At 40.7% G+C, this 144,179-nt stretch overlaps 1 protein-coding gene across 3 annotated transcripts; it reads right to left on the reverse strand.

Moving 5' to 3' along the window:
- Window positions 1-49,007: 49,007 nt before the first annotated feature.
- On the reverse strand, window positions 49,008-112,528 carry DET1 (DET1 partner of COP1 E3 ubiquitin ligase). Of its 3 annotated transcripts, none has more exons than XM_075207759.1 (5): window positions 111,818-112,413; window positions 104,826-105,935; window positions 98,749-98,939; window positions 79,089-79,280; window positions 49,008-49,694 (listed from the first exon to the last, which is right to left on the reverse strand). In XM_075207759.1, exons 2-5 carry the CDS (start codon window positions 105,921-105,923, stop codon window positions 49,505-49,507), a joined length of 1,671 nt encoding a protein of 556 aa, XP_075063860.1. In that variant the 5' UTR covers window positions 105,924-105,935; window positions 111,818-112,413; the 3' UTR covers window positions 49,008-49,504. The 3 variants fall into 3 exon arrangements, with proteins under 3 accessions (XP_075063860.1, XP_075063861.1, XP_075063859.1); XM_075207760.1 differs by lacking the exon at window positions 111,818-112,413 and adding an exon at window positions 112,431-112,528 and having other exon boundaries at window positions 49,009-49,694; window positions 104,832-105,935; XM_075207758.1 differs by lacking the exon at window positions 111,818-112,413 and adding an exon at window positions 112,431-112,528 and having other exon boundaries at window positions 49,009-49,694.
- Window positions 112,529-144,179: the final 31,651 nt, after the last annotated feature.

Raw genomic sequence — 144,179 nt, forward strand, 5'->3', positions numbered from 1 at the left:
AAAATTCTTCTACTAACATACAAGGCCGTCAACAAAATTGCACCAACATACATTTCCTCACTTGTCTCAAAATATCTCCCAACTCTACACCTCCGTCTGCACAAGATCTGCGTCTCTTTTCCACTCTCATCACATCCTTCCATTCTCGGTTACAGGACTTTTTTCGGGCTTCACCCACTTTGTGGAATTCCCTCCCTCGCACAGTAAGACTTTCCTCTAGTCTTCAAACGTTCTCTGAAAACCCACCTCTTCAGACAAGCTTATGATATTCCTCAACCACCATCTTAATATCCCTAGGTTATCCTATTACCACCCTGTACACAGCTAACACAAGGCAACAACCCTCTGACCAACATTGCTACACACACAGCCCTCTCAATATGTTTACCTTTGCATTCTAGCTGGGCTAGTGTGCAATATGATGTAGCACATGCCCTTGTATTTCAAACTCCCATTGTCCTATAGATTGTAAGCTTGGGAGCAGGGTTCTCTTACCTCTCTGCATGTATTAGCCAGTATTATCTTTTAAATGTTTGTTCCCAATTGTAAAGCACTACGGAACTTGCTGGCGCTATATAAATAAATGTTGATGATGATATATATATATATATATATATATATATATATATATATATATATATATATATATAATCAAAAACAGACATAGATCCTCTGCACTCACCATGTACAAATTGGGGTACAAGAGGGAGTTGCCCACATTTTATAGACAAGAAAACAGGGAAACTCTGCACTCTCCAAACACATAATTAATGCTATACCAAGTACTGTTCTATATTAAAAACAGGGAATGTAAGTTCCACATATTGCAATATATGTTAAGCTGACCAAGTGACGCCAAAGTCTTCCCATTCTGGCCAGTCCTAACATGATTAAATGCTATGATATTTTATCTGGGCTTATAACGCTTATAGAAAATTATATTGGCCCTGAAAGGATTGTTAGAATATATAACCTCAGACTCCCATTTCCCCATAAACATATTAGCGAAGCTAGGAGCAAAAATTGTGCCCATCGCCGTACCGCACAATTGGATATAGAACTCATCCAAGAATTTAAAATAATTACGTTCAAGAATAAATCTCACAAGATGACATATAAAAATTCGATGACTTGTTGTAATGTCATTATCCAATTGCAAAAAATGCTCAACTGCCTCTACTCCCTGTTCAATGCCAATTGAAGTATATAGGGCCTGTACATCTACAGTCGCCCATCTATAAGTATCCTTCCATTCTATTTGAGTCAATAACTGTAACAGGGAAGTGGTATCTTTTAAATATTCCGGTAGCATCATCACATATTTTTGCAAAAATATTTCTACATATTGAGAGGCTTGGGCAGTCAAAGAGCCTATCCCAGCAATTATAGGCCTCCCGGGTGGATTTGTAAGGGACTTATGAATTTTCGGGAGAAAATAGAAAATAGGAATGAGCGGAAATTCCTGAAGTAAAAATAAAAATTCATCCTTATTAATAACATTATCCCGTAGGGCTATAATCAGCAATCTACGTAGTTCATCAACAAAGGGTTCGGTAGGGTCTTGCTCTAGCTTTTTGTAGGATTTTTGATCCCCTAAAATCCTATTCGCTTCAGCTATATAGTCAGCTCGATTTAAAACCATTATACGCCCCCTTTATCAGCTTGCTTGATTATGATCTCATCATTCATCATCAAACTCTTAGGGCCTTATTTTCTACATCAGATAAGTTCTTTTTGTATTTCCTCGATCTATTTATACCAATCAGATCATTTTTGACCAACTACTAAAATATCTCAATATTTTCTCCCTTAGATTCAAGTGGATTATATTTGGAGGGTTTTTTTAGGCCTGATCTTGATTCAGATTGTATATACTCTTTTTGGGAGTTAGAATTCTCAAGTTCTTTTTTCTTAAAATGGCGTTTGAGGGTAAGTCTTCTTACAAACTTATTCAAGTCTAGAAATAGTTGGAACTCATTAACTTGATTAGTAGGAGCAAAGGAGAACCCTTTCTTTAAAAGTTTCATTTCATCAGATGTTAGTTCATATTTAGAGAGATTGAAAATACCTTTCTCATCTACTAATGGTACATCATTTTACAAATTGCGTTTTTTTCTTTCTCTTTGTTCCAGCTCGTTTCCCTCTCCTTCTGCATACCTCCTTTTTAGGGGGGAGGCTGTTCTTATATTTTCTCTTAGTCCAAACCTGTTGAATATCGTATCCTCTTTCGGAGTGGGGGTAGGGGATAAAAAAAAATCCTCATCTACACTCAAATTTATCTCTCTGCAATGGAGTAGATCTATTGGTAAGTCTGAGATGCGGGGGTTTATAGGAGTGTGGCTTCTGGAACCTCCCATCCCTCCTTCTGGGGTTGACTACATTCCACCCCTCATTGAAGTGCTGATTAGTCCTATTAGATCTCCTACTCCCCCATGGTGTCTTTGGATTTTGTCTAAGTGTAGTATACTTATTCCAGTCATAGACCATATCCAAATCATAGTCCTTTTTATCCCTTGATAATTTATTCTGTTTTCTTTCAACAACTTCTATTTCCATTCTATCTAGTTTCCTCTGAAGTACATTTTCATTGACTTTAAAATCATCCTTACTTCTTAGTTCCTCTGCCATTAATTCCCTTTCTTTTAGCCCTTTATTAATATCTTCAAGAATTTTCTGTTTCTCAGAGATAATTAGCCTCATCAGATTAAAATAGCATTCACTCAATATTTTTTCCCATTCTACCAGGAATTCTGAATTCTCTGTTCCAAATGTAGGGTTTTTCTTCATTCTTAGACCCCTAGGAATCCTTTTGACCCTGATATACTCCTCCAGACCTGCTATATCCCACCAAGTTCTCAATTCCTTGGATAGCAGTTTTTCTGTATCTCAGAAAAATTGATCTATTGAATCTGGTGCATTAGTATCCATATTGGAATTCTGACTCTCCTTGAATATTCTTTGACAGAACTCTACTCGCTTAGTGTCAAGATTAGATCTAAACATATTGATGAAAGAGAAACACCAGCTGCCAAGTCTTAAAGTGCAATAGTGAAATAATATGAAAAAGTGATAAGACAAACAGGCGCTTAGTGAACAAACAGAAATATCACGTAACAACGTGATTAAAAATTATATCACATACAGTAGGCAGCTCCGCTACAACATCAGATTGCAGATGTAACACCTAGGTAGAAACGATACAAAGAGAAGCGCCAAACATAGTGTGATAACATCAAGGCATGAGTCACATCCAGACACTCTGGAGTGGAGGAAATATGATGATTCGTTTGTCAGAGGTTATTTTTCCTCAGATATTTCAACACCTAATTTCAATATGCTCTACCTTTTCAGTCAATAAGTGGCATTTGAATACATAGATATAATAGATATATTACATGCGTGATAGAAACAACCAGTTTATAAAGCAATAATTAGCCTCTCAAGGGTAGATTTTCCCCAGGATTAAGATAGCTGTTTAAAACAAAGACTGCTCAGCTGGACTCAATATGAATAGAGACAGGCTTATTAAAGGATAAAATCCGTTTTAATTACAGCCTAAAATCCATAAAAAGCAGTAAAATGCCCGTACATCGGGTACAATAAAACAAGCTTATCTGTATAGAAAAACGCTTGCAGGGGTCCCCTCAGAATGACTCTCTGGAGCTGGCACACAGGAACCTCCTTGCCTCCGCTTCCACCAAAGTGCAGGACCTCCTTCCGAACCTCCTTAACGCGTTTTGTCTCAGCCAAGACTTTATCAAAAGGATATAAGTTTATAAGTGGACACTTCATCCTTTTATAGTCCACATTAACACTCATAGACCGTCAGTAGCCGTCTCACCAGAAATCACGTGACAACAAGTATGGGCAAGAGCTCCTTATCCGTACTTTCGCCCATAGCAGCTATCCGCATCATTTCCTGTTCACGGAAGGTGACATCACCTCCGCTGTGGGCTCCGGAGCAAATACCAAATAAAGAGCCCAACAAGGAATATACTGTGATGCATAACACTAATATATACACACTACAATGGCAATAAATGCAATATAATTGTACATCTCCACCCAGGAATATGGAGTCAGTTAGCCAAATGGAAGATACACCAAAAACGGACCCTTTAAGCATAAATACATACAAATACCCAATCTAGGCCAAAAAGCCACAGGCTAATACATATGCATTGCAGCCCAATATGAGCTAGGGAGATTTAATAACGGAGATACAACCTACTATATATATATATATATATATATATATATATATATATATATATATATATATATATATATATATATATATATATATATATGATAGTGCTGTACTGCAAATTATTGTGTCATTAGTAGACAATGAGTTATGTGGCCGTATCTAGCCTCATGTGTGTATTCGCCTCTGAAGTAGCACTGTAGCAACCACCAACGGTTTTCTTCATTCCCCACTCCCTGTATACTGTATGTTGATAAACATTGTACACAGTGAAGGTATATACTGATGTGTGCCATACACACACTGTACACAGTATATTGATAAACACGGTACACATTCACTACATATACTGATACATCCTGTTCACTCTCCCTGCACAGATCTGTTATCTCCTGAATATGTCCTGACTCAGATTTACATATTTGTATAGATGTATGCAAATGACCCTCCCATCCCAGTCACAAGCAGGTAGCCGGACACTAAAGTGGCTAATGGAAAAGATTAGGCTTGTTGTATGGTGGGGTAAGGGATGGGACCCTCGGGCAGTGGGGTCCAACAGTAGGCCATTCCAACCCTGTATGTATGTATGTACACAATAAATCTAATTTTGTCTCATCTCTCATTTAGAAAAAGTGTTCTCTTAAATATGCCATAATTGGTGATGACAAAACACTAGCTCTTTTAAATGGTTACTCTTTTTTGTTGGGATACAGAGGAGGATTTGAGTAAAATAGGTTCAGATAATAATCAGATAGTTGAGTACAATACTGATAAACTATAGAAACAATATAAATAATATACTTTTTTTTTTTTTAGTATTTTGTATACATTGCTCATTCATTAGGATAGCTCAGAGAACTAAATGAAACTTGTAATAGAGTGCAAATGAACTTATTAGTAATAAAACTAGTGATCTAAAAAATTGTAGTGGTGTGTTAAGAAGACAGATGTGTTGGTTAACGAGAGAAGCTGCATACAATAACATAATTTCTTTATAAACAAGTATACATATCTTAAGCAGAGTTTGAATTGGAATATTGAAAGTGTTAAATGTGATATGAATCTTATCTTAGACATGCCTAACCTGGCTAACCTTTTCTTATAACTCAATGACTCCATCAATTTTGTGGTCCTTCTCTGAACTAATTCTAGATCCAAAATTTATTTTTTAAAGAGTGGTGCCCAGAACTGTACCCCGTATTCACGATGAGGTCTTGCCAACGATTTCTATAGTGGCAAAATTATACCTTCTTCCCTTGCATCTATGCCCCTTTTTATGTATGCCAATATTTTATTGGCCCCTGCAGCTTCTGCTTTATATTAAGCACTATTGCGAAGTCTACTGTCTACGAGCACTCCCAAATCCTTTTCCTTTAACGATTCCCCTAAATTTATCCCATTTATTTTATAGATTCTACTGCTGGGTCAAATGATATACTTTGACCTGGTTTTTGTCCACACTTGATCCAACAGAGTCAGATTTTAATCTGGTATGATGAGTCTTCACAAAACACAATGGTTCAAACTTACTATGTGGACAGATTTGCCAGAAGAAAAGTACTTTGGCTTCCACAATTAAACATTGACTGATCGCTGGTTACACCATGCAGGTTGCAGTTCTCTGAATGGGTACTAGGCAAGATTGACAGGAGAAAAGGATGATAGCTGTCAATAAGAGACAAGGATACCTCATAAGTGTAGAGCGCTGAATACTAGGATCTGCGGATTTGAAAGGGATACAGGATACCAGCATTACATTGGAAGCATATAGCTCTGGAAAACAGGATTAGCTGATTAGAAAGGGATACAGGATACTAAGATTAGTGCGGAAGCATATTACTGCTGGAAACCATGATCAGCTGAATAGAAATGGATGCAGGATACCAGGATTATTTTGGAAGCATATAGCGCATGTGACAGGATCGACCGCCTATGCCACCCTGTTTGTTGTTGCTGGGAACCGGCTGGGCTTACTTTGCCACCGTTCCCTTTCGTTATCCCAAATGCGCCTCTTGCCGCAGTAGGAGGGGCTTACAATGCTGCCACCACTGAGCTCCTTTATGGCATTCAGAACCACGTTCCTTCTTGATAACTGTCACTACTAGTGTACTCCTGTGCTGGTACACTTGGGCTGGTAACTCTGGACCGCTTGCTATGGGTCAGGGTTGAAGTGGATCCCCCCTGGCACACTGACCAGAGCTGCAGGGTAGCGGCAGAGCGGTGGTACTGGAGAGCTGGGTCCAACCTCAGAATCAGCCGGAGAACGGATTAGATTTTAGGGTCTAATCCGCAGGTCACAGGATTACAGCAATATTGAAGAAGTTGACAAGCAGGGTCTTGAAGCAGAGTGAAGTTTATTGCTCAAGTGTCCTAAAAAGGACAGTTCCACTAATTTAATGTATCAGTGGTCAGGTCAGATGGAACATCAGAATGATACATTACATGCTCACACAGCTCAACTTTTATACAGTTCTGACATAGGCTATTTTTAGCATCAGGATGTACTCTATTTACACAAACATGGATTCACATGCATTGGAAAGCTAGCCATATTTACACTTATATGTGAAATTCTAGAAACGATGTAATGTCCTGCATCTGCTTTTCAGATGCAGAGAATCCAGGAGCCAGTCTTAATTAAAAGTTCCTGCCTTCAATGTTAGACCTTCACACATCAAAACATCTAATTAGCACAGGGCCTTTCTTCAGACCGTTCGGAATACATATTCACACAGAACAACAAAAACCAAAAACAAGCCAGTTTCCCACATCACAATACACAACAGGCTTTGTAAACAAAGGCTTATTGTATCAGATATATACATCAGAAATAAGGTATTTCCTTTAGCATGGGTAAACAGAAAAAAAAATTCTACCCTGGTCTCAGAGATAACAATTTCCTATCTCACAATATACACAATATCAAAAATAAGTGCATTGGCAATTTATATAAATCAGCCTGCGCTATTCCCTTTAAATAAATCATACCAAATGTTATTTATCAGTGATCCAGTCACAGCGCGGGATACCAGGATGTGCTGAATAGAAATGGGTAAGGATACCAGGGTTAGTTCAGAACCATATAGCACTGAATACCAGGATCTGCTGAATGAAATTGGATACAGGATACCAGGACACCAGGATTAGCTAGGAAACATATAGTGCATCCAGCACTTTATGACCAGGATCAGCTGAATAGAAAAATGTATACAAGATACCAGTACCCACAAGGAATACACAGGAATACAAGAGCACAAACAATCCAGAAGCTTACAGGTGCCTTAAATAGTCTCCAGGACGAGGAGGGTAAAAGGCAATTAGCTAATGGGAGAGAAGGGGAAATGACAAAAGACTAATCCAAGATGGCGGCGGCTATCGGAAGACGTTAGACTTGGAGAAGACATCAGAGTGGTGGAAACCAGCACAGAGCACCAGATCCTGGTAGGTAAGCTGGAGGGTCCGGTGGATGACAGTACCCCCCCCTCTTCAGGGTGGGCATAGGACACCAAGGATTTGTTGGCAAATTTAACATGAAATTCCTTCAGAAGAGTGGGAGCATGATCATCAGAGTCAACCCAAGCTCGTGCTGCTGACTCTTAAAATGTGTCCAAATGCTAGGCGCTGATGACAGATGGTGGCCTACCAATAGTAGAAAAACGATTAATAATGAGTAGTTTCAATAAAGCGATATAAAAGGATTTAGAGATGCGACATGAATGTGGTAACTTCAACTTGAATACCACAATGTATGTTTCTAGTTGAAAGCCAGACTTTGTCTCCCTTTTTTAGAGCTGGAATAGCACGTTATTTCTTGTTAAATTTTTCTTTGTAGGTTTCGAGGATTTATTCAGGCTTTTAATTACATTAGACCAGATGGTAGAGAAGTCCTGGCACAAAGAGTTGACTACAAGAAGTTCCGAAGGAAATATATAAGAAAATGTTGGAACTAATGGATAAAGTCCATACACAGTGAATAAAATAGTGACAGAAGAGGTTATGTGCTAACTCTGCCCATGGGAGTAGGTCCCTCCAATTACATTGGTTATAGAATGTGTATATTCTACTGAAAGTCTCCTAGTCTTGATTTCATCTTTTTGATTGGTCGTTAGTTTGGGGATAGTAGGCCAAAGAAAAGTTGAGAATGGTAAGATATTTAAGTGATCTCCAACATTTTTTAATTAATTAATCCAAAATGATCTCTTGGGGACTCTTGTGTAGAAGAAAAATGTATTTGACAAAGATTTTTTGCAAGGGTCTAGGTAGTAGGTATACCACTTAGTGGAATGAAATGGGCCATTTTAGAGAAACGATCCACAGCTATACAAAATTGTGATCAGTGATGATTTCCATGGCGATTGATTTTCTGGAAGAGAGAGACAGAGAGAGAGAGAGAGACACTAGCAGGCTTGGCAAAGGTTCAAATAGTGAGCAGATCAGAGAGACAGCAGATTTTTATGATTGGTAAAGATGGCTACAGGAAAGCGAGTGAGGGAAATTTTGGGAGCTGATAATGTGGATTATCCCAATATTACAGACATAAATTGTCTGTAATAATTGGCAAAATTGTTGGATAGCATTGAGGCCTTTGGGTTATGGCCATTCCAAAACAGCAAAAACTTTGTGTGGGTCCATTTGTAGATCAGAGCCAGAGACAGAATACATGAGAAAAGGCATTTGAGTAAGTTCTAGGGAACGCTTCTCTAGTTTACAGTAGAGTTGATGTTTGCATAGATGAAACAGGACCTCAGAAACTTGAAAGCGGTGAGAGACAAGATCTTTAGGAAAATTAAATAATGTCATTCAAATAAGCAACCACTCAGGAGTAGACATTTGAAGGTTTCATTAACAAAACTCTGGAAGACTGAAGGGACATTACAGATGCCGAATGGCATCACTAAATGCTTGTAGTAGCCAGATGTCCTCCAGTTTCATTGGAAGTTTAATTTCTTGACTTTAGCTCAATTTTTTTTTTAATCAATCAAAAATGTTGTTACTTTCAGAAAATGTTCAATTATTTTTACTGATTTGACAATCCTCTTGGCTCTAATAGATAGACTAAGGAGGTCTTAACATGTGACATCCATGGATAAATTTCAGGGGGGTTGTGAACTTGAAAGGGAAAAAATTACATCTTTATTTTCACTAATCTCTAACTGAAATGTAGCATGTCCTTCAATTATGAATGTAGGCAACAGACCACAATAGTACTAGCAGAACCCGTGACTGTTACCAATAGAATTCACAGATATTTTCATATCACAAATATAGACAAGCAGGCTGCACAAAAGGGTCCATAGACTTCTCCAGACTTCCAAAGGGATCCATGGCACAGAAATTAGAGATGCTCAGGCTCGGTTCCTCGAGAACCTAACACACCCAAATTTAGGGCCAGGCTGGATCGGTACTTTCGCGCCCTCGGAATCGAAAACGAGGCAAAACGTCATAGTTACGTCGTCAGATCTCACGATTTTTGGATTCCATTTTAAGATCCAACATAACGGTGGGGCAGGCCCATTGATAATTCAATCTTGCACCATTTTTCTTTTCTGCCACTGCTGTGTGCCAATGTTTCCTAGATGTGCTATGAACTGCCGTGTGTTTGTGTCATTGCTCTGTCGCTTACCATCCAGCCAGGTCGCTGCAGTATTTGTCTGAAAGTGTATGAAAATAATATTGTAATCTGTGAGTTGCTCAAAATCGACTGCAAACCACTTGAAATCAGTGTTATTGAGGCTAATAATATTGTAGGAACAAAAAAAGAGCACACATGTGATTTTAGCATATTTTAGGATTTTTTCAAAAAAATCCAAAGCCAAAACTCGAAGCTAATCCAGATCCTAAACCAAAACCAAAACCAGTTCACAGTGAGCATCTCTAACAGAAATGAGTAAGAACCCCTGAGCTAGACCATTAATCTGCCTGTTACATGTGTGTTGCTAAAGGTATGAACCAACCATTGCACTTACCAAACCCATCTCTGTTAATATGTATAAAAAACAAGTAGCAATGTTATTACTCTTTTTATCCACACTAGATAAAATAATTATCTTAAAGCTCATTTAGAAATCAAAGCTTCTGTGTAGAACTATATAATTCTAATTGATATTATTTCTATTGTTACTTTTATTTACATATGAATTCTGCTTTATAGATTTACCATTTCAATTTAATTTTCATGTCATCTTAGAAAGATTTAGCTTTAAGCAACACTTTACTAAAAAAAAAAAAAACTAACTACTGATTCTAAGACAACTTTGGATGCATAGTAAAATAAGATTGTACAAATATATATTTTATTTTACCAATACAGAAAAACACCATTATTACACAGAAACTAAATCAAACTAAAGGAAAAATAAATCCGCAATAATTAAAGGGAGTGTGACATCCTCCCGCTATGAACCACTATGAGCTAAATTCGAATATGGCTCATAACAGTGACCAGTTTTGTATTAGCTCCGATTTGATGTTGGTCTTACACACATGTATGTAGTGCTCATGAACATGTCCCTGTGCACCAGCCACCATACCTTATGTACAAAATGGGATAAACTGCCTGAAGCTCCAAATCTTAACCGGTTTTTACCTTATCAGAGAGGTGGCGGACGCAGTTTCTGTGACAGTGACTGATTGAATAAAATTGTCATCTACGAACTTGAGTTCCACATTTCAGAAAAAATAATGACATGAATATTTTCTCTTCATCGGACAGTGAGGTTAAATCTTCTAAGAGATCAATATTGAGAAAGTGTCAAAGAAATGAGTTTTGTTCATCTTTATCATCACCTTACCTACACATATTAAAGAACGAGCTGAGATTTCATAAACATGTTTGAACTACCACTAACTCATGAAGAATGCTTCTCTAGTTGGAATTCTGACAGAAAGAGAGACACAAGTCAAAACCAGTGACCAAGGCCTGTTTGAGCAGCTTTGCTATGCCAATGACTATTTGGGAGTGTTGTGATTACAATGCTGATCATTTTGTTATCCATATCTACAGATTTTCCCAAAATAGTTGACTGTAAATCTTTGAATATTGAGCAATCCCACACATCTAGAAAAATAAGTAATTGGAAAGGGCTACATATGGGTAGTGTTAGCTTGCTGGAAAGATAACATTTAGAATGACCCTGGTGTACAAATTAGTACTGTACACTAATGTTAGGCTCCCAAATATATAGGAATTGATCTAGATCCTGACTTAGGTTCTATTTAAATGTGTGCGTATCTTAGACTTGCAGCTCCTCTAGTCTGGAGAGGAGTAACAGGTGCGGACAGGCTCCAGATGAGTTTAGTAAGGGTGTGTACATATTAGTGTGAGACGTCTGGAGAGGAGGAACAGGTGCGGACAGGCTCCAGATGAGTTTAGTAAGGGTGTGTACATATTAGTGTGAGACGTCTGGAGAGGAGGAACAGGTGCGGGCAGGCTCCAGATGAGTTTAGTAAGGGTGTGTACATATTAGTGTGAGACGTCTGGAGAGGAGGAACAGGTGCGGGCAGGCTCCAGATGAGTTTAGTAAGGGTGTGTACATATTAGTGTGAGATGTCTGGAGAGGAGGAACAGGTGCGGGTAAGCTCCAGATGAGTATAGTAAGGGTGTGTACATATTAGTGTGAGACGTCTGGAGAGGAGGAACAGGGGCGGGTAAGCTTCAGATGAGTTTAGTAAGGGTGTGTACATATTAGTGCGAGACGTCTGGAGAGGAGGAACAGGTGCGGGCAGGCTCCAGATGAGTTTAGTAAGGGTGTGTACATATTAGTGTGAGACGTCTGGAGAGGAGGAACAGGTGCGGGTAAGCTCCAGATGAGTTTAGTAAGGGTGTGTACATATTAGTGTGACACGTCTGGAGAAGTGACCTAATTAGATATGCTTTTTATAGGCATAGCTTTTGTGGGTACCTGAAGCTTTGTGTAAAGATAAGTGGTAATGGTGGTGACATCAGAGCACCATCTCCACTGAGTCCCTAAAAGAGACATTTGCATTTGTTCTTGATATATTTATATGCCAAGTTAAAACCCCTAAAACCTGGAGACAGAGAAGAAAAGACCATAAGGACTGGGTTTCACGAGACGTTCTGGTGGGAGAAAGAGTTGCACCATCTACTGTTGATACTAATAACAATGATTATGTTGCTTTGCGTAATATTAATGAGGTGTTAACTCTTCCCCTTGCACCCTTCTGACCTTAGAGTCTTACAATGGAATGACCCTTTGCTTCAATGGGCATTAGACTTGTAATGTTGTGGTTGTTGAAAAAGTTGTACAGCGTAAAAGAGCAAATGTACCCTTATTTTATTTTGCAAAACTATATATTATGCTGAAAGGACACGCATAAACAAACTGGTGTTGACTTTGGCTCACTCAGTTACTTGGGGTTGACACCTGGGACAGGATAAAACTGTGGATAAGATCACTGCAAAGATTTTTTGGCCCGGTATCTATGTAGACATTGCTAGATTTTGCATAGCATGTCCTGATTGTCACAGAACAGCTAAGCAAAATCCAGCCCCTGCTCCACTGGTCCCCCACCCTTTTGTTAGTGCTCCTTTTAAAAGAATAGGAGTGTACCTTGTAGGGCCTACTACTGAGCCATCCTCTAAAGCAGGCCTGTCCAACCTGCGGCCCTCCAGATGTTGTGAAACTACAAGTCCCAGCATGCCCTTCCAGCTATCAACAGGTTTTCTACTGGCAAAGCATGCTGGGGCTTGTAGTTTCGCAACACCTGGAGGGCCGCAGGTTGGATAGGCCTGCTCTAAAGGTTTTAAGTCCATTCTTGCTGTTGCAGACTACAGCACCTGGTATCTGGAGGTGTTTCCTTTGTGGGTTGCCACGGCCAAACAGTTTGCCACTAAGTTATTGGAATAATTTTCCAGGGTGGGCTTGCCAAAAATGATCCTCACTGACCATGGTACCAATTTTATCTCTTGGTTGATACAAGGGGTCCTGAAAATCTTAAAAGTAACTTCAGTGAGAATGTCTGAATACCATTAGCAGACAGATGGTTTTATTGAGCAGTTTAATTGCAAATTAAAATCAATGTTGAAACGGAGCTTCTTTGTGGGAGAAAACCGATAAGGTTTTGCTGTTGTTACCCACATGAGAAAATAAACTGTTGGCCCTTTTAAGTGATCCACACGGAAGGGGATGTTAATTTCAATATATCTCTGCTTGATGCTTGGAAATGAAAAATAGATTTACCATATAAACTTGTTAACAGCCTGTAAACATCAGGAAACTTTACTTGTACAACCATGTGAGACTGACATTGATCATGGTTCTCAGGTGCCACTAAGCCCCCAATCAGTGAAGGAAGCTCTCTGTGAACCAACTTTAACTCTGAAGCAAAAAGGCCCCTTAGAGGTCCTGGTAGCTGAGTTTCCAGACGTGTTATCGGATATGCCAGGAAGGACTACTTTGGTTCTGTTACGAGCCGCGGCGGCTCTGGGCACCACCGCGACTCACTTCCGGGGTTGTCTCAGCGTCCCGGCCATCGTCATGACGACCGGGACGTCATTTCCTCCAGGTCCCGACCGTTGCCTAGGCAACGCGTTATAGTTCCAGCTTGCTGTTGCTAACCTGCTACAGTTCTTGCTCTGGTTTTTATTGGATTTGATTTATTGTTGCTGCCCTTTGCCTGTAACCTGACTTCATTTGATTGCCTGTGCCCCTAGACCCTTTATGCCTGGACTCCTACGCTGCTAATTTGCCTGTGACCTCTGACCTCGGTTCTGTGTACTGGTTATTCTGTCTGCTGCCGGCCCTCGACCCTTGCCTGGATTTCACTCTGCTAATTGCTCCTTTACACTATCGCTGGGTTCTCCCTAGTCAGCGCACAACTCACGACCCTCAGCTGTCTGCGGCCAAGTCTGTCCCCACCACTAGGGGCTCCAGCGAAAACCAGACTTCTGAGTAGACTCCGGGTTTTGTGTTGCTGGCTGTTTGGGTTCCTAACAGGTTCACAAATTGTGACTCCACCCAAAGTGGTGGTACATCAAAGACCATATATAGACTTTCTAGGGGGAACCAGAACATGAGGTAAATGAAGAACGTGACATGCTATGCTTAGGTGTCTTAGAGGAGTCCACTAATGAATATAGTGTAGCATATTGTACTTGTCCCTAAATCTGACGAAAGTACTAACTTTTGAGTGGATTTCCATAAGGTGAATGCAGTATTTAAATTTGACACATATCCATTGCCACGGGTCGATGAACTGCTCAAGAGCTGTGTGAGGATTTGAAGTGTGTCCTGGATCCTGAGAATTGGAAAGAACGGCGCTGACAAAGTTGTATCTCCCAGCTGTGCTTGTGTAAATATTAATATAATATATAAATAATATATCATGATCCCCAGTAACAACGGCATGTTGTTACTACGTCATTTTCAATTGCGACTTGTGTGTCACTGTTTTTAAAGCGGAAAAGCTGCTTCTCATCCCACCTAACTATTAGACTAAGGCTTAAGTGTATTAGGTGGGATGACAAACGGCATTGCCACTTTACAAATAGTCAGACACAAGTCGGAATTGAAAATGATGTAGTAACAACATGCCGTTGTTACTGGGGATCGGGATTTCTTATCGGACTGCCGCCCACTTGACCTGCCATTCTTAAGGTCAGTCCTCCTTTGTTGTAAGTCGGGTAAGTCATTTTCATTTTGGTACCATCGTGGTAGTCACTGTCGTTGACACCACCACCTAAATTTCCTACCCCAGCCTATAATAGGTATAGATAAAAAATATTCTCTTTTTAAAAAGAAAAAAAAGTTTTATATAGTTAATCTTTCACTTCTTTATTTAGGCTCAGACTTAAGGGTAAAGAGAAAAGGTTGTTCTGTATGTGGTAACTAATATGACTATGGTAAAGAACTGGGTGACCCTCTATGAGTTGAAAGATTAAAATAGTGATTAAGGCTGGTTAATGATATGGTAGGATACTTAAATTTAAAGAGTTGGCGCATGTAGATTTTTCATTGGTCTCAAGCCGATAACATATAAAAAAGAGAAGATGGTAATGGTGCAATACTGTATAATAAAATGCTTTTTGGGAAAATAAATGGACAGATAGAAATGTCCAATGTGAGGAGCAATAAGCTGAATCTTCCCAATGCTTCCACCAACCAACTGTGTATCCAGGTGTTGTTCAAGTAATCACCACTCCATATAGTTAAGGCACCCCCTAAGAGGCCCTACTACTTACAGACTGTATTCTTGATTTTCAGATAAGTTTCATTCATTCACGATGCCAACGGAACCACCATATAATAAAGCAGAAAAAAATCTAAGGTAGTACATTCAACAAACTTTAATAAATAGAAGATTCAGTACACAGGTACTCCTACCAGAGCAAAGAGGGTAAGTAGCATATCAAATATACAAGCTGCGGAATGAAGTGCTGCAAATGCTCGTAGATGGTGTTGGTGAACGGGCAGAAGTCCTTCAGAGACGTCACACAGACTTGTTTCAATCCTGAATTCCGGATCTTTATTAAGGTAGTGTGTCTCCCGTCGAGTCACATCCTTTTATAGTCATTCATAGTCACATAATAACCACAATATAGAAAATAATAAAAACTCTGAGTATATTTGGTCATAAATTAAAATAAAAACACATATAGAAGTCCCAATGAACAAAATAGGATAATTTCCTAAATAAAACCTGCTATAAAGTATATTACATAGCGGAAAAACTAAGCCAAGCTTCATTGTGATAAATATTACTTCCGTTTATAGCGGAGCCAAGTGTTGTTACTAAATGTATCTAATTTCTACACTTGATACACACACACACACACTGTATTAAATATGACATATTTGGCAGTGTATTGAATTGTCTTTTGCAATGAGAAGAATGTATTTATTTCCATTCTATGGGGCATATTCAATTGTCGGCGGAAATGCCGAAAATCTCACGCTCCGCGCACTATTACCGTTATTACGGTAGTTTTCTTGCTGGATTTAAGCTCGTAGCTCCCTGAGCCGCGAGCTGAAATCCAGCTAACTATTACCGTAATAACGGTAGTAGTTTTACCGCGGCGGGGAATCCGGACAATTGAATATGCCCCTATGTTTTTTGAAAATGAATGAAGATATTTGATTAAAAACAATTGTGCTACCACACATGCTCTGTGTATGGCATTGTCATCATGGTAGACACCCTGCTCCTCATCAGGATAAAAATGCTGCAACATTGGGTGATGATAATGATCACTTAGTACCATTAAATAGTAATTAGCAGTGAACTTAACTCATTTAGAGTTGTACGCATTGGTACTTAGAAAGTACATAGGAAAAGACACATGTAAAAAAAAATCTATATATTTACATGCATGTGTAGTCGGACACATCTCAAGACGTGTCAAGCACAAAACCAGTAGCATTTGTGCCTGACGCATGTCAGACATAGCAAGTGTGTATACTTGCAAATAAAGATAGCATAGATATGTGTCTTGACAGTTAGTAGTTAATTTGAAAGTTGCCTTACCCTATTTGTACACAAAAGTCATATACACAAGAGATAACAGTGTCTTCAGTTACTAATAAAGCCGCATTTCCATAACAAAATGTAGCTAAGTGCAAATAAAACTGAAATTAAAAACACACATATGTTGTTTTCCCCAAATTGGCAATGTTTTCTACGGTAGACCAAAACTGTCAATTAAGTAAAGCAAATAGATGGCAATGACTTCATATAATATAGCCGCCACATTAATAAATTCAGTTGGAGGGGTCATTATCCAATTAGCTAGTCAGAAGCAGCTATATTGCTGCTGATATTCATCATCATCTTCGTCATTACAAATCATTACACGAGCCCTCCAGCACCCACAAGTTATGTCTCCTGACATGTGTACCTGCACATGTATCCACATCTTTATGAATTGCATATACATAAACATGTCCTCGGTCTACGCTTGCCTACCCTTTCCCTTCCCAGTAAGCCTCAACAAGAGTAAGTAGACGTAAGTCAACGTTATGCAAAAGTCAGACATTTCCTCTTGTAGCTATAATTATAGGCAACCAGGGCCCACCAGCATTTTAATATATTGCCCTGACCATGTTGGGATGTTATTTTCTTAATTAGCACGATTTACACCTGACTCCTGAGAAAGTCTTACTGTGTGAGAGAGGAAATTCTGCAAAGTGGGTGCAGCCCGAAAAAATTTACTTGGTGTTTTTATCCAGGTGTTTAGATTTTCTGTCCATTATCTGTAAGTTAAGGAAAGATATGGTTCCTTCTAATAAGTCTCATCTTCAAATGAAACAGGAGTAAAACGAATTGCTCCCTCACTAAGACATTTTGTAAATGCTTCACAAGACATAGTAATTACTACTGACACATCTTGGCCAGGATGGGGAGGTGTTATAGACTCAAAAAATGGAAAAAGGTTTTGTCTCAAATGGATATTTTACTCTAAATAAATTCAACTTATGGGCAGCTTTCAAGGTCACTGATCTCAAAACAATAGTGTCCAGTTGAATTGATTATTTTTTAAATAAATAACAGAATAATTCCTATTAACAGAATAGTGGTATCCTACATCAAAAGAATAGGACAGCAAAATCTCTGGAAGCTTTTCAACTGTGAGCAAGAGGTTAAGACAATTTCAGACTTTCTGCAGAATACATTCCTGATGTAGAAAACAAATTAATGGATACTCTTTATATATCAAACGTCCCTAACCTCAATTCTTCTTCTTCAATAAATCTTGTGTTGCAAATAATTGATCTTTTTGCCACTTCAATGACAGCTTAAATCAGTCAATTTCTGTCCAGAACTTAAGGGCATGGGTGATGATTGCCTTCTCATTCCTATGGACTCATCTTCTGAGCCTATATGTATTTCCTCTTTAACCTTTACTCCACGAGGTCCTACAAAGGACCAAAGTGGATCAAATCAAAAACTAGTGTTGGGGTATCAATTCTGGAACCCAATTCATTATACTCTAATAGTGGATCAGAAACTTCCCTAAAAGCATTCTGTTCACAACAGAATGCTGTCAGGATCCACTAGATCTTCTCAGAAACCTACAGCAATCTATATAGGTTGCAGACTCATTAGGGGCAAGCATTTAAAATCCTTTTCATGTATAGTCAAGGATCCGATTACTTCCACTTTAGAACAAGTATGAGATACAGGTAATTGCAAATGAGTTCAGAAAGCCTTTCATAAAATATTGCTTCCACATATGATATAGAGCCATTACAATGTTTCATTTTCATTTTTTTTAAAACTTCTATGTTAAACTTGCTTGTATACTAGCATTAGCTTTTGCTGCCAAAAGAAGATTTGAACCATCCTTGGATGTGATCTACCCCCAAGTGGTTTTTACATTATTCTTAAATGAAGGACCAAGACTTTGCCCACTTCAGAACCAGTGGAATTAGATTTGGTTTGAGAAACAGAGCATCCAACTCTATGATTAGTTCCATGCTAATCTAACTATGTGAACAAAACAGCTCCATTTTGGGAAAGACAGTTCTTAACTCTTCATAATCTCTAGCCTTTCTCACTAACACCATTAGGGGTTGGACAATTTCTGCTGTGAAATGGCAAATTGAAATTTCCCTCATTAAGGGCCACTCTTTAAGAGGTGCAATTTCTACTAAAGTGCCTGTCAGAGGAGTCTCTTCACCTATTATCTGTAAGTAGCCAGATGGTTTTCCATTCGTACCTTTATAAATTGCCAATAATCCATAAAAGGAACATGTGGCATTTATGAGAGTAATGTCAGGTTGTGATGTTCTTCCATTAGCTATTGCTAAGTGGCAATCTCAAAGATGAACAAACAAACTGTCTTTGTACAAGGGAATTGGTTGTCCCATCCCAACCTTCATGAGGGTTACATTTTTTTTATTAAGTTAACAATATTAGTTTATTGCATTACTTGTAGTACCTGTTACTGAGATTATAAACAATATGGTTTGCATCTAGAATACTTCTTTAGCTTAACGTCTCTGCCCAGGGGTGTTCATCAAATGTCCAAGAAAGAAGCTTTCAACCAAGCTAAGCCTCAGAAACGCAAGCGGACACAAAGTGGTGTGCAATGTAACTGCATTGATGAATAGCACAGACCAGGCAAGCTAGGTGCCACTGGCAGAAGTCCTCAGAAAGGAGCAGTGCCTGACCAGATAATAACACAAACCAGGAGCAGGAGGCAGGATGCTGGACATGATTATTCAGCTTCAGAGCCATAGAGACAGGGCACTGGTGACTGCTCACAGAATGGAGACAGCCAAAATAAAATGTTCTTGAATACACATTTCTGCTTCTGGCAGATTCTAACTATCATTTATTTAGTACATCCTACAAAATGATAGCTAGAATCTGATTGGTTGCTATAGGCAACATCTCCACTTTTCAAACCCGCAGGAAAACTCTCAGCTTGATACATTTACCCCCTGAACTTGAGGTTAGGGCTACCAGGTGTCTGGTTTGTCTTTTTTGTTTGTCTTTTTTTGTCTATTTTGTTTAGTGGTCTCTGGTGTGAGAGGAGCTCCCTCCTGTTAATGTGTTTGGAAGCAGTCGACAAATGGTCCTTTTGTCTGACACTAACAGCAGCATGAAAAGTGTACTGTACCATGGGAGGTGTAACATTACATTGAATTGGAACAAAGGAATATCCCGCAATAAATATAAACGTCATTCCATATTTTCAGCTGAACCCTTTAGAGATATGTTGACCTGAGCACTCATGTTGCACAAAAAGCATAGTACAAATTCTTTTTAGTGATCTTACAGGCCTCAATTTGCGTTGTTGCATATAGTGATTGCACATGGGTTTCTAAGGGAAAATGGCCTGTTTGCACTAATTGATGGAAGGATTTAAGCGGAGTGATAACATTCTTTGCAACGTATGTGCTGCTAGGTTTCCAAGCACGTTTTACAAAGCAAGATTATTAAAATGAGAGGGACACTCCTTGCATGATAATTTTTATTCTGCACATGGACTTGAATATGGGGTTTCCAAATACTTGTGTAGAGAGTCCTACTTAATAAGTATCATAGAGGTACTCATACCACCTCAATACCTGTTTATTGCGTTGTTACTTATTCCACACTGCTGCACTTGCTGAACTAAATAATATCTGTATCATGGTCGAAAATTGAGTGGAGGTGGGGGGGGGGGGGGTTGAAGAGAGGGGGAAAAGGAAAAATGGAAAAATGCCCCAGTGCCACTTACCTGAGTATAAGTGGGGTCATAACCTGCGCCTGCATACTAAATGACCATGTTCTGCCTACTCTATAGCAATAAGTTGTTAAATTAAGTTGATAAATCAATGTTACAATGCTATGTCATGTGAAATATAGAAAGAACAGTGGACAAAGCATAGTCAATCAATCTGGGTCACAACCAACGGGCAGTGAGGTACAAAAGGAGAATCCAAAGAATAGTCAGAGATGGGCCAAATATCAGGAAACCGGAGCTGGAGGCAAGGTACAAGGCGAAACCCAAATGGAAGGTCAGAGGGAAGCCGGGTCAGAACAACGTCAGGAACAGATGCAGGCAAATAGCTGGAGCAGGGTGAGACCAACACTCTGGCACCCTAATGGACAGCACAGTGGCCTAGTGGTTAGCTTCTGCCTCACAGCACTGGGGTCATGAGTTCAATTTCCAACCATGGCCTTATCTGTGTGTAGTTTGTATGTTCTCCCTGTGTTTCCGTGGGTTTCCTCCGGGCGCTCCGGGTTTCCTCCCACACTCCAAAAATATATTGAAAAGTTAATTGGCTGCTATCAAAAAATGGACCCTAGTCTCTCTCTGTCTGTCTGTCTGTGTGTGTGGCTATATTAGGAAATTTAGACTGTAAGCTCCAATGGGGCAGTGACTGATGTGAATGAGTTCTCTGTACAGCGCTGCGGAATTAGTGGCACTATATAAATAGATGATGATGATGCTTCCTTAAATCCCCCTGGGTCATCCTTGATAGGAGGCAGAGTTGCGGCAGTCAGGGACGCTGACCACCGAGCGGAAGTGCTTAGGCATCCCGTTGCCTATCAACGGGATGCGCTGGGGACCTCGCATGCATGAACGGCAACCCAGAAGTTAAGGATCTTAACTTACATTTGTCCAGGAGATTGAAATAAGAAGTTTCTTAAGTTAAGATCCTTAATGAATCAGGCCCCTGATTTTTCTACCCCCTCAGGAGGTGCCAGAGATCAGGTCTCATATTTTACTTAAAATAAACTACATTTTTCACCTTCTATTGCACTTCTGTGGCAACATGCATTTCTAGGTTTGCTTAGATCAATGTAATAAAAAAAGCTTTAAACTCACAAAATTTAAATATGTAATAATTGCAGTCCTGATGACCCCTAATGATTAATTTAAACCATAACTAAAGCTAAACCAAACAGTGTTTTAAATTTTAATATTCAAATTAATAAATGGGGTCGCCTTATAAGGTGGACTTTAATGTTTCACTTTTTCCCACAATATATATTCTCAAGTGTACTCACAATCACACAAAGCAAGGCACAAATGTGCTAGTTGTTCTAGTAGGTGCACCTGCTTACATATAAAAGCAGATTTGAACAGTTCCCACTTTATTTGTGCTGTCTACGCAGTCATTAAACCTGAAGTTATCCCAGATGATGAGATTTGGGGAATTGAAAAATGATTACTACATTTTCCTACCATAGTAAAATTGGATATCTTTCATACCTTTCAACTCACAGTTTAAACCATATCGGCTATCGGCTATCAGGACATGACTCAAAGATCATACACCAGGTTTATTTATTATCCAAATGATAGCACATGATTGGTCTTTCCGTAGACAGAATTTGTCCAATATGTAAGGGGCCCAAGGCAGATTTGTATCACTGTTTGTGGCAATATCAGCATATATACGAACATTCTGGGACATATTAACCACTTTGGCAGTAATATGGTGGTACCCCACAATGGGTCATATTGGGACACCTGGCGGATGAACCCAAAATCTCAAGACTTGATGAGAAACTTTTAATGATATTGGAAGCCGTGGGCCACAAAACAACCCTTCAACAATGGATTCACATCACCACACTGCCCGTAGTAATGGCCACCTCCAGAATTTTCTATTTAAAATTGACTGGCTGGAGACAACCCACAAAAAGGAACTCCTGATACCAACCCTATTCCAATGCAGGAGAAATGTATACACACCCTCCTGTCACACAGAAAACAATTAAGAAATGCTTCCAATAGACCTCTGGTATTCCTATCACTTGTTGACGGCTCATGCTCTCATCATTGTCTAATATCTTTTACTTTTCATTGCCCATTAGCTTACATGGGACTCCTTCACTTTCTCACACATGTTCTCTATATATATATATATACATCCCACCTCCAACCCCATGGATGGATTGCTGACCTCTAGCTTGGGGTGAGCAATAGTTTTAGTTTTGATTATAGTTATAACTGTAGTTCTAGTTTATGTTTTTCCTCATCTGCTTAGGATTTTCATCCTAGATTATACACCCAACTGTATATTGTTTTTAAATAAAAATATGGATATTTGTTAATTTCTTGGGACCCAGACTGACCAGGTTTTAAAACTAGATTCGACCAAGCTCAGTTTGACTCTCAACAACTGGAAAACGTTACGTTTTTCACTGTATTTGTTAACCACTTACTATTTCATTGTATGTTGTTTTTTACTTTTGCATCTTTCCATAATAAAAATATTTTGGGGGGAAAAAATAAAAGGGGATTTGCACTTTTTGCAGTTGGGAAATTAACATTATTAAATATCCTTTTAAGCTGGGTGATAGAATTGTGTATAGATGTGACCCCCTTCTACAATAAACTAGTTACTGGTTCCCAAAGTATTCATAGTAGCATAGCTAAAAGCCCTTGAGTGTCCATGCACAATCTGAGCCATTGTCCCCTTTGCATGCCCTTTGCTCTTGTCAATGTCCTCTTGTCTGACACCTACTTGTCTGTTACCCCTAGTGTCATGTCTGCCTTCATTGTGTATCTGTACTCCATCCTTACCATCTTGTCTGTCTCTATTTTACAATTCACCTTGCTCACCATTCCTTACCTGACCACCCTTTTCCTGCCCCTCTAGTTACGTGAATCCCTTTGCCTACAACATATTTATATGTTCTCTTGTATTATCAGACCACAAGTTACATGACACTCTTATATACCGCTTTTTGACTCACAATATTATCTTACACCCCTCTTATTTGCTACATGTTCCTTCAAGTCTAGCACTATTGCAACCCCTATTGATACAAATCTGACTTTCTGCATATACGTTCTTTAAACTGAAAGAGAGATTACTCTAACCCCTCAGTGGCATTGCCCACACCTTATAAATGGATACAATTGAAGGGTGATTCCTATTGGTTACTATGACAACTACTGCTGCCTCATCACTAGGAGCAAAGGTAAATTATTATATATAATGCAGTTCTTATCTCCACCATCCCAGAAGTAATGGAAGACGAGCACAGGGGAAGGGAAGGGATTATAAGGGTATTAGAGTAATAAATATTTTTATTATTACCATGCATGCACTCTCTCACTTAATCCCGACTTCTCCCCTTGGCATGCCCAAACATACGTGGAAATAAGCTGTCCAAAGACAAAGAAAGAGTTAAAATGAGAAGCTCTTTCCTACATATTTGTATCGCTAGAACTCTTGCGTCCCAGACATCACTTTTTAAATTAAAGCGAATCCTGACCTCTACAGGGTACTTTCATATTGAACTGAGAGCCAGGACAGAAAGACATCAGTACTAACACATCCAATGCTACTTACATCTAATGCTCACAAGAAAGTAAGATACCCACTTGTTTAATTTGATGCAGCATTTCTTTATTGGTGTAAAGCTCCCAATACAGCTCAAAACACACCAGCACATAGTGAGGAAACAAAAGCAATAAACAGGCTATGTCATACTTCAAGGTCATACCCTATCCTCCACAGTGGCAGTTTACCAAGGCCGTTGCCCCCCATATTTATTACCATCACATCCGGAGAGCACCCATGCAGCCTGACATGTGTCATGCATTCTGGCAACCATTGCAGCCACCTAGCTAAGTAGAACGTCCATAGTCCTAATCAAAACTAAGCTGCATCCCAGGACTCCACAAAGACTCATTTTCTGCACCCAAAAGACAAATATTTGCCTCAGGATCCATATATAAAACACAAAGGCGTCTGGTGGAGGGAGACAAGAACATGACAACCCTAGGTTCCAATTACCATTTTCCAAACCTGCTCTTCCTGGCAAACAAATAACATTTTTCAGAATCTCAACTATCAATTGTACAAATGTTGTCATTCCCCAAGCCCAGCCTAACTAATGCACCTGTCATTTCTTTACTCATTTTATAGCTTATGAGAGTTACCCTATCCGGATGAATCTAAAAGAGACAACACCCACCTGGTAACGGCTAAGAAAATTCCTACATAAACGGGTGGACAGATAAATCATGACATGAACCCATGTCCCAGTACCAAAGTGCTACCTCGAATGACTAGCATAATGTCAATTGCACCACCAAACGCAGTAGCGAGTTGGAGCACCAGGTTCCTCAGTAGGTACTCCAATTTTGAGGAATTACCAGGGAGAATATTCACCACCAGTACCACAACCCTGTTGTTTAAATAAAAGACAATCCTCCTGTCCTTCAATATTTAAAGGAAAGTTAATCAGTACCCAAAACAGCTCCAAACTCAAAACTATCGGAGACCTGGTTATAGATGTCCAGCTCCAGCAAAACACAGACAATTCTGAGAAATAATGGCAAACCCTCAAATCATCCCTCAATGACCGTTTTACCTGCTGTGAATCCAGCCACCTGCCCGAGTGTGAAATTCCAGCTACTAAAAATGCTAACAAGTGCAACTCTAATAACAACGTCGGTGAACAGCAATCATTTGCAACCAAGTCGATTTCCATAGAGAGCTCAAGCCAAGCTTAAACAAGTTGCTGGTCTTTATGTTTTCTCCTAAGCCAGTGGCCATCCAAAATGTGTCAATAATGATTGTAATGTTCAGAGCTGGAGAAGTATGGAAATAAAACAGCTGTTTTTTTTTGCTATTAATAAGCAGCTTATTGGACATTACTGTTAACAATGGGTGTCTTACTTGACATTAGTTTTACTACTGCTACTAATGGGCAACTTAATAGAGCCACTGTATGTACCTCAATTTGTGCAAGTTCAGCTAGGTTGCCACTAAGGTTTATGGAGCAAGGTTGCAGTGTTACCCAAAAATAAGATTAGAGATTACAGAGTGAGACTACTGTACTGAATTCAAACGTGACTGTGTGCGCTTGGGTTTGGCACAGCCCTACTGCAAATTCAATATCGCAAAACCCCCCTTCCCCATCCCGTTCCCTTCACGAAATCGTAGGCTGCAGTAAGTGTCCTTTGCATTCGTGGACACAGCGGACAGGGCTGTATTCACGGATGTGTCTCCCAGTTCTGGATATGTGCAGTGATTTTGCGGACTACACGCACGGTTTTTAATTATTCTTATTCTAAAATAAAATCACCAAAATTAATCATAAAAAATATAACCACATTTAAAAACCATATAAAAACATAAAAATAGTTTATAATTCCACCTTGTTAAATAAATAATGTTTTGCTGTTTAGGAGTCAAAATCTGTATATTCAACACTGGGGGTGCACTCCCCAGTTAAATATCCCTTGCATTACACAAAGAATATGTCTTTTGAGACAAAATACTGATTGTATAGATCCACAAATAAATTTCCAATAATATGTAAAGTTCCGGCTGTGTAGTATAATGAAATATTGAGTCACTTATTTCAACAGTTTTTATTGGGCTTTTAAAACCTGCTCATCCAAACCTGAAACCACATCAATAGTACAACTTCTCAAAGGAGCCTTCTTCCTTAATGGAACAGTCTGTGATATCAACAGAGAGCTGCAGCTCTCACCCACAGCCTTTTGTGACACTTGTTGTTTCACAAACAACTTGCTTGAATTACTGGTTTGTATATATCAATATACCTTTCAGGCAGCAGCTAATATTGTTCACAAGTCCCTGTGATGTCAAAGGTTTACACAGATAGTAATGCAGATTTTCTTGCACAGGTAACTTGTTCAAATTATTATTATTATTATTATTATTATTATCATCATCGTTTATTTGTTAGGTGCCACAAGGTTTCCGCAGCGCCGTACACGGCACAAACAGTAGACTATACAGGGTAAAACAATACAGAACAATAAACACGAAGTACCAGAACTTCAGAAACTCCAGGCAGGCAAATAATGTAAAGACGGAGCGGAAGAACTGGTGTGGAGACAGGAGGGGAGAGGGGCCCTGCTCATACGAGCTTACATCCTAAGGGAGGGTAAACAAAGTCAGGCACAAGAGGGAGCCAGTGAAGCAAAGGGGAGAGAAAAGGAGCCAGGGGAGAAACAGAAGAGGTGAGAGGTTAAGTGGATGGTTGGTAGGCCTTAAGGAACAGGTGAGTTTTAAGTGCCCGTTTGAAGGAGCACAGATTGGGTGAGAGACGGATAGAGCGAGGAAGGTCGTTCCAGTGAAGGGGGGCAGCTCGGGAGAAGTCTTGGATTCTGGAGTGGGAAGAGGTGATCAGAGTGAAGGAGAGGCGGCGATCATTGGCTGAGCGCAGGGAGCGGGCGGGAGTGTGAATGGAATGGAGGTTAGAGATATAAGGGGCAGTAGACTGGGAGAGAGCCTTGTAAGTGGTGGTGAGAAGTTTGAAAAGGATTCTGTAGGGGAAGGGGAGCCAGTGTAAGGCAAGACAGAGAGGGGAGGCAGAGGAGGAGTGGCGTGAGAGGAAGATGTGTCTCGCAGCCGCATTAAGTGGTTCACATACCAACTTGTATGTGAAAGATTGCCCTCCGGACAAAAGCTGATTATACTCACAAAACCCTGTGGTTTTAGAGGTCAAAACAGATGATATTGCAGGTTTGCCAACTTATATAGAGATCCAGTATTCCAATCTTCTAATACAACAGCCACAAACTTCTCCCCTTTGGTACCAGATAATTGATGTTCTTGCATTCAATCAGGTAAACATAAGCTGGTTGGTGGTCCATAATATAAGATATAAAAAAAAAGCACCTCTTTATCTTTTTGTTTATTTTGTTTTTCTTGGCATTGTTTAAGACTCAATAATAGCAGGACAAAAAAGCATGTAAAGTTAGTCTAAAATGGCCTAAACATGTAATAAAACATGCTAAAACTCAAACAGAATAAAAAATTGCAGGTCAGTAATGGTGACAAATTGTTACGTTATTGATCGGAAAAAAACAAAAGAATATAAGTTGAAGGGTGGAGATGTTGAAGAATGAAAAGAAATTCCAGACTGCCTAAATAACTATTATTTTGGTGTATTTAGTGTCCCCTCTACACTACGACAGATATACCCCAGTACTATAGACACAAATATAATTACTACAGAAGAGATGTGTACTAGCAGCGCCATTAACCAAACTTTTTACTAATCTATATGATTGGACAATGACAGATGTAGATCCACTACTCAAAAGGCAATAAGAAAGAATATAACACGCGAGTCTCACATCAATAATAAGAACATTAATGGAATAACTTAAAATAAACAAAACAATTGTTGAAACAAATTACAAAACCTAAGACAGCACGGATGTGCTGCTCGCATATCATGTTAAATAAACCTAGTAGACTTTTTCTAAATAAAAACAAAACCAAGAACTAATGTGGTAGATCAGGGTGAACTAGTGGATGTGTCTTATTTAGATTTAGATTTTAGCAAGGTATTTGAAATTATAAGCTACATAATATTAGAAACTGGAATTTCTTGTATTTTACTCAAATATATTACAAACTAAAAGGGTTTGGTTAAAGTACTGGAGACAGTGGGCCTTATTCATTAGGGAGCGTAAATGCCAATATGTGCCATATTTTAATTAAGAACGCTCTACATATGTCCAGAAACTAACCATATGCCATAGAATGCAGCAATATCCAATTCCTCTTTGAGCGCAAAGGGTCCTAACAAGAGCCTATGATTTCATGGCCAGTAGGCATTAATAACAATGATATTATTATTATTATTATTATTATTTATTTATAAGGCGCCACAAGGCATCCGCAGCGCCGTACAGAGACAAACAAATTTACAATACAATGGGAGACAGCACAGTACAGTAAACACAGCAACTCAGTAAGCTCAATGCACAGCTAGAGAGGGCGGGGAAGGGGGAGGGAGGATCCGCAAACGACGGGGCCCAAGAAGGAGGGCGCGGAAGACAGGGAGACCCCCAGGGGGGAGGAGGGAGCGAGAGTGGACGTGGGGTGGAGGACCCTCGAGGAGGATACAATCTAGCATGATATCATAATAAATGAGTTTTATGGAAAGAAAAAAATGAAAAAAACATTTTTTTTTTTAGGTTTTTCATATATTATAACAGACTATATTATTAACAGGTGACAATATTTTTCCCCTGTGCATTCTGCTGGGACTAAAGCACGTTTCCTGCAGTGTATTGTTTGTTAGAGCAGAGTGTACCTAGATCTGTCTTCAACAAGAGACGATTCTTCAGATCCACTTGTTAAATGATTTTAAGAAAAAAATAAAAATGCAATTTACGTTCTTTTTGCGTACCTTAATGAATCAGGCCCAGGGGTAAATGTATTAAGCTCCGGGTTCTTCAACACCCGCGAGTTCGGCGTCTTCAGCGCTTAAATTTAAAGCGGCGCTGCCTTGTAAAGGGAAGTTTCATGTCCCAGTACTATGTGCTCGCTCTTATTTACAAGCAGAACAGTTGCTGCTACACTTCTTAAACACATAGGGAGAGATCGCCTCACAGTGCCCAATTGTGTGCTGTAGTATGCTACTGGTTGGCTAGCGTCATCATGTTTTTCTGTCAAAACTTCTGCAGCACAACCAGCAGCTTCAGTGCAGTATAAAAGTACAAATCTGCAGCTGGTTTTGCGGCAGTGTCATGTCTGGTATAACCTTAATACATTTGTCTGTCATGCTGTGATTTATCCTTTGCAGCCTTGAGACTTGTTTGTGAGAGATGAAACAACAAGTGTTTAGTATCGGACATTGACAACATAAACTAAATCAGAACATAGCAATAAATCGCCTACATACTAAATGAGAACAGACCCATTGCTCGGCCATGCAAGGATTGTGACAAGATACTGGGGTTGTCTATAAACCCTTCAGGCAATCTTGTCCATGCATTTGTACCTCCATTAGAGGTACTTGTGGTGGTCGAGTACTGATGGGAAACCTTCCCTTACCTTGTCCTCCAGACACGAGTCAGGTTCTTTTCTGTTCGGATATCCGGTGGTCAGGAGATAAATACTTCAATGAAAGGGACAAGGATTGGTCAAACAACTTGGGTTTATTGAGAATGCGGTAAGGATAGTTTCGGTAAGACACCGCGCCACTGACCCCTTCAGCTCAATAGTAATGACAAAATAATGCGTCTGATCAGCATAGAGCACAATAGCATTTAACATATGACATACACCTGGTGAGCATAAGGCAGAATAACGATAACATCTTCAATGCACATTGTCTAATAAGGCACACTGGTAATCACAGTTACTACTTTCACGTTAACAATATCTGACTGGTGATGATGCAAAACCCATCAATATTAACCAATCAAGACTACCGTGCCCACTAGAGGGCTACTTCTTATTCAGGTGTTTGGGGTACCGTGCTATTCCCTATGGGTCAGGTGCCCCACTTTTAGCATCTACTGCTGAGTTAAATTGAATTGCAGCGGTACCACTAACACTGAATGTCACACCTTCAATATTAATAAATCAATTCTTAGGTAAATCACATAACATTAACATCCATCTCAACATTTGGTGCACCAATATTATCCCTGGTAAGGTAACGTTACCATATTTTTCCACTCAGTCCTGGGCTGACCTGTGCACAGGAATTTGGTAGTGTTCCAATGTCCTGCAGAGGTTTCCATCAAGGGTTAAGTATTATAGTAGAAAGCAGGGCTGTTGCTCATTTCAGCCACAAGATGGCGCTGTTCTCTCAACAGTCAATGAATCTCTATCAGCACATGTGCTCTGCAACAGGGTATGGTGTCCAGATATCAGCACACACACAGGATATAGCTGAAACGACCGTCTTAATTATTCCCTGCAGCCTGTGTAAATGTATGATCTGGGGAAAAGCTCTCACAATCCTTCCTTGTACAAGAATGCAATGTCAGTTTTGGATAGATTCTCTCATCACTCTTCCCTCTGACACTGGGGTTAGGCTAGGGTTTTACCTTGAGACGGTTCTACAGTTAGTGGAGACTGTCTTTGGCACCCCGCTGCGTGTCCCCAGCTGTTCTCCGTCCACTTTGCTGGCAATGTCAGTTTTGGCAGCAGCTCACTCTTGTCTCTGCTCGGCAGCATGTCCTCCCCCTTGTTCCTTCTACCATGCTGCTCTCTCTTTTTCCTCCTTCCTGCACATCCTCTTCCTGTTACTCCCCCAACCAATCAGGGCCTTCATCCTCCTTCATCCTGTCAATCACTCCTGGGCACAAGTTTTCAGGAGCACAATTAACCCCTTGTAGCCCTGCATTTTAAAAGCGTTTATGCACTCCTCTGTGCTGTTCAACAGGGCTTTGGGGTACCACATACTAACAGTCAGGATGTAGATGGACAAAAAAGAAAACAGCAAAGAACAATAACAGTGAAATGGTTTGCATAATTATTTTTTTTTTATCAAAATAACAGCTGGAGTGGGCACTACATGGAATTGGCTCTCAACTACTTTATTAATCCCCTTAAATCTTCAATTTATCTGCAGCCCCTCCCCCATCAGGGGCGCATGCAGTGGGGTTTTCTGGGTCTCCAGAAACTCCTCCCCTCTCTGCTAACGAAGTGCCCCATATAGTGGCACCATACTATACAGCAGCCGTGGCGCTATCAAAGAAGCGTCCGCGGTGGTGGTGTATTGTATACAGCACCGCCGTGGATGCTTCTATGACAGCGCCGTCGCTGCTGTATAGTACAGTGCTGCCGGAACGGAGCTGCTGCGCATGTGCGGGCGCATGCGCAGCAGCTCTCTCGCAGGGTTTTGGTTTTTTTTTGGTGGGGGGGAAACCCTGCCATAACAATCCTGCGTGCGCCCCTGCACATTCTTTTAAATCATAACGGTAGCTACTTTAGCCATCAATCCTGTGTCCTATCCATCTTTAGTCCATAAGGGACCTGATATATGAGGCAATATGTCTTCTAACTGTGATGGACTTTTCTCTATAACAGAAGAGTAGTTAATACAGATCTGCCCACCCCTGTGTTAAAAAAAAAAAGAAAAAATAAATTTTAGTACACAGATATATTAATTTTTACTTTTGGTTGTTGTCCTGGTTATTCGTTAATTTAACGATCTATAGATTACAGGTGTGGCCCAGATTTCAGAGATTAACATGTGTAATAAAGATATTTGCTGCTATTGCATGAGTATGTTGCTGATGCTAATCTAATCTATTGTCACTCCAAGAACAATGCATGATCCCATATCCTTATCTGTGTTATCATTGGGAACAGCTATTGCCTGCACTGGGTGTAATTCTACAGTATCTCTAATAGCTGGAACTATTGTCTCTGCACAATAGATCTTTCTTTGCATACTTGTATATGGGACAATTTTATTGGTGTCTTTAGCAGAAAATGAGGGTCGGACAATATCCCCCTTCCTAATCTCTGAAAAAATATGAGCTATTGCAGGGGTAAAAACAGACTCAACGTACATTTACTTTTATTTTTCAAAACGGGATATAATTTACAAGGTTCACTGTTTTCCCTGGCTGTACTTTTGTTACGATCCACATAAGGTGGAGGTGGCGCAGCTGTGTGCTCAGGTTTTGAACAATTATTGCTGTTTATTTTTTTCTTTCTGAGCCTTTGCTAATTTTTCACACCAAACTTTGCTTTCACACTGTCATGATATGTTTAAGTCATAATTTTCTTGAACTTATACAAATCTGATCTTTAACGGTATTCAATATATCAGAGTTAAAGCTACCAACATTAGGAAATTGTTTCATACATTCAGCAGTTATTTTTTTTTTGTCCACTTCACAATACAAAGTTGCTCTCTGATCATATTTCCTGCTCTTAATGTATATTGCAGACCCTTCAGGTTCTACCGTATACTTATGCTCTAATGTTGCCCCATATCCTGCCTGTCTGGCTCCCATGGCCTGTGGTCCTTCAGATTCTAGGGTAGGTTAAGAACAATGCTGAATTATTAACCAATACAGGTCGCACATGATTTGCGCTTCCGTAGAGCTAAGTTTCTAAAGCGATGTTTCCATACTACTTTCTACCAATGAGGCTACTTCTTCCGACCTGAAAACTTTCTTCCTGCGAAGATACTCTTTCCTGTATGGAAACTTTTTTATTTTCCAGCGAGACTACTCTTTAAATTTAATATATAATATAGTATATGAATATGTATTTAATCGACAATATATTATAGTGTACTATACACTATATTATACTGTCCACATTGCTTACCAATACAGAATCGCCACATTAGAAAGCATTAACCACCTGCGATGCATACCAATACAAACTGTTCCCTTTAATTTCCATCAAACATACACATGTGATCACATACATATTTTGGTAGTAAAATTTCCTATTGTTGGCCACTTTTTTTCCTAGATACACTTGACAGTTTACTTTACTATATTATAGTTTTATAGTATATTTACTATATTATAACACAACAGAATCTCTTATATATATTTCTATATTTAAATCTGTCAGTATAGAAACGTAATATGCGCTATTTAAACAAATGCTGTGCATAGCAATCACAAAATAGGACTATGTACAACAATTTCACTTTCCCCCCCTCTAGGTTTACTCCAGCATCTTTGATAGACTTTCAAAGCAGGAAATTGGATCATCAACACAAGATGCAATATAAAAGTATAGAACGATATGTATTCTTACCTCATGCGAAACATCTTCCACCCTTTGTTGATCAACCGATATCTGTAGGTCTGCGAGCCCTAGAGTAGTGTGGAGTCCGCTCAAAGTGCTCAAACCATTAAGTCCATATGTATCATTTGCAATAAAGATTCCCCGATGTGATCGCTGTGCTTCCAAAGCACATAGGTTTTATTCACAAAGTATTACAAGAAAAACTCTGGCTTTCAAAGGCAGAGGTGAACAATTTAAACAATTACAATTGTAAAAAGCAGTGACATCACAAAGATACACAATTACAGTATTAAGGTCCACATTCACAGGTCGATCGGTCATGACCTCCCAAGAACTCGATGCGCCATTGGTTAATTCCTCCGGTCATTGTTCCTTGAGACAGTCAGGTGTCCTTCCTCAGGCTCCCGCCCCTGGACTTGTATGAACTGGTTCTTTTATGACCTCTCTGCAGTTGCTATTTGTTATATAAAAAGTAATATTAGTTATAACTAGTGTGCAAACACAACATAAATAATACTGGAAACGTTCACATGTGATTGCGAACAGAATGAGACCAAACGCAATGTAATTAATATGTTGGAAACCTTAAATATCTTTTTTACCACATTATATTTTATACTAACTATAATAAATAGATTAAAATGTTCTGCATGTTTTTATTTACTAAAATGTATTCAATTTGATACTAATTGTATCGCAACCAATATTAGTGTACAGAAAATATTGATTAACACTTTCATCCAATTATTAAACTTTAACACATGATTTAAAGTTTGCACACAGAGAATAAAACTAAAAAGAGGGTGGATTTTTTTTGGGGAGTGTCATATGGGGTTGAGAGTCTGGCATCAATTTTAAAAAATTCCCAAAATACCATTAAGGCTTAAATTTATGAACTGCTTAGTATGCTGGTGAATTTTTCAGAAATCAAATCACTAACTGTATTCTACTTGGTCAGTAGCTTGACAGTCTCTTTGTTTATACATCTTTGTATATTACTTTGTTGAGGTTTTTTGTTACATATTTGTCAATTATTTTTTTAATTCATACAGAAATCAAATTCAGTATCAGTCAAAACTGTAAAATGGTTTCAATATTTTTGTTTTGTTTATTTTGATATTTATCTAGCATTTCTCAGTCAATTTGAAGTAATTATGCCTTGTCCTCCCTTGTGTCATATAATAAAAAGTAATACAAATAATATTTTGTTATTTATACACATTTAGTCATAGCCATAAACTGCATTTTTCACACATAGCTCTTGTGTTGTTATAGAGGTCCATATTAGCTTACAGCTGCAGCCATTCCTGGAAAAAAATACTGAAGTTTTATCTCTTAAGTCTGTAGATTAGGGCTGGGTTTGCAATTTACATAATTTAGCATTGGGACCTTACTGTCGGTGAAATCCCATTTTCAGGGCTAGCAAGATTAGGAACCCTGTCTCCATAATCATTGGCCCTGAATACAATTTTTACTAGCCTGTAGCACATAAACTTGTGAAACCAAGTGCATTGTGATATCTAATAACAATTGGAAGAAGAGATTTGATGTGCATTTATCACTCAGCAATCTCTGTCTTGGTTTGTATAATCAGTGCTCTAGTACTTTGTGAAGAGCCCTTTTTTTAACAGTACTGTACAATAATCATATGGAAATGAAGACCATTAAAGGCAAGCAGGTGCAAAAGTATTTTCTGTCTCCCTATCACATTAATGGCTGAAAAGTGTTCATGTAGATCTAAAATATAAAAAGACACAACACGGAAACAAACAAGTTCTGCCCTGCTGCCAAATTCTGTTTTTATAAAAAGAATGGCATTGAACCATTCTTGTGTGGTCAGACCAGACAGATCTTTGCAGCTGAGGCAAAACAGTATGACTAACATACTGTATACAGTTAATTTTTTGGGGGACTTGGGAAGCAAAGGGCATACAATGTAGCCGTGATATTGTATAGTGTAGTTCGGTTGCGATCTGCACCAATTGTAATTGGGTAATTGTATACTCGACAATCAAGTTGCACATGATTGCTAAGTGCCATTATCAGCTGGAATAATAACCATCATGTAATTCTGATCAGTTTCTACCATGTGCTGCTGCCAGGACTTGTAAAGGGAACAAAATCTAATAGGATGCTTTACAGAAATTTGAAATAGTGGAGCAGAGATTAAGCATGTATTCTTATCTGATGAAGACAATTAATGTCTCTAAATTTGAGAAGTGCTGATTTTGAGGTTCAGAAAAAGGCACTTACAAGAAATACAGGTCTGATATTAAAAAGAAGCAAGACTGGAGAATGGGTACTTCAAGGAGATGGACCAGCAAATCAGCTGTGGATTAACTCCTCCATCTAGCGTAGGACTTGATTTCGATGCTTGCACATTGCTAAGAAGACTGTAATTGGAAGCCAGTCTAAAGCCGTTGTACAGAATAACCTGCGATTTTTACCTAAGGGGCTGGAAATCATTATTCAGAAACTGCTGCGTGGATCACAGTATGCTTTAAATTGTAGTGCTTGACATATGTCTGAAAAGAGCATTAGGCCTAAAATGTTATGCTTTTTTAAATAAATGAAGAACATTTGTAGTCCTACCGCATGATGTTGTCCCTCCCCCCCCCCCACACAAAAAAAAAAGTTTCAAATAAAACTTTAGTAATTCTGAATACCACCTTTTGCAGGCATGCATTTTCTATATGGGGACAGTGTGAATGATCAGAGACCAAGAAATTCAGGATTATTAGACATTGTGATGTCTAATATCCCTGTAATCTACATTATAAAAGTTATGTTATTAATGACAGATTAGCATTAAGCACTACTAGAATAATGTAATTTACATGTATTTATACATACTAGTGTTTGGACTTGTACCTGTGAAATACAACCTACAGGAAAAGGGTTGAGTCACATGGGAGTTTTTCAAAGGTTTGCTCTTCCATCTACAAAAGGACAGTGTTGCAAAATATCTATTAGGTTATCTAGGCAGCATCCTTAGGCTTGGTGGTTATGGGGCTCCCAGTCAGGCGCAGGGTTTTTATTTACTCATACACCACCACTGCTTCAGTACTCAGCCAATGGAGCATCTCAGATTCCTTTGAAACTGGCTGTTCATTACAGTTCTGCAAAAGAGGTGGAGCAGAGAAATCTAATAGTCAGTAAATTAGTTTGCAGTGCATAAGGTTGTAGCACAAGTCACATATTTAGAGTGTTCAAGGCCTTTGAGTCTATTCTCAGTCAAGCTATCCATTCATGGGCCCCATCACTAGGAGCCATTAGAGACTATTGTTGTAGTTTGGTCATACTTTTCTTTTTATCCACATCCATAGAGCATGTAACTGCTGAAATACTCTGCGGGGGAATATGCAACAAGGAGAGGGTGCTGGAGGGGGGGGGTTATTTGTGACAACGGGAATGTGTGGGGGCGACAATGGGTTGGAGGGTGGATGTCACATGAGACAAAGAGTGAGGATGGGGAGGGGGGTATATGTGACAAGAGAGATGGTGAGAGCATGTGACAAGAGAAAGAAGGACATATGTTACCAGGGAAGGGAGGGTGCTGAGTCATATGTGAGGAGGAGAGAGTGTAGTATTTCTATGTAACTTGGGGTGGAACTCAGTTCTAGGCTGGTGAGAACTGTGGAGGGTGAAAGTGTTGGCTACACAGAAACATAGAATTTGACGGCTGATAAGAACCACTGGGCCCATCTTGTCTATCTATTTTTTAGCCTTTTGTAACCTCCAACCCTATTTAATCCTTATTTCTTTGTAAGGATATCCTTATGTCTATCCCAAGTATGTTTAAATTGCTCTACTGTATTAGCCTTTACCACCTCTGATGGGAGCCTATTCCACTTATCCACTACTCCTTCTGTGAAGTAATTACAGGGTGTCTGTGCATAGGGGGGTAGGAGGCTCTGCTCTTAACATCTGTCTTGGGCATCATGATTTCTGATGGAGCCCCTGCTCACAGCCCAGCAACCTCTATGTCTCTCAGTCTAGAACACAAACAAGCAGCAGGCAGTGCCCAGAAATTAAATTATTACTGTAGTGTTCTTGTAAACTGGTGCAAAACATGACCCACCCCAAACTCTAATTCTATTGTGACATCATAATCCTACAGCAGCCTTCACTTTAAACTATTATTAAATTTAACAGCTGCACTGGTTAAAATTGTGCTTACTGTAATCAAGAAATTTAGTATGTATTTAGACAAATATAAGCAGTATGATATTGACATTCAACTAGACATACAAGATAAAGTTTGATGACTTTCGAATAGAGAGACAATACATTTCTTCAGCGTTGGACTGAGGCATGAAGGGCCCACATGGTGAATACAATAGTAGGGGCTCAGCAAAATGTGTGTGCCACAGTTTAGGGGCATGGGACGCTGCCAGAGTGTGACAAATGCGGCATGTCGGAAGGAAAGAATAACTGTCTCACTCAATCACTAGCGACTGTGATAACTCCTCTCACCTTCTGACATGCCGCCTGGGAGGCATAGCAGGGTAGGTCAGGAGCAAACGCAGGATTTCTAGAGGCAGATCTCCATGCCGCCAGAGCGGGCATGACCTTTATACAAGGGACATTGCTATTGTTTTGGTCAGTGCACTCCAACTCCCTCCCATTCCCGGGCAATGCTAAATGTAATGTGCAGCACTGCTAGGTGCCTGTAGCTCACCTTTCATGAGCAGAGTGAAGTGGGACATACCTCCCAACTGTATTTGCATTGGGAAAAAAGTCCTGACTGAGCAGGAGAGTCACCTAAAATTGGGACTGCCCCCCCAGAATCAGGACAGTTGGCAGACTGTCCAGCTATCTCCTACCTGGTCTTGCAGCTTTTACTACTTGCTTGTGTCTTAAGCTCAGTTATGGCTATTGTGGATGCTGGAATGTTGGGGGCCTGCTTGGAAAAAGGGCTAGATTTATGAAATATGGAAAGTCTAGCAATAAGTGAACACCCTAAGCCTCCCTCACCAAAATCAGTCAGAAGCACCCACGTTTAATAAATAGGCCTGCCTATCTGCAAACAGCCCCAGCCCCAACATTATTAGCATTAATATTTAATATAAATATCTATATGCCACGCAAACTGGACTGATATCATCCCACCTTAAATTGATAGGCACTACTATGGCCTCTCATTAAAGTAAAATGCCCCACCATTACCCCACCCACTGTTAAGTGACTATGTCACTCACCGGACCGTGAGTGCCTCTTCCCGGACATTTAGGAACCGTGGCCGTCCTCCATCCTGAGGGTCTGCGCATGCGCAGCCCTTTCCCATACTTCAGTGTATGTCCCTTTAACTCAATTGGCAGATCAGGCAACACTCCCTATATTAAGCACCTGTGGTCAACACCACGTGGCCTGATCTTGGAGTCTCATTCCCCATGAGCCTCTGAAGGTGTTTCCTCGTGTATTCAGCGCTGCTGATTCCTGTGGTTTCCAAACCACTTCTACCTCTGTGGTTTCCTAACCACTTCTACTACTGTGGTTCCCATACCACTTCTACCATCAACTGTATCATCGTGACTGTGAGCTGATTCCTATCCGCTGCCTCCGTGCACTACAGTCTCCCATACCACTTCTACCATCAACTGTATCATCGTGACTGTGAGCTGATTCCTATCCGCTGCCTCCGTGCACTATAGTCTCCTATACCACTCCAATGCTATTATATTCCATAGTGACTGTTTGCTGATTCCTATCCGCTGCCTCCGTGCACTACAGTCTCCTATACCACTCCAATGCTATTATATTCCATAGTGACTGTTTGCTGATTCCTATCCGCTGCCTCCGTGCACTACAGCCTCCAGCTGGCAACTCGCCTGTGTTCGTCATCGTGACTGTGAGCAGATTCCTAGCTGCTGCCTCCGTGCACTACAGCCTCCAGCTGGCAACTCGACTGTGTTCACCATCGTGACTATGAGCAGATTCCTATCCGCTGCCTCCGTGCACTACAGCCTCCAGCTGGCAACTCGTCTGTGTTCATCATCGTGACTGTGAGCAGATTCCTATCCGCTGCCTCCGTGCACTACAGCCTCCAGCCGGCAACTCGCCTGAGTTCATCATCGCGACTGCTAACTGATTTCTACCCGCTGCTCCTGTGCACCTCAGCGTCATCTCATCTCTCCCTTGGGTTCGCAGAGTCCCGCTGCCGCTGCCAGTCCTATCGTCCATCTACTGCTGATCCGCTCTCCACGCCTTCCTGGTTCCCCTGGTCTACTTACCTGTGCGCTGCACCTACTAGACTCCTGCTTCTTACATCCAGGGACTTCTCATCCTGACGGCCTCCTGCCGCCTAGGTATCACTGCACTCCTGTCTGACTGCATTCTGAACCACGGTATGCATACTTCTCATTGACTGTGCTGGTGTATTGCATATCTTGCTGGACTGTGTTGGTTCTCCTCTGGAGTCTGCAATCCGCTTAGGCTTTTGCCATTATTGACTGTGTTACCTTGTGCTGGACTACTTCAGAGACTTCCTACATTTGCAGACCTGTTCAGTCATTTATATATATTGTGCATATTACTGTGGATCGTGTTGAATGTGCCCGTGTACATCCTGTGTTGCAGTCTCTCCCCGTACACCTCCTCACATATATTGTCAGTAGTACAACTTGCTGAAGGCAGACCACTGATTCCTGTTCCAGTATCACCTGTTCCATTCCTCTCACATAGCAGTGGTACAACTTGCTACCGCAGACCACTGACTTCCCGGATACCTCCACTTGGATTCCATTCCTTCACTCAGACAGCGGTACCACTTGCTACTCGCAGACCGCTGACTCTCATCACCTCCTCGTTTCTGTTGGACATTCCTCCTCACTATAGCAGTGGTACAACTTGCTAACGCAGACCACTGACTACCTCCACTTGTCCTTGTCCATACAGTTCCTCGTGTATTATCACCTCCATATTACCAGTGCTGCTAGTCATAGACTTTCCTGAGCATCTCATCATCTACTATTGCCTGTTCCGTGATCACCCTGCTACCAGAGTACACTATTACCATCTACATTGCTCTGGTAAGCTTACCACCTGGTGATCCCTGGGTAAAGACTCCTAGTGCCCGTGACAGACTAGCACTCATCCTCACTATTACCCCATTAGTCCACACACATTACATAAATAACCCCTTTTTCTCCCACAAATACATTCTAGTCTGGCTCTCCTCTCCCCCAAATTATTTCCAAACAAGGGATGATTGAATACAGAGATTTGGTGAGAAGAAACAATAAATGTATTTATTATTTTCCTGCTGTAACTGTTTTTGCTCTATTGTGCTTTTAGGCATTGGTGCGGTGAAATGTCCAATTTCTGTCAGGACAAGTGAGAAATGTAGATTCTTACAATTAAAGGAACAGGACTTAATGTAATATGTAAATATGTGTAAATATATTTAAAAAATATGTTTATAGAGCTGTTCTACCAAACGAAAACCTACATACTCCCTTGTCCGAGAGAGGATTATCCCGCCAGATCTCTCCAACCTCTGTATATTGCTAACCTTAGGAAGGCATTCTTGCCTGGCTTCTTCCGGCTTCTCTCCGCTAACAGTTTGTAGACATGATCTAATAACGTTTTGACACGGACATGGTCAGTTTTAAGAGTGCAGGTTACAATGAACTGGGTTTGGACCACTGGGGATTTCCCTGATGAGCAATCTGACCCTACGTTTCTTGTAAACTATGGTAATTCTTAAAAGAATAAATGAACATGGTGAGATGTGGGATTAACCTAGTCTAAGATTGGATTTGGAGAACAGATAGGAGATGGCTGTGGTGGGAAGAAGAGGGGTTTATGTTTTTGAGACGATTATTATTGGATGAAGGTAACTGGAAGCAAAAGATGTCCAGGAAAATGTTTATTGGGATTTGATTTTTTTATTGTAGTGGATCCCATAAATAAGTATGCAGTGATTTTATGGAATAAGGGACCTTCCTGAACTTAGAAACAAAGGGGGGGAATTCAAATGGCCACGTTACTGTAAAAAGTAACGCAGCCTGCACACTATTACCGTTATTACGGTAATAGTGTGCTTAAATACCGTTATTACGGTAGTTTCAACACCGGCTTTTTGCTCACAGCTTCTTGAGCTGCGAGCAGTAAGCCGGGTTAATATTACTGCAATAACAGAAATAGGTTTAACGCTGCGCTACTTCGGGGAGAATTGAATTCTCCCCCAAGAGACCTAGTTTATCTGGACCTAAAGAATAATGATCTTTCCAAGAGTCCCCCATATGTGATGCCTTAAATGAATAGTATACTAAATACCAAGCAAGAGGCTTCCCATTATATTGGTAATAGATGGAGGGAACTTGAGGACATTTAGCTGCAAATATTGTAATTTTAAGATAATTTTTTTTACAGATATTGAATACATCAACCTACTATATAAATGTATACTGTACAGAACCTCGTATACCTTTTATACTAATAGTCTGATAAATATTAGTTTACTGATCGATCTGCATAACTACAAAAATTACCCACATTGCTAGAAACATATTTTGCAGATTATTGGAGAATAACACATAAAGTCAATTCCCAATTTTTACACAGAATGTTACATTAGTGTCTTCTCTCATTGTGGTATGTGTGGCAGAAATCATCCAAGAATTCCACAAAAGCATTTTCTGCACCCCATAACCTATTTTAGGCGATAGTTGTTTAAATTGAATACAAATCGATACTTTTAAAAACATTAAATTAGGTCAGTATTTTAGTTTAGAAAAAAATATAATTTTTCCCTGTCATTGAGTACATTTATCAGTCTAACTCTTGTGGTCATGCCTGCTACCTTTCCAAAAACATGGATATGCTACCGTATCTCTCTCTTTTTAAGTTAATAGTATTAAAGCAAACCATTCAGTGCCCTATTTCAGGCTGGCAAAGGAGCATTCTGTGCAATTTAGGCCAATCTCACCTTCCCTGTAATCAGTGCTGAAGGTGCTATTAAGAGCTTAACTGGGTCACCACTGACAAATCAATCCATTAATTTCAAAGAACCAAGCAACTGGTTTCTAAAAGGCCGTCTCGAGTATACGTGTGCCTCTCTTATCACCTTCTGATTTACTCTAACTAGAAAAGAAGATAAGTTAGTGTAGCAGGAAAGACAAAACGATTGTAGGGTGTATTAAAAGTAAGTGACCTAAATTGAAATCAGACAGAGCGTACTTGCTTCACTGGGTAGCTAGCGTTTTCAGGGTTTTTTTTTTTGTATTTTTAACACCTAATCACAGAAAGGATTTTAACCTTTTTGCTCCTGTATGAATTACTTTGCTATTTTTTTTTACTGACAGACCTACCGATCAAAGTGTCTGATAATGCAGCCAAAAAAATAGGTGGGGTGGGATCGAACAAAGTCAAATAAATATTTAAAAAATGAATTAGAAGTGGTTACGTTTTAATTTAGCAATTTTAATATATATAAAAAATTTCAATTGTTATTTTTATTAGATTGTTTTTGAAGTACGGCTTAAATAAAATGTTCTGTTACTCTGAAGACACTTTAAAACACAGGTAGGTAACCTATTCCTACAGCTAGAACAATAAGTCGCAGCATACTGCCATGAGCAACAAGTTCCTTACCTTTTAAACTGGTTATTTAAGTCTCATTTTAGATTTGTAAAACCCATATTTACTACCAAAATATAACAAAATCTACAGAAACTAGACTAGTGCTTAAAATTTATCATGAGAGAAACTGTTATAGCTTTTATCTATATCTCATCATATAAATTGGTTAGTACAAAATCCTTTAAAAATTATTAAACATCAATAAAAATGCATTTTTATGGCCTCTAAAAGCATTGATTTTCCTGTTGTATGTACAAAATATTTTTGTCTGCAAATCTATCCCCAGTGAAGGACAGACTAAACTAATTAATTTCCTTATTAATAGCTATTCTTAGCGTTGCAGCCAATCTGGTCGTCATAGTTACAGTGATTAGCAAAGGCTAAATTATCAAGTCAGTCTAAAGGGAGGAGAGATATTCTGTACTTCAACATACAGTAACCAAGGTCAGCAGGTACATATAATCCTCCCAGTCCAGTCCTTGATTATTGGAGGAAGCTACAAGGAAGTAGATTCTGGCAGCTGGCTGCCAAATAAACTCCACACCAGCCCCAAGATGCTTTCCCTCAGGCACACAGTGATAAACAACCGCACTTTAAACTCATGCTATTAGAAAAAAACCATCTGCCTTTCTACTGTACAAAATAATCACGTCAATGTGGTTCTATTGTTCAATTAGTACCTCCATCCGCTTCCACCTTAATTTTTCCTTTGTTGCCATTAGTCAGACGTTTAATACACCTTCACACTGGATGTGTAATATACAGTAGTAATACGTTTGCTGGACTTATGATTGGCCCAGTTCTCATCTTCAGATATTCACATCACGTTTTTCTTATTATGTATTGCTCAATTTGTAGTGCCTCATTGTAGAGCATAAGCAAAGAGCATGGTTACTTTTATTTCATAACAAGGATACAGATTTATTTCCAGGCTGGATATATTAATCAGGAGTTTAATCAAATTGAATTAAACTGTGACAGGATGAACCGCCTATGCCACTCTGTCTGTTGTTGCTGGGAACTGGCTGGGCTTACTTTGCCACAGTCCCCTTTCGTTAGTCCGAATACGCCTCTGTCGCAGTAGGAGGAGCCTGCTGCCATCACTGGGCTCCTTTATGGCGCCAAGAACCATGTTCTTTCTGAGTAACTGTCGCTGCTAGTGTACTCCTGTGCTGGTACCCCTGACCGCTTACTATGGATCCCCCCTGTGGATGGATCCCCCTTGGCCTATCACACTGGCCAAAGCTGCTGGATAGCGGCAGAGCGGTGGTACTGGATTGCTGGGTCCAATCTCAGAAACAGCCGGAAAAAGGATTAGATTTAGGGTCTAATCTGCAGGTAATAGGATTACAGCAATGTTGAAGAAGTTGTCAAGCAGGGTCTTGAAGCAAAGAATGATGTTTTATTTTGCTCAGGTGCCCTGACAAGGACAGTTCCACTGTTTAAAGGTATCAGTGGTCAGATGGAACATCAGAATCATGCAATTCAGTATACAAGACCGTGCTTTTTATACGGATTTGGACACAGGCTATTTTTAGAATCAGGATGCAATGTGTTTACACAAACGTGGATTTACATGCATTGCAAAGCTAACAATATTTACGCTTATCTGTGATATCTTAAATATTCTGTGATTACCTGTTTCTAAAAACAAGATGCAGGACATCTAGTAGAAAGGTCTTAATTAAACCATCCTGTCTTCAAGTGGACCTTCACACATCAAAAGGCCTGATTAGCATGAGACCTTTCTTCCAACAGTTGCAGAATACACATTCCCAAAGGAAGGTATAAACCCCAAACAAATCATTTCCCCACAACACGATACACAAAAACCTTTCTAAACAAAGGCTCATTGTATCAGATATATATCAGAAATAAGGCATTCCTTTAGCAAGGTTAAAACAGAAAAAGATAATTTTTTACCCTGGTCTCAGAAATAACGATTTCCTATAACAAAATATACACAATATCAAAAATAAGTGCATTGGCAATTATATAAATAAGCGCCCTGCGCTATAGCCTTTAAATAAATTTATACCATAAATTATTTATAAGTGATCCAGTCACAATAACCTATTGTAAAAATGTAACTGGTGCTGCTGTACCACACAATACTTGCTAACCCACCAAAATGCTGCCAGCAGATATTATTGGGACCATTAAGCTGGTCCACTTAAACTCTAAGGTTCATATGAAAAGTATTCCAACATAAAGCATGAAGACTGCCAACATGGTTGCTAAGCAATGATAATTACAGAGACAACTTTAGTTACTTTAAAAACTTTATTTAAATTAAAACATAAATATCTTGCCAATCTATACATGTGTATACAAAAAATACAGTATTGCATATGGTCAAAAATCAACTATGCCTTTTAAAAGAGGTAATCTTTACATAGTATGTTAAAAGTATCACCTTTGGCATCTGATTTTTACAATTAAAAAACATTTTTCTACCTCCTTAATAGAGAATACAGACTTAAACATTATGAGGCTACAAATTATCATCTATAAAGGCTTATTTGAAATGCTTTTTTAATAAAAATATATATGTTTAGCTTTATCACGCCCACACAGAAAGATTTCACCTTCACCAGACAAATACATACTGAATAGACACAAAAGATTCAGTTAAATTTCGAGGTTGAAAGGCATTTGACATGAAACCGGGATCTTTATAGGAAATGCTTTTCAGAACGTGGGATTTCTCCTTAGTACTAAGTATATTTGTCATTTAAAGAGACTTGTGTATTTGGTTTTACAGCACTCACAGAAATACAAAACAATACAAGGTTATTCCACATGCCACTATTCAGGTTTTATCTTTTTGCGTTTTACTTCATTTTAAGGCCTTCAATTGCATTGTTAGGGAGAAAAAAGTGCATTACAGATATCATAATTGATTTACTATAATGTCTTATAAATTTTTATGTTTGACTGGTAAAAAGAAAAATATAGCAGATAACATTTAGGCTTGTCCCCGTGTTTTTTCTTTCATTGCGTTCCAAATGGAACACAATGCATAAAACTGCAGAAGAAATAGTGCGGCAGATTGAGATCTGTGTCATGCTATCCACAAACAGCAGTGATAAATGCAGCACGGATGTTACCACTTGAAATGGTGTCTGCAGCAACTTCTCACTGGGAACTTAAGCTTATGGAATGCAAACCATCAAATATTAAAGACCCACATACAAGTGTGTTGGTTCTGATCAAGCTGTGCTCAGCTCACACAAACTGGAGCTGTAACCAATGTTGATGTAGGGATCATTTATTCAACTGTCCATATACCTGGCTGTTAGGAAAAACAAAGCAAACACCATGGACGCTAAATGTATTGTTCTTTTTAGTACATAATCTCATTAATTTTCTTACAACATGTGTGTGCATGGAAAGTCATTGTTAGCAAAGGGATCAAATAAACCCTATATCACGCTAAGCGAGAACTCCATTCACTGTGCAGTGCACAGAGGGCAGCTCAGATTGATATAAAACATCCATGTGTCAGTAAACTCATTAGGAAAGGAAGCAAAATTTAGATTAAAGCAGAGTATTTGTTTATGGAGAGTACATGGAACAGTTTCAGTCTGATCAAATGCAAACAATTTCAAATGTTTGTTTCAGGTAACACTTGCATTTATGCATATTTTACTTTAACACATATCAGATAATGCTACAATTATACATAATAAAAAAAAAATATTTTAGATTCCAATCTATCCCACAGTTAAGAGGTGACTAAAAAGGGCATGTGTTAAAACCAGCCATATTATATAGCTGCTTTTTAATAATTGACTTAAACATTCTAAAGAAAGTATACAAAATTTGCAATGTATGTGTTCATATGTTGCTGTAACCACAGTATGCAGACACCACTGGGAATTTTGAGGGCATGTCTCTACATGTACACAGAAAACAGCAAGCAAGAGAGCAATTAGCTCAGAGCCAATAGAGAGCTCTCCCTGGCACATTCCTATTTGGATAAGCTATTCATCCACTAATTTCTTTTCTAGAGACACGATAGAGGACAAAGTACATTGGTCGAATATAATTAATTACTATTGCAAAAAAATACAAATAGATTTTGATTGATGTTATTCTGCCTCTGCACATCCTAAAGAAGAAAAATCACACAATGTGTACATGTATGTGGTTAGGAATCCCGATCATAACAATGCAAAATGTAACGTTTTTTTTCTAACTCTTGGGGTTTGTGCATTAAAAAGAAAACTTAATTTTGACAAAATGACTTATGTTGCATTTGATTACACTGTCATTTGCAATATCAAATTGCTGCTGTCTGAAAATATGCATTATGACAGTGTGTATTGTAACTTATAGAGTATTAACATCAGAATATCTATAACATGCATACAATGACAGAGCTCCCTTCTTTATAGTACTGGCTTAGAAGACAGGCCAAAACTGGCATTATAGCAAGTGTAGAATATAATGGACATAATACATCTAAATGGCTTTTGTTAAGAATATATAAATGGCAGTATAAAGAGTACTATATTGCAGTCAGGCTTTGACAAACCAGATACCGTTACCTATTGTTCATTAATCTACTGCCAGATGAAAGGAAGATTAATTTTGCTTGATACAGATATTTCTGAGCACAGATTAAGAAGTATCTACAGAATTCTAGACACAATTATCACATAAGTTTTCACAAATCCCTTTATTAAATGTCTCCGACAACCAATGTAAAACACCATATTTAGAAATGGAGTTCAATCCAATCCTGTTAAATTTAGTTTACGGTAGTGACTTTTTATCTTTAAAGCAATATAGTGCATTGCACAGATTCATCTGCATGATCCATGTACCTAACACAAAGGTCTTTTAAATCAAATATTGCATATTGCGGAAAAATCACGACAAACATTGCATATTTTCCCTAGTCATATATATTTTCAGCCGTGATCTCGGCAAACACTTATTCTGCCAAAATCTCAAGTTATAAATTATGAAATCAATGAACGTTTGGGCACCATAGGGGGGAATTCAATTGGCCGCTATGAAATGCTACGAGGCTCAGGAACATTCGGCAGAGACATTCCATGTCAAAGTTTTTACCGAAATCTCTGCTCAATTTTCTTTACACCCCATAGAGATGCGAGAGAAAATTAGCAGAGATTTCTCTACCGTATAAGCCGACAATGTGCGCAGTCAGACATCCCTATGTGTGAGTGGGGGTATGCATGTCGTGATACAACTAGCAGGCAAAACCTCTTAGCATATTTAACAATAAATCTAAAAAAAACAAAACCCACAATGTTTTGGATAAACAACTATCTGGGAAAAAGAACTGAAAAATAAAATTGCTTTAAAGTGCATTAATAAAAATGTTCAGACTTTACATTTACTGTATTAAGTTAAGGACTGAAAGCTCAGTGTGTGTACATTTTGTGCAATGCTATAATATTTAAGGGGCACTACACTTATAACGGAATTTGTTATCCAACATGTTAAATGATATTTATTGAAAAATATATTTTTGAGATAAGGCTATATCTGATGGGAGCGCAGAAAGCTGCTGCACTACTGGGAGACTAAAATAAAAAGTCAATACTCTGCACATAAAATTTGATATAATGTTAAGCTTCGATTCAGTATGGGCACTTTCTTTATATTCATGAAGAGCTTTTCATAATGCATCAACTATAACAGATATATTCGAAGAGTCCTTTTAAAGCAGCAATGAAAAAGTAAAAATAATCATTTTTTTTTGTTACCCTAAATCAAATGTGCTATGCTATAAGAAGAATGCTGGTATGTACCATTTTCACTTTTTTTGTTTTTCAGGCTGCTATTAATGATAATATTGGACTAACATGGCAACCACAGTCACACGACACATGATGTAGTAGTGAACAGGGAGGTTTTGTAACGCCTGTCTCAGCTCTGTCTGCACTGATATCATCCTTCTTTCTCCTCTGCCATAACATAATATGCTGAGAGCAGAAAGACTGTGCCTGTGTAGCAAAGTCACTGTTTGGCAGCCATTATTTGTACGGCTACCAGAGAGCTAGGTAAGAAACATTATGCATCAGATGCTTAAAAGGTACATAACTTGCACTATGAAACAACTTTCATAGTGTGTACCCATAACCCAACTTTAAAAAAAAAACAAGTGGAAAGCACAGATTCATGGGGAGAAATAACAAGCTACTTCCAGCACCCAATACTACTGATGATCCACAAAATTTCAAAGATCATAGCTCAACTAGATGCATGTGAATGATTATTAAAAAAAAAAAAAAAAAAAAGCTTCATTTTATTCTGTACAATATATATATATATACCAGCAATACGGACCCTATAATTTTGCTGATGCAGATCCAATGGCAGCTTGTTTTGCTGGGCGATAGTGAGTCTTATTTCAGAGTAGGTTTAGACAGAATTGTCACCATTAACATATTATTGTTTGCCGCAGATTGCTCTGCTAAAAAATTGGTAGCGCTTCTTCCACTGTATGACCTTTAAATTCCTGTATACAGAACTTAATTCAGGAACTCGGTCCTACTGGTCGTGGCAAAATAAAAGACCAAAAGGACTACTTTATCCTATTAATTAGCATGAAGGCATGCTAATTTATAGGATAAAGTAGTCCTAATTTATCTCCTCCTAAATTAAACAAATTAAGGTGATATGTTTTGAAATCCTCAATTTTATTAATAATTTGGACTGCAAGCTCCTGAGGTGAACAGTATGGTTTGGTCTCTAGTAAAAACATAAAATGGATAAGATTAAGGCAGCAGGTCATATTTCTGGATTCCCTCTATGTACAACTGTGTCTCATGTGAAAGTTCACCACATATTCAGCATTAGTCCGCTGCACAGATATTGCAAATGGTTCAAATGGATGAAACGTGAAGGCCACAAGCCTGCGCACTGTGTGGTTGATGGGTCGTCCAAGTAGTCCAGCCTGAATTTTAAACTTCAGAAGTCCAGAATCTCTTGCATAGAACCTAGAAGACAAACAAATGTATGGTAGACAAGAAAATGCTCATAATATACCACAATCACATCCACTACTATGTAAGCATTATGGGTGGATGTCCATTTCACCAAGCTAGATGTGTAAAATGTATTGCAATACTTTTGGGTGTATGTTTTAATATATTTTATTATGATTTAAATTAGAGTTTGCAAAAACTTCTGGTAACATATGCACACACACAAAATTGACACTACTAGCCCAAGCTATGAAAGGGAAGGGGGGATGGTGGTGGTGGTGCGAGGTCATCTGTCTGGAAAAAAATTGAAATATAACTGAAATATAGTGCAAAAATCAGTCAATTCCATCATGTTACTATAAACAAAAATGACTAACAATAGAAGATCCCACTGAGATCCCAATTCTAAATTTTATATGGACATGTTTTATTAATATATCTCAATCTTGGCCTGAGAAAAAAAATGTATGAATGGCAAAATTTGTAGATTTTTGACATTTTGAAACCCTTAAAAACAAAAACTACATGGTATAAATTCAAATTGAAGATTTGTAGCTCGCTTTTATGGCCTATTAATTATACTGTTGAAATTAAAATTAGGAAACCTAAGGTAAGAAAGTAATTCAAAATTGGATCAGTTGATGTGAACTGATCCATATGCAGTATTCTCCCCAGTACCTATTTCCTGGGTGCTCCATCCGGCTTTTGAAGCCCAACAGAGTCCTATTATAATGGAATAAACCATTGTTTCTTCTGTTTTAAGAGGCACTATGTGAGCACTACAGCCAGCAAAGTGTGTTAGACCACTGATCACCACTCGTGGCAGGTGTGGGCAATAAACTCCAACATTTTTCACTATTATTGCAAAGTATTACACTGCCCCCACCTGCCTATTTTTTAATGCCACCCGGCTGGTAAAAAATTCTGAGGCAAACACTGCATGTCACTTTTTAAAGATGCTGGAAACAGCTGGGTATTACATTCATGAACAGATTTGACATATCTCTTTACAAATTCGCCAGCATTTGTCAAATTTTAGATTCATTTTTTTTTAAAATAAGATAAGATAAATAAAAGTCAAACCAACATTTAACATGGAACAACTGCAATCATGCAACGCGCATAGAGAAAACATAGCATTGGGGGAAGTCTGTTTCCCAAAAGCGTAATACCACAGCAAAAAAACATTTTTACTATGCATTTGGACAAGTCTGGGATCTCCCTGCTATAGTGAAAACTAATCCCAGGCTCGTCAGGAGACCGCTTGTGCCTCTAAGCAGAAAGGATTGCAAAAAAGTCAGCATGTATCCCCTCCTACCAGAGGCTACCATCCCTGTGCTGGGGGCCTAGCCTCATCTCATTACAATAATCCTGATTCGCAAATGAAATCTCAGTTCTGCATTTGCTCCACAAGACAAGGTATAACTGTGCTCCCCTAGCGTGCTTCAATCGGATTGCCTTTGAGTCAAATTGCCCCTTCTGCCTGTGACAACCTCAGCTACTATGCAAATGTCGATATTTTGCTCTGTAAACCTGCGCTCTGGCATTGTCTAGGAGGGCAGAAACCACTTTTTTTTTTTTCCTCCTCTCACCCTGTGCTGAATTGTCAGGTTGCTGGTTACGATTACAAACAAGGAACTTTTGCTGAAGCCTATTGAGTGAGGAGCAGGAGGCTGGTAACCTTTGGGAGGCAAGTTGGTGAACGGTACTTTTTAGTTGAACATCCTCTCAAAAGAGGCATTGAGCTGGGTGATCTAAGTGAAGGAAGCTGTCAATCATTTGCAAGTCTCCACTATTCAGCCACATCTTTTTTTTTCCTGCAAGTGACTGACAGTTACCTCCGTCAGACTACAGATGTTGTCAACTATTTAAAATATTTATTATCACAAGCATCTGTCATTATTCAACAGAAAAGCATGCAGATAGCTATGGTATTGCAAGTCAAACATATCAGTGGTTTGGTGTTTAACATTAACATTACACATGAAGAGATTAGGATTACGTACTGACAGTAGAATAGCTTGAGATAAAAAAAATTGTTTGACGCTTGCTACACTGTAAATCCCCCAAGTATCTAAAAACCAATCTATACTTAATATAAAAAGACTAACATATGGATGTATGCATGGGGTCAGGAACATCTGTGTCATATATATCATCATCACCATTTATTTATATAGCGCCACTGATTCCACAGCACTGTACAGAGAACTCATTCACATTAGTCCCTGCCCCATTGGAGCTTACAGTCTCAATACCCAAACATGCACACACGTGTGTGTGTGTGTATATATATATATATATATATATCTATATATATATATCTATATATCTATATCTATATCTATATATATCCCCAACTATCTCTATATATATCCACATATCTATATACACACATGCAATATATATATATATTTATTGTGACTGGATCACTTATAAATGACTTTGGTATGAATTTAAAGGAAATAACGCAGGGTGCTTATTTAGATAATTGCACAAGCACTTATGTTTGATACTGTGTATATGTTGAGATAGGAAATCGTTATTTCTGAGACCAGGGTAGAAAATTTGTTTTTCTGTTTAACCTTTTAAAGCAAATGCCTTTTCTGATGTATTTATGTGATACAATAAGTCTTTGTTTACGAAACCTTTTGTGTACTGTGATGAGAGAAGTTGGCTTGTTTTGAGGTTTGCACTTTTCCTTTGGGAGTGTGTATTCGGAGACTGTCTGAAGTATTCATGCCAGTTAGACCTTTTGACTTGCTAGTGGGTCTCCTGCCTCTGAAATAAGATGCAGGATATCACAGCAAGGTTTTTAAGAATTTCATAACTAAATGTAAATATTATTGGTTTTGAAATGCATGTAAATCCATGTTTGTGTAAACGGGTTATATCCTGATGCCAAAAATAGCCTGCGTCTAAACTGTATAAAAGGCACTAGATTGTATTGGAAACTTGTTCTTCTGATTTCAACTGACCTGATCACTGGTACCTTTAACCAGTGAGAACAAATAAACATCTTGCTTCAAAGACCTGCTTGAAAACATCTTCAATATTGCTGTATTCCTGTGACCTTCAGATTAGACCCTAAATCTAATCTGTTCTCCGGCTGTCTTTGAGGTTTGGACCCAAGCTTTTCCAGTACCACCGCTCTGCCTGCTACCCATGCAGCCCTGGTCTGTTTGATAGGCCAGGGGGAATCCATCCACAGCTTCCCTGATCCATAGTAAGAGGTCAGGAGTACCAGCCCAGGTACACCAGTAACTGGGTACACCTGCAGCTTCAGTTACCCAGAAGAAACCCGGTACTGGATGCTGGTAAGGAGTCCAGTGGTGGCAGCAGGTGTAAGCCCCTCCTACTGTGGCAAGAGGGCGCATTTGGGATAACGAAAGGGAACAGTGGTAAAGTAAGTCCAGCCGGTCCAAATTGCTGAATGGTTAGTGGAGGTCTGGAACAAGCTTCATGATGAAGTAGCATAGTCTAAAACAGTAAACACAACTCCCAAGGACAAGAACAAATTGATACAAAAAAACCTATTAGTGCAAATATGAGCGATAAATTCTTGACACAGACAAGTAACTGGGCAGATTAAGAGGACCTGCTGCATATAGTATAATAATTTATGGGTATAAGTGCACTGTAAATATGCTTAAACGTTTCTAATGTAATAATAATCATTGCCTATAGATTGTGCTTGCTACTGAAGTTCCCACTTTTCCTTGAACTTATTTGTCTCCATTTTCTACTTGTATGTAGGTTTATAAGCAAAGTCCTCCATCCAACCCCCACCTAATCCACTGTAACTCAGTTTAAGGTGGGATGGGGGGGGGGAACTCCAATCCCTCTCTGTTATCCAGACAAATCCATACTTCAACACGCCAGGCATTTTTGGAAATACTTCATAAAATGTGGACAGAGGTCAGTGTGTACAGTGAAGCTTTGAACTGTGAGATCATTACCAATTGCTCTACATATATAAATGACATATAATATATGATGTAACAGTGAAATGCCTCCCGCTAATGCATACTTGCATGGCACTGAGAAGCATCATTTTCTTTTTGGCTATAGACATACAAAATATAGTCTTACAATATGGTAGAAAAGAGTGGAACGAGAAAGGAAAATAAAAGTAAAAAGGGTAAAGAGATGGAAAATTGTGCTCATTCATCACTTAAAAAGTTGAAGAGAAAACACAAAATAAAATCATAATTTAAATAAGATAGATAGAGATATATATATATATATATATATATATATACACATACATACACACACACATATATACACATACATACACACACATATATACACATACACATATATATACATACGCACGCACACACACACAATTACATACATACACACACACACATACTTTTATTTCAAAAGTGGAGCATATAAATGCACAATACGATATATCCTATATATTATCCTATTGCTATATCCTACAAGGCAATGTCTGACAAATACAATGGTGGGTGGGTTTGTCCATATTACCCTGAAAATTAAGCATTGAATATTTTTGTCTTTTGAAAAGGATGAAGAATCAAGCATAATAGTTTTAAAGTCAATTATTCATAAGTTATAGATTTTACTTTACCTCAGAAATAACATTTTCATAACCTATACTCAAAAGTCCTGAATTACATCTGAGTGCATTTAGTGGAAAGAAGGGGGGAAGTAGATTTTTCAAATATTTTTTTCTTTACCCCACATTTTAGAATATCCTTCACAGCGAGACAAAATTCTTTAAGAAAAATTTCTCTTTTGAAATGTCTCATACAAAGATCTACACAACTGAATTCAAATTAAACCTTTGTTTTTCTACAATATCCACTTTGAGAATGATCCATTCAGTAGGCAAATCGCACATTCACTGTCTGTAATGTACCGTATGGCAGAGATACAACTGAATGTAATTCAGCCCAGAAACACATGTATAGATATACTTACATTTTAATGGGTAAGTTACCAGCAAAGTAGTAATCCTTTTTATTAGAAAATCTTTCTATAGGGGCAATTTCACACCATGCCAGGATAAGCCAGGATACATATAAGAACCAGTTTACAATTTAGGTTGCTCAGTATTGTTTAGTTAGATCACAAATCTTAGCATTGCACAAAAAATAAATAAAGCAAACAATGGAATAAGAGCAGGAATTATATGTCTGCACATGACAAACTACCTGCCGTGGAGTGAGAGAGTGTGTGAGTGTGTGTGTGTGTGTGTGTGTGTATATATATCTATCTTCTATCTATCTATATACACACACACACACACACACACATATACCTATGAGCAGGGCCTTCTCACCTCTTTGTCTGTTTTACCCAGTTTGTTTATTAGGTTACTGTGTTTGTCCCCAATTGTAAAGCGCTATGGAATATGTCGGCGCTATATAAATAAATGATGATGATGGTGGATGATATATATATTTTTTCTCTTGTCATAGTACAGTATAATAATCAGTATTTATTTATTTTCATGTGCACTGAAGGGTTTGAGCAGATGGGAAAGGCTTGGTGAAAAGTAGGATTCTGTGTAGATGAGAGGCAAGCGTGAAGTGTAGCCTATTCACCATAAGTACCATAAAAGCAAATGTTTCCATAGTAACCAGTGTGTCCTTATATTCATGAGAAGACAATCGCGGGTGAAGGAGTCATGCAGGAGTGACGGGCGATTTGGTGTATTGCTACAGCTCTAAAAATGTATTTTATTCACATACATTTTGCTCCTATTTGATGGCTTAGAGGAATCTGATAATTAGGAACATAGACAGAGGGCAGGCAAAGATGGAAAACATGCAATACTAAGAATAAAGAAATGTGGTTAGTGAAATATCTGACAAGTTTCATAGTGAGCATTACATATTTTAGAGATACTATGTTTTATAGCCTGACCACTTCCTTGCTTCTTTTTGAGCACCAAATGCATCAAAACCATTGTAGAAGTCTGATTCCAACAAAGCCTGTTATTTAATATTCAGTTTTTGAGAATCAATGAATTTTAAGGGCAAAGAAAAAGGAAACTGTCCCTTGAGTGACTAGTCAACTAAGGAGATTAGCCAGATAAGGTACACTTCTTGCATGCATAACTATTATTTCAGCAGTGAAACAGCAACCCACGATGTGAGGTTCAGCCACAAAGATATGTGGTAATATATGTACATATCACCACTACAGATATAAGGGAGAGGACTGAAACACTTGGTATACATCCATCCTGCAGTACTCCAATATATTCCCTAGCAGAAATTCTGTCATGTCCATTATGGTTTTGTGTCAGATGACAGGAATATTTAACCTGAACAGTTCCAGGAAAACACCACATTTTGTCACTACTTTCACTGGCTTGGATATATTATTTTTATTGCTTTCATACTTTTTTCACGGATAGCTTTGCCTGCTGTCACCTACTATTATAGTGTAATAAGAGGTCCTATACCTAACGTTTATGTTAAAATTACTAAAACTGGTCACATAAGCCTAAAAAAGTAACATGCCCCCTTTAATTCGAAACAGGCCCTATGAAGCTCACTACTGAAAATAAAAAACCCTCTCACTGCTGTAGCAACATTTCCATTTGAGAAAGAAGACAAGCGAAATGAAACCAGCTGTTCAGATAATACAATACACACTGAGAAAAGTAAGGAAGTGTATGATAACCAGTCAAATGCCACCCTTGGAACTATTCAATTTAGTCAGCATAGATAATATCAATAGATACTGAAAACTTTATCCAACATACAGAAACACCTAGGGGTAAATGTATCATACCCCGGTTTTGCAACTCGCGTGAGATCGGCGTCTTCGCAGCTTAAAAATAAAGCGGCGCTACCTTGTAAAGGGAAACTTCCCTTTACTTTTACCCCCACAATTTACATCTTCCCTGTTTTATTCCCAATACTAAGAGGTAACATCTTTTCTGGGGAGGGTCCCACAGACCCAATTTTATCATTGGTAATTTTTATTGGATTTATTAATCTGCAGAAACCAAACATATATAGGTCAAGTGTATTATCTAAGCTGATACTCCTTTCCTCTTAATCCCTGCCTGATCATACTATTTATGTATATGTGGTGATCACAAATTATATTGATTCTAAGTAGTATTTTAGAAATATGACTATATTTGCCTATTTAAAATATAGCAAGCCATCACGTGGTCATAGAGCCCATGTTTCCTGGTGTAGGATCCCCTGCTAGGTCTGTTCCTTAATGTCTCTTTAGGTGCCAAAAAAATCACTCTAGCACTAGGACATCGCTCACCCCAGGGGAACTTTGAAGCTGCTCAGTTCCCCATTATGGTGACAATGTTATCTTGTAGTTCTTGGGTTTGCAGGACCACAGAATAAACACAGGCAAGTATTTCTGACCTCACATTTTACACCTTGAGTTAGGTTATTAACCAATTGAGAACAGGCTTTGCTTTGAAGTAATGTGCATTACAACCTATCTTAAATAGAAATACAAATTATAAATGGATTCATTTGATATACAGTATTTACAATGCAGTCCCTTAGGACTACGCTTTATTCACTACAATTATGGGTTAATCCTTATAACTGTAATTCCTCCCTTTTCCCTATAAGGAGTATAATAAAATGAATTCATTTGCATATTTTAGACTGCAAGATCCTGTGGACAGGGACATCTTTCCTGACATTGTATGTCATCTGTTTTTATCATGTTTCTCTCAACCTACTGAGCAGCGCAATATGTTGATGCTTTATAAATCTAATACATTAAATAATTTGCACCACCTAATAACTTTTACCAGCAATATTACAAAAAACATTTGAGTGAAATGCAACTAGTAATTAACCTCATTACAGAAGCTAGGGGGTAATGACAAAATAAGTTTGCATAGGAACTTTGATATGAAGTTTGATGTTACCAGTGAAAAAGCTGCACATGGGAAGTGTCCCTGTTATAGTGTCACCAGCTCTGTCTTTCACAGCCTGTTACAGGGGAATCCAATGATGTTTGTCCTCCCACAACTTGGGGTATGAGGGATGGTGCTTCAATCACACCAGTCACCACCATAAAGTTGATAATGTTGGCTTCTGGAGTATGCAGCCCATCTTGATGCACTTTAAATGTATCTTGGACACATTTAACACACTATGCGGAGTTACAGGTATCTTAAAATACGGGCACCTCAGAACACTTACTTGTGCCATTTCTGTTGCACACACTACAAGGCCGATAGTGTGTTTTGTGGTAGAACTTTAGGTTGTTTATGGAGAGCTACAAAATGGACTTCTAGCAATACAATTACTAATTTTCCATCATTAGCAATGTTTCTCTCTTAATCCACAGCAATACAGTAGAAACAATCTATTTGGTAGGCAAACTGCTCCTCAACATGAAAAATTCAATAAATGTATGTACCTTGTTTTCATTTTGTCAAACAAAGGTCCAGCATGAGTGTGTTTGCACCAAATTTAATATGATGTGTTGCCTAGCAACAAGGCTGATTTTCTTGGCAAGTATAAATAGGATTTTAATGCAGTTCAGAGGGAAACCCAACAACAAAAATATTTCAAATATACTTTCCTAATTTTAAAGATATAAACAAAACTTTTTCATGATCTTATCTTAATGCTCATAAACAAACAGTAACAAATGATGTCACAACTATATCCTATAGTTGTAACATCATATGTGAAAAAAAAAAAGAATTATAATCATGATTGGGCATGTTCCAGGAGACAAAGATTAAAAATCATACTGGTGGTGTTTATTTTGGGAGGTTCTGTTGATCTCATTGGATATAAATCTCTCTTTCTGGCATCTAGATTTTAAAAACAATGACTTCGAAAACTGAGCATTTACAGCTAAGAGGAGAGAAGTGACAGAAGCGAAATGACAGAAACATTCATCATCAATTTATATAGCGCTACTGATTCTGCAGCGCTGTACAGAGAACTCATTCACATCAGTCCCTGCCCCATTGGAGCTTACATTCTAAATTCCCTAATATAGAAGAGAGAGAGAGAGAGAGAGAGAGAGAGAGAGAGAGAAAGAGAGAGTGAAAGAGAAAGAGAGAGTGAAAGAGAAAGAGAGAGTGAAAGAGAGAGAGAGAGTGAGTGAGAGAGAGAGAGAGAGAGAGAGAGAGAGAGAGAGTGAAAGAGAGAGAGAGAGTGAAAGAGAGAGAGAAAGAGAGAGTGAAAGAGAAAGAGAGAGTGAAAGAGAGAGAGAGAGAGAGTGAAAGAGAGAGAGAGTGAAAGAGAGAGAGAGAGACAGACCGAGAGAGAGAGAGAGAGAAGGAGAGAGAGACAGACCGAGAGAGAGAGAGAGACACCGAGAGAGAGAGAAGGAGAGAGAGACACCGAGAGAGAGAGAGACACCGAGAGAGAGAGAGACACCGAGAGAGAGAGAGACACCGAGAGAGAGAGAGACACCGAGAGAGAGACACCGAGAGAGAGAGAGACACCGAGAGAGAGAGAGACACCGAGAGAGAGAGAGACACCGAGAGAGAGACACCGAGAGAGAGAGAGAGAGAGACACCGAGAGAGAGACACCGAGAGAGAGAGAGAGAGAGAGACACCGTGAGAGAGACACCGAGAGAGAGAGAGAGAGACAGAGAGAGAGAGAGAGACAGAAAGAGAGAGAGACAGAAAGAGAGAGAGACAGAGAGAGACAGAGACAGAGAGAGACAGAGAGAGAGAGAGACAGAGAGAGAGAGAGACCGAGAGACCGAGAGAGAGACCGAGAGACCGAGAGAGAGACCGAGAGACCGAGAGACCGAGAGAGAGAGACCGAGAGACCGAGAGAGAGAGAGAGAGAGACCGAGAGAGAGAGAGAGAGACCGAGAGAGAGAGAGAGAGACCGAGAGAGAGAGAGAGAGACCGAGAGAGAGAGAGAGAGACCGAGAGAGAGAGAGAGAGACCAAGAGAGAGAGAGAGAGACAGAGAGAGAGAGAGACCAAGAGAGAGAGAGAGAGACCAAGAGAGACTGAGAGAGACCGAGAGAGAGACCGAGAGAGAGACCAGGGTCATTTTTGATAGCAGCCAATTAACATACCTGTATGTTTTTGGAGTGTGGGAGGAAACCGGAGCACCCTTGGAGGAAACCCACGCAATCACGGGGGGATCATACAAACTCCACACAGATAAGGCTATGTTCAGATATTGAAAACAAGTTAAAAACAAACTAACAACAAGATTTCTAAAACAAGGGACATTTTTTAAAATTGAAAGGTAACAAAGAAGCCTCTTTTCTTGTTTACAGAAAGGCCGATAGCTCCATGGATTAGACAACATTATGGCTAATGTTAAGATTCTGAAAATATCAGGCTACCACCAACCCTCTCTCCCCCCCTTAAAAAAGAGGATTTATACTTACGATAAATCGGTTTCTCTGATTCCATCTGGGGGACACTGCTAACCATGGGGTTGAGTAGGGTAGGGAGGAGTCTGGCACCTAAACAGTTAATCTTTTGCTGCAGACAGACATATCCCCCCGCCAATTCCCCACAGAACTCAGTTTGATTAACAAAGCCCTAGGAAGATAGGCCAATCAACCAAGATGCACAAAACAAAGTAAAAAGAGGGACCACAGTGTCCCCCAGATGGAATCAGAGAAACCGATTTATCGTAAGTATAAATCCTCTTTTCTCTTTCATCCATCTGGGGGACACTGCTAAGCATGGGGACTTACTAAAGCAGTCCCTCTGATGGGTGGGACTGCTCTGATAGCCCAGCACGTAGAGCACTACAACCAAATGAGGCGTCCTCAGACGCAAAAACATTAAATTGGTAGAATTTTGTGAAAGTATGGACCGAGGACCAGGTGGCTGCCCTGAATAGCTGGTCTGCTGAGGCCCCATTCTGCGCCGCTCAAGACGCCCCAACCGAACGTGTAGAATGGGCAACAATACGCTTCGGCACAGGACGGTTAGTACGGACATAGGCCTCCCTAACTGTTAGGGTAAGCCATCTAGCAATTGATTGCTTAGACGCTGGCCATCCTCGTCTAGAAATATCAAATAACACAAATAGAGAATCTGTCGTACATATCTTTGCAGTTCTCTTAACATATATCTGCAGCGCCCTAACCACATCCAAACATTTACTTCCCTTTGTTCCAGTAGCCCGAGGCTCCTCTCTGAACACCGGAACTACTATTTCCTGATTGATATGGAAACCCGACACCACCTTAGGGAGGAAGGATGGAATAGTCCTTAAAACTGCCCTATCCTCATGAAAGACCAGATAAGGTTCCTTGCAAGATAAGGCCCCCAGCTCGGAGACCCTCCTGGCTGAGGCAATAGCCAGCAGGAAGACTGCCTTCCAAGTCAAGAACCGCAATTACGCTGAGTGTAGCGGTTCAAATGGAGGCTCCTGCAACATACTAAGGACTAGATTTAGATCCCAAGGATCCGTTGGATGCACGTAGGGCGGCTGGATGTGAAGCACTCCCTGCAAGAAAGTCTTAACATCTGGAATCTCCGCCAGCTGTCTGTGAAAATACACTGACAACGCTGACACCTGAACCTTTAGGGTTCCCAATCGGAGACCCGCATCCAAGCCACCCTGTAAAAAGGCCAGAAATCTAGCCAGACAAAAAGACTTTGAATTGTAAGATTTCTCTTTTACACCACCTTATATATGCATGCCAGATGCAGTGATAAATCCTAGCCGAAACTGGCTTTCTAGCTTTGAGGAGAGTGTCTACCACACTCACAGAGAACCCTCTCGATCTCCACAGACCGGATTCAAAAGCCATGCCATTAAATTCAGCCGGTCTAGATTCTGATGTAAGAACGGTCCCTGGGTCAGCAGATCTCTTCGAAGTGGCAACCGAAGCCCTTGACCTACTGCCACAAGAAGAATCTCCGGGAAACATACTCTTCGCGGCCAGGCTGGAGCCACCAGAATGACTGGTCGATCTCCCTGTCTGACCCTTCGAAGGACCCTGGGAATCATTGATATGGGGGGAAACAGGTAACCTAACCTGAAGTTCAGGTTAAGACGTCCACTGCCACTGCAAGTGGATCTCGTTCTTGCACACAACTCTGGAACTTTCCTGTTGACTCTTGACGCCATCAGGTCTCGATCCGGAAGTCCCCACCTGTCCACCAGCAACTGGAACACTTCCGGATGCAGAGCCCACTCCCCTGACAGAACTTCGTGCCAACTTAGATAGTCTGCCTGCACGTTCTGTTTCCCTGGGATGAAAACCGCTGACAGCGCAGGCACGTTCCTTTCTGCCCAGGCAAAAATCTGAAACGTGACCCTCATCGCTCCTGCACTCCTGGTGCCCCCTTGTCTGTTTATGTATGATACTGCCGTGGCATTGTCGGAATGGATGCGGACAGGCCTTCCTTGTAAAACACTCTAAACCCTCCTCAGTGCTTTCAAGATGGCCATGAGTTCCAGCACATTTATAGAAAGAACCGACTGTCTTTCTAACCACAGACCCTGCATCCTTAGGTGAAGGACCACTGCCCCCCAACCACTCAGACTGGCGTCCGTGGATACTAAGATCCAGGGCCACTGGGCAAAGGACCTGCCTTTTGATAGGTTGTCCTTCAACAACCACCAACTGAGGGACCTTCTCGTCTCCAGAGATAATGTCATCCACTGGCGATCCAAACAGAGGAAAGACCCTGACCACTTCCTCAGAATGTCCCATTGAAGACATCTGGAGTGAATCCTTCCATACGGAAGCGTCTCGAAAGATGCCACCATCTTCCCTAGCAGCTTCATACACGAGTACTGACAGCCTCCTGTGTGACAGAACTTTGTCTGTCCACTCCAGTAAGGACCTTACCTTGTCCTCCGGAAGAAAGACTCTGCTGTCTGCAGTATCAATTATCAATCCCAAAAATGTCATTCTTTGACATGGGATCATTTGCGACTTTATTCCATTCAGGAGCCAACCGTGTCGTTCCAGCACCCTCACCGTAAGGCGAAGATGTTGTTCCAACAACTGAGCTGTTGACGCCTTGATTAGAAAATCGTCCAAATAAGGTACAATCTGCACCCCCTTGGAGTGAAGGAGTGCCTCCATAATTGCCATAATCTTCGTAAACACCCTTGGGGCTGTGGCAAGCCCGAACGGAAGAGCCCTGAACTGATAGTGAGTTGAGCCTACCGTGAATCTGAGAAGCGGCTGATGTCCCTTGCAGATCGGAACATGGAGATAGGCATCCTTGATGTCTATTGATGCCATGAACTGGCCTGCCTCCAGGCCATTTATGACAGATCTCAGGGATTCCATCCGGAAGGAATCTACCTTCAGATGAAGATTTAGCTGCTTGAGGTTCAGCACTGGTCTGAACGAACCATCCGGTTTCCGTACCAAGAAGAGGTTTGAGTAAAACCCTTCCCTTCTTTGGTACTCCGGAACCTCTACAATAATCTTCTTTGAAAGAAGCAAAATCGACAGAAGAGAGCATTGCCTGTCTTTTCTGAGGACAGCGGGGTAAACTGGTTACAAAAAACCTGTGTGAAGCTGGCCCCACCAACTCTATCATGTAACCCCTTCCCATGATCCCCTGAACCCACCTGTCCGCCAAGGACTATGTCCACTGCTGGGGGAACCCAAGCAGACATCCTTCCACCCCACCCTCTGTTACCAGAGGAGGGTGGTAGTCACGCTGCCGGTCTATCCGGAAGCTTGGCGGAAGAGGACCTTCCTGCTGTGGAGGAAAAGGATGACCTTCCTCTAAGCGACTGTCTCCTACCTCCAGCAGCCCTTGACCTGACTGTCTGGCCTCTGCCAGACACGCCCCCACGAAAAGGCTGTCTAAAAGAACTAAACCTTGGAGCCCTGGGTCTAGGAGCATTCACAGGCAAAGACGTACTCTTCCCCCCCGAAGGCCTGTGAGATCCAGGAGTCCAACTCTGGACCAAATAGCACCCCACTAGTATACGGAATGGATTCTAATGATCTCTTTGACTCCAAATCCGCATCCCAAGCTCTTAATCATAATGTTCTTCTTGCTGCTACTGCTGTAGCAGAAATAGAAGATGATATGGAGGCTGAATTCTGGGCCGCCTCATATACATAACCTGCCACCTCCTTAAGGTGCATGGCCAGGGGGAGCAGTTCCGAATCCTGTAATGCAGACTCTAACTGCCCAGCCCAGGCTTCCATAGCCCTTGCTACCCAGGCCGAAGACAACGCCGGTCTGAAGTTTGTACCAGCGGCCGTAAAGACCAATTTTAGAAAAGTTTCTAACTTCCGATTGGTCGAGTCCTGTAGGGCAGCCGTTCCTGGTACTGGTAGCGTGGTCTGGCGAACCAATCTCGCCACAGGCGATTCTACTTTCGCCACCTGTTCACATCGGGTCATATCCTCCTCTTGTAAAGGATATAATGATCCAAACTTTTTAGGCATAGTGAACCTCTTATCCGGATGCTTCCAAGAGTTCTCTGCAATATCTCTCAGCTCTGCTGAGGGAGGGAACCTGACCACCTGTTTAGAAGCCTTTTTTTTTTTTTCAATAATGGTTTTTATTAAAGCTTTTAATTACAGGGTACAGACATAAAAGAAAAAGTGCACATTTTAAAGAACAAAGGGTGAGAGGGGGAAGGTAGGGGGGGGAGGGGAAGGGAGGCAGTACAAATCGATACATGTCAGTAGCATAAGAAAAATAAATAAAAAAGAAAAAATTGTATAAATCCCAGCATCGTAATAAATTACCAATTGTTGAATATATAGCCTGGGTAACCACTTCCAGATATTACTGTGACATATTGTGACATATTGTGAGGGGGCCTCGAAGCGGTTGATTAAACTGACGTTTTGGAGACAAATCTGTTCCAATCAAACCATATGATGTGGGGAGATGAGGCAGAAGAGGTGTAGGGTATTCCCATGGTTTCCATGTCGCAGTTTAGCTGGACCTTAGAGATTATTTTAGATATGGAGGGTAACGTAGTTGATTTCCATGCTTGGGCTATCACTGCACGGGTAGCTATAAAAATGTGGCCTATGACATATCGATCCCCCAATAAAACTTGTGGAGGGAAAAAGTGTAGAAGTGCTACTTCTGGAGTATTAGGGATCAGAGTTCGGGTGACCTTAGCTACCAAGATATATACCTCTGCCCAGAGAGCACGTGCCACGGGACAACTCCAGAAGACATGGAATATGTCCCCTATTTCCCCACATTCACGCCAACAGGCCCTAGTCTGGGCTGGCCACATTTTATGCAATCTATCAGGGGTCATATAAAGTCTGTGGAGCAGCTTATAGAGCATCTCCGTGTGGTTCAAACACCTCGACATTCGATGGGCAGTCTGATAAATTCTATTCCATTGATCTGGTTCAAATTCCCGGCCAAGATCTCTCTCCCAGGCTAATTGTGAGGGGGCTTTCACCGCCTGTTGCCTTGTGTTGAGGTGAGTGTACCAAAAGGAGACAGCTGCTTTGTTAGTTCCAGTTGAGAGTCTGGAAAACAAGAGGGCTGGAGGGTGTTGTAAGGGGGTGTCTTGTGTGCAGACTGCATGTAACCAATGCCTCACTTGGAGATATTTATAGAAATCTTGATTAGGGATTTGGAATTTTTCCCTCAAATCAGAGAAAGATAATAGGGATGTGTCAGAGTAAAGCTTTTTGACAGTAGTAATGCCCCTTGAGCACCACAGGGATAGATTTAAATTAGGTATGAGTTTAGCTAAAGCAAGGATAGAGAGATTAGAGGTAGGAAGGGAGACGGAATTAGATGCCTTTAGAAATTTATCCCAAATTATAAGAGCATCGCTCGTAAGACGTGGTAGGGTGGCCTGAGAGGGTCTCCAGGACTTGGGGATCCAAAGGAGATCAGCCAATGGGAATGCCTGATTAAGGCCTCTCTCCAGGTCAACCCAGGGTTTGTGGGAACCTGGAAGAGACCAATCTCGGAGCTGAGCTAAGATGGCTGCTTCCTGGTATTTTACCAGATCCGGTAAGGCAAGACCCCCTGTCTTTCTTGGACGGGACATGGTAGTATGGTTAAGTTTAGGTGGTTTATCCTTCCACACATAGGAGGTAAGTAGACCACGTAGTTTATCCATGTAGCTTTTGGGCAGCTTAAACGGCAAAGTCCTAAATAGATACATCATTTTGGGTAGGAGGGACATTTTAAACGTGGCTATCCTGCCTAGCCAGGAGATCTCATGATATTGCCATGATTTTACTAAAGCGTTTAGTTGTACCAGCAGTGGAGTGTAATTAGCCTCAACCAGGGAGTCTAGGAGGGGAGTGATCATAATCCCTAGATAGGGCATAGAGAGGGACCTCCAGGAATATGGATAGGTCGCCTTCAGTCGTACCAGGAGAGAATCTTCTATATTGATAGGGAGGGCGTCTGTTTTGGACGTGTTCAGTTTGTAAAAGGAGACTCTTCCGAATTTCTGTAGCAAATCATGTAAGAGTGGCAGAGAGGTCTCCGGGCTAGTCACATATAGCAAAATGTCATCTGCAAATAGACATAGTTTATGGGTGGTTGCGGCTAAAGTGATGCCTGGGAGTTGAGGGTGTTGTCTAATTTGCTCAGCCAGGGGTTCAATAGCTAAAAGGAAAATGAGAGGCGAAAGGGGGCAGCCCTGCCTAGTACCGTTGGAGAGTGTGAATTTATCTGATGTAAAACCATTGCTATAGACCGCTGCAGAGGGGCCCCTATACAAAGCTAATATAGATTGAAATATTTCACCGCAGAAACCAAATCGAGCAAGGACCTTCCCCATATAGCCCCAATGGAGCCTATCAAAGGCTTTTTCCGCGTCTAATGACATAACTAACAATTCATGGTGATATTTATTGGCCTGTTCTATAATATTGATAGTTCTACGGGTATTGTCCGATGCTTGTCGACCGAGGACAAAGCCTACTTGGTCTGGATGGATCAAGGTCGGAATGAGGGGGCTAAGCCTATTAGCGATTAGTTTAGCATAGATTTTTATATCTGTATTGAGAAGGGCGATTGGTCTATAGTTCTGGCATTGGGTTGGGTCCTTGCCCGGCTTGGGAATCGTGACAATGCGTGATTCTAGCATCTCTGGCGGAAAATTCCCTTGGCGAGTGCCTGCGTTATATAACTGTTCTAAGAGTGGGGTGAGTTCAGTCTGAAATGTAGCATAAAAATTATTGATGAATCCATCTGGTCCCGGAGCTTTATCTTTAGGAATGGATTTTATAATATGCACAATCTCAGACTGCGTCCAAGGTGCATTCAGAGTGGTTAACGAATCAGTGTCCAGAGATGGTAGTTTTAACTCACTTAAAAACTCTTCAATCAAAATTGAAGTTGGTTGGGGAGAGGAATCACAGTCACAGAGGTTATACAGTTTAGAATAGTAGGCCGCAAATTTATTAGCTATATCCCTCGGATTAGATGTTCTAATACCCGATTCGTCAGTTAAATATTTAATGCGGTTTTGAGCCCTCTGACCACGCAGTTTTCTAGCAAGCAGTCTCCCTGCTCTATTTCCTGATACATAATATTTCTGGCGTAATCTACTTAAGGCCTGCTGGGTGCGGAGGAGTAATAAGTTTTGTAATTGATTCCTGGTTTGGGATAGACGGGCCTTAAGATCTTCTGAGGGATGGGTTTTATTTTGAGACTCAAGAGAGGACAACTCCGCCTCCAACCTCATCTGATTACTCAGATACGCCCGCTTAAGTCTGGCTCCAGTCTGGATGGCTGTGCCACGCATTACCGCTTTGAGCGTGCACCAAAAGTTAAACACGGATGTGTCCTCAGGTGAGTTAGTGTCAATAAACATGTCAAACGTTTCTTTAAGAGCTATTTTTGCTTCAGGTGACGTCAAAAGGTATGGGGCCATACGCCATGAGCCAGGGGGAATTACCTGCTGAGGGTATCGCCAGGTCCAGACTACCGGGGCATGATCAGACCACGATATGGGGAGGATCTTAATTGATCTGGTATTCTGAAGGGACCATTTATCTGACAAAATCAGATCAATTCTGGAATAAGAATTGTGCACAGAGGAGTAATACGTATAATCTCGCTCCATTGGGGCATAAGTCCTCCACACATCGTAAAGTCCGAACTCTGCCAGGAGCTTAGCAAAGGCAGCTGAGGGGCCAGTTATATTGTCCATTGTACGGGTAGATGGTTGCGATGATCTATCTAGTTTAGGATCAGTTACAATGTTAAAATCTCCCATAAGGATAAGAGTACCCTGTTTATGTTTTTCAATGTCTCGTAGTGTGGTTCTAAGGAAAGGAATTTGCCTTGAATTAGGAGCGTATAAAGAGACAAGCGTGACTAGCTTACCATCTAGCATACCCACTACAATAAGATATCTTCCATTTTTATCTTCGAAACTAGACTTAGGGACGAAGTTAACTTTGGAGCTAACCAGAAGGGCCACTCCATTGCGTTTGAAAGGGGCATTTGCTGTGAAGCACAGCGGGAATCTGTGGTCTTTAAAGGTAGGGGGGGCTCTAGCCAAAAAATGTGTCTCTTGGACTGCGACAATATCCGCCTTTTGCTTATAAAAAAAGGAAAGTGCTAAACGTCTTTTAGTCGGGGAGTTCAGTCCCCTTACATTCAAAGATAGGAACTTAACCATTTTGGCTTACTGAAAGACTCTGAAAACCTCAAGCAGACTTCAGGATTAGTAAGGATAGAAAAGTACTTGCCTAAGAAGGGGAGGGGGCGGCGAGGGAAAGGAGAGGAAGAGAAGGGGGGGGAGGATAACAAGACACAAAAACAAACATAAATAACCCCAAAATTGGGATTAAAGTAGTTGCCAGAGGGGGAAGTCATCTGGCAAAATCAGTAACTATGGAATGAAGCACCCACCCAAAACCAAAACACAATTGAATATTATGCAAATAATCAGCAAAGAAAAACCTAAACAAAACATAAATATAAAGTCAAAGGTTATCACCCGTAAAGTTAACATTTACTAGAAACATAGGAAATCTTGCTATAACTTTGAAGAAGGTATACAGAGTCTAAATGTAATCATCATATAAAGATATCAACTAACTGTAAATAGGTATAAGGTATCAGCAAGAAATACCATATAACAACATTCGAAAAATCCCAATCAGCGCTGGAACTGCTCACCGACCAGAGATCCACGATCCAACTTCCCGCAGGAGTCTCGCTCATAGGGTAAGTAAGGTCCATAGTTCACAGTAGTAGTGGCCCGAGAGCCTAAAGGGCCTAGCGTAGAGCTGAGACACTCCAGGATGCAGTCGGTCATTAAGTAAAAGCAGTATCAGTAGTGAAGAGTTCACCTAGCCTTTTCCAATCCCAGCTGACTAGACAACTTGGGATCAGGACGAAGAAGTTGTCGCTGCCATAGAAGTTTGAATGTCCCAGGACTGCAATAACTGACTGCCATCTTCTACCGTAGCTATCACGTGGGTGGAGTTATTGCGCTGAATAATAAGTTTGACTGGAAAGCCCCAGCGGTACTGAATTTGGTGTTCGCGCAGTGCTCTCGTGATAGGTTGAAAGGAGCGACGCTTGGCTACAGTGGCCGGGGAGAAATCCGGGAACAGTTGCAAGTTTTGCAGGACCTCTTCCGCTGCCTGCGATCTGGCTGCACGTAGGATCTTTTCTTTAATATGGTAGAAGTGGACCCTCATAAGTGTGTCGCGAGGTGAGGACTCCAGTCCCGCTCTCGGTTTCAGGAGTCTGTGGATACGGTCCAGCAGCAGATCGTGATCAGAGGCTTCAGGGAGGAGTTTTTTGAACAGGTTTTTAGCAAAGTCTGGAAGTTCTGAAATGGAGACAGATTCAGGAACACCCCGCAGCTTTAGATTGTTCCTCCGGGAGCGATCCTCGACGTCAGCCATCTTATCAGCCATCCCGAAGACATAATTTTAAAGTTTCTCATGAGACGTGATGAGCGCATTATGAGACGCTGCAAACTCCTCCATCTTGTCCTCAATGTGAGAAGTTCTCCCTCCCATTTCCGTCACTTGCGCCTTAACTTCTCGGATCGAGGAGCGCATTTCGGATAGGACCTCAGTTTTAAACGAGTCAAATAATAATTGCATAGACTTAATGGTAGCTGGGGCATCTTGGTCCATTTGTGCCAGGGCTGAGGAAGATGGGGACTGAGTCGGAACTGGCGAGGTTGCTCTAGATCCCGGGTCTTCTGGACCTCTGTGTTTGGGAAGCGCCCCTGGAGATGGGGAGGACTGGGGTTTAAAGAACTGTACCGCAGAAGGCGTCTTTGTGGATCTGTGTCTTTTAGGAGCCATCGCGAAAGCAAGTCTCAAGAAGCGTGGAGGTGTGACTGGATAGTCTAGGTAGTTCAGAAGATCGCGCTGGGGATTTTTTCGGCAGTTGAATGTTGTGAGAGGCTAATCAGGCATGATCGTGTTAGAAACGATACGGGTGGTAAAAGGCTTACGGGGTCCCGGGTGGGTGATCCATCTCACGGTCTCATTTAATACATCTTCATGTATATCGTGTTTGCAGACCTGGTGCCTCTATATAGAACCTAGATAGGCGTGTAGTTGAAAGGCTTAGCAGGATCGTAACCTTTTACTCTCCAGACAGATGGGGACCAGCCCTCACCAGTATGATAAGCAACAGCAAACCTGCAACCGGAAGCGCCCGACAGGGACCTCAATAAGCGATCTCCCTCTTATGGTATTATTGCGTCAGTGATAGTAGCAGTTGTAGCGAACACTGTAGATGGCACTGTAGTCAGGCTCTCAATCGTGGGCTAAGGCAAGAAAACAACTTGTATGCCCTTTTAGTATATTCCACGCTGGCACATTTGTATATTGATCCCAAGGGACCCCGATTAATATTTAGTGTGGGCTCCCCGCAGACACCCCCAATGGAGCACAACCGTGCACTGACCTGAGAGGGAGGCACTGGGCAAGTTCCACAGTGAATGGTAGGTGCGCTGCTCCAGCCCAAGCGCCACCTGTAAACCGGAAGTGCAGGAGTCAGGGACTTCTGGTTGTCGCTGCCGGGAGAAGCGGTGTCCAGAGGGCCTCGATGGGGCAGAGCTGTATGTTGCCCTGACCCAGGTCTACAACGAGGGAGAGGCGCTGTGCTTCTAGGCTCCGGAGCGAGTGCCACCCGCGAACCGGAAGTTCGGAAGTCAGGGACTTCCGGTTAGCGCTGCGGGGATGAGGGAGAGTTGAAGACTGGAGAGGCTCCGATGGGACAGCCAGGGCCCCGCTGCAAGGCTGAAGTTCGCGGGAGGTGAGTGAAGCCTCCTAGGGGGGCGGGGACGCATCCAACACAGCTAGATGGATCTGGGCTCCACACTCGCACCAAAGCCTCCAGGCTGGCAGGGCACTTGATATAGATAGCAGATGGCCACAGAGAGTGGGCTGGAGGTCGCCCCGGAGCAAACAGCAGCAGGTCCAAATGCGGGTCACACCCGGCCAGGTCTCTCCTTTCCTCTAGGCCCAGGCTGCGTTGAGACGGCTCAATAGGACTGGGAGGGGAGTATGAACCCCCAAATTTCTCTAGGGGAGGCTACCCCCGCGCAGGCACAATTTGCAAGCCTTTGTGGAGGCAAACAGCTGCGGAATTATCTTAATTTTAGAGGTTGAGGGGAGAGCTAGAAGACTGCACGTCTGCACAGTATGGCTGTCAGGCCACGCCCCCCTTTAGAAGCCTTTTTAAAGAGAGACCGGTCCAAGGACCTTGTCTCTTCAACTTTAATAAACCCCAAGGTCTGACGTACTGCCTTTACCAGATCGTCCATACCCTGGTACCTAGAGCTTTCTTCTGATTCCATTAAAGAAAGATCAGAATCCTCTAACAATTCACCTTCCTTCGCAAAGGATCCCTCTGAATCAGACAGAGACAACAGCGCACTAGCTGATCTATGTCTTTTATTACTACGCATATGCCTAAGATTTTCTAGCAAATGGTTTAGTCGGTCTAGACCTCTAGCCACTGCCGACATCCAGCCTCCCCTATCTGGAGTGACTCTTGTAGTGCCGGGGAAGGAGATTGTCCAACCCCTGGAGGTAATGAACTACTCATTCCCCCTCCTAACCTCACTGAGGGTTGCGTCCCAGAGGTAGATGGGAGCCTCATAGCCACCACTGGGATCTCTGCTGGTTTAGATAAAAGTTTCACAAGGGTATTAACCCCCTGTGAGAAGGCTGCCACCCACTCGGGAGGCTCTATCCCCTGAATGGAGCTGTCTTTAGGCTGCAACATTACAGGTGCCACAGCGCAACCAGCACAAAGCCCCCCTGATCCAGACGTTCACCAGTTAATTTAGTATTACACTTTTAACAGACATTATGTTTGGCACGTGTTGCTTTACTTTTATCAGCCATTTTTAGGAAGAAAAAATAAAGTCACGAACAAACTAAACCAGCACAAACACTCAAAAAATTTATCAGAAATACTAACTAATTATGCCTAAACATTTTACAGCATTTCTGATTCAAAAAGGAGAGCTATAGTATAACATTAAGCTCTACTTAGAATATGTGCCCATAACACTCAAACTTCTCTATCCAGCACATATAGAGAATAAATGATACTTAGCAGGGAGATGTTTGTCAGGAGCTGCACTTCCTCCGAATGGCTGCTGTGTCTTTCCTTCTTTTGTATTTTGGCGCCAGAAGGAATCTTCCACCTGCTCGCTCAGCAGGGGGAGGGGGGGGGCTTCTCAATAACTCCCCTTCCGTCGGCTCTCTGCATTTCCTGTGCAGACTATCAGCGATTTCCACCTCTCCAATAAGTAGAATCGTCTGATATCTGCTCCTTTGTCCCCTCTTGAAAAGCGCTGAATAGCACACCCATTACCTCTTTCATTGAGGAGGGGACTTGGTACGCTCCACTACTGGCCCCGGGGAACGGCAAGAGCACTGGCGCTTTCTGCCTGTGGCAGCGCCTGACCCTGCTAGCAGTGTGAGAACGATCTTGTAGACCGCATATCACACTGTGAGAAGTTTTCTTACTGCTCCAACGTAAAAGACTGCCAGCGGGAGCCGCGGCTCCCCTACTGACAGCTACTTCTCAGTTCACGAGTCTGCTCTGTGCTACAGAGCCACTCGTGCGCTAGTCAAAAGAAAAAAAACGCTTCAATAAGGAAAAACATAAGCCTAATTACAGTGAACCCAGTTCACTGTGCAGCTCTTCAACTTCAGCCCATACTCCTAGGGCACCTGCTTCAAACTGAGTTCTGTGGGGAATTGGCGGGGGGGGGATATGTCTGTCAACATCAAAAGATTAACTGTTTAGGTGCCAGACTCCTCCCTACCCTACTCAACCCCATGGTTAGCAGTGTCCCCCAGATGGATGAAAGAGAAAAGCAAATACACCCGCTATTTTCTATTGTCTATGTTTCGGTGTCCACTGTTCTAGCTGCGTCTATAAGTTCTGTATTTTCAACATTATTTGTAAGAAGTTTGTTTTACAAATAACTGCAGAGTCCTGACAGCTTGTGTTGTTTTTTTGGCTCTTAGCTAGACATTAAAAAGAAGTTTTAATTTGAGGACAGCTTAGCTTCTTAGCTACTGGCTAACAGAACACTGCTTTGCATTGGCTGTCTTGTTCCTACATTTTTGTCCCATCTATGCCTAACGTTGAGAGACTGTCATTTTTTTTTTTTAGTAACTGCAAGGAAGAATTGGAAGGAGAAAGGAGAAAGAGGAGGAAGAGGAAGCTCCAGAAAATATCACAAGTCCAGCCTACTACCACCCCCACCACCACCACCACTTTTTATGGTCAGTTTTTATGTTTTGTCCTCTAAAATACTGATAGTGTTATCCTCACTTATGGTATGAATTAATCATGAGAGTGAAGGAACAGATGGTTTTATTTACCGTGTCTCAAGCTTTTTATTACATTGGTCTTAGTGTAGTGGCTCACAAGCCAGCCCTTGCTAGATGTAAGTCTGTATACCTGGGAGGCTGATTTTAACTGCATTTTATTGGTGTCTAAAGCACATAGGTAAGTGTAGGACTTGCATATTATGAGGTGCCCTTGGCGCTGGGTTGCAGGCTTAACTGTTTGGAACAAAATATGAACGAATACCTCATGTTTTCATTTGCTAGAATACACACAGATATGTAGTGTTAAGTATAGTACCCGACATGTTTTTCCCACGGGTGGGAATACTGGGTAGGTAGGTATCTAAATGGGCAGCCTACGGCATTACAGCGCTAGGCAGCCCTCTGGCGACGTTACCACCCCCGTCACAACGTATCCATGTTTGAAGGTATGATTTAACCCGCTACTTTTAGTTTACAAAAATAATAGTATGCACAGGGATAGTTGAATTTGAAGCTTGAATTTAATTTTTATTTTTTGTTACTCTTCGTGGTAAATGTTTTCAGAACGCACCCCATACATTGCTCTACTACTGTAACGTCACCAGAAAGCAAAGAGATTAATAATCAGGGCTTACATGCATGGCATGTTTGCACTCCTTTATGCTTTTACATTTCTTATTTATTCATTCAGCTAAAAGCTTTCCAGCTGTTTAGACCTCTCTATAAAGCCCACTAAATTTCTCTGTAGGCGTGTTCCAAGAAACCTGTAAATACAAACAAAAAATACAGAGCTATGTACAAAATGGACTAAAAATGCGTCACTTCAAATTATTTGCTCTTCCTATTAAAAGGTCAATTTAAATATTGTGTGTACTTCAGGATGTCGATGATGTGTATCTTCTGCTTTGATTCCATATCCAGAAATAAGGAAAACTGATTTTCTTTTTTTTTTAATACATAAACAAAATTATGTTTGTAAATCTCTGATGTGAAACAATTTACAGCATACAAGGCAAATTCCCTGTAATTTCTGACAATGTTACCTACCGTTAAAAAGATCCTTTAAACAGCTAGTAACCATGGCACTAATTTACAAACATTACATGTGGGCTGAAATGCAAGATTATGTAAAATTAACACAGGTGTCCACCACTCAAAGACTTTCATGCTCGAACTAGGCAAATGGCATGATGAGAAGGGATTACTGTGTACCATGCAGTCATTTACGAGTAAGGTGTAACTCAGGTTCTTTGTGAGCCATTATCTACAAGCCTGTTGGAAATTCCTCTTGACAGTAACAGAGTTGTATCAGATTCTCTATTCTGACATCTTTAGAACTTCCACAATTTAGTCTGAACCTTAGGATTAATTTTGTAAACATCATACACAGTTGATAAGCACAGAACATTATGGTCTACAGGTAACTTAATTCATCTACTCTTCTAGTGTCAGCACATTGGAAGCGTCACACTGCAGAAAATCCATCAGGTAGGTAAAGCCTGCAGATTGCATGTACAAATGCACCAGCCTGCAGTAGAATAGTGTCTAATATTTTGAGTAGAACAGGCATACAAAAACTTTGCTACTTTGCATTTTCTTTAAAGTTTTTTTATTTTTATCATGTTCAATTTGTCTTTCTGATTGTAATTCACAACAAAAGTGTGTTGGTGCTATATAAAAAAAGATTACAATAATAATTCTCAAAATATGAATTATGGGTCCTTCTGATACTGTGTATTTTAGTTATACTCATACAATCATTGCACTGGGGAAAACGGCTTTAAACCAGAGGAAAACTAGTCAAGTCACCGGGATGACCCCTATGGGAGTTAGACCTCCTCGTGATAAGTTCCAGATTTGGTAGCCCTATTAATTCCAACGCGTTTCAACCTCTTGGTTTAGGTCTTTTTCATCCTTGAAAAAGACCTAAACCAAGAGGTTGAAATGCATTTAAAGTAATTTAAAGAAATCTGATACAAAGTACAGTGAGATTTGTCAAGGACTTGACAAAGCTCAGTTTAGCAAAATACGCGTTGGCGTCAGTATGCACCGCAGGCTCTCGCAGTCTTTAGGCCTAACATACAGATAATACTAGCGACTTTGAGTGTATTTAGCTAAGGGACAATCTATTGTAGATAAAACTAATCCCTACTAGGCGAATACTACTGATCGCAATTATACCATTAAGAAGACTTTATACTGAGTTGCTATCAGTGCTACTTATTAGAGTGGGGACTGGTATACACGGTATTATACTCCCCTTGTTGGTGGAAATCTGTATGTGCAGGCACAAAATACATTCACTGGTGAATCAATTATATTGCTACCCTATTAGGCAGTGAAAATCAAAAATTACTATCATATTATATGTAACTGTGATTAGGGTAGTCAATATTTACCGGCTATATATACCGGTAAAGATCTAATCGCCAAATATTGACGACATTAGATTCATAAACTTTTGTTGTCCCAGTGACAATATTAGTTGTTAGTTATATGTACTGTATTTCACAAGAGCCTACGGTGCGTCTAGCAGTTTTTTTCCAGCTAGTCTTAACAGTTATTCTTTATTTTCTGGTTTTTCATACTGTATTCAAATTTTAATAATTCGCTAAAGTTGTTTAAGATATATAAATCATTATTTTAATGCTTATGAATAAAGTATATACTATATTTTATTTTGATCTTTGAGTGCCCCAAGTGCACATCTCTTCCCTTCCCCCCTCACTTACTTTCATGGTCACTCTGATTGTCTGGCAGAGTTTTGTGGAACCTTATAAAGAAATTATATTGATTCCATACTGGACTATGGAATTACACTTATTTCAACTGTTCTGTGCTGAATCCTCCCTAAAATTTTGTTCCACTTAGAGTTCACCCTTATAGGTTCTGTTCTGCTTTAGGACATATCAAAATCACTATAAGCACTGTCAAACGAACTCCTGCTGTAAAAAAATCATCATTTTACAAGTAGAGACAGTGACATATGCTGAGGGTGAAAATAAAATTAGATAATCTTCTGAAACAGAGAATGAGAACTACAGAGATAAAAAGAGATAGTACATAACAAACACAATAAAACAAAAAGTAGGCTTTTCTCTCATTTATAAAATGGCCTGCTCAGGCCAGGGTTTTAGATTGAGAAGGGACATTGGCATCCACAGAGATGTCACTAGCAGATGTTCAAAAGTAAAGACCTTCTGCTGCAGTCCCAGCACTGTTTTATCTAGTAGTTGGAGCAGCACTACTGCCCTCAATGTCAGTTGCCGCTCCAAGTGTTGTTTTAGCGGATCTAGGGCAAGAGGATGTCAGAATGGTTCGAGCAGCCCTGCAGTCTCCACGTTGTCAGCTGCTGCTCCAAGGGTTATTTAAACTGATTTAGCATAACAGTTTGAGGTGGAGTGCAGCTTGGGGGGAGGTTTTGCCTCCTTCAGCCTTATCTGCAATAGTTGTTGCATCTTGGAGTTGCGTTGTTTTGGAGGACGTGCCTGAGGATGATGAAATGGCAAAGCAAACTTCTAGCATGATAGGCAAATTTACTGCACTACTGTCAAATATGCCACTTGACATATTAGACGCTTGTGACTGGATCACTTATAAGTAACTTATGGTATAAATTTATTTAAAGGATATAGCGCAGGGCGCTTATTTATATAATTGCAAATGCACATATTTTTGATATTGTGTATAGTTTGGTAAAGGAAATCTTTATTTATGAGATAAGAGAAGAAATTAGTTTGTTTTAACTTTGCTAGAGGAAATGCAGTCATGTCTGAGATATATGTTTGATTTCTAATAAGCATTTATTTGAGGAAGTCTGTGTGTAGTTTCTAGAGGATATCCTCATTAAGGCTAATTAAGACTATTCAATGCCAGTGACCAACACTTGAACACACCACAGGAGGTCATTACTGTGAGCTCCTGAGTGGCTTTTGTTAAGGGTGTTAGAACCTGTCTGAACATTGTAAACATCACGTGATGTAGGATATCATGGAAGTGTAAGTTTTGGTAAGTATAAATTGCATATAAAATCTAAGAACTTTCTGAGATCTGATGGAAATCTGAGGAAATCAGTTTGATGTGGAAGCTAAATTGTGTTAGATGTAGGATGTTAATGTTTAAATGAAATATTGCAGTCTGTGCCTTCTCTGATCAGGGGGCTGGCTTACCCCCTGCCAAAACTAGTCTCTAAAACTGTATAAAAAGAGAGCCCTTGTACACTGAAATGTTCTGATGTTCCGTCTGACCTAATCACTGATGCCTTTAAATCAGTGGAACTGTCCTTGTCAGGACACTTGAACTAAGTAAACATCACTCTGATTCAAGAACCTACTTGACAACTTCTTCAATATTACTGTATTCCTGTGACCTACAGATTAGACCCCAAATCTAATCCGCCCTCCGACTGTTGTGAAATTTGGACCCAGCTCCTAGTACCACCGCTCTGCCCGCTACCCAGCAGCTCTGGCCAGTGTGATAGGACAGGGAAATCCATCCACAGCCCCCTGATCCACAGTAAGCAGTCAGGGGTACCAGCACGGGAGTACACTAGCAGCGACAGTTACCCAGAAGAAACGTGGTTCTGGATGCCATAAAGGAGTCTAGAGGTGGCAGCAGGCTCCTCCTACTGCGGCAGGAGTGGCGTATTTGGAATAACAAAAGGGGACGGTGGCAAAGTAAGCCCAGCCGGTTCCCAAAAACAACAGACAGGGTGGCATAGCCGGTCCATCCTGTGACAATCCAATTATTGAGACAGAATGCTGGTATGGGCAAGGAACGTGTAGCCTCTCTAGAACATGATGCTTTGACTCCTATATATATGGCTGTCTCTAACTCTGTTACTTTATCGCCTGACGTGTCAACAGACATAGAAGGGAGCATTAAGGTATGCAAATTCCTTCCCATTGACTGTAGCATAATATTTTGATGAATCTGTCCAGTCCTCTCTTAACAGATTATTTTAAGCACATCGGTACAGTAAACAGCAAGTTATGAACTGTAAGGTGGAGGGGTGCAGCATATACAACACTATAGTTGTCCACTCATATGAGCACATCGTAGGAAAGATGAAGCTAGGAGAAAAGAAAAAAAAATCTCTTGCCAATAGACAGCCATTTGTGGTGAGAAAAGAGATCCCTCCCATAACAACTGGAATATAATTAGTTAAAAGTGGCTAACAATTAATCATATGCCCCCCCTCTAGAGATCCATTCATCCCCCTCTTTAAAATCACCACCTGTAGTAGTTACAAACAGATACAGCAAGGGTCATTTTATAACAACTTTTAGTGTATCTATGAAATACAATTCAACCTTGTCAAAACAACTAGAGCTCTGAGACATGTAGTAAATACAAAATATAAATATAAAAATATGCATATATTTCCTTATTTGGGTTACTAAATATACTAAACCAACACAGTGATTTTATACTAAGCATCCTTTTAAGAGTGTCTGCAACCTTAACTGTAGATATTAACAATCACTTTTTCTTTCATTAAAAGACCATGTATTACTCTGCAATTAAACAAGTGGTAATGCAATATTAGTTAAGTACAGGAATGTAATCAGACCTCCTTTATTTAATTCATGATATTTCTGCTGAAAGAAATACAAGAGTATAATAGGCAATACATACTAGGCTGTACAAATATATTTCTCTGTTAAACCATAAGCATAATAGGATTGTTCGAAGCATAGAGCTTTGTCATACCTGATTGGATGGTCGCCGCATGTTTTAGGTCTCTCCATAACAGATACCCACTTATCATCGTAGCTGAAGAGAGACAGGTCAAGGTAAGGGCTTCCACTATAAGACTGGGCACTGATAGGCAGCTGGCTCAGAAGCCTCCTCACAGCTTCTGTATGGCCTCCGTACTTTGCATTCACAATAGTGTCTTTAAACCTAAAAGCAAGTATTCAAACATAAATCATAAGTTATGCTATAGGATACAACAACAACAACAACAACAACAACAAGTATATGTAAAAACGATTTCTATAAGCCAGATTTAGATTGACTTTTGTGTCAAGCTCTCAGAAAGCCAAGCAGAAACCACAAAATAAAAAAAGGTTCTGGAAATAAAAACACAAAATACTGAACAGTTGGAACAAGGTAACAAATAGAACTGAAGGTTACATCAAACAAAACAGAGAAAAGTAAATTATTTCACCGCTTCAATTCTTCTACAACACATTACTTCTGAAAAAGCCATTGAATGTTTTTCTATTGCCCCTTTTTTTCTTCTAAGTAATGTGTATAACATATCTGTTTATATATTGTATGTGAAGGCCACTCACAGACAACTGATAAAAGCAATGGGTAACAAGTTTCTGCAGCACCTATTGCCTAACCAAACTTATAGTACATATTGTTTTATAATCTCTCATATCATACCAAAAAAACTCATCCGTCAACCTAGCCTCTCTCTCCAGTTATTTCTGTTCTCCATTTCGCCTCCAAACTAGTGACTTGTGTACAGCAACCTATCTCGCTTCCTCTCCTCACTCCATTCTCGACTCTCTGCAACCAGGCTTCAGTCCCCAACATTCCACTGAGACTGTACTCACAGTCACAGATCATTGTTCTACATACAGTAAAACCTAAAGGCCACTTCTCCATACTCATCCTTCTGGGCCTTTCTGTTGCTTTCAACACTATTCTCCTGCTCAACCTTCACTCCACTGGACTTCATGACACAGTTCTTTCCTGGTTCACTTCCTACCCATCAAACAGCTCCTTTATAACACTTTCACACTGCCGCCCTGGTAATATCCAGGGTTTATGAATCCGGGAAATTGCCGGGTGACAGTGCAGAACACCCCGGCAAATTCCCGGTAGACCATGTTCCCACTGAACACGGGTCTGTCCGGCTCTCCATGGCAACATCACAAGAGGAGCATGGATTGGCTCCTCTTCAGATTTTTTTTTTTTTTTTTTGGAGGGAATAACCCTCCAAAAGAGCCGGGTACATGCCCCTGGACCCGTTCACACAGAACCTCGACTCGGATCGTTGGAGCACCCAAACGAATAACCCAGATTTTTGAAGTAGTGTAAACTGAGTATTAGTGTGTCTAAATCTGGCCCATTCTCCCCTATACTATCTATCCAAAGGGTCCCCGCAAGGCTCTGCTCTTGGTCTTCAGTGTTTCTCAATGCACAACCCTTCTCTTTGGGAATCAATTTGCCCATTTGGCCTCCAGCACCATCTTTACACTGATACCAAAATCTACTTCTCGCTCCCCTTGGTTACTATCCTGTGCAAGCAACTGTCTCTCTGCTATCTCCACATGGTTATTTCAATGCTACCTAAAGCTCACGATATCCAAAACAGGGCTCATCGTGTTCTCTCCTCCCAAAGTCACTACCTCCCCTCAAATCTCCCTCACCATCAATAATACCAGTTTCCTTAGACTCCCAAGCCCGCTGCCTTGGTGTCACACTTGACTCCACCCTCTGCTTTATTCCTCACATCTAGTCTCTCTCCCAGTTGTCGTCTCATATTAAAAATATTTACAGAATACGCCCTTTTCTTATCCAAGATGCTACCAAGACTCTTATCCCCTCTCTCGTCATCTCCTGTCGTGACTACTACAATCTCCTCCCATCTGCCATTCCCCTCAGTCGTCTATTCCCGTGTTAATCAATCTTAAATGCAGCAGCAAGACACATCTTTCTCTCCCACTGCTCCCTATCTGCCACAACACTTTGCAAAAGACTGGCTTCCGATATTCTCCAGTATGCAGTTCAAATTACCCTTACCTACAAAGTGCTCAACAACACCAGCTCTTCATACATCTCAAATCTCATCTGAAAATACTCTCCTTCTCGCCCTCTTAGAGCTGTGTCTTACCTCATCTCTGGTAACCACCTCTCACGTGCCGTTACCCACTTATGGAATTCACTACCACGCCGATCAGATTCTCCCACAGCCTTCAAATCGTTAAATGCTTTCTGAAAACCCATCTCTTTATTAGAGTTTACCCTAATGCCATACTAAAACACCCTCACAACTGTCCCATTCTTCACTCTGATCCACACTTGGTCCTCTTGTTTCAACCGTGCCCTCTTTGGATTATAATGTAAGCTCTCTTGTGAGCAGGGCCCTTAATACCCTTTGTTTTAATGTCTGCAATGTTGTCTACCTTGTATGTCCCCATTTTGTTAATGTCCTGTTTTCCCCACTGTACAATGCCGCATGTTAAAAATAATTGTATTCATATTGCAGTATGTGAAAGTATTATACATATTCTTAGGGCTAGATTTACTAAACTGCAGGTTTGGAAAAATGGAGATGTTGCCTATAGCAACCAAACAGATTATTTGCTTTCATTTATTTAGCGCATTCTACAAAATGAAAGCTAGAATCTGTTTGGTTGCTATAGGCAACATCTCCACTTTTTCAAACCCACAGTTTAGTACATATACCCCTTAGTGACAAATAAGCACTATATTACAGAAAGTATCAGTTATGTACACATTATTCACAAGACAGGCATTAAAACAAAAAATGCTTTTCCCACAATGTAATCTAAACTTGACAAAGGCAGGTGCTGATAGAGAAACCCAAACCACCATATTTGAGGCTCAGCAGCATAGGTTAGAGTTGAGCCTGAAATGGTTGATAAAGACAACAGCCCTGAGAATGTGTTTAAAGTTTATGAAAAATGTAAAGCTCCTTCCTACTGACTATATGCAAAACAGCAGTGTCAATGAGGCCTCATATACTGTGTTATTTAAGCATTCCAACAAGCCAGCAAAGGTTCTTTGAATGCATTACATTTCATTTTCCGTGGGAAATGTAACATTCATGACGGGTGTAAAGCTTAAAACCCTTTTTTGTGAAGCTTACAGTAGCCATACAAGGCCAGTATTTGTCAAAAAATAATTTAGCTACTTTGCAGAACATGGGTAAATCTATGAAAATAAACATTTATTGTCTTCATGGCTTAATGCTTGTTCATACATTTTGTTCTAGAAATAGTGCTCTGTGTTCCATCTGGCAGAATCTATGCTGTAATATTTGTTCCTCTCCCACTCTCTCTTTACATTATATAACAGTATTATGTCTACTTCCACTAAGGGAAAAAGATAGGCAGGTAATGTGAGGGGAAAATAAAATGGGTATTTTGTTCTTTAAAGTTTTTTTGTTTTGTTTTTCAATTGAACACATGGCTTAATGGACCAGCTAGTTTTTTTTATAAGAATTGTTGTTTAATGACAGGGATGCAGACGTTTTAAAGCAGACAGAGAAGGTAAACTTGATTTGTAAGGTGCCAAAGTGCTCTGTAGTAGTTCTGGACAGTGTGGGGGTGGTGGTGGTGGTGGGGGGGACATAAAACATGACATACAGAGCTTACATTCTAATTTGAAGAGGGCACAGTTGAAACAAGAGCGATGAGTGTAGAGGAATGCATCAGATTGGAAATTGGAAAAGTCTTGAGAGTGTATCACTAAGTAGTATAGATTCTAGTAGAGATAGGTTTTCAGAGAGCATCTAAATATTTGACAGCTGTGGCAGAGTCTGTCTGGGTATGGTAGGGAATCCATGAGTGGATAGCTGCAGTGAAAAGTCTTGTAAGTGGGAGTAAGAGGTAACTAGCAGAAATGAGGTGAGGCACAGGACAGAGGTAGATCTACAATGGCGAGTATTTTGAAATGATGTAGAAGTTGTATGAAGTGTAGGCGTTGTTGAGGGCTTTGTAGGTAATTTGAATTGCATTCCAGAGGACACAGGAAGCCAGTGTAAGTATTTGCAAAGCGTTGAGGCAGATGTGGAGCAGCGAGAGAGGAAAATCAGTCTTGCTATGGTATTTAATAAGGATTGAAGCAGGGATAGGGGAATGCTAAAATAAGTTGCAGTAGATAATGAGTGTGGATAAGACTTTTGGTAGCATCCTTGGAAAGAAAGGGGCATATTCTGGATATACTCTAAGGTGGACAATAGAGGACTGTGAACAAAGAAGATGGCAGAGTTAAGTGTGACATCAGGGCAGTGGGCTTGGGAGACTGAGGAAATTGGTGTATAATAAACTTGGCACAGCATGAAAAAGCTGTGACAGGCAATTCCTTGCCACAACAAAAAAACATTTTAGGTCGAATGAGGGTATCCTTCCATTCCTCATCTTCAGGTCACCTTGTGAAGATATGTGGTTCCTAAATCACTCAGACACGGTATTAGAGTAAAAAGGATGATTTATTCTGCAGAACAGGATTAAATACAGCATGGCCCCTTAACGATTGCAGGTCCAACAAGTGAGGATGGGTAGGTAACGGGGGTAGATAATCCATCCAAAAGTTCGACATTCACCTCCCCCGAACCCTGGCCCCAATCCAAAATTAACCATGGCCATGGGGATAACTGTAATCTGGCCTCCCGCCATTGAAATTTTGATTTTCCGATTCTGTAGCCATTGATTAGGTGGGACTAAACTGGGCCGTATTAGAGTAATAGAAGGCCCCGAGTCGCAGAGTCCCCGCAGTTCCTGGCCATTCACTTTTACAGGCTGTAGGTGTCCCTTGATATTTGCAAGGGTAGCCTTCCCGATTGCCACTACTATCTCCACCCGATAGAATACTTCCCCCGCCTCTGGCACATCAGGATCATAGTACCTCTCCCCATCCTCAATTGATGTTAGCACACAAACTCGGGCACAGCTGGTCTCAATCCAGAGAATGATCTTCCTCCCCATGGGCAATTTCTTTGTATGTGCCCCGGTTGTAGTCAAATGTAGCACCTCCTAGGGTCTGATACTTTGGACCACGAGGTCTGGGCGCACAAGAGTGTGCAGCTAGGGAACATGGCTATATGGGGCATGATGTATCTTGATTGGGTGGGGTCCTTTGAATAGTCACCCATTCACCTCCGCTAGCTCACCTTCATTGGGTACGGTTTGCCAGGAATTCATCGGCTAATGCTGCTGCTTTCTCTGGGGTAGTGGGATTTCTGTCCACCACCCACTCTCTAATTTCTGGAGCCATTTTATTTATTAGCTGCTCCAATATAAAGATGTTTTAATGTCTGTTACGGTTGTGACTTGCTTCCCTTCTAGCCACAGATTACAGTTTCTTTGCAATAAACTGCTAAATTCCGTATAAGAAGAGTCACTGCTTCTTGCCATAGTAGGTAGTAGGATTCAGGGGTGACCGCATATCTAGCCAACAATACTTTCCTAATCTCCTGGTAGTCTCTTCCTTGCTCTGGGCTCAGGGCATGGTATGCATCCTGTGCTCGGCCATCAAACTAGGTATCAAATACTTCAACCACTCTGCCACAGGTATATCATGCATTGCCATCATGGACTCAAATAACAGAAGGCGAGTGTCAATGTACGTGGCCGATTCCACATAGCGTGGTACATCGTGATATCCGAATCGCAGCATCTGTCATCCTTCCAATACCGACACTGATGCCATTGCAGGAACCACGACCGGTCTACCCAGCTCTGCTCTCAATACTGCTACCCTCTCATGTTCAGCAGCTCCTGGTCCAAGTATATACAACCAAATCTGCAGCTGTTCCGTGTTGCTGGCAGTTATTGCAGCTGCCTGGATTGTCATCCCCCCGGTTCCATTACTGGATTCCCCTGACGAATCCTGAACCGCGTCCTCCTCCGCCTCACCAGGGTTTTCTACGACCCACTGAGCCAATTTTTCGATTAGGGACCCCCTGGTATCCGTTTAGTTGATCTCAATTTTTCTTGCCTGACAAAGTTCCTGCAGGATTCCTTTCTTAGTGTTTCTGTAAGTTTGTGCTGCTGCCTCCATTCTGCCGTGCCTTTCCAATTCCGTGCTTGTCACTGAGTGATCGCACCGCTTGCCACCAAATGTGAAGATACGTGGTTCCCAAATCACTCACAGTATTCGAGGAAAAATAGAAGGATGATTTTTTTCTGCAGAACAGGATTAAATACAGCATGGCCCCTTAACGATAGCAGGTCCAACAAGTGAGGAAATCAGTTCAAATAAATCCAGTGAGATAGGTTCCAGAGCACATCTCTGGCAGAGCATCACCCCTTGACCAAAATCAGTCACTTACATGTCCAGCTCCCCGGGTAGCCTCTTTTATCACCTCATAATTCCACCACAGGAACTGCCTGCCCAGGGGAGTTGCGAAAGGTCTTGATTGGTGGGCTTCTTGCATTATCCAGCCCACTCGCTTACCTCTCCAGGTGTCTTCCTTCAGATGACCCCTGCTGAGTCCGGCTCCTGGTTGCGTGTAGAGCTCACTAGTGGACAATAGGGAGCAAACAGAAATAACAATGGTAGCTTAATTCACTCCACTCCTGAGTGTTCCCTGTGCAGGTGGAATTTTGAAGTACTTTTCCAAGGAGATGTTATAGTTCCATCAGTGATACTTCCTGATAACAAAATGGCTAAAAAGTGCAGTACAGGTATGGATTAGATTAGGGGTTGCAACAAGAAACCAAAAACCGTGTACAAGCGCTAAAATTGTAAAAATGATATGTACCTGAAGTAGCTGCAGCTAGAAGTGGGATATGGCAAACCCACACACCATGCAACACTAACCAATAAGGGGTTGCAACACCACACACCATGCCCGTTGCTTTACACACCTCATTTAGCTCAGCACTTTACAGATGGGGCTGTACAAAAGTGTAAAAACCAGGTTTAGGCAAATGACAACTTAAGTTTTTACAAACTTCTGTACAGGTGGATTTCAAGATCAGAGGCCTTTAAGCCAACCATAGTAACCAGGAATTGGGTTTGTCTTGCATGATGTAAATGCAGATATTTACAGAACATTCTGTGTGAAAGTTGTTTATCCCCTCAATTGCTCAAATGTAAGAATAGTCCCCTTGGAGTAGAGATCAGTAAATGTTATTATCCCCAGTATGCACAATCATTCTGCATCAGGTATTTTGGAAATGAGGGTAAGGTGAGACTATCCCAGAGGGAATAAAGAAGATAGCAAATAAGGAGCAGACAACCCAATGCTATTATTATTAATTTTTATTTATAGGGCACCACAAAAGTATCCGTAGCACTGTACAAGGACAAACAATGGCACAGTACAAGGTGAAACAGCACAGTACAAGTAACAGTAAGCACTATAACTCTGGGGGCTCAGGCACAGCAAGAAAGAGAGGGAGGGAGGGGAAAAGTGAGTACAGGCAGGTAACTATGGCCCAAGAGGGTGGGCACGGATGACGGGTTAAGAGTCACTGAGGGGAGCGAAGAGAAGCGAGAGGAGACAGAGGGTAGAGGGACCGAGAGGAGGTGAGCTGAGTAGCTGGAGAGCGCAGTTAAAAATGATGGAAACAGGAGGTAGGGGAGCCCTGCTCAAAGGAGCGTACAATCTAAAGGGAGGGCAAGACAGACAGACACATGGATGAGATCGGGAGAAATGGAGACGGAGTCTAGGAAGGGGTAGAAGGGAAGAAGGGATGAGAAAGAGGTAGCCGTGGGAGTTTAGACATGAGACTGGAAGGCTTTTAGGAAAAGGTGGGTTTTTAATGTTCGTTTGAAAAAGGACAGATTAGGGGAAGTTCTGATGGAGCGGGGGAGCTTGTTCCAATGGAGGGGAGGGGAGCGGCGCGGGAAAGTCTTGGATACAAGCGTGAGAGGAGGTAATCAGAGGGGAAGAGAGGCGACGATCGCAGTGGGCGGGAGGGAGTGTGAATAAAGATAAGATTGGAGATGTAGGGAGCAGTGGAGTTGGCGAGGGCCTTGTAAGTCAGAGTGAGGAGCTTGAAAAGGATTCTGTAGGGGAAGGGGAGCCAGTCAATGACTTGGTAGAGTGGGGAGACAGAGGTGGAACGGTGAGAGAGGAAAATAAGCCTAGCAGCGGCGTTAAGTACAGATCTAAGAGGAGCGAGATGAGAGAGGGGAAGGCCGATAAGGAGAAGGTTGCAGTAGTCCAAGCGGGAGATAATCAGAGAGTGGACGAGAGATTTGGTGGCATCCTGGGAGAGGAAGGGCCGAATGCAGGCAATGTTGCGAAGCTGGAAACGGCAGGATTTAGCGAGAGAGTGAATGTGAGGGGCAAAGGAGAGAGAGGAGTCGAGGATGACACCTAGGCAGCGGAGTTGGGGAACAGGGGAGATAGAGGAGTTGTCAACAGTGATAGAGAGGTCAGAGGGGAAGGAGGTACGAGAGAGAGGAAAGACAATGAGTTCAGTTTTAGCAAGATTGAGTTTAAGAAATCTAGAGGACATCCAGGAGGAGATGGCAGAGAGGCATGCGGATACCCTGGAGAGAAGGGAGGGAGAGAGATCAGGAGAAGAAAGGTAGAGTTGAGTGTCATCAGCATAAAGGTGGTACTTGAGGCTGAAGGAGCTGATGAGTGCACCCAGAGAAGCTGTGTATAGTGAGAATAGTAAGGGTCCAAGGACAGAGCCCTGAGGGACCCCGACTGGAAGGGAGGAAGAGGGGGAGAGAGACTCAGAGGTGGAAACAGAGAAGGAACGGTCGGCAAGGTAAGAGGTGAACCAAGAGAGGACGGTACCAGAGAGGCCAATGGATTGGAGGGTGTGAAGCAGGAGAGGGTGGTCAACGGTGTTAAAGGCCGCTGAGAGGTTGAGGAGAATCAGGAGGGAGTAGTGGCCCATGGCTTTAGCCGAGAGGAGATTGTTCGTAACTTTAGCCAGTGCAGTTTCAGTGGAATGGAGGGGGCGGAAGCCTGATTGGAGAGGGTCAAGGAGGGAGTGTTCAGAGAGGTAGGTGGAGAGACAGTTGCAGACAAGTCTCTTGAGTATTTTGGAGGCAAAGGGGAGAAGGGAAATAGGGCGGTAATTAAGAGTGAGGTAGGATCAAGGTTGGGTTTTCTTGAGAATGGGTGAGACAAGAGCATGTTTAAAGGCGGAGGGGAAGATGCCGGTGGAGAGGGACAGGTTAAAGAGGTGAGCAAAGTGGGAGCAGGTGGAGGCGGAAAGGGAGCGAGGAAGGTGAGAAGGGATGGGGTCCTGGGGGCAGGTAGCAGGGGGGGGAAGAAGAAATGAGAGAGTGGACTTCCTCGCCCGATGTAGGGCGGAAGGAGAGGAGTTGGTGGCTGGGGGGGGAGAGGGGGTGGGGGGGAGTGGGGAGAGTGGAGGGGGGAGGAAGGGCGAGAGGGGGGGTGGCGGAAGAGTGGGTGGAGGAGGAGATTTCAAGTCTGATGGCCGCGATTTTAGAGGAGAAAAAGGAGGCGAAGTCAGTGGCAGAGAGGGAGGAAGGGAGAGAGGGGGGGGGAGACAGGAGAGTGTTACAGGTGGCAAAGAGGCGGCGGGGGTTGGAGGACTGGGAAGAGATGAGGGATTTAAAGAAGGATTGCTTACCGAGCGAGAGGGCAGAGCTGTAGGAGGAGAGGATAAACTTGAAGTGGAGGAAATCGGCCAGGGAGCGAGATTTTCTCCAGTGGCGTTCGGCAGTACGAGAGCATTTTTGGAGGAAGCGGGTAAGTTTGGAGTACCAGGGTTGGGGATTGGAGCAGCGAAGGTGGATGGGCTGGGCAGGGGCGACCGCATCAAAGGCAGAGGAGAGGGTTTGGTTATAGAGGGAGGCCGCCTGATTGGGGCAGGACAGTGTGGAAAGGGGAGAGAGGAGAGTTTCGAGAGAAGAGGACAGAATAGCAGGATCAAGGGTGTCGAGATCGCGTCTGGACCGGGTAGATTTGGGTGGGGGGAGGGGTGCAGGAGTAGAGGAGAGAGAGAAGGAGAGGAGATGGTGGCCTGAGAGTGGAAAGGGGGAGATAGAGAAGTCGGACAGACTGCAACGGTGGGAGAAGACAAGGTCAAGGGAGTGACCAAGGCAGTGGGTAGAAAAGGAGGTCCATTGGGAGAGGCCAAGTGAGGAAGAAAGGGCAAGGAGTTTGACGGAAGTAGGGTCGGTGGGGTTGTCAATAGGGATATTGAAGTCGCCAAGGATAATGGAGAGGATGTCAGAGGAGAGGTGGTGTGGGAGCCAGGCAGCAAAGTTTTCAAGGAAAAGGGAGGAGAGGCCAGGGGGACGGTATATGAAAGAGACGCGGAGATAGATGGGGTAGAAGAGACGGATAGAGTGGACTTCAAAAGAGGAGAAGGAGAGGGAGGGTTCAGGAGGAATAAGTCTGAAAGTACAGGTGGAGGATAGGAGAATACCCACTCCACCGCCTGGGCGGTCTCCACGAGAATACCCACTCCACCGCCTGGGCGGTCTCCAGGTCTAGCGGAGTGGGTGAAGGAGAGGCCGCCATAGGAGAGAGCGGCAGGGGAGGCAGTGTCGGAATCGGTTAGCCAGGTTTCGGTAATGGGTATGAAATAAATAAAAAAAATAAAGAAAAACAAACAACAGAGAAAACCTTCATTGCAACTGACTGGAAAAAGGAGAAAATCTAATAGTGTAATTTGTTTCAACCAAGTGTGTCTGAATATAGAAAATAATAATAGGTGCTTACCTCTTAATGGTAATAATATAGGTTTTCAATATATATATATATATATATATATATATATATATATATATATATGCACACACGCGCGCACACATTTAGCCATAGTTACCATATACTGTAGTAGCATTCCATGCATATAAAAAAAGAATATATAGTGCAATATTGTTCACATAAAATGTACACTATATTTAAAAACTCTGACATCTTTTTTCTACTTTCCGAACAATACCAGGAGTACACTTATAAGGATTGAAAGGCTTTTATCACCATTAAGAGGTGAGCACCTATTATTATTGTCTATATTCAGAGATAGAAATTACACTATAAGTTCTCTTTTTTCCGGTCACCTGAGCCAATTTCTCTACTTCGATGCATAGAATTTGAGGACCTTCTTCGGTCCCTCGTGGCTGCATGAAAATACAGGGCAACAAGAGAAACTCTCAATTCTGAGTTTTGGTCCCATTATATTGAATTGGTTCCTATCTGCTCCTTTTGTATCCTAACATTATGAGCAAAAGTGTAATAACCAGGTGTAAGCAAATGACAACTTAAGTGACAACTATACCAGATGGCAGAAGATAATTTGGACCCACAGACCTATTAACAACGTCTACCTTAGGATGCCTCCTCTTTGGACCATGGTAGCTTCTCTATCAATAAGGCCACTGTTAGAAATAGATATTAGTGAGGGCTGAACACACCTCATCCAGCCGATTCTGTGCACAATAATGGAATTTAAGAGGTGTATTTCTTCATAGAGAAGATTTAACATAGTAGCATAGTTGATGAGGTTGAAAAAAAGACACCAGTCCATCAAGTGCAACCTATTTTGGATCTCCTGCGATCCTGTACTTATATTTGAAATTAATCCAGAGTAGGCAACCGCCCATCTGTTTCAATTTTGAAAATCCCCCCAGACTCAATATTGCAATCCAATTTTTACCCTATATCCACTACTATCCTTTATTTTAAATTAACGGTCGTATCCCTGGATACACCTTTCCGCTAAAAATTTGTCTAACCCTTTCTTAAACATATCTATTGAATCTGCCATCACAACCTTCCCTGGCAATGAATTCCATATCTTGACTGCCCTTACTGTAAAGAACCCCTTCCTTTGCTGGTGTTGAAATTTCCTCTCCTCTAACCTTAGGGGATGACCACGTGTCCTGTGTATGGTCCTTGGGGTAAAAAGTTCCCATGAAAGCTCTCCGTATTGACCCCTAATGTATTTGTACATAGTAATCATATCTCCCCTTAGACGCCTCTTTTCTAAAGTAAACATGCCTAAACTGGCTAACCTTTCCTCATAACTTAGTTTGACATGACCTATCCCTCACAAATCCATGTTGATTCCCACTAATAATTTTATTGTGTACCAAGTAATCCTGAATACTGTCCCTTAAAATACCTTCCAGTAGTTTCCCCACTATTGATGTCAGGCTTACAGGTCTATAATTCTCTGGTTGTGATCTCGTCCCCTTTTTAAACAACGGCACCACATCTGCTATTTGCCAATCCCTTGGTACTGAGCCTGATGAGATTGAATCTCTGAAAATTAAGAATAGCGGTCTAGCTATTTCCGAGTTTAACTCCATAAGGACCCTTGGGTGTATGCCATCTGGACCTGGAGCTTTAATATTCTTCAGTCGCCTTTGGACTTCTTCCTCTGACAACCAAGTATTAATTAATGGCATGGTTTCATTTCCATTTTTATGTATTACTCCTGCCATTTGTTACTCTCTGGTAAATACTGAAGAAAAGAACGTGTTTAATATCTCTGCTTTTCCTTAGTATCATTTATCAATTCACCCATCTCAGTTCTTAGGGGTCCTATATTATCTTTTTTAATCCTTTTGCCATTTATATACTTAAAAAACTTTTTGGGGTTTGTCTTACTTTCTTTTGCAACGTGCCTTTCATTTTCTAATTTAGCCAATCTAATTTCCTTTTTGCATGTTTTATTACATTCCTTGTACCTATGGAAGGACTCCTCTGACCCTTCAGACTTAAACAATTTAAATGCACGCTTCTTCCTTTGCATTTCTTCCCTTACCTTTTTATTTAGCCACATTGGTTTAGACTTCATTCTTTTACATTTATTTCCCATAGGAATGAACTTATACGTGTATGTTTCCAACAACATTTTAAAGACAGCCCACATTTCTTCCGTATTTTTTCCTTCAAAGGCTTTGTCCCAGTCTATGCTCTTTATAGACTCCTTTAGCATATTAAAATTTGCCTTTTTAAAGTTTAAAGTCCTAGTTGATCCCTTATACTGTTGTTTCTGGAAACTAATTTCAAATGAGACCATATTATGATTACTGTTTCCCAAGTGCTCCTTTACTTGAATATTTGATATTACGTCTACATTGTTTGTTATTACTAGGTCCAGTATAGTCCGGTTCCTAGTTGGTTCCTCAACTAATTGGGACATGCAATGGTCTTTTAGCGTGCTCAGAAACCTATTTCCCCTAGCTGTACCGCAGGTCTCAGTACTCCAATCAATGTCCGGATAATTAAAATCCCCCATAATTAAAATTTGACCTAGTTGTGTAGCCTTTTCAATTTGCTGTAGAAGTTGGGCTTCCTCAATCGTACTAATATCTGGCGGTTTATAGCATATCCCTATCAGAAACTTCTCTGAACTTTTTCCTCCGCTGGATATTTCGACCCACAATGCCTCTATATTTTTACCAATATTCTCGTATATAACTTCCTAAATACTTGGTTTTAATTCTGGCTTAATATAAAGACATACTCCTCCTCCCCTTTTATTTACCCTATCCCTCCTGAAGAGAGAATAGCCTTCCAAGTTGACTGCCCAGTCATGTGTATCATCCCACCAGGTCTCAGTAATACCTATAATATCATACTGCTCATTCATTGCTACTAGTTCTAACTCCCCCATTTTACCGGTCAGGCTTCTTGCATTTGCAAGCATACACTTAAGTCTATTGCCTCCCTTAGGTATTTCTTTTTGCTTTAAAAAGGGCCGCTCCTTATCAGCTATGCTTCCCTTCCCCCCCCTCTCTACCCCCTTTACTCTTGTTAAATTCCTCCTTACTACTCTCAATGTCTATCCTATAAATACTTGCTTGCCCCTCCCCCCCCCCGGAGCCTAGTTTAAAATCTCCTCCAACCTTCTAACCATCCTCTCCCCTAGCACTGCAGCCCCCTCCTCATTCAGGTGCAATCCATCACGACAATAAAGATGGCAACTGACCGAGAAATCAGCCCAGTGCTCTAAGAATCCAAAACCCTCCTTCCTACACCAATAATACACTGTTCGGCATGCACGGTCCCGGAAACAGATTGCCCTATCTACCTTCCTAATAATTGAATCCCCTACCACCACAATCTGCCTGGGTCCCTGAGTAACTTTGGTCCCCTCTGTGCTGGAGAGACCATTCCCCTGGTTGCTAGAGGAAGCAGTGTCATCCAACTCTACCAATTCTGAACTGCCTTCCAGAGTATCTTCATCCAATCTGGCAAATCTGCTGGGATTGCCTAGCTCAGAACTGGCCTGCCTCTTCCTCCCTCTGCTACTCCTTAATAATTTAAGTATGTTGAAATACCAATTTAGGATTCATGGAGGGGTATGTTGTAGAATATATAGAATATATAGAGTCTCTCTCTCTATATCTGTCTGTGTGTGTATATTAGGGAATTTAGACTGTAAGCACCATTGGGGCAGGGACTGATGTGAGCGAGTTCTCTGTACAGCGCTGCGGAATTAGTGGCGCTATATAAATAAATGGTGATGATGATTTAGTAATAAATGAATTTTTAACCAAATTAAAAAGCACTGCGGAGTACACTATTATATAAATAAACGTTCAGATGAACTTTTCCGATTATTCCTAAAGGAAGAGACCATCAATCTAGTTCTGGTTTGAAAATTAAGGAGGGTTGGCTGTAGTTTGAGGCATTTAAAACAATCAACATGCTAACCCATCTAGAATTCCCAAAAGATTGTAAAAAGACCATTTTCAATCACTCTCCAATCTAATAGGGAAATAACAGATTTTTTTTCCTGAGTCACAGGTTCTATTGCTCTAGCAAAGAGTGTTGGGAAGAATGGTCAGCCTCATTGAATTCCCTTTCCGCAGGGTTATATATACACACCTGAAAATAGGGTTTCCTCGACTCCTCGATGGCAGCACACACAATAGGTTAATCCTCCAACTCAGGTTAGGACAGAAAAAGAAAATTCTTCTTGTTTTCTCAAAGCTGTAATATATCTCAGCACAACAACTTAGGGCTCGGCAGTGTGCTGCCGTGGAGGAGCCGATGAAACCCTATTATCATCAGGTATATAATCCTCTGTTTCCTCTTCCTCCTCCATGGCACCTCAATTGGTGACACTAAAGCAGTTACATCACTAGGGGGGCACCTTAATCTCTTCACTTGAAAGACCACATTGTAACAGAAAATAACTTTTTTCTCTTATTTTGTTTTTAAATAATATCATAAAGAAACTTATTCTTCTTCTTTTACGTTGTTCTTTTCTTTAATCTTTTTATTATTTTAAAAAATAACAGCATCAAGGACTTTTGTTTAAAAACTTTGCGTCTGCAGAGGCCTGCATGTTAACACAATAGTGTTTTGTAAACGTGAGTACAGACACCCATCCTGCTGCTTTGCAAAGTTCTTCACATGAAATTCCTTTTCCGTCCAAGATGTTGCCATTGCTCTCGTTGAATGTGCTTTAATTAGTTCCTTCTGGTACAAGATTTTTAATTTTATATGCTTCGTCTATATATGATCTGATCCACCTTGCAATGGAAGCTTTTAAAGCGGCTTGTACTATTGCTTTTCCAGCTACTAAAATAAAAACAATTGCTTTGTTTGTATCAGCTCTTTTCTTCTATCTAATTAAATCTTGATGTCCCTTATTAAATCTAAATTATGTAACCTCCGTTCCCTTTCCCCTTTTGGTTTAGGACATGATGAAGTTAATACTATTTCTTGATTTAATTGAAAACTTGGTACCACTTTAGGGAAAAAAAACTGGATTAGTCCTAAACATTACTTTATCATCAAATAGGTTTAAAAATGGCTCCTCTGACCATAGTGCTTGTAGTTATGACACCTTTTTTGCTCATGTACAGGCCACCAGGAATGCAACTTTCCATGTAAGAAGTCTCAAATTTATATTTTCTAAAGGATCAAATGGTGCTATTGTAAGAGTCTCTAGGAAAATATTTAGATCCCACATTTTTTGTCACCTGCACAAACTCTACTATATATTTATTTGTAGCCAACTCCTAAGCCATCATGAAGAAAGTCCAATATCACAGCCATGGAATGGCTATGTGCTGATATTTGTTTGTTAGCACACCATTTCTTATAATTACTGTATGCTCTGTAATATACTTTTGATGTTGATTGCATCCTAGCCTTGAGGAGTATCGCAATTACGTTCTCTGAGAAATTGCCGTTTCAACAATTCAAACTTAGCCATACTGTCAGTTTCAAAGCTTGTGGATTTGGATGAAACACTTGTCTCTGCCTGATCAGAATTGGTACTGCTGCTAAATATACTATGGCCTATTTACTGCCAGATACAAAACTTGAGTCAACCAAGAAAGGCATAGCCAGAAAGGCAGAACTGCTAACATCACAACCTTGTAATTTTTTTTTTAACACTTGCGGAATCATGGGAACTGGCAGAAATATGTATGCCAGCCTGAAATGGCATTTTCTTATCATATCAACTATTGGTTATGCATTGGGTTCTTCGTAATCCTAAGCTTTCCACATCTTTTTGTTATGCTTTTGAATATTTGACTCTTTACTTCCCCATTTCCCTGGGTTTACTCAGTATCTGCTGAGGAAATCTGCTACATCATTGTTGATACCAGCTATATGTATTGCTGTTAGACCTAACAAATTGCACTCTGCCCTTGTTAATGGCTTTATATCCTGCATCATAGCCATGCTTCTTGTGTCCCCCTGGCGACTAACATATGACACCACTGCCTGATCACTAGATGGTGTCCAGCAACTGCTCCTTGAAATAAAGATAGGCCTCTCTCTTGCTTTTGAAGATTTCATGGAAATTTCTTCTGGCCCTCTTCCTTGTGCTGTATGGTGCCCACACATTGCTTCTCAACTTTGTTGGCTTGTGTCTGTGGTAATGAACACTGGTACTGACATGAGGAAACATCTGCCATTTCCGAGATTGCTTTCCATGGACCAATATAGCAAATCTTGTCTTGCTTGGTTTGACAAACACATCTGTCCATGTCCCTTCTGCTCCAAACCACCATGAAACATTCCTGAAGATGTCTCATATAAAACTTGGCCCAGGGCCACTTCTATTGCAACTGCCATGAGACCTAGAACACTCATATAGCCATATGAGGCAAGGCCTTTCTCTTACATGCAAGATTTTATCTTTTGTTTCCTTTCTCCACAATTTGATGGCATATAATGCCAATACATTTTAATCTCTGTATTGGAATCATTTGACTTTTCTTTACGTTATTAACCGACCATGCAGCTTCAACATTTTCAGAATGCTAGCCAAAATACTCTTTACTTGACTCTCTGAACCTGCGGATATAAAAATCATCTAGATATGAAAAGAAGAAAATCTCCTAACCTCTAAGTCTGGCTATGATCACCACAAAGATTGTGGTGAAAACCATGGCGACATGGACAGTCTGAATGGTAGGCAAGTGAATTGGAAACGCCTGTTGAACACAGTAAGAAGAATATAATTTTGTTGCCCTTTTTATATGGGCACCTGAAGGTATGAATCTTTTAGATCTACTGACCTCTTTCCATCGCCGCCAAGATTGACGGAACTGATTACATCTTGAATTTTCTTGCACCTATAAAGCAATTTAGATGCCTAAAATCTAACAGTATGGAAGTCTCCGCTGCTTTAATAAATATCCTGGAGGAAATGCCTATCCCCTTTTGCTCCTTTGGAACTTCACAAATTATTCTTTGCTCCAATAATGTGTCCAGACTTTACTGCAGTACATTCCACTCCTTTCACTGACTTGGACAAGGGGATTTAAAAAAAAATAATAAAAAAATAATGTCTCTTGGAAGACTACTTATGAACTGCACTTTGGAACCAGTTCTTACTAATCCCCTGGCTTGTACGACTATCAGGGACTTTAGGACGGGGCTGAATTCCATTTGCTCCTCCTGGTAACCTCGCACTAAGCAAGCCCGCCTCTAGCTAACACAGCCCTTACTCTCCTTAAGGACAAAAAAAGGAGACATATGAAGAAAGGACAAGCATCCTTATATACCTTTCAGGTGTGTCTTCTTTTCCTGTCCTGACCTGAGAGAAGGAGGGATTAACCCATTATGTGTGGTAACATGGAGAAGGAAGAAGGAAATACCCTTTAACTCAGGCTTTCACCATAAAGCAGCTTAATCCAGGCAATGCATTTGGCCCAATATCAAATTTAATCATATTGGCCCAGAGGAATTTCCACTTCACAATAGTTAACAGATAAATTCCATGATTAGTATCACTGATTTCCGGGGCATAAAACCCTACTTGATCACAATGTATAATAGAGGATGTAATCTTGTGCAGAATATTACAGCAAAATGTCATGAAAAGAAAATTTAGCTGTACCACTGCATGGACAAATTAGCATAAAAAGGCCTCACACTACTACCAGTTTTCATTTTTTTTAAATCTTAGAATTACAGAAAATATTTTTAGTATGTTCCGTATCTCAACAAGTATTAAGCTTTTTTGTTTGTTTATTTTGTTTCATTTTAATTTTATTATAATCCGGGGAAATTGCATACAAAATTCCCAGCAGAGGCGATTCCCGCCCAAGTTGGGTATCAATAATGTTAACTCTACTTGTTCTCCTTAATCTTTTCAGTTTCTCCCCTCTGACTTTCTATAATTACTATCATTTTCTGACAGTGATTATATTGCAATCTTTGTGGATATTTTATCAAATGTTTAAATGTAAGAGACCCATAGGCGGCAATATTTCAATATAATTGACCCAGATACATTGAGGTGGACACCATAGGTCTATTACATGTCGACCTCCACGAGTGTCGTTGGCCTGGGGTCAGCAGCTCAAACTCTCCAGCATGAAAAGCTAAATGCCATTTAAAAACAAACTACTGATCTTGGATTGATGATTGGGCAGTGTAGACAGGAACCATATACCCCTTCCCATACAAAGGCTGCCTTATGAAGACAGAAGAGGACATGAGTGTGTTCATCATCAGATACTGTTAGATACACTCTCTAGTAGAATATATCAAACTAATAGTATAAGACTACGGAGTTTCATTTATAAAACTTACTCTACCGGTTTATTACATTTAAATATTACATATCCGGACATTTAATTTAACATCAGAATTAGAGCTAATCACTACTGTTTAAATTTACTGATCAAAGATTTGTTTGTTTGATACCTGGATGACTTTTAAAGGCTGGGGCTGTACCAGATATTTGCAGCCAAAGCTCTCACAGCATATTTCATTTGTCAAAGAAACAATATTACCCACTGAAGTATTACTACAATAGCTTTAGAACGCTGCATTCTCGCTTCATGGGGTACTGAGAGTGGCATTGTCCTGCTGGTATGATGTACAATGCCACTTTCAACGTTTAATAGTGGTCACAAAATGATATAAAAATAATAATTGAATAACAAACATTTAAAAGTAAAATAAACAGTTTGTAGGTTACTGGTTATTTTACGGCAATGCTTATTTTGAGTCATCCAATTCTCTAGCCATATTTCAGTTAATTTAGGTCAAGCTTTAAAAATTGAAGATTACTCTAGAGTAGTAGTATGAATACCACAAATATGTTCTAAGACATACAAACATATTAGAAAAAGCTGCACTAAAAAAAAAAAAAAAAAAAAAAAAACAGAATGTAATCAGTTACCATAGACTTCAGCACACTGGGGCATATTCACCTTGTTTATTATTAATTAAGCCTTAATAATTGTATTTGGCGTCTCTATTTGGGTCAATGGTACATCTTACCGGCGCTGAATCTGTCTGGCAAAGTTGTTGCTGGAGGCAGAACAGGGGAACTGCACGGCCTCACTGTGAAGTGTTGCATTCCTGAACAGGTCACAGAAGTTTTCAAACAGTTCAAGCAGCTCATTGGACGTATTCTCAAACACTGCAATAACTTCTGTGGTGACCATATTGTACACCACAAAAAAGGAGGGCTGAGAAAAGAAAGACAAAAAAACAGTATAGAACACTCAGAAATAATTACTACAAAAGTAGACACTTTTTTGAACCCTTTAAATATTGGTTTGTATATAAATGAAAAAAAAAAAAAAAAGAAACACCACCAACTAGATTCTTTTAAATATTATCCCATCCTTGTGGTTCCTTTAGGACCCCATTCTATAACTTATGATTCGCTCTGCAAATAAGGACCGCATACCTTAAACACTAGATCGACTTTTCTAGTCTGGTGGGTTTACACGGGATAACCTTTTCAATTTTTACTGTACGCAAGCAAATGTTGGAATATTTTTGGGGCAAATCATTTGGCCGCATTTTGGAGTAAATACCTTTATATTTTAATGTAATATCCAGTTGGACAGCACATTTTAAAAAAAAACAAAAAAAAAACGAAAACCATTTTGAGATTCCAACCGGTGTTAAGTTCTCGAAAATTGACCAACCATATTCATTTACCCCAATATTTAATGAACTGGTGTTCCATAGTAGAATGAAAACAAATGTGTAGTTTTATAAAATATTTGATATATTTAAGCAATGGAGAAACTATATTTAAAGAAAAAAAAATATTTTAACCAATTTGGATGTTAATTTTTAAACATGGAGACCTTCAGAATTCATAATGACTTCTGATGGTCTAGTTCAGTGATGAGCAACAGGTGGCCCCAAATTCTTCCTGCTTTATTGCCAGATTTGTTTGTTATAGCTTGTAACACTTGTTAAAAGTGCCTGCTGATACGTTATTGCAGATAGACGTCTCTTTCTTTGATTATATGTATTGTTGTAACTTATTCCTGAGATTAAAGGGAATGTGCAGCTCTTTTGAAGGTTACTCCACAATGTTTTTACTATGGAACTCATAGAGGTATGGAGAAAAAGGAGCGGAGATTGCCGGCATTGTGAGCAGCGCGATATCTGAACGTCACATCATCAGCAACTGAATCTCCCACTTAGTGCCTGATATAGAGAAAATGAAGATGGAAGTGCAATTTTGAATCTTGGCAAAACCATGCTGTACTGCGGATTGGGTAAATTTAAATTGTGCTGATAAATTTAGAGTTGGTAAAGGGTCTTAGGTTAACTTTAAGGGGTAAATCAACAAAACATCGGAAGCGGTTTTCAGCTCCAAACTGCCGGATTTACTATAAAGCGATTATGAGTGTGATACCGGAAACCACATGCTATATATAATGGTTTTAATTCTATCTTCTAATTACATATGATTTAAGCTAAACTACATAGTAAAATGGATGCAATACCCCTGTGAAATGGCGTATTGATTAGCTTACCTCTGGATGTAAAGTATGATTACTGATTTATTTAAGAGGCAGAACTAGGGAGCTGTGGGTCCCTGCGCAGGAAAGCGGGGAGGAGGGAAACCGGGGCCCACAGCTCGCTAGTACCGACCCTCTGCATCTGCCGTGCAGTGGGCCTCATCTCCCCGGGCCCCGGAGCACCGCACCAATGGTAGTTCCGCCACTGTTTACATCCATATTCAGGATGAACAATACAGGGGGGAATAAAAAAAAAAAAAAAAGGGAAAAAAAACCCCCCCAGACTTACCAACTCATTCACTACCTTCATTAAGAGGAGTTCCTTAAGCTATTAACAACGCATGTTCGGTCACTGAAGCAAACATACCAAGACAAAAAACACTGCACACAAATCAGGCATTCGAAAAGAATACATAAAACAAATACAAGCAGCAGACATATTACATTCACTATCATAACACAAAACAATCAAACATTAACGAAGTCCATTACACATAATATTACATATCTTACATTTCCAATATCTTAATAAATCTTACAAACTCTGCACACATCCCTCTGTCCCATCAATTTATTACAATGCACCTGCTAAAGCATTCTCAGCATGGAAGGGGATGCACTTTTTAACTCATTCTTTCTTTTCAGCACCTTTATGATAGCCCACACAGCTCAAAAACCATGAGGTTTAAGCAATCTCTCCCATCAGAACCACGTCTAAAAAAAACCTGCCATTTTTCTGCACTTCTGGAACACCACACAATTTTACCCTTATATCTCAATGTAAAAATGAAGCAGCCTGGTATTGGTATGTTACATGCAAAATCAGGTAGTATGCTTTAGGTGGATTTGCTCTCAACTCTAAATGTAGCCCACAAGTTAATATCTACAAGGTCCAGGCATGAGGTGGCCGATGTGTGAAATATAATCTTTATTAGTGCTGGTCTTCATTAACAGAATACAGATTGAGTTTTATCTTTTATTCGAGTGCACAGAGATGAACGTTTTCACACTGTATTTACCAACAGTCTGAGCACCTCTTTGTCATCACTCTTTGGGGGGAACTCAATTGGTCGCGTTATTCGTGAGAATAACGTGGCCCATGCACTATTACCGTTAGTACGTTCTCGAGTAATGCAGCCAATTGAATTCTCCCCTTTAACTCTCACTTGTTTATATGTCCCAAGTAGTAGGGCATAGAAGACATGTAGACAGTCAGAATTTTCACAGAAGCTCAGATTATTGCAGGAGAAAGAGTGTGCAGATGTTTGGGACACAGTAACCCATCCACTTGTGTGATTATGTTAGTGAGGACAGGGGTACCTGTGACAGGGAGAGTGTAATGATATGAGAGAGGAAACTGAGGTAAGCAGAAAGCAAAGAGCTTGATAGTGGAACAACCTTGAACATTTAACAGCACAGAAAAATGATTTCAGGCTCCAGTCAAACCAATGCAGTTGTTTGGTGATGTTAGCACCTTACTGCTGCAGACCAGTAGCAAGAAATACTACATACTTTTAAGCACTTTTATAACTTTCCTCACCCTGCGAGGCTTGTCTCTCATTGAAACACTGATAATTATATCTAAAGTTTAGTGGGGGAAAAAAAAGCAAAAAATTATGTGATGACAGAAAGATAAAAAACGTGAAACTAAACACAATGAAATCTGAATTTCAAACACTAAGGGTCACTTTGCAATTATTTCTTCTTGCAGAATAAGAAAAGAAGCTGAACAGTAACAATACCAAAAAAATACTAGTGGTTGTACAAGGTTTCCCAGTATTCAAAAATAAGGGCTCCGAAACTCAAGCTGGAATGGAGTGGCACCACTCGCTAGCAGTCAAAGACAGTCATTTGGCTTTTGAGAAGAAATGTAAGTTCATATAGGCACTGAAAAACTTGACAAAGTGTATTAAGGGTAGCAGGTAATATGACCTCACTGTGGGGTGCTTTGAGATGCGTTACTGGATGAGCCTAGAAGCTGTACTGCAGCACATTGTACTATAGTGCTTTTAAAGTCACTGAATGAGCATTCCCATATAACGCCAATATATTTTGCAGAGCAATAACAACTGTGAAGGCAGCAGGCAACATTGAAGACCAATAACCACCAGTGTTCTCCCCAGCAGCTACGTTTACTTGCCACCAGGGTCTTGGAGCCCAACCGAGTCCTATTATAATAGAATAAACCATTGCTTCTCCTGCTTTAATAGGCACTATGTGAGCACTACAGCCAGCAGTGTGTTAGACCACTGACCACCAGTCTGACTAGTCCTGGCAGGCGTGGGCAATCAACTCCAACATTTTTCATTATTATTGCAAAATATTACAACTGCCCCACCCAGCTGCTTCTTAATGCCACTCGGCAACATTTTCAGGTTAACACTGAGGAGGGTGAATGCTGCAGGCAATATTGAAGCGTACATGACAGCAGAATGTGAAGCATACTCTTGTCAGACAGAATGTATGTACAAATACATCATCTTACATTATTTTGTGAACCTTAGATGCCAGTCAGTGTTTACTAGGCTTTGGTGACATGCGCTAAATTCTCTTTGAGGACTCTATTTTAATGGCTGTGTATCTCAGCCCTCAAAGCGATTTGGCTTTGGATTTCTGAATTTGGAACCACAGGGCTGCTATGCAGTAGTTTGATTAGCAACCTTTGCAATTTAAATGTAATTTGTACAGAGGTTAGCAGGAGTATTTAGCTAATGCACTGGCATTCTAACAATTGGCAATCAAATACCAGTGGTTACTATGCAAGCTACTTCTGTCACCCATCTGCTACAATGAATAATGACAACTGTGAGCGCTGTGCAACATATTAGTTTAGCAGATACATTTATTAGTCTTTAGGTATATATTGACTTTATTTATTGTTCTCATCTCATAGAAATATGGCACTCAAAGAAGGGTAAGACAGTGCTGTTCATCCTCTGTGACAACAGGTATATATTATGTTTAGCATCACTTTAACTCACAGCTGAAAGCCTTTATGTCATGTTAGCATTTGTAGGTTTTATTTACTTACCAATTTTACAACATTGCATTCAACGTTTAATCTAATTGCCGACATTACATTGCTGCAATAACACTTCCTTCCTCGCCACTTTAAACTTCAACTTCTCATTCCTTTACTTGATTACACACCGAGATTTACACATTTTTACTTACCAAAATCATCCAACAAGTAGTTTTCACTCCCTGTAGTCTTTTTCTAAAATGTTAAAAGTTGCTAAGAGCTTGTAATGTGCACTTTCATGGTTTGATTGAAAGACAAAATGGCAGGGAGGGCCTGAAGCAAATGAACAGCTTCAAAATGACACAAACCAAAGTGGTGGCAAAAAGTCAAATGACTGATTTATGACTCGCCCCTTGGGACCACCTGGATAGTATAAATAATCACTCTCCAAAACAAGTGGAAAATCCACAAGTTTTTTGTTGCTGTTTTTCTAATGGCAAAAAATTAATATAAAGTGAAATTTGTTTTAAGAATCTGGCAATACCTTTAAAACAATCATATTCAAATGTTCTTAGCTTACATCACATATAAATAAAGGAGAACAGGCAACATGAATGCTGGACCTTTATCGAGCCACTAGTATGGGTGGATAAACACTTGCCGATTTAATTATTACTGGTGGTGCTGCTATCTTTCCTGGTTCCCATTTTTATTTTGTTTTTTGACTAACCAGGTACAAGTTCCAAGGTTACCATGGAAGCAGCACTGCTCTCATTATACAGTATTGCTCTACATAAGCTAGAACACAGCTTGGCAACTTCAATCCTCATATTTTTGGGACTTCACTACAGCCATAGATAATTGCAGAACCGTAGCATCTGAAAACCCCACTAACATCAAGACAATGAGGTAACAGCTGGAGGCAATTGTGCCTGTTTCCCCACAATTCAAATGGTTTGTATGGAATTCATTTAAAAACAAAGAAAAAAATAAGCAGTTTCTGTAATAGAATGTCCCTAAACTTTTTAAAATGTGTGTGTGTGTGTGTGTAAAAGTAAGACCAACCTGTGTAAAACTGGCACACAATTGCTCTGTAAGTTGTGACAGTATGCTAGTGTAATGCATCACTGCTTATAAATGTCCATATATCTGCCAGAAACTCTAGCCACATAAGTGGCCAAATTGAAAAGTGGTTCTTTTGCGGCACAAACTTTACAACCTCATACCCTCTGGCGTTCATTCATTTTGATTTTGACTAGTGTTCTGTATGCTACTAGTACAATGCATGTAAACAGGTCTGAAAAGTAAAATTATTGTGCCTAATGTCACCATACCAACAACTCACATTTTTACTATCGTTACGCTTTTCCAAACTCAACTTGCACTAGCAATATTTTTTGTCCAATGAGAAGAAATGCCAAAAACAAAAAAAAAACAAGCCTATATTTTCAATACTATGGCCTGTGATTTCATCTCTTTACTTATCAACGTGTTTGAACTGCACTCAGGCATCAGTCTGTATTACATTGTTTTCTATAAATACAGTGTTAATGGAACAAATAGAATAGAAGGTTAACATCAACTTTTACCACCCCAGTGAAAGAAATTTAGGAATTTCTTTATACCTGTACCTGTGATGGGTCATTGACTCTTAGCGTAACAACATCCTCACTGGTGTACTTGATAAACAGGTGGCTTTCATCCAATAATTGCATCTTCCACATGCGGAGCTGCCTCAGCTGATCAAAATACTGAAAAAAACGCCTTTTGGCCATAGCACTACCATCTCGTTCTGCTCTCCTCCATAAATATACCAGTAATCTGTGCTTTAATGAATTAATAAATGGCTCTTTGTATAAATTTGCCATTCCGGTTTGAGTTTCCCGTTGCACTTCAGGGTAGACAGCAGACAATATTAAAAGGTCGTCCTCATAGCAGAACCGCCCTATTGTCCGTACATCGATGAATGTTCCCTCTGCTGTCACCTGAAAAACATGAATTGTTTGCTGCTGCACAGATAAAACTGCCAAAATGTTTTTGTACAAGTAAAGGCCTTGATTGTGAGAGAGAATGATTTTATCACATTTAAAGGTCCTTGAGTCACACAATTTCCCTGTGTGAAGATCTATTATATGAAGAGAATAGTCCTCTAGTGGAGATCTTGGGTTGGGCGTCACCGACTCGCTGTTACGGTAGATTTCATAAAAAGGTGGATATGGATCCTCAGGAAGATAGGCTGCTGATCCCACAATGACATAGCGACAGTCATCTGTAAATAAGCTGCACTCCCGGTTCAAGTGCTCCCCATTTGAAGCCACATTAGTGATATGGAGGAGAACAAAGAAGCGCTCAAACAGACGCCCTCGAATGTTTACAGACCTTTGGTCATTAGAATTTGAAAGTATTTCTCCATCATATCCATTCAAGAGATCTTCCGCTGCCTGACAACCTTGATACTCATAGATTTCTAAGGAGGTCTGGTCCGAGGAAAAGGCAATAAAATATCTGCCATCAGGCGAGAACTTGCGGAGGAAACAAGGTGGCTTTTCCACGTTGACCACTGTGTAATTAGGAAAGATATTCTGGTGGAAAATGCGAACTTGGTGCCAGTGGGAACCAGGCTTTCCAGAACTGATTTTCCGACGTTCAAGGCGGTGGATTACGTTTTGGTTCTGAATTCTCCTAGGTCTAATTGTAGGAGCTTCATTGTCCATCATAAACATAACTTCATCTTACTAAAAGAAAAGCACAAATTGGAGTTTTAAGTATAGGCAAGAATTATTAAAAAATATGATACACTACCAAAGAGTTGGTATAGATGCATATAAATATTTATTTCCTAACAATTCTATATTTTATCCTAAAGAGAACAGATAACACTACTACAGATTCACAATATCTACCCAAATAAATGAAAATAATTATACAAATTTGGCCAGTTACGTTCAGAGACCAACAATGGGCCTCATTTAGAGTTGGATACATTTCCACTACGAGTGTATGCAGAGAAAGACACACATAAAAAAAGCATATTTACGTGTGTATGTGGAGTCTGACGTATCTCAAGATGCATCCAACTCAAGAACAGTAATATTTGTGCCAGGTTTAAAAGTGTGTATACTTCTGCCTAATGACAGCATAGAGATGCGGCTTGACAGTATTAGTAGCAGTGGTTGAAGTGAAAATTTAGAAGTGGCGGTAAAGTAAATGTAGCATCTGAAGCTTCTGGGATTTTGATAGGGTACATTCGATTGAAGCCCTAATACAAAGACATATTAAGTGATAGCAGTTAATGGGGCATATTTAATTTGGACCAAGGTGACGCAATGTGTCTCTGGAACAGTCCCCAGAGAAACATTGCGTTAAGAGTTTTTACAGGAACTGCTAACTTTTCCTCATGCCCAATAGGTGAGCAGAAAAATGAGCGGAGATTTCTTACCGTAACAGCTGGCAATATGCGTATAAGAACGTGGAGGCGATGTTTAGGGGAACCTTGCGCCAAATTGAATATGCCCCAATATGTATGCTTATTTTGCTAAGCACTGGTAAAAAGCATCTAAAATTAAGGGGCAGATTCAATTCGGCATGAGGTGCCATAGGTGTCTCCAGACTAGTTCACAGGGACACATCGCCTCACTGCTTTGACTCAAATCCCCCCCCCCCCACCCCTTTTTCCTTTGCATCCCATAGAGGTGCGAGGAAAAATGAGCAGAGGCTCCTTACTCTATTGGCCGGCAATGTACATTGAGACGAAATCTGGCAGCACCTCGCAGCCAAATGAATCCCCCCCTAAGGCTCTTTGCCCTCCACCTCTCCCATGTCGCATATGGGACACACAGACATATTATTATATGCTACCAATAGACCTATAGTGTCTCACTCCAAAACAAAATTCAATAAGTATATAAGGTCAGGTGCAAGCAAAGATAAGTACACTGTAATTAGGACAAACATAAAAACAATTCAGAGTAAAGTGTGACCATAAATAGTTGAATAAATAAAAATATAGTAAAGAATCAACCTCCTACACTTGCCTATTGCCAAAACACAATTTCTCCACCTTCGAAACACCAATTAAACCAAAGATACATGTCTTTTGTGAAAAATTGTATGCTGCTAGCTCATAGAGCCAGAGTTCTTAGTCACAGATAAAAGACTTAAATACTTAAATTTCTGAGAGAAAACAGCACAACACTTTTCACAAGACACATTACATATCATCATCAGTTGTTTTTATAGCGCCACTAATTCCGCAGCGCTGTACAGAGAACTTCCTCACATTAGTCCCTGCCCCATTGGAGGTTACAGTCTAACATCTCTAACATACATACACACAGACAGACAGAGAGAGAGAAACTAGGGTCAATTTTGATAGCAGCCAATTAACCTTCCTGTATGTAGGTTTTTGGAGTGTGGGAGGAAACCAGAGCACCCGGAGAAAACCCACGCAAACACAGGGAGAACATACAAACTACGTACAGATAAGGCCATGGTAGGGAATTGAACTCATGACCCCAGCGCTGTGAGGCAGAAGTGCTAACCACTAGGCCACTGTGCTGCCCACATATTTATGTATTCAGCTATTTGTGGTAATAACAGACAGTTGATACAACACTTTACTCTAAATTGTTTTTGGGTTTTGTCCTATTTACACCTTACTTATCTTTGCTTGTGTCTGAACTTTTTGATATATACCTACATACATGGGACACAGATTAGATAAATGCTGAGGATAGTGTTGAATAATGAAGAAATAAATAGTAGAACTCCTGGTTTATTAATTCTGCTCTGCTAAGGGAAAGTTCTTAAATAAGGTTTTGCCAGAACATCAGTTTCATATAAATTAAAGTATATTTTACAGTACCTATTATAGACTAAAGCTTAGTACGTGAGTCGGGCAGCACGGTGGCTTAGTGGCTAGCACCTCTGCCTCACAACACTGGGGTCATGAGTTTTATTCCCAACTATGGCCTTATCTGTGTGGAGTTTGTATGTTCTCCCCTTGTTTGTGTGGGTTTCCTCCAGGTGCTCCGGTTTCCTCCCACATTCCAAAAACATACAGGTAGGTTAATTGGCTGCTATCAAATTGACCCTAGTCTGTGTCTGTCTGTCTCTGTGTGTGTATGTTAGGGAATTTAGACTGTAAGCTCCAATGGGGCAGGGTCCGATGTGAATGAGTTCTCTGTACAGCGCTGCGGAATTAATAGCACTATATAAATAGCTGCTGCTGATGAAGTACACTACAGGTTTTTCAACCGATTATCATGCCAATCACACAATAAACGATTGTTCGGTCACATATCGCATTAGTGTGTACTCTCCCATGATCATGTTTTATCGTAACAAAGCACATTGTATCTTTTCATTTGATTTTATAAAAATCTCTATAAACGATGGAACGATGTCGGGCAAATACTGTAGTGTGTACACATTAATGACCAGTGGTGTAGGCAGATTTCCATAGAGTTTACAGAGTCATGATCTACTCAGCAGATGGTTATGACAGATGAAGAGCTCAAAAATTGGTATGCTGATCGGGACTTCCAGTTATTGGTAAACTTATTAGAGACATGAAATCGGAAGAAAATTTCCGTACCGTGTACGTACCTACCTTAAGTTATACAAGCAGCAGATATTTTTCTGTAGACCAAAGTGCACTGAAGCCTATTTAAATAGCTCAGCCACTATAGCATCTGCATTGGAGACAAATGTTATAGTGATTTTACAGTTCACCAACTGCTGACCACCAAGTCAGGAGTTAGACTGAGCAGTAAATAAATGTTGATATGCCACACCTTTGTATACCCCCACCCTCCGACCACTGGTTAGTAGTAAATCCTAAACTCAGATTATTATATTGTGTACAAATGGGGTAATCTATTGAAATGTCATACACACACAAGAGAGAAAACTGTCTGTAACTGTTACTAATAAATGCGAAAATCTCATTTTCCTTAGAAAGGTTAATAAAATACAAACATCCCCACCTCTGTTTTTTAGCCCTTCAAAAACCCAATGGGAATCTTCCTTCCTGCAGTAGTCAAATATGGAATGCAAATACATGTCTGCAACCTTATATAATATAGCCACAACGCTATTGGATTAAGCTCCATCAGCTGGACTGTCAATACACAATCAGCTAATCAGAAGCTGCTAGATCAGGCCTATACAACTGAAGGCTCTCTAGGTGGTGTTAAACTACAAGCCCAAGCATGCTTTGCCAACTGATAGCTGGCATGGCATGCTGGGATTTCTAAATGTACAACATCTAGAGAGCCACTGTTTGCCCAGACCTGGATTATATAATGCGGACGATTATCATTGTTGCATATTTTTGCAACAGCCAACCAGTACTTGCAAGCAATATGCCTCCTAAGACACATCTGGCCAACCTGTGGTTCCCCAGCTGTTGTGACACTACAAGCCCCAGCATGCTTTGCTGGGAGGTAGCCAGCAGATAGCTGGCAGGGCATGCTGGGACTTGCAGTTTCACAACACCTGGAGAGCCACAGGTTGGCCAGGCCTGTCCTAAGAGGTGTCTCTGGGGATGCATCCACATCTAATTATGTAGCACTTATGTGAACACACCATTACTGTACTGAGCTTATGCTTGCTTGCCCTGCTCTGCTTTTATGGGCATAAGGGGACACAAGTCTACAATATGAAAAATTCTAGATACAAAGTGCAGTATGGAAATTGGCATACATCTGACTCTAGATGAGGCTGAATATTTTTTTTTATTATTTCATGGTACTTACCAGACCTGAAAGCATGATACACATGTTATACTGTTGCTGCAAGTAAAAACAAACATAGCAGAAAGGAAGAATATTATCACGCATCCTTTCGTTCTAGCAGCCATTACCCAAGCTCAGTGCACTACAGGCATGACCCATTCTGCAACTCATCTGCTTTGGGGATGAATGAGTGGATAGCAAAAAGAAAGCTTGCTACTTAAAATACCCTATCATATTTTTAGCCTTAGACCACTGGTGGAAAACAATGATTTTCAACAACCTCAAAAGTACATCTTTAACATGGCCACATGTTACATTTTCACATCCACAGCACCATTTGCTATGTTAAATTAGTATCATACAGACATCCTGAACGTCATCCATTTCTGTCAAATGGCATTTAGGTAACACTGTTTCCCAGTCATTCTAGAGCAGTTCAGCTGTAAAAGCAGCACTTGACACACATACTGTGTGAAAGCTTTTTACTTGTGATTTTACATTTAAATCCTACAAGAGCACTCCACCTATCAGGAGAAAAGTGTGTTTGTAGGAGGGATGCAAGTGGTAAGCCCTGTAAGGACTACATGAGTCCCACAGCTTATCTTACTGTCCTACTCAGTCATTAAAAGGAGAAAGATGGTGAGACAATTATTAAAAACTCTCTCTTTCTGTTCTCATATGTAATGATAAAATACAATTTTATGGTAATATCTTTTCAAATGGAAAATCACGAATGTTTATATTTTTGAAGATCTAATAATACACATCAACTTAAACAATGAAATGTTAGCAAAAGCAGTTTCTTCAATTCAGAAATAAAGTTCTATTTGTCCATGAAAATGTATATTAATAATCAGAAATAAGTACTGCATTTTTTATGCTTCTCTGCTGAATTTCTGGTTAGTATTCATTTTACATATGTTGCAAAAACTGTTCACCACCCACAAGGTCCAGCAGTTTGACAATTGAGCCAAGCAACCCGATCACTTATAGCTTTCAGTGGGACCCATTAGTATGGTTGGAAGATGACTGCACACTCATGCTGATAGTGGCCATACCCTGATCACATTTTAACATGCCTGATAGTAATGAATAATGATTGTTATTATGGGGCATTGTGCTTGTTGTGGGGTCATATATGCTTTGATAATGGGCCAAATGCTCAAAATTGATATTGAAGTATGTGGTTAGCTTTAACGGCTCGTGAAAACAGGCGCTTTACCTGTACCTCATGAACACAACTAAATGCCCTCCGCAAACAGGGTCCATTAAACCCACTGGGTGGAACAAGTATGGAAGATAATAGGACATACTGTGGTCATATCCGTACATGTGTACTATCTGCACTTTCACCGCAGGCTTCAAAGAGCCCTATTTTTAGTGCCTAACGAACTGTGTTTCCAAATAGTGACCGCAGCTCACAGTAAACATACTACGGGTATGGGGAAGGTATCTCTGTGAATGTGCCATGAAGCTATTCACAGACAAGAGTATGCTAAAGGCATGAAATATCATAATAAAATACTGCATATCTTTGTAAGCAATTAAAATTGTAAGGCTCAAATTAAAATCCAGCATAAACAGGCAGAGAGCTTATTATTATGGATGTTGCCACTGTTCATACAACAAGCTTGAATAATTTACCACTCATCTCACAAATGTTGTCATAAGTACGAATGGACTGCACACATGTGCTAATATGATGCGTAGTTAAACATGAGGACCTGGCTCTTTATCCTACATGTAATCCCATATTTTATCATGTGTACATTCTTCCAAATCACAAGAATAATTGTTCAAAATACACTGAGAAAAAATCATGATCATAAGACGCGTATATTCAATTTTAAATAAACAACATTCCCTTTAATAAAACTTACAATGTACAAAATACAGGATTTGTCAACAGTCCCCAATTTCCGGGCAGTCCCAGGTTTAAAAGTTCTGTCCATGACAACATTTTTACATCTGTGATCAGCATTGCTAAAGAAAACAGGTTTTGGAGCATGTGTGTGTGGGGGGGAACTAGTGGATGTCCTATTTTCCATGTTCTTTAACCCATTTTTTAAAATATTTTTTTAGAGTTCCCATGCACTGCCTTCCCGTTCTCCAACATGATAAGTGATCTCTATCACAACATGTGTCTCCCCTCTGTTCTCCTCCCCAACACATGTAAACAAAACAATATGCACATATTGTAATGGATGCAATTCTCACGATCTATTCTTATTGTATAAACATTAAAAGTTAATAAGTATAGGAAATAAATTCTAGCACATCCCAACTACATTCAGCAATCACGACTTGGTGAGGGCTGTAGTGATCCATAGTCTGCCTCCACTGCAGAACATGTGGTGTGCTTAGATGTATCTGCCTGGTAGCAAAGTGCCTCAGGTGGGAATAGCCAAATGTTGGCACCAATACACACTAAGACCGAATACCGAGACTGGCTTCCTGCAAGTAGGAGACGGGAAGAAGTACTGAGCAACTAACCTCCAAGGTAACGGCTAGATCCGCTTCACCGAAAGGACCTTGTGACATCACCAGGCCATGTGACCGCTGCAGTCACGTGGTCGCACAGGGGCGGCTGCTGCTGTCAGTGCTCCTGTGTCGATACTGAAAGTAATGGGAATAAGGTAAATTGCAATATGTCTTCTGAATTCAGATGGGGAAACGGGTTTCCCTGTCAGTCTTATTCACGTGTGAGATGCTTTTCACGCTTCAATTAATCCCAGAAAAGAGCCTTAAAAACAGGACACATTGAAGTGTATTAGCCGGTTTACATGTCAGCAATTTGAATATTCTAACAGTGTGAATGAGTATTACCAACGTTGCGTTGCATGTACTATGTGTTTTTAGTGCTATCACTAAATGAAATATAATTAGTAATGGACAGTGATCGATCCTTTGCTGTAGTCATTTTATGACTCCCATAGTGAATATCAGAGTAGGTCCTGTCCCAACATCGGAGGGTGGGACATTTACTTCAGGGGCGCACGCAGGATTGTCATTTCTCCCCTGACCCAAAAAAAACAAACAAACACGCGAGAGAGCTGCAGCAGCTCCATTTCAGCAGCGCTGTCCTATACAGCAGCCGCGGTGCTGCGGCTGCTGTATAGGACAGTGCCACTATGGTGGGCACTTAGTTAGCGGAGGGCGGTGGTTTCTGGAGACACAGAAACCCCCCCCAGCGTGCGCCACTGTACTTAACGTTTTCAGATTGCAGTACTTCAAAAGCAATGCAATAAAGACTAGCCCCTAGGACTAGATTTACTAAGCTGCGGGTTTGAAAAAGTGTGGATGTTGTCTATAGCAACCAATCAGATTCTAGCTACCATTCTGTAGAAGGTACTAAATAAATGAAAGCTAGAATCTGATTGGTTGCTATAGGCAACATCCCCACTTTTTCAAACCCGCAGCTTAGTAAATCTAGCCCTAGGAGGGAAGAAATGAGAAAATTAACAAGTGCTTTCTAAAAGCATTGAGGGGTTTATGCAAAACGGTCATATGTGAGTGCTGCTTGATTTTCATGCTAGCCAAATAGTATACACAGGTCTTGTATAATTCTCTATGGCAGGGGTTGGCAACCTATTTCTATCAGAGTGCCGGCTAAAATCTAGTGAAGCCCAGGTGTGCCAGTTGGGTGTGATTTTATATATATATATATATATATATATATATATATATACATATATATACACACACATACATACACATATACATACATACATACATACATACATACAGGGCTGCCTAGAGAAATTCATGGTCCCAGTACAGCAACTTCATGTGTCCCCCCTTATAGTCAAGCAAAAAAAAAAAGTACTTTTAAAATCAAAAATTTATTTTCAAAGATAGGTCTCCAGTGGGGACTCGGGCCACCAAGCAGGCCCGGGCAATTTGTAGCCGCCCCCTTCCCTCTCGGATAGATATATATATATATATATATATATATATATATATATATATATATATATATTAATATCATATTAACAGGGACCAGCAAAAAAAACTTTATGCCGCACAGTAGTGCCACAGTTCACATCATACCTCATAATTGTGTCCCCAATTCATCTTATGCCTCATAGTTGTGCCCACAATTCATACTTTGCCACAGTTGCCCCAGAAACTCATAGTATGCCACAGTTGCCCCCAGAAACACATAGTATGCCACAGTTGCCCCCAGAAATGCATAGTATGCCACAGTTGCCCCCAGAAACACATAGTATGCCACAGTTGCCCCCAGAAACACATAGTATGCCACAGTTACCCCCAGAAACACATAGGGGGGTGTTCAATTGTTCGTCCGGATTTCAGAAAAACTCGCGCTCTAAAACTATTACCGTTAATACGGTAATATTGCGCGTAAATACCGCTCATACGGTAATTTACTCGCTGAATTTCAGCTCGCAGCTCAGCGAGTAATTACCGTATTGACGGTAAAAGTTTTAGGGGCATATTCAATTGTTAGCGTTAACGCTAACAAACGAGCGCTCGAAAAATCTTAGTGTTAATACGGTAATTACTCGCGGAATTTCAGCTCGCTGCTCCCTGAGCTGCGAGCTGAAATTCCGCGAGTAAACTACCGTATTAACGCTTTTCGCGCACAATATTACCGTATAAACGGTAATATTTTTTGAGCGCTCGTTTTTCAGCGTTAACGCTGACAATTGAATACGCCCCTTAGAGCGCAAGTTTTTCTGAGGTCTGGACGAACAATTGAATACCCCCATAGTATGCCACAGTGCCCTCATAAATACGTAGTATGCCACAGTTGCCCCCAGAAATATATAATATGCCACAGTTGCCCCCAGAAACACGTAGTATGCCACAGTTGCCCCCAGAAATACAAAGTATGCCACAGTTGCCCCCAGAAATATATAGCATGCCACAGTTGCCCCCAGAAACACATAGTATGCCACAGTTGCCCCTACAAATACATAGTATGCCACAGTTGCCCCCAGAAATACAAAGTATGCCACAGTTGCCCCCAGAAATATATAGCATGCCACAGTTGCCCCCAGAAATATATAGCATGCCACAGTTGTCCCCACAAATACATAGTATGCCACAGTTGCCCCCACAAATACATAGTATGCCACAGTTGCCCCCACAAATACAAAGTATGTCAAGTATATGTGCCCTTCAATTTGCTGCTCTTACCTTTGTAGACTCGTCTTTCTCCAGAATCCTGGGTGGGAGCTGCTTCAGTAAAGCAGCCGATGATGGCCGAAACGGAGCTTCTGCGCATGCGCAGAAGCTCCGTTTCGGCCATCACTGGCTGCTTTGATGACTGAAGCAGCTTCACTGTGGCATACTTCGTTAATGAAACAGCTTCTGTAAAGCAGCCGGTGATAGCCGAAACGGAGTTTCCGCGCATGCGCAGAAGCATCGGCTGCTTTACTGAAGCAGCTTCAGTGTGGGCGTGCCAGACAAAAGTGGGCGGCATGCCACATCTGGCACGCGTGCCGGGGGTTGCCGACCCCTGCTCTATGGTAACAGAACTTTTATATTTCTTTACTTGACAGGTAAAGACCAAAAGCAAATAAATATGTATTGTGGAAAAATAACTGCTATGAGGTAAATTCAGGTTCTAAAAATGTGTGAATGGAGGGTTCAAATGTAAAGGGTGTTAAAGTCAATACATGCATTGCAGTTAATGATATGTAACATTAGATATCCACAGAAAGAATGTCTCCCATGCTTTGGATAAATGTAAATCACTTTGGCAACAGCCGTGGTGGATTGTAACAGGAAAACTTATTAGAGAAAAGAAGTAAGAAAAAATCTTGTCCTGTTGGCACTTAATGGATAATGCAATATCCTCCATTGCATTTCATTCCATTCAAGGGGATGCAGACAGACATTGCATAACAAAGGTTTGCCATCCACAGTGCTAATGAGCTTTTTGTGGTGACATGTTTAAGAGCCTGCAAACATAGATGTGACCTTTCCATGAAAACTTGACCATCAAAATAATGAGGTTTGTTTTATTAATTAAAAGGAAAACACTCTACTTTTTTAGAGTTTAGGGATAGACCCTATGGTTTATTTTGCTAATGTAAAGGCTATCTGTAAGCATTTGCTATATAAACGCTCTAGTATAGTATACATTGCACTAATGTCCCTACAACTCCTGCCATCTTTAAGAGGGTGGCCACTATGAGTCCTTGTATGGCTGGTCCCTCCACTACGTCATCTTGTCAGCATAATACAGTCGAGAAAGTAATTTGTGCCACCCAGTTCAACCCTGATAAAATCAAGTTAGTGGCAAGGGGGAGAGAGGCCATTTTAGACAAAGTACTTACTACATCTGAAAATGGCAGGAGAGGAAAGTGCTATATACACTTTGCTAGAGGGTCTATTTAGCACATCTAATAAAAAATAAATGAAGCAAAACAAGTCTTTCATTTTGTTTGTATATATATATATATATATATATATATATATATATATATATACACACACACACACACAGTGCATCCGGAAAGTATTCACAGCGCTTCACTTTTTCAACATTTTGTTATGTTACAGGTTTATTCCAAGATGGAATAAATTCTTTTTCCCTCAAAATTCTACACACAATACCCCATATTGACAATGTGACAAAAGTTTTTTTGAGATTTTTTAAAATTTATTAAAAATAAAAAACTTAAGAAATCACATGTACATAAGTATTCACAGCCTTTGCCATGAAGCTCAAAATTGAGCTCAAGTGCATCCTGTTTCCACTGATCATCCTTGAGATGTTCCTACAGCTTAATTGGAGTCCATCTGTGGTAAATTCAGTTGATTGGACATGATTTGCACACACCTGTCTATATAAGGTCCCACACTTGACAGTGCATGTCAGAGCACAAACCAAGCATGAAGTCAAAGGAATTGTCTGTAGACCTCCGAGACAGAATTTTCTCAAGGCACAAATCTGGGGAAGGGTCAGAAAAATATCTGCTTCTTTGAAGCTCCCAATGAGCACAGTGGCCTCCATCATCCGTAAATGGAAGAAGTTCGGAACCACCAGGACTCTTCCTAGAGCTGGCTGGCCGTCTAAACTGAGCATTCAGAGGAGAAGGGCCCTAGTCAGGGAGGTGACCAAGAACTCGATGGTCACTCTTGTCAGTTGCTACAGCATTCCTCTGTAGAGAGAGGAGAACCTTCCAGAATGACAACCATCTCTGCAGCAATCCACCAATCAGGTCTGTATGGTAGAGTGGCCAGGCAGAAGCCACTGCTTAGTAAAAAGCACAGGCGTCATGTTTGGAGGAAACCAGGCATCGCTCATCACCAGGCCAATACCATCCCTACAGTGAAGCATGGTGGTGGCAGCATCTTGCTGTGGGGATGGTTTTTTTTCATTCCATGTTGGAATAAAGCTTTAACAACAAAATTTGGAATTTGGAATGCGTATTAGATTGTAAGCTCCTCTGAGATCAAGTTTGGAGACGATCTTGGCACCCCGGATGCGATCGAATAGTTCTGTAATAAGGGGGAGAGGGTAGCGGTTCTTGATAGTTATTGCATTCAGGAAACGATAATCAGTGCAGGGTCTTAAGGAACCATCCTTTTTTTTCACGGAAAAGAATCCGGCCCCCGTGGGAGAGGAGGATTTCCTGATAAAGCCTCGCTGAAGATTGTCAGAGACGTACCGTGACGTGGCCTCGGTCTCTGGTAAAGATAGCGGGTAAACCCTACCCTTGGGGATAGTTTTGCCGGGCATGAGTTCGATGGGACAATCCTCCCACGCACGATTTGGAGGTAGACTCTCAGCTGCAGATTTGCTGAACACATCAAGGAATTCTAGGTACGGTTCTGGAAGCTTATACTGGGAGACAAGCGAAAGACAAGGTAGGTGGGTGGGTGGGCGCTCTTAGAGAGGCATCTGTTGAAGCAAGAAGCACCCCAGAAAAATACTTGGGCATGAAGCCAATCGAACTGTGGAGAGTGAGTCCTGAGCCAGGGCAAACCCAAAATGATGGAATTGACGGATTGAGGAATGACCAGGAACTTGATCCACTCGTGGTAAAGAACCCCTACCTGCAACCAGACTGGACTAGTGATACAGGTGATGGAACCATTGCTGACTCGGTTACCATCCACTGTGGTGAGAACCAATGGCTGCGGCAACGAATGAGAGGGTATACGGAGCTTAGACACAAGAGTGGCAGAAATGAAGTTCCCTGTGGATCCAGAATCCACAGTAGTGGAGCATTCCAGGGAGATATCCGTAGACTTTTGGGTAACTGGCATCAGGAAGTTGGTATCTTTAAGAGAATAGTCAGTATGGAAACTGGATCCTAGGACAACCTCCCTTCTATTGCCTAGGAGGTGGAGTTTTCAGGCCTCTTCGGACAAGTTGATAGCAGATGGCCGGACTCCCTGTAATACAGGCAGAGACAGTTCTTAATCCGGCGTTCTCTTTCATCCCGGGATAGATGAGAACGATCAATCTGCATAGGCTCCTCGGTCGGAGGAGCCGGAGACTGGAAGCGAGGAGCCAAACGAGTGAAGTGGCGGCCTTGGTCTCTCTCCAGAGAGCGTTCTTGTTGACGAATATACACTTTGACGCTAAGTGAGACCAGCTAATCCAGGTTGGTAGGAAGATCCCGGGAAGTGAGAAATCTTTGATAGGATCAGACATCCCCTGCAAAAAAGTAGCTGTCAAGGCCTCATCGTTCCACCCCAGCTCAGAGGCAAAGGTACGGAATTGAACCACATACTGGCCAGCAGAGAGGGATCCTTGTTGAAGAGCAAGAAGACTGGAGGCGGCAGAAGACACTCGGCCGGGCCTATCAAATACTTTACGAAAATTTTCAATGAATATAGTGGAGTTGTAAAGAGATACATCGTTACGTTCCCATAACGGGGAAGACCAGGCCAGAGCCTGTCCGGTGAGAAGGGATATGATGTAGGCTACCTTGGGGCTCTCAGAAGAGAAATTCTCTGGTGCAAGTTCGAATTGGATGGAGCATTGATTAAGAAATCCTCGACATCCCTTGGGGTTACCATCATACTTCTCAGAAGTAAGTATATGTAGACTCCTGGACGTAGCGGCATTCACACTAGGAGGAGGTGTAGCCGGAGAAGCTGTCTGGGGAAGATTCAGGGAATCCAGGCGGGATATCACACCTTGTATACACTGAAGGAGTTGAGCCTGGTTAGTCTCTTGCTGTTCCACTCGCTGGCCCAAATGAAGGAGGAGGTCACGAGCAGAGAGTTCCCCAGAGCCGTCCGTCATGGCCAGAGTAAACTGTCAGGCCTTGTTGAAGACTGGAATAAAGGAGGACACCAACCGGAATTAGCACTACTGAACTAGTAGGTGCTGAGTCTAATGTACCCCTGGTATTTGATAGGGACTCCCACAAGGAGGTTTGGACTTCACTGCACAGGGCACGCAGGTCGCGGTCCTACTATCCAGTTGCCGGTGCAGTGATAGAAGGGTCAGACGGTCCGGGTCAAGCCAATCGGGAATGCAAGGTACAAAAGGAGAATCCAAAAGGGTAGTCAAACAAGCCAAGGGTCGCAGGAACAATGTGGGACAGGCAGATAGGAGGATGGTCGACAAGCCGGGTCACAACAGGAGAGAAGATACACAGGAGAATGGTCAGAGGAGCCGGGTCACAACAGGAAACAACAACTGGAATGCTGGAGACAGAAACCTGTTACTCTGGCACCCTAATGGCGCCAGAGCCAGGTTTAAATAGGGGCAGCTGGAAGGAGATTGGAGAGCCAGGAAGAGGCACGCTACGTGACATGTAGCGTCCCGTTGCTAGGCAACGGGACGGAGCAGGGCGCATGCGCCAGCCGGGAAGCTCCAACGGAAGCCGCAGCGCGTCTGTTGCTAGGCAACAGAGCGCTCCAGCTAGAGGAGGCAGGCGTCCTTCCCCGTATGGCAGGGGAACAATGGGGACAGCACCTGACAATAACATACTCAGCCCAAAATCATGACAGTTAGGGAATATCATATCAGGAGACAGTGTTTCAAACGTCCTTTGTTGTTGTCTCACTATTTGCTTCTCTTTATAAAATTTTGAACAGTCTCTCCATTATGAACATATCTTGGGAATCTGCCATCAAGTGAGGTCGCTTGCAAAAGTATTTAAAAAGGTGACAGGTTAAGAGGCAGCTTAAGAGTGGTTCTGATAGTGGGGATGACTAGTGGCAAAAGCTTCCAGCAACTCCAATCTAGTTTCAACTATAACTCTATTCAATTCATTCTTGATATCACCATTTACCCTCTCTCATTTCCCACTGGCTTGCACCCCATAGGGAGTATGTAAATTACTATCAAATGTCCATAAGTTTTACACATGATCTGAAAATATATCACCAGTAAAATGAGTACCTCTATCACTTTTTTATAATTAGGGATACAATATCTGCATACACGTTCCTGGGTATGAAATAACAGTATTAGTAGCAGCTGGAAATGTCTTCACCCAGTTATAAAATACATAGTGCACACCAATACATACTTGAGATTCCTACAAAGTGGCAATTGGATGAAGTTCATTTGTTTTACCTGGAAAAAGTCCATCTATAGGAGGGGTATGGGATGGCTCTATTGGTATTGTCTTTCCAACATTTTTCCTCAATCAAGTAAGACAGGACATTGCCTTCCTACTAGCTTGAGAAGAAAAGTCTGGTGCGCACCAGCATGCACATACTTTCTTTACCCAGATGAGTCAGATCATGTGCTGCCTCAGCTAGGCCTGGAAGATACGCTATGGGAACCACGGGCCTACCTCGTCCATCTCTCCAGAGTCCCGAGGACTCCTGAGGCCTGGAAGATACGCTCTGGAAACCACGAACCTACCTCGTCCATCTCTCCAGAGTCCAGAGGACTCCTGACCACATCCCTTCGCCTTGCAGACTACCTTTTCCTGTAGGGAACACAAATCTTGCATTTTAATTAATTCTTGTGTGTTTTCTCATTTCAAAAACCATTATTTTGTCAGTTGTCATAAATAAATCTGCTGCCCACTTGGCAGATTCGACCGACCTGTTATTACCCACTAGTATCGAGTCTTTTTATCACTGTCAAAAGTCCTTTTGTGTGTTGGGACTGTGTGCTACTGATGTCTTGTTACTGTTATTGTCAACATAGAGCCCCAGAGTCACGCATTACCTTAAAACGTACTTAAAGTCAGTGTACATGTTTACTCTGCCAACTCAAATGCTTTTCTTAATCTCACGAGTTTGGCTGCTTGGGTTAAGTGAGGCGGGCCAAGGTTCTGCTTCTAAAATGCTTTCATTATCTATATAACAGTATACCCAGTACATGTTCATCTGTCTATGAGACATATAGAACATAAAACATACAAAAAACAAAATCACATATTCTCTCACTTATGTCAGATCTTTTCGGTAAAGGTCTGATTCGAATTTTCCATACATTTGGCAGATATACAGTTATGCATACCTGTATACCTGCCAAATCCACCCTCAGCAGAGTCACCTTTCTTTCCACCCTTTGTACACCTAGAGGCACACTTTGTACACCTTGCTCAGGAAACATATCTAGTTTAGGCAGGACTTAGGTGGGCAGATATCGCATGCAATGCATGAAGAATTGCCTCTGCAGCCAGTGTAACGTCTTGCTTGCACCTAGATGTGCTCCTTGCATTTGGGGCATCCACAGCAAGCTTAAAATAAAAAATAAACAATGTGTTACATCTCGACAGGCACTGCAAATTATCAGCATAAATCAAAAATCCAAACAATATGGTTCCAGAAAATTTCCAATGATTTTTCTTGGCTGTTGTATCCAGAACCTCTCGCAAACATATAAAAGGAAAAAAAACACACACATATAGTATAGAATGTATACACAATGTATGCATTTTAAAAAAGATATATATTAAAATGAATCATGCAAGTGGATATAAAACAAAAAGCACATTTACATTGCAATTTGTACAGACATTGAATATCAAAAATATGTTTTGTTGTATATTTTTAACCATGCAAGTTGATATACCACCACCATTAAATAAATACAGAAAACAATGAACCACCTAATTTGTGGGATAAGTCGAGCACCAGCCAAGTGGATATTGATCTTCTTCCTGATTTCCCCTTTTGTAAATGCGCTTGATATAGAAAGAGCAGGCATATATACATCAATCTCACTGAAGATCTTGATATTATTTCCATTGATTCCTTTTAAAGGTCCTCAAGGATTTTTAGCACAAACAAAAAGGAGGGATATATAGTGCATTACCACTTTTTTGTTAATTAAACAATTTAAAACATGGACAGAAAACGAACTCCCCACGGAGACAGTAGATCAAACCTGCCTGCCAGAAATACTAGTTGGAATTGCACAGCAAAATCTTATGGGGCCCTGGCAAAGATGGTGATAAAGCTGGAACGATAGATGTCCAAAGTCTCTGTTAGGGAGGAACAGGTAGCCTCCAACGTGTTTCAACACTGGGGTCTTCCTCAAGAGATACTCAGAGAGTATCCATTTATTGTCCAACATGAATAAATCCCTCCCTCATCTAAACTGGCAATATTATTTACATTTTCAATTAGTTGTAAGAACATATAATAAGATGCATATGTACAATCAAAAAAATGTGTTTTTTAAAAAAATGTTACATTCATATCAAATAATCCAATATACAATTTCCATAAAGTCTCTTACATATATTTCAAACTCCAGAAGAAAACAATATGCCCATTGACTACAGTTAAACTTGATTGTTTGTTATATATAATTTTGTAAATACATTTCAAAAATGAACATATTCATCAGAACGTACCTAAGGTCACATGACTGGATTGTTATGGGAAGCTTAATATCATAACAATGATTCTGATCATATGATCATTTTCCCCTCAATAAGTTATGCTTACTATTGGCTATGTAAGATGACAGCAGAAGTGGTCACATGACCTCTATAATTCAATTAGAAGAGGAAATTTACGATCTGTCCCGCCAATATATGATATTAGCTGCAGCTGCATAAAGGAAAAAAATGACAACTCAAACGGTCACATGACCTCTATAGCCAACCATATATTTTTACTTTTTATTTTTATATATAATTTACAATCTCTCATTAGATTGTGAAGTATTTAGCTATTTGCAGTTGTATTCACATTGTTTTGTAAAGGATATGATTATTCTGCCAGACATATACTCTGAATAAATTTGAATATAGCAAAGTATAAAAATCCAAAAGTCAGCATAAAAATGCTTCTGATCATATGACCGTTCTCTCTCAGTAAGGTATACTTACTATTAGCCTGTAGAATAACAGCTAAAGCGGTCACATGACCACTATAGTCCTGTAAGAGGAGGGCATTTACGATCTATACCAATAAGATGTATTAACTACAGAGTAGGTGAAAGATGGAGAACCTTATCTGTGCTCCCTGATTGCAGCCAGTTAGGAGAAGGAAAAAAACCCTATTCCTAAAACAATTGATGAATAGAAATTAAATCCTAGGCGCATAAATATGATATGATATGATCTTAAATATAAGTGACTTCATCTAGCATAATCATATGAAACCAATCAAAAACTGCTTTCCAGTATTTATGGTTGTTCATAACACAACCTATATATTTTGATAAATTTAATATATAAGAAAACAAGATAGATTCTGGCCAGAATTATGCAATCAAAAGAGATTAATAAGAATAAAGCTATTTCAAAGCACAAAAGAGAAAAAGTGATACAATAGAGTAAATTTTTACTACGAGTGTAAAAAGTGTCAGTGCCTAAAGTGGACTCATGCCAAAAATAGGATATGCAATGTGGTTATCTGATCAATATGTTAGTTAGTCCAGATTTCCAAAGTCGCTTACAGAATATAACTGAACGCTCAAAGAAACCAAAACATAGTGTAGTTCGCTCCAGATTTAGCCAATACTAAAAATAATCATTTATTTAAAAACAAGTTATTAACAGACATAGTTAGGCAAATGCCCGTACGACGAATACCATTTCCCACTTACCCATGTATAAATTGGCAAAACTGAGTGCAAAGACAGTCCCCATTGCCACAGATTTGGGAATAAAACGTCTCTAAGAATTTAAAATAATTCTGGGAAAAGATAAACCTAACAAGTTCACAAATAAAATTTTTATGGCTATCTATAAGATCATTATCAATTTCTAAAAAGTACTTCATAGCTTCAATTCCCTTAACATATTCAATCGAGGTTTGGGCATCCACTGTGACAAGTCTATAGCCCTCTTTCCATTCTACATTTCCAGAGATCTGCAACAATGAGGTAGTACCAGTTTCTAAATCAGGGACTTTTAATTTGTTAAAGTATGAACTTTCTAATGATGAAATTAAACTTCTAGACAACGGCTTATCGTTTGCCCCTACAAATGAACTGAATGAGTTTGAAATATTTTTGGATTTAAACAAGTTTATTAGGAGTCTTTCATTAAAACAGCATTTTCTTAAGAAAGACGACAATTTACGATCACAGAAGGATAATACTAATTATAGTCACTCAAAATTAGGTTTAAAATAGAGATGGGCGGGCTCGGTTCCCCGAGATCAGAACCTGCCCGAACTTTGCCTATCTGAGTAACGAGCCAAGCAGGCTTGGTACTCTCCCGTCCGTTCGGAATCGAAATCGAGGCAAAATGTCTTATCTCGGGGCTCGGTTCTCGCGATATTTGAAATGCATAAATACCCGCCTCCACAGCAATCCATCGCCATTTGACAGAGGGAGAGAGCAGGGTTAGGTCACAGGCTGTATTAGAGCAGGGACAGAGCAATAATTGTATACCTTATTCTTTCAATTATTATTTCAATTCTGCTACCAATTCTATTAGCAATTGTTAGAGCAGGAAGAGAGGAGGATAGAAGAGGCATTTTTTTCAATATTTTGCACTACAAGTGCTTTGGGGTGTCCCATATTCCCCAGTGTGAAACAATAATTTTTCTGGCTGCCAAAAGTCATATTTAGCAGCAGTATCAATTGAATATTTTGCACGTCAAGTGCTTTGGGGTGTCTTATATTTCCCAGTGTGAAACAATAATTTTTCTGGCTGTAAAAAGTCATATCTAGCAGCAATATATATACAATATTTTGCACTACAAGTGCTTACCCAGAATTCACCAGGTGTAGCTACACTTACCAGAAGTGCGGACCTCTGGGTAGTGTGGTGAATCAGTGGAACCATACAGTAGAATAGAGGAAAGGAATGTCAATAGTATAAATGCTGAGTCTTGGCACCATGGTACTGTGATGGTACAGCAGTTTAGTAAACAGGATAAAATGAGGAAAGAGTCCAAGTGCCTTAGCACGCAGGGAGCATATAGCAGGCCAGTACTTGATAACTGGATAACGTTAGGCAAAGACCAATCAACAATATAGTAGAAGAGTCAGCGACTTGCAGTTACAATACAGAGGCACTTGTAGACTTTAGTCCAGCTAATAGGTACCATACAGAGTAGTAGCTATATCACAAGGAAACATGAATGGTCTACAGCTGGTAAGTTTCACCACAGATATGTAGAGAAGACTTGTCCAGCGCATGTGTGTAACAGAATAGCGTGAGTGGTCTGCAATTGGCAAGTTGTACCACTGATGTGAAGGGAAGACTTGTCCAGGCGCAGGCATGGAACGGAGTAACGTGAGTGGTCTGCAATAGGCAAGTTTTACCACTGATGTGTAGAGAAGACTTGTCCAGGTGCAGGCGTGGAACGGAGTAACGTGAGTGGTCTGCAATAGGCAAGTTGTACCACTGATGTGAAGGGAAGACTTGTCCAGGTGCAGGCCTGGAACGGAGTAACGTGAGTGGTCTGCAATAGGCAAGTTGTACCACTTATGTGAAGGGAAGACTTGTCCAGGTGCAGGCGTGGAACGGAGTAACGTGAGTTGTCTGCAATAGGCAAGTTGTACCACTGATGTGAAGGGAAGACTTGTCCAGGTGCAGGCATGTAACGGAGCAACGTGAGTGGTCTGCAATAGGCAAGTTGTACCACTGATGTATAGAGGAGACTTGTCCAGAAGCAGGCAGGTAACGGAGGTAGCGAGAGTAGTCTGCAGCGGGTAAGTTCTACTACCGATATGGAGAGAAGACTGTCCAGAAGCAGGCAGGTAACGGAGGTAGCGAGAGTAGTCTGCAGCGGGTAAGTTCTACTACCGATGTGGAGAGGAGACTTGTCCAGGTGCAGGCAGGTAACGGAGGTAGCGAGAGTAGTCTGCAGCGGGTAAGTTCTACCGATGTGGAGAGAAGACTTGTCCAGAAGCAGGCAGGTAACGGAGGTAGCGAGAGTAGTCTGCAGCGGGTAAGTTCTACTACCGATGTGGAGAGGAGACTTGTCCAGAGCAAACGGATAACACGAGCAGAAACAGGAAACACCTCAGAGTCTCAAGGAATGAGAACCAAGAACAGGCAAAGGTAATAGGGCAACAGGTGCCTTAAGTACTGAGAGGTGATTAATTAACCAATGAGACTAGAAGCGAGGTATTAACAGTTCAGGGTTTCTGCACATGCGCAATATTAGTCAAGATGGCGGACGGCTGCAGCTCAGGAGAGGCGCCGGCAGGAGTGAGAGAGACCCATGTCCCAACCTAGAGGCACTAACAGTCCGGTGAGTGACAGTACCACCCCTTTTAAATGTGGGCACAGAACACTTAGAACCAGGTTTGCCCGGATATTTGGAATAAAACTTTCTCAGAAGAGCTGGAGCATTAAGATCATCTGCACGGATCCAAGAGCGCTCCTCTGGACCAAAACCTTTCCAATGCACTAGGAAGCGAAGGACTCCCCTAGAAATTTTAGCATCAAGTATATGAGTAACGAGAGGAATGATACCATGACAAAATCTTTTTACGAAGAAGTGGTGGAACAAAGGTTTTCCCAAACGGTAGAACATTGTTGGAAGAAGCAGCTAAACTGACACATTTAGGATCCAGTATGGGACAATCAAAACAATCTTCAATATCAGAGGAAGAGGCCACCGCCCGAGACAATGCATCCGCTTTTTTATTCTTAGAAGTCGGTTTGAAGGTTATAATTAAGTCAAAGCGAGAGAAAAAAAGTGACCATCTTGCTGGTCGGGGGTTCATACATTGAGCTGACTGTAGATAGAGAAGATTTTTATGGTCAGTAAAAATAGTCACGGGGTGACGAGCACCCTCTAGTAGGTATCTCCACTCCTCCAAAGCCACCTTTATGGCTAATAGCTCCTTATCTCTGATAGTATAATTCTTCTCAGCAGGTAATAAACTTCGTGAGTAGAAAGCACAAGGATGGAATTTCTTTTGTTCAGATTTCTGAGATAGAATGGCTCCTAGTCCAACATTAGAGGCATCTACCTCAAGGAAAAAAGGAAGGGTAACATCAGGTTGTCGAAGAATAGGAGCAATTGAAAACGCCCTCTTGAGGAACTGAAATGCTTGAAGAGCCTCAGGAGACCATTGCTTGGTATTAGCACCCTTACGGGTAAGCGCCACAATGGAGAAGAAACCTTTAATAAAACGTCGATAATAGTTAGCAAATCCTAAAAAGCGTTGAATAGCTCTGAGAGTAGTTGGCTGGAGCCAATGTAACACTGCATTCACTTTCTCCAGATCCATCTCCAGACCTACTCCAGACACATATCCCAGGAAGGGAATCTGAGATAATTCAAAGGAACATTTCTCCAGTTTTCATGTAGCACACAAATACTTGATAGCTTATTTGTACACTGAAATTTAAAGTTGATATTTGCTACATGAAAAAAACAGCCAGTATTTAACTTTTGTGCAAAACAGAATGCTAATTTTCACCCCTTGCATTGTAACATGGTTTTGTCCAGGAGACTGAAATAAGAAGTTTCTCAAGTTAAGATCCTTAATGAATCAGGCCCGAGATCATTAATAAGGACAAATATTCATATTAATTACAGGAGCATCCAATTTATTCCCATCTTTTATTTTCTCCCTAAGGTCCTTAAATCACTAAAAAAATTCCCCATGGTAGACCTATAATGCTGGCATAGAGTCTTTGACCTCTCATGCTTCTCAATATGTAGACTTTTTCCCTAAAGAGTATGTGGTAAAACTATCAGCCTATCTAAAAGACACTACCTCATTGTTACAGGTCTTGGGAAATGAAGAACGGAAAGAGGGCTATAGACACAGTGGATGTCCAAGCCTTATATACATCGATTGATCATGTTAAGGGAATTGAAGCTATGAAGTACTTTTTACAACTTGATAATGAGCCATAAAAATTTTATTTGTGAACTTGTTAGGTTTCTCTTTTCCCTGAATTATTTCAAATTCTTAGAGACGTTTTATTCCCATATCTGTAGCACTGCAATGGGGACTGTCTTTGTATCCCGTTTTGTCAATTTAGGGTAAATGGGAGTTCATATATAGTGATAATAATTCCTATTCTAATTGTATTATTTTTTTATCGTCGTTATATCAATGACATCATTATTATTCCCATTATTTGAGATGGCGTTTTGGATAGGTTGGAAGGTTTTCTAAAATATCTGCAAAAAAATGACTTTAATCTTAGATTCACTTCTAAGTCAGATAATTTCGGGATTTAGAGATTATAAATGGGACGATTGAGACAAAAATGTACATTTAACAAGTGGATTTCAATAGTTATCTACATTATGATAGCTGTCATCTTTTAAACTGTAAAAATAATATTACAAAAAATGTGAAAAGACAACGGCGCTCAGTGCAAACACCAATGATCACGTGTTCAAAACCTGTGCTCAAATATTATAAATCACATACAGTAGGCTGCTTCCCTTTAAAACATCAGCTTGCAGATGTAACCTAGTAAAAGAGAAAAGAGAAAGAGAAGTGCCAGAACATAGCAGAGGGATACTCTCTCAGATAAGCGAATTTACTTCATACATCTCGTACGAGGCTAATTTGATAATTATCCTGATCACTGCTCTGATTTGGCAATATCACACTATGTTCTGGCGCTTCTCTTTCTCTTTTGTGTAAAAATAATATACCTGCCTCCCAATTTAATCGTATCAAGAGAAATTGCACAAATAAAGATGTTTGTAATGAGCAAACGCAGATATATGTCAATAGATTCAAAGAAAGGGGGTATCCAGATCAAGGGCCTAAATCGTTGAGCTATGGATACGTATATTTTCGCATTGTCATTTGCGTAGCGTACTTTAAGAGACGCAGACACTTACGCAAGAGAAATAAGAATCTGAAACTCGAAAAACACACTCACTTGCGGTCTTTTACACTTACGCTATAGGAATAAGAATCTCAAAGTCGGAAAACACACCCACCTGCGGTTCTTTAGACAAAGTAGAAGCACAAACAACGGATCCTAAGCAATTGACGTTAAGCTAAGCAATGAATACGTCACGGCCAATGTGGGAGGTAGGACGAGTTTGTTTACACATATCAAAACACAATCCCTGTGGGTATTTTAACAATATAGCTGTTAACTAATTATTCATTGTCAAGTTTAAAAGATGTGGTACACTTTGAACAGTATTTGTCGTTTGCTATTAATTAGCATAACCCACACTTTACCCTAAAAGACAGATTGCTGAAGGGCTTTGTGTGTTTTGGAGTTCAAGTGGCCGTATAGTACGCAAAATGCTTAAATGATTAAAATCAAATGAATAAAGAATCTCTGAAAAATGTATGTAGTTGTATAAATCCATGTGGGTCGTTATGAAAATGCATAGCATACTCTTCCATAAGGGATACACACACACACTGCATACAACCTCCACACAGATAAAGGGTGTTTGTCTGGATTAGAACTCATGACTGACTTTTTGGAAAGTGAGATAGCTAACCACTAACACAAACTGCAATTTGAAAAACTAGGGAGAAGAGCAACAATACAGCATGCGTACTACACAGGAAACTGATAGTTAATAATACTCTTCATTATTCAAACAAATTATATACAAAATAGGAATCTCACAGGTAGCTCAGTGGTTAGCACTTTGGACTCCCCAAAATGCAGGCATGAGTTCAAATACCAAGCATACCCATAACATCTGTCTGCAGATTGTGGACTTTAATCATTCATCTAAGAAACACCTCAGGAACTTGCCCCAATTTTTAATTTTTTTTTTTAAAAACTTTGTTCTACACACTCAACCACAATGTCAAATATTCCCTCATATTTAACATGTATCTGCCACTCTAATGCAACTTTATTATGGCAACTTCCTTTTTGCATGGCTGACAATTTCAATGTTTGAACTTTCATAAAGCGGCATTGGACCAAAGTTCACAAGCACATTATTATGCGCATGCTGTAATTTATTACTACGAATGGCCTAAGAGGGGGGAGGGAGTTTGTTAGATTTGCAGGGGACAGGCTCCTTGAAGTTAAATGCAACATTGCCTGCAAAACTAGTTTAATCTGGATCTACGGCTTACAGGTTATGTGATGTACTGAGCTTTACCCAAACAGAACGCTCACCACAGTCGAGTAGCATGGTGGTTACCAACAGTTGCACTTCTGCCTTACAGCACTGAGGGCATGAGTTCGATTCCCAGACATAGACTCATCTGTGTATAGTTTGGATGTTCTCTTAAATGTGTGGCTGGCTTTGTTTTGACACTTGAAGCTAACCTTGGACTATCACTACAATGGCACATGATTTGAGTAACTCCTTAATGAGCTATGGCATTTGCCATATACCTTTTTTTATGAATCTTGCCCCCAGGGCACATTATTTATGTGTCTGCTATTACTACGGATGGCCTACCTCTTGGAGGGGTGGATTGGTGGTGGAGGGCACATGTTCCTTTTTGGTCACATGGAAATTGCATATGCAAAACTTTTTTTCTTCAGCTACTGCTTGTGCTTGGATGTGATTTCAACATCTTCTTGTCTTAGAAAATACTATAGCAAACACTGGTTCTGCATCGTGGCTTATTCTTTAGCAGCTCTGACTCCCTGTGCTGGTGTCCTGAGTTGGATTCCTGACCATTGCCTTATTTGTATGGAGTTACTGTTATTCACATGTTAGTGTGGATTTCCTTACAAAATACACAAAATACTTTGTGTATCTTCATTTGCTGAAAGCCACAATTAGTAGGGCTATATAAATGTTGCAACGATGATGGACTTGTGACAAAAATCTGTCGCTTAAATGTTAGTCTTTTTGGAATCCATATCCATTCTTTATTGACCTTTGACCCATATGTTGTGCATTTGTAATATATTAATAAAGACACACACACCAATCTTTGTGTTTCTTAACTTTGGTTTGTTTTCAGAATAATCACCCAAAAAAACTATTTACAAATATTAAACAATAAAATATTTACAAATTTAAATAGGCTCATGCCCGTATTTTTTTTCCGATTTTTCTTGTACTTTTTTTAAAAATTGTTTTTTCATTTTTTGGATATACCGCTCAATATCGACCTGTAGTTCTACAGTCGATTGGGGGAGGGCTGGCAACTGCCAAGATTGCTCAACGTATGCTGTAAAACAAATAAAGAAACAAATAAGTCCATGGCACACTAATTTTACAAGCAGACAGGACTAACTACAGATGTGTACTGTTACATAACTTTAAACTGTTAGGCCTCTTGCTACAAATGCATTTGCCCGCCCACTAGACATTGATAAGGCTTTTGTGTAGCATTTTTAGAGATATACAAAATTCTGGTGTGCCCAGGGGAGAGGGGCGTTGAAAGGGTAGTCTTAACAGCATTATAAGCCCCAGGGCAAAGCACAACACTGGGGCCCTACCTACACAACCACTCACAGGAATAAAAAAAGAAGTTTCACGAAAAATCAGTTCATACTTATTTTATTTATTAAACAAGTGTTCAAACAAAACTTTAACTCGCTTTATTGCAAGCCAATTGATTTATAATTGAATTAAAAATCAATAGAATAATATACTGACAAGTTGACAAACCTATCGGGCCCCTCTGCTCGTGTGGGCCCTGCCCTGCGTGGCCATGTGTTTAGCTGCCTCTAGCCTTGTTTTTTCTTTTCTTATTTTTTTTTTTAAATTGTAGGACCATTATGATTGAAACCGCTGACACTTATGTCCATTTGTATGTGACAGCAGGAATTATTTACAAGTATAATGGTCATCTCAATGTTATCCAGCATTTAATGCAAATACTTACTATCCCCCAAGGCCTCCGCCTCTTGGCTGCCTGCCGCAACAACCTCTGGCATCTCCTCTTGGTCAGTCTCCTCCCTGTTGTCCGACACCTCCTCCTCCGTCTCCCTGTTGTCCGGCACCTCCTCCTCCCTGGTGTCCGTCACCTCCTCCTCCTCCTCCCTTTTGTCCAGCACCTCCTCCTCCTCCCTGGTGTCCAGCACCTTCTCCTCTTCCTCGTCCTCCACCACCGGCTGCCGGCGTTGCCACCGTTCCCAACGTGCCCGGTCTATTGGAAACAAGGCCAAAGCAACAGGGTATTGTTCAAAGAAACACCAGCTTAATAAATGATAGTATTACGATAATCATGTGATCAGACATTTTAAATAAACTTTTTATTGCCAGCAGAGAAAAATATTAACTACTACAAAGTAAAGGAAATAAACATGATAGACACAAAGCACTTCACACGACCTGTAACAAATGTTTGTTTTTGGTGTAGGGATGTGGAATATCTCAGTGGCCTAGTGGTTAGCACTTTGCTCTCACAGCACTGGGGTCAGGAGTTTGAGTCCTGGCCATGGCCTTATCTGTGTGGAGTTTGCATGTTCGCTCCATAGTTGCATACTTTTTTAAATCATCCTTTGTTGGGACTCCCTCACATTGCAAATAGCCAGTTAATGAATGACTGATTAGGTATATATAGTACAGTAGGTAATATGTTTGCACCTTATTGGTCCTTCAAAATCTCTGAAAATAACCTAAGGACTTGGTTTTCCAAGCTGGCTCTCAATGTTTTGGCAATAATAAAAACACATCTGCCACTATAATCTGCAAGTGGTTTTTAAGCCAAGGTCAGCAAGTTACAGCACTGGGGTCAAGAGTTTGAGAGCTTGAATAAAAAAAACGGCATTAATGTCCTGAACTTTCGGAAAGTAAATGTTCAGCAGTCAAATTTAGGAGACAGGAGCCAAAGCAGGTTGAGTGCATTGGAAGGGGAATGACCTTTCTAGTGTGGAGGAAGATTGATATGTAGCCCATGTCAGGTGATTTGGGTGAACATATCTTGAAACATACCAAAAATAGATGCTTAAACACTTTTACGGCCCTCAATTCATGCCTGCTGAATATTGCTGCACTCATGTTTCAGCTCTCCTCTCACACAAAACGGAAGTATTTGGCGCTCTAATTGGTTCTCTGAGCACGTATGGGCGCGCTCACGTCTCATGCGGATCTTTCAGACGCCTGTGTGTGTAATGGTTGCCTCTCCATCCAAAAATATGGTGGCCATCACAGGTGGGACGAGTACTCTGTGCTCTGCAATTTGGAAGACAGTGTACACCTGACCTATTAATGAAATCATGCATTTAAACCCACCTGGGAGTAAATGTATGAACCTCCGGATTCTTCAACTCCGGGGAGTTCAGCGTCTTCAGCGCTTAAATTTAAAGCGGCGCTGCCTTGTAAAGGGAAGTCTCCCTTTACAAGGCAGCGCCGCTTTAAATTTAAGCGCTGAACTCGCCGGAGTTGAAGAATCCGGAGGTTCATACATTTATTCCCTGGACTCTTATTTCATTCCTGCTCATGTGCTATTTGCCTTGGCAGGCTATGCTGGTGGCAAATAAGTTTTGCATTGCATTGCATATTTTCCCACAATTTTGAACCAAAAATTTGACAGTAAGTACTATTTGATGTGATATGTTGCAATAGATACAACATGTCTGCTTAAGAATAGGGCCCAACCTTGTACTGTGCTTGCAACTTTCAAAGAGTGGCCTTGCCCTCAAAATGTCCAGGCAAAGTATCAAATTTATTGCAACACTCTGCTAATGGGTTTCCCCCCACAAAACCCACTATTAAGTAGACTATAGCATTGTTGGTCAGATTACTGCAAATGCATCTAGGCACTTATTTAGTTTTTTTTAAAAAAACAAAAAGGACTATATATTGTATACTCCTAATCCTTTTTATGCCTTTATTTTGCCTTTACCTTACATTTCAAATTACATTTTTTTGTTCCTGTTCTGATTTTGGAATGGAAGATAGGTGAGTTAACTGTGTTTCCAACGTTAATAACAATGTAATCAAGTCAACAGTGACTAGTGGTAGTATTTGCAAAAGTATTAATCAGTTAATTTGGTTAACTAATTTTTGGTGTCAGTTTGAGAAGTGACTGTTGTGTGTGTGTGTGTGTGTGTGTGTGTGTGTGTATATATATATAGAAATAACAAGCATTTTTAGAAGAAGGTGCATGTGCTGGATAACTAGGTTGGAGTCTGACGAATGCATTATTTAAGGGGGTGGGTTGGCCTACAATGTATCATTGCACCTGCCTCTTTGCTTTGCTTATGCGTTCTCGATAAGAATCCGTGAACGCTACTCTCGCAATTCTTTTGTTTGACAGGGTTCTATACCCAGATATCACACCCCCCTTGACAAAAACCGCCAAGTATCCAAGATTACCTCTCCAAACCTATTCTATAGACAGGGTGTACAGCTATAACATATTAAAAGAATGTATTGGGAAAAATATAAACCAAATGAAAAATGTCTTGGGGTGAAAAATAAATAATTAGAAAAAAAAATAAAGCCAATTGAATTATTATGTGATTAAAATGATTCCTAACTATCACATAACTTGCAAATTTAGGTCATTCAAAAAGTCCTAATGAAAATATAAATTGCCACAGGAGAAGGTATAACTAAATTTGATTCTGGGATTAAAAAGGAAAGGGCATATCATTTTTCACAAAAAAAACAAAACTTTTATATATATTATTTTAGTTATCTGTCCACCAGTCCACAGAATCAGATTTAAAATTTAAACGCTAAGTAAACACAAGTCCTTCCAACTACACTGTATTATAAGTGAAGACAAAACAATAAGCATAATCCTTTCTCGCAGTTATCATGAAATAACTATCAGATTACTTCGAGATCATACATAATCCTTACTTACTACACCTATAAATACAAAATAGTTCAACAGATACATACTCCCGTTATTAAATGTCCATCTACCAAAACATTATGAAAATTAAAAATCATAATCATAACTGGGTCCACTGCAAATAATTATGGATTCTCTAGACTTTTGAAAATCATGGATTCTCAAGGCCTATGAAATTCATAATTAAAGCAGAGCTTGTTCGGGCGTCAATGTAAAAGGGTTTGTATTTACCCCATAATTGCGCACGCTATATTTTAATCTATCTGATGATACTCTGAAAGCATATCTCAGCGCACGTATTTTACACCTTATCCTGAATCGCACATATTGTAAGAGCATACACACGGGATTGTGTCTTTTTTTCCGATGCATTTCTGCTTTTTGAATGTACAATGCATCCAATTTTACATGAGGCCCACTATGTGGATTCTTACATAGGGGCAAAGGTAATTGTGTCACAACATAGATGACTGCAGTCTCATCATTTGGGCAATGTCCAAAAGATTTGTCAGCTGCTTGTAATGGTGTTGGGGAGAGAATACTTTTATAAGGAGTTGCAGTGAAATGTTTCCTACTGGACGATGTATTTTACTTTCATAGTTCATATTTGAAGTATATCTGTTTAGGAATTTAGTGGGGGTTCTTTAACTTCTCATTTTGAAGACCACAGGTATATTGAGAACATAAATAATATTTACAGCAGACTACTAGTGGTGTGGAAGAGAACTTTTTTATTTAAAAAAAAGAAATAAAATTGTATGCATACAACATTTATATAAATACAGTACACATGTTACATTTCTTTTTATTCCTTTGTTAGCTTTGCACTATATATATTTGTATTTAGGCATAACATAATAGGGAAGGAACATTTTAATTGACTTGTTGTAATTTAATAAATGTCCCTTGGTGTGTTTAGGAACTCAGAATTGCTGTTATCTTTTTCACAGTAGTGTTAGAAATTAGCAAAAGCTTTTTGGTGAAGGATGGTCCTTTCAATATTTCCAAATTTCTCCATGGTGGCAGTCAGACTCTTCTTCATGTGACATACACTGTAAGTACTGTCTATAGGGTGGATTAAATTGCAGTTCACACATTGACCGTCTCCTAAGCTGCTCTACAGAGTCAGGTGATAACGAAGTTTCTGTAGTGTGGCAGTGGTGGTTGTCAGTGTTGAGAGACGTGCAGGCCACGTATTCATGTGCAGGTTAGCACAGTGCCAGGATAAGGAGCCAGCCTGCCCCTGGTGCTCAAGCTGCTTGTTGGAATGCACAGGAAGTAGGTAAGTACACTTGGGGGATAAATGTATCAAGGTGCGATTTGAGGTATTCAGCTTTTTTCTTGGGCGAGTTTAAACTCGTAGATGTAGAAAAGTGCGATAGTAAATTGTCAGCAAAGCAGTTTTAACAAAATTGGCATGCTACAAATCGCCACCCCGGCGTTTGGCCACTCTAACAATACAAGTCACCATTTGTATGAAGCTGCGATTTTGCAGATTCACCTGCTGTGAAAATCGCCACAATCAACACGCTGCTTTGGATAGGCGAGATTAGCAAACACATCAGCTTTCCACTGCTGCCCTGTGTTAGTATAACAAAAAATTGTTTAACAATACATTTAAATAATACCCAATGAATGAACTAACTTTAAAAATAAAAAAGTGTGTTCTGGATGATTTTTTGGGGTTTACAAGCTGTAAGTAATTTATTTTTATTTTTTTACAAGCTTGAATTAATTGTATTAGGTATTTATTTAAAGCTTACAAGATTGGTTCCATTACAGATGAAAACACATATGTTGGAAAATATTACTGGGATTTGGTATTTTTAATAAAATGATTGGTAAAACGAGGTGTCTGGTTTCTTTAGATTTTAAGTTGGTGCACTACAAGCAGGGCCGGATTAAGGGAATGGAGGCCCCTGGGCTAAGGGGCCCTCCATTCCCCGCGAGGCCCCCAATGTGAGCTGTCCGCCGCCCCCCACCCCCCGCGAGGACCCCCCCAAGCACTTACCTGTCAGTGCAGTCCTCCGTCCCGGCGCGCTGTAAGCTCCTTACTGAGGAGATCTCGCGAGAGTTCATGAACTCTCACGAGATCTCCTCAGTAAGCAGACTACAGCGCGCCGGGACGGAGGACTGCACTGACAGTACTCAGCAGCATCGATCGGGCCGGGGGCGCCCCCGCCCCCGACCGATCAATAATGCTGCTGAGGAGTTTGAAGGGCCCCCTGGATGCCCGAGGCCCCTGGGCTATAGCCCAGTTAGACCTCGGGTTAATCCGGCCCTGACTACAAGTCCCAGCGAGCCTTGGCAGCCATGGGTATACTTGTAATACAAGCACCAGCATGCCCAGACTGGTCATGGCAGCCTGGGCTTGCTGGGACCTGTAGTACAGCAAGACAAAATGGCGTCTTTAGTATCAGCATCTATTTTATTGCCCCACACCCACCATCCAGGGGTGTGAGAAAAGCCCTAGTGCTTTCAGCACGGGGGTGGGTACCTCTAGGGAGGGAGCTCATATTTTTTTGTGTACTCCCTATGGAATCCAGCCACGTGCTTGTCAGTATGGCAGGGGGACGCCACGCTGCAGATTTCCCTGCTACAGAGACGTTAAGCCTAGATCTGTTTGTGGAAAAATTGGGCAGAGCCCACGCTTTTTGTCCCTCCGACTTTCCTAATACCAGCCTAGGCTGTCAGCACTAAGGTTAATCTGGTTGGAGGGGGGGGGGCACGCTTTTTAAAAGAAGAATATGATTTTGCAGATTATACAGCATAACAACAAAACTATATCACTTGAACCACTTCCAACAAATAAAGGGTATGTGTATGTTTTTGAATTTATACCTAGCTGCCCAAGTTAAAAAAATAAACTTTGGACTATTTATTCCATAATTATTCCACTAAGTATATTACCATAATTCACAACTACTACTACCAGATTACGTAAAATTTTGATTTACGTCTAAATAAAATGTATTGGGACAGTAAAAAACCAATGTTTAAATGTGCAGCATTGCACTTCAATTTTTGGAGAAGATAAAGGGGAAAAAAGCACTACGGCTCATATTCACAACACAAAAGTAGCACAATCATTGAGACAAAAATATTTTTTATTTTTCTTTGGTATGGGTTCCGGATCAGTGCTACTGCTGATGGATGGCTGTCTTCCTCCCCTGATCCGCACACTAGCACGTGGCGGAGTCTGTGTCTGTGATTTACAAGGCGATGTGGTGTGGCTGCTATCACCTGATGTTGATGGCACAGGTAGGCGAGTCATTAACATATTTTGCATCTGGCCACATGCAGAGATCAAATGTCTGGAAAGCAAGCCTGTGGGGAAACTAGGTATTAATATCTCCTCAACCTGTCTGCACCTCGTTTCTCACAAACTGCAGACTATAAAAACATATACTTTTTCTAGCCCTCTGGTTCCCCATATTTCTCAGTCATATTTAGACTTGTGTATATTCTATTTTGAAAGTAGTAAAATGTCTGCCAGCATGTATCATTATCTTGCAGACTAGTCCATTGTTTCGATCTAAAATAAAGGGTTATTGTCCACCTGTCCTGTATTACCTGTCCTGTATTAATGTACATCACACCAGGGGGTCTCCTGTCTTCCTTTAGCTATGGGTCTGTGTGTGCCTAGCATAAGAAAAGGCCCAAAGACAGAGCTCTATGTTTAATGGCAGAGGACTGCATTGTATATTTAAATGTAAAGGTGTCTGGATCCTGATCACTCCTGTTTTAACAGAACAATACCTGTTCCTAATCAGGAGTGACTCATCTGCTATCCCTTTGTCGGTCTGTTTACCTGGGAGGTACACACAGAAAAGGACCAATCAGGCAGGTCCTAGAATTGCTGATGAGGTAATTTTTGGGCTTTAAAGACAGCTACAGAGGACAGCAAATTGGCATTCACTTCCAAGTGATAGCTGAAGTCAGGTCTGGCGTTGAGATATAAATCTCTGCCCCTGACAGGAAAGGGACAATCGGTCCCTGGAGTACTGCCATTGCCCTGATCGACATCTCCAGGTCTTGGGAAGCTATGTGTCCGCTGAAAGCAGAGTGACAGTGACTGAACTCCGCTACCTTTGCTGGTAGCCTTAAAGGAGAGAGGGGGTTAAGCTTGGGTTGATAGATAGCAGTCTCTGAAAGTGACAAAGATACTGGTGTGGTGTTTTCATTATACCCTGTATGTTGTCTGTTCCAGACTGTAGTGTTATTTGTTGCAAGTTATTATTTAAATATGTTTATTGCTGTTTTGTGCTACCATTTTGGTAAATAAACTTGTTTCTTTTATTTTGGATATTTGCCTGGGTGATTTTGAACCTTGGGTAGGTACCTGGTAGGTCAGCTGTGTGGCCCAGAAGGTTACGTTAAGCCCTGTATCCTCACACAGCCCTAGTCAGATTATTAATTGCCGAAGTAATGTGAATAAGGCTTGCATCTATTCACTCAAAACTGGTCGACATCTGAACCTGTGCTTGATGGATTTGGTGCAGCTTTTTTTATGCCTTTGGACAACTGCCTTTCAATGTCCCTCATTGTTTCCTGATGAAAGGCTAGTAAATTTTCTTGCACTTGTTGGAAAGTATCATTAGAGGCAGTCAAATTTGAAGCTGTGGATGGTTCCTCTTTGCTTTGCAGAGCTGCTTGCGGAAGACTCTGTGGGCCAGCCTCCACAGACTCCACAACTTTGGGAAAGTTCCCCACACATTTCAGCATAATGTGCTCGTCCTCTGCTAGTTCGAGTGCTGGTGATTGGGCAGTTTCAACATTGCACTCTGCTGGTCTATGGTCTTGGGATGTTCCTTTGAAAGTTAAACAAAATTATAAATTAATCAACAATACCTGAACAAAACCATTTACAGGTGCTTATGCTTACAGGAAGAAGTGTAATGCCAGACACATGAAATATGTAACCTCTTTTTTTGTGTACTCTGTTTTTATCGAAGTGAAAATGGCACAAATGTAACAATATATAACAATAATATCTGAAAGATGTAACATTGTCCATCCTCACCGAAGAAAAAAAACAAATGGGTATAGACACACATTCAAACAGGAGTGAAAGTGGTAGACAATAGTCACCAGCCTTAGGTTGGGACAAAGACTGACCGTGCTGCAGACATTGATCCCTTCAGTTAACTCTCGGTGGATGAGTTATTTGAATTTCTTCTCATAGAAGGTGTGTGGTATGTCCAGTGCGGGCCCACCACCAGTCCCTGTAGCTGCTCGCCTCTCCTCAGCCATTTTCTCCTTGACTTGTATTCTTATGTATTCATTTGCTGCAATTTTCAGTTGACCTTTTGATGGACCCCACCACATTCAACGCGTCACAGACTGCTGTCCACATCTGCTTTTTCCTGGAAAAGGCAGTTTTGGCAGCTAGAGCGCCCAAAAGCCGCTCATACACTAGAATTGTATTATACACAGTTCTTCTCATAACGAAAGCACACACTGCACCCATTCTTCGTTTTTCCAAAAGAGGCCGAGGACCCTGCCTCTTCCAGAAGCTCCTGCTTCTCCTCGCCACCTTGCTCCTCTCTCTCCTCCTTCCCACTCTCCCTAGACTCCTCATCTCTCCTTGCTCTCACCTTCCTGAACAATAGACAAAACACAGGCAGGAGGAATAGGGAAACTACCAAACAAAAACACACAAAAAAGTATTTAAACACACAGGGCCTGATTCATTAAGGATCTTAACTTGAGAAACTTCTTATTTCAGTCTCCTGGACAAAACCATGTTACAATGCAAGGGGTGCAAATTAGTATTCTGTTTTGCACATAAGTTAAATACTGACTGTTTTTTCATGTAGCCCGGCCTGCGGGCTGATGAATGTAATTAGCTGCAGGGGGCTGTGAGTGATTTCAGAGCTAGGCTCTGATTGGTCCATCTGGGTATTTAGGTCTGCAGCCTCACTGCCGGTTATAGTTTTTCCGTCACAGTCCTGCTGACCTCCTTGCTCCTTGTTCCTGTCCTGTGGATACTCTGTCGGATTTCTTGTGTATGACCCCTTGCTTGGATTTGGACCCTGCCTGTTTTGCTCGTGACCCTGGCCTTTCTTGCCTGTATCTTGGACCTTGCTACCGTGCCTGTGACCTCTGACCTCGGCTTGTTTATTAGATACGCTGTCTGCTGCCGGCCCTAGACACTTGCCTGGACTTCACTCCGCTTTCCTGGGTTCTCCCCAGCCAGTACACATTTTACGACCCTCTGCTAGTCTGCGGCCAAGTTTGTTCCCACCACTAGGGGCTCCAGTGAACACCAGACTTTCAGAGCAGACTCCGGGTTTTGCTGTACCGGCTAGAGGGATTCCTAACATTATAACCGGCCACTACAAACATTCTGGAGACGAAATTAGGATGGATGAAAGCGGAACCAAATCGTCTCCATTTCAAGCCCTGGCAGGTCATGTTGAGACTCTGTATCAGATGGTCCGGGGATTGTCCCAGCGTTTGTCCGCTCAAGAGGAGGACTCCCGGACTACACTAGCCATTTCCGATCCCGCTGATGAACCCAAGTTAAATTTGCCGGACCGGTTCTCCGGAAATAGAGCCCTGTTCCGGAACTTTAAGGAAAGCTGCAAGCTCTACTTTTGGCTGAAACCTCGATCTTCTGGTTCAGAACAGCAGAGAGTTGGGATTGTCATCTCCCTCCTGCAGGGTGACCCCCAGTCTTGGGCCTTCACCCTGCCGCAGTCTAGCCCATTCTTGTAATCTTTGGAAGCTTTCTTTAACGCATTGTGTCTCCTCTACGATGACCCAGATAGAGTTGCCTCCGCTGAGGCTCATCTACGGGCCTTAAAGCAAGGCCGGCGTTCGGCAGAAGAATACTGCGCTGAATTCCGCAGATGGTCGCCTGACAGTGAATGGAATGATCCAGTGTTACGCAGCCAGTTTTGCCTAGGACTGTCAGAACAGATTAAAGATTCACTTGTGAAGTATCCTTCCCCCACCTCGTTGGAGAGCCTTATGCAACTCGCCATTAAAATTGACAGGAGAATCAAGGAGAGGAGGACAGAGAAAGGCATCTTCCTTTTCCTCTGCATTTATTCCAGTTGCCACGGATGTTGAGGAGTCTATGCAGTCAGGGGCATATCGCCTCTCTCCTGAGGAAAGACAAAAGACGGTCGCTAGGCCTATGTCTTTATTGTGGCAATAAGGGCCACTTCTCCTGCTCTTGTCCATATAAACCTGAGAAAGGAGCTCATCACTGCAATTGAACATTGGAGCTCTCCATTCAGAGTCAATTACCTTCTTTCTTATCGACTGTCCATCTTTTCCATTGATCTTGGGCCATCCTTGGCTTTCCCGTCATAACCCTGTCGTGGATTGGGTGAATAGAGAAATTATCCAGTGGAGCTCTTATTGTACACAGTCTTGTTTGTCATTTTGTAGAAGGTACTAAATAAATGAAAGCTAGAATCTGATTGGTTGCTATAGGCAACATCCCCACTTTTACAAACCCGCAGCTTAATAAATCTAGCCCTAAATATCACTAGTTAATACATATGGTGACTTGGTGGCTCAAACCGCCGTGATCTCTAATGATTTCAAATCTTTGCAAAGATCGCACCTTGATAGAGTTACCCATTGGTCCCCAGTGATTGTGGTATATATTATACATTGGTCACCAAGAAAAATTACTAAGGAAAACCACATAAAACAATGTCTTATCAGGTATGAAATATATATATTTTTGCATGGGAATGTAACACATGGTATCTCGATGGTGAGATACACTTTTTGCAGGATTAAGACTTCAAAAGTTCACTTCATTTTTAAGTGACCCTGTCCCGTTTCTCCAGACACAGGCCTTCATAAGTGCCAGAATCGTGCAAGTCTGTATAGGCACATCTTTTTTAGGGTTTCCTCTATACCATGAGCAGAACCTTAAGAAGCATCCAGGGGAGACAGCAGAAACTACACAATGCTGCAGTGGAAAACCGTAGAAGCCAAGTAGGGACTTGGCAAACAGCAACAGGCTAACATGCAGTGGCGGATCCAGGAGGGGGGGGGGGCAATCGGGCCGATCGCCCCCCCTAGCAGGGGCTTGCTGCCGGCGGCTGCACACTATGTGCAGATCCGTTCAGCAGAGAGAGTTAGGGAGAGAGTCCTGCCCAACTACTCTGATTGACACAATCAGAGCAGCCGAGCAGGACTCTCTTCCTAACTCTCTCTGCTGAACGGATCTGCACATAGTGTGCAGCCGTCAGCAGCCTTAGGTGTCAAAAAGGGGGCGTGGCTAAATCGCCCCCCCTAAATCGCCCCCGGTACAATTAACTTCTGGATCCGCCCCTGCTAACATGCTGTATCAAAAAAGGAGAGTGATATGAAAAATGACTGTGCCTTTAAACAATTTAAAATGGATATCTAAAATTGTTTCATCTGTGTATAATAAGCAATATAAAAATGTCATGTTGCTGATAAGTAATGTAATTAAGAATTAAAGAATAAATTAAGTATTGAATGTGTGCTGAACTGACTGAAAACTCTTCCCGCCAGCATAACACATGCCAGCTTCTCATTGTAACTGTGGAAAGCACTGTAGGTCTGTCTTATTGTCTCCTCCAAATGCACATCTATTTTATAACATTACTGCCCATTAGAATAGGTAGTGAAGACAACAGGAAAGATAATACATCTAGTTGATAATCATGTTTTATTTAGTTCTGGCAGTGCTTTGTATAAACCAGTGGTTACATGTAAGGGAGGCCCAATTTAAATGACAAACCTACTGTAGAAAAGAAACACGAATACTGACTTGAATGCATTAAGTGGGACATTTATAAATTAAAGATAGCATTATGTACTCCAAGCAAACCTCTCCCGGCCAACCAATCACAACATGTAATATGAATGCTGTCCGTTTGCTAGTGCAGAAAAAGTGAGTTTGCACACTGGCTTTGGGGAGTCTGGTGAGACTTAATGCAATAAATTATTGGACTATAGGGAATATTCTGACTTATTTGGGTCTACTGTGGTTTGAAAATGCAACAACAGAATGTACTGTATACCTTTTTATGGCTTTTCTATCTGCAGGTTTAGTACCCTTATAATTGGCAAAAAATAGCTGATTAAACTAGATGTTAAGGGTCTGATTAATAAATAAATAAATTCTAAAAATTGGTCTGGTCCTAGAGGTATAAAATACCTTTGGTCATTAATGGTTTATATCATTGCAAGGAATGGTAAATACAGGGCATATCTGAATGGTCTTAAAAAAAAAATCCTCA

This window comes from Mixophyes fleayi, chromosome 4 (assembly GCF_038048845.1).
Source record: "Mixophyes fleayi isolate aMixFle1 chromosome 4, aMixFle1.hap1, whole genome shotgun sequence".
Classification (NCBI taxonomy): Eukaryota; Metazoa; Chordata; class Amphibia; order Anura; family Limnodynastidae; genus Mixophyes; species Mixophyes fleayi.

Bases quoted from the DNA above. Each gene is read 5' to 3' on its own strand.
- DET1 (XM_075207759.1), bottom strand. From the start codon at position 105,923: ATGTTTATGATGGACAATGAAGCTCCTACAATTAGACCTAGGAGAATT. The intron at 98,940-104,825 runs GTATAAAGAAAT...TTCTTTTCTCAG, and splicing joins ATGACCCATCACAGGTACAG to CCCTCCTTTTTTGTGGTGTA. The intron at 49,695-79,088 runs GTATGACAAAGC...TTTGTCTTCTAG, and splicing joins TGCGGCGACCATCCAATCAG to GTTCTATGCAAGAGATTCTG.